The sequence below is a fragment of the Zosterops lateralis genome (assembly GCF_965231275.1).
Source record: "Zosterops lateralis genome assembly, chromosome: 4".
In the NCBI taxonomy this organism is placed as follows: Eukaryota; Metazoa; Chordata; class Aves; order Passeriformes; family Zosteropidae; genus Zosterops; species Zosterops lateralis.
The window spans coordinates 24287492-24418724 of NC_139765.1; the positions used below are offsets into that span (position 1 = coordinate 24287492).

The following is a 131233-nucleotide window of genomic DNA, read 5'->3' on the forward strand; positions in this document are numbered from 1 at the left end:
TCTGTGATTGCTAAGTACTCACTGCTCCCAGTGAGCACCTGGGCTGCACCAGGAGTGAATTCAGGGAGGGCTCAGGAGGATTAAGGGGAGTGCCCACCAGTCTATTTTATTCTGGTTTTTAGGATGTCACACTGTAGCTCGAGGAATAAAAAGCCTATGGAGAAGGGGGAGGGGTGTGGTGTCCTCCCCAGCCCAGACACTGAGAGAGGCAGATAAGAGATAACTTGCTTACAGCTCAGGGCCAGAGGAAGAGAGGAGGGGACAGAAAGGAAGCTGCCAGCAGGCTCCTTCTGCAAATGATTAAGAAAGTGGCTCCCCATGCAGTTAACAAGCAAAGGGCTCAGGAAAGCAGGAGTTTCTCCCAGCTGCAAACAGGCATGACACCACCCAACTGCCAGTTCAGTGGCTGAGGGAGAGCATTGTGTAGGGTTGGCATCCACCTGCCTCACCATGGACCAGAGGTACCAGCATTCCTGTGGCACAGCCTCTGCCTGGGAAGAGGACCAGGTACTGAAGTTGCAGGGAAGCAGCACGTGGCTCACAGCTACTCCTCCCCAGCAGGAAGCTCTGTGGCCCAGCACAGGGGAAAGGTGGGGACAGCATCCTCAAGAAGATACTGAGAAGGATGGCAGTTGATCCTTTCATTGTCTGAGGTCAGTACCTCAGTCTGCAGGACTTCAGAAGCCACAGCTTCCCCTGCCTCACTCAGCACAAGCAGCCTGGACCTGGCTCAGGGCCATAGCAGGGATAGCCTTGTGGTGAGGTGGCCACATCTGTGTAAGCCATGTCTCACCTGCTCAGTATGGCCGTGAGTTACTACTGACACAGGAATCCTGAAGTAACAGGAGTAACAGCACAAGAGTGAGCCACAGGTCTGGTGTTCCACCACAGAGCCTTGTCCAAGGAGTAGTATTGTCATGGCTCTGAGGTACTGAGGACTTGTCCACCCACTCCTCAGTCTGCAATTCTCCCAAGGCACCAGCCTGGGGCCCTACAGGGACACAGGACACCAGCTCAAAGTAAGCAGCCATTTACTTTTACCCTGTGGGACTGGAGGGAGGGAAGAGCAGAGGTTAGCTGTGCAATACTTGCTTTCAGGCTACTCCCCAGAAAGGGGCCCTCATAGTCACTGAGCCAGGACCTGTGCTGTGCCACACAACACCACTCCTGCAGTCCCACTTCCCCTTCCTCGCCTACAAGGTCCAACATCCATCCCCAGCCGCTGCTTTCCACTTGGACACATGCTACAGTGAGGCACCAACACAGTGAAGGCAGGAGACAGATTGCACATGGCCCCCAATGATATTGATTGCTAGCTGTGCCCCTCACCGGCTCCGCAGGACATACAGGTGCTTTTGTATCCCTGCCCAGGCTGACTGCCCTGCTCACTTGGGGATGTCATGAATGCTGTGGGAGCTGGGGGTAATGGGCTGTGCCTGACATTAGTTTTAACATGCAAGGACCTGATTTTGGCACCTTAGAAAACTGTTTTGCAGCCTAAAGTGAGTGAAGCAAGCAGGCAGGCTAGCAGGCCTCTCCCAAGCTCAGTAATATTTGGGAAATCGCATTGGTGGGGAGCCCTGGTTCCCTCTGGCTACATTCAGAGAAGGTGCCTGCTCTGCCCAGCTCCCCTCTGCCCTGCAGCAGATCAGACCCTCCCCTGACAGATGGCAGGTGGTGCAGAGGGCAGCTGCTCTGGGCCCCAGACAGCCCTCCTACCTTTGTGTCCTGCCTCCAGAGGTAGAATCTCTTTCCACAACTGTTGACTGACCATACTGGGGCAGCACAACCCCCTTTATCCACCAATCCCAGGAAGGTGCAGAGTCCTGCTTCTGGAAACAGCTCAGGCACAGTCATGCTCTGTCCCATGTGAGGGAACAATGTGCTGCCATTGCTCCTGCCTGGAGGAACAGGAGCTGCTGGCTCTGCTCTCACCCTGGCTGGGCCAGGCTGTGTGGAGTGGGCAAGCCGTCAGCATCACAGCTCCTCCTGCCTCTTGTCCCCCCGCAGCAGCCCTTCTCCCTGCCCTGGCCTGGCCCACTGCCGGCTTCATGCAGGAAGGACACTGTTACAAGAGGCGTACAAATACCAGGAGCTCTTTCTTTTTTCTTTTTTTTTTGGTTGACTGGCCTATTCCCTCTCCACGCCTGTGCCCTCCCACTCCCATTCCCTTCAGTCTCTGCTCACAAAATTACAAGCAAGAATCCCAGTGCAGCTGCAGATCATGTCCATCAAGGAAGTCTGTGGAAAAGAGGCTGGGAGCCACAGTGCTCAGGGGAGCCAGGCTCATGACAGAACCCCCTGGCAGCTCCAGCCAGTCCATGCTGTCCAAGTTAGCCTCAGCCAGATCCAGGGCTATGCCCCCAGACGGCTCGTGAGCCAAGTGCAATTCCGAGGTGTCCATAGGTGAAGGTGGGTGGTCCAGGATGGCCGAGCTGCTCAGCATCTCACTGTGGAGGTCATCAATGAGGGACAGGGGCTCCGGCCCATCGTGGCCCGCCGTCAGCAGCGGGAGGCCAGTGCTGCTCTCCAGGAAGTCCTCCAGCCGGCCCACGGGCACCGGCTGCCCCAAGGACACCAGCACGGCCAGCTCGGAGGAGTGATGGCTGCTGGGCGGTGGAGAACAGGCCGGGACCACAGGTGGTTCTTTCCCAGCTGGGGACGACTGATCCTTGAAGTCAGCAGAAATCTCTGTACAGGGAACAAATAATCCAACTAAGGAAAAGCCTGGCTGAACACCAGAAGGATCTCTCCCACCCACCAGGGCCAGAGACAACCCCCAGACTAAGCCATCACTGACCACCAGTTGGGATGAGGAAACATCCTATGCCTATACTTGCCTTGCTACGGGGAGTTTTCAGCCCACCTCCATGAAATTCCATCTCTGTCCAGTATCTCAGAAGTGATATGCCTGAATCTGATGCAGCAGAGCCATCAAGAATCACAGAATCATATTAAGGCCTGACTGACATCACCCCCAGTGCCTAAAAGACTACTGTCAGTGCTGAAGGCACTGGAAAGGACACCAGAGAAAAGAGCAGGGCCATGACAGACTCTCCCCTCAGTGCTCTACAATCCCCAAACTCAGACTCAGGGACTATAGGAAATGCTGGCTTTGTCTCCTTACCTCCACTTTCAATGAGGATATCAAACAGGTCATCCATCTGCTGGCTGGAACAGCCGTTCTCCTGGGAAGAGCAAGTGCAGGATTAAAAATTCCTGTTAACCAAGGGAACTTCCACCTCCAGCAACACCTTTGGCTGTTGGCTCTCCTCCCTTGCCCCAGGGACAGGGCTGTTTTGTAGCAAGAATGAGCACATCATGACATGGCACCAGAGTCCTCTGTAACCCAGGCTGTTATTGGCTAGGAAAGTATGGTCAGCAATGGCAATGAATGACTTGGGATTTTCTACCTGTGATTTAGGGACCAGCCCAAACCCTCCAGAGGAAATTCAACAAGGAAGATGCAGTTGTGTCTCCACCCCTATCACTAGCCCACATCAAGAAACTAAGTAGATTTACAATGGCAACTTTTTGTCTGCTCTCCAAGGAAACCAAGGAGAACAACTGCTCTCACCTGGGCCTTTGGCTGTTGCTTCATGGCCTCTTCGTAGCCTGGTGGTGGCTCTTTCATTGGGACTGAGGGAACCAGAAGAGGAGGTGGAGGAGTTCCAAAAAGTGGTGTGTGCTGTTGCTGCTCCAGGTCCATCTGGGAGGGGGAAGGGGCAGCAGGAGAGCAAGGCTGCGATGAGGACTGTTTAGAATGAAGGCAAAAGAGGGAATGAATGCAAATCAGGGAACAGTCTACATTGACTCCTGTCTTATAGAGGCTTTGAGAGACTGAGAGACCATCACCTCTCCTGCACAGTGTTCTACACTGCTCTGCTCAGAGCAGCCTGCCTCTTTCCCTGGACCCTGTGCATGTGAAGGTTCTGGTTTCTTTTTTTCCTGCCAAGGTTGGGATTAATACATGAGAAACATAGGTTTTGAGTTCAGACTTGGATGTCTATTATTTCTTACCTATTTACAGACTTACGAGCCATGAGCTCTATCTAGCAAGTTAGGGAAATGAGGTAAAATGGAGTGCCTCTAACTCTTTCCAAGGTTATTTAAGCGATAATTACCCAAAAACGAGGTGACACCTATATTATTTATACTTTTGACCCAATAATGACCACCCAAGGCCTGCAAGGTGTACCTTTTCCACCCAATTACAGAAAATCACCCAAATCCATGAAGAAGAAGGAACAAGAAGGTGAAGAAGAAGGACTTAGACAATGCCCAAAATCCTACATCTTAACTTGCATGTATTACTATATATTAAAACCCCAAATTCTCAATTTCCAGAATTCCAACATCTCCCCCTATTGTTTGAACCATGAAGACTGCTTTGACTGCTTCATTTTTCTTGACTTACCACTCCCTAGAGTGGTAGAAAGAAATGTCCTTGACCAAACGATCTTTTCTTGTATAGCTTAATTTGGCACAAAAAACCATGTTTACAGAAGTAGAGATGTCCAATTCTTCAGGTTCAAAAGATGCCTTGGGAAGGTGAGGAATTCACTAGTCTCATGCATCTACTGGCATGCTAATTAAACAAATGGAAAGTGTCTTTTCTAGGATTTTACAGGAAAAGCATATTATTTCTATATCTGATGCATTGGCTAAAGCCTTAGGTTGTCGAACTGGCAAATTTGCATTACTAAAAGCAAGCAAATTATTAAAAGCAAGCAAGCAAAAAGCATAAGCATAACATTCGATAGAACCCCATATTTCCCTTAAACTATCATCTAACAAAGGAATTCTACAATATTATCGATCCCCAAGTATTGGTCCTTGGTTGATTGACAGGTAAGATTGCATTGCTGAAAGCAAACAAAATAAGATAGGAACATGATACCTAATTTAACTTCATGGGGGTTTTTTTGGGGTTTTTTGTGTTTTGTTTTGTTTTGTTTTTGTGTTTGTTTGGGTTTTGTTGTTGTTGTTTTGTTGTTGTTGTTGTTTTGTTTGTTTGGCTGGTTTTTTTATGTAAGGCATTTTCTTTTTCATCTTAATTTCAAAGCAAATCTTTTAGCATGTGCACTATGCCCTGGCTGCAGGGGAAGAAGACAAATTTCCCTTCAACTCACAGCTGGAAATCTTTAGCTGATTTTTCCAATGCTAAGGCAGACACACCACAAAACACATCCTCACTTCTCCTGGATGCGGATCTGTCCAAGCAGGGGATTCCTGCAGCACTTTGGAGAGAAAGGGCACTTCCCTTGTGTGTTCAGCCTACTCTGTGCAATATATCCAGGGCCTGTCTTCTTCTACCCACCTCCCTTGCAGTGCCTGCTTTGGGGTCACAGGCTAGCTTCACTTAGAAGCAAGTTTAACAGCCTGATGGCAGGCGGAGAGCACCAGAGCGCTCAGCAGCACCAGAGCTCCAAAGGAAATCCCAAGTGTTGCAGGAAGTGGTGCTCATGACTCAACTTTACCAGATGAATCAGCACATAACTGCCCATACGAACAGCTGAAACGAGGATGAGGCCTTTTCCTCTTACAGCAGCTACACACAACCCACACAGAAACTTGCTCCCCTGGAGCAGTGAACCCTGGGCAGCAGCTGAATGCCACTTCCAAGACATGTACCTATTGATACCCTTGCCCATCCTGTTTTCCCTGGAAAGCTGCTCATCTGTTCTGTGACCCACAGGTAGAGAAGCAACCCTAGACCAGCTCTGCTGTGGTCCACTCTTCCTGAGAAGGGCTGGAAACCATGGTTGTGGCACAGGCCATTAGGACATGCTGAGAAGGTACCTTTTTTGACACACTGGGTGGGCTGGTTTTGCCAGAAGCACCAATTTTCAGGGGCTGCTTATGGAAACCATTGGGGAAGAAAGGCTGCCAGTTTGGGGGTGCTCAGAAAGACAACATGGAATAGGCCAGCTGCCCTGTGACCACCTGCAGACCTGGCTTCTGAACCCATAGGAAGACAGAAGGACTGGAAGAGTCAGTACAGATACCTCTGAAGCAAAAAGGCTAAGGAACTCCAAGTAAAAAGGTGCCCTCGTTTCCCTTCTGCACTTCCTCCAAGGTCTCAAAGCAAACCAAGGCACCGACCCTTTGCAAAGTAGATATCTTACTCTAAATATACTAGAATTTACTTCTGTCAAAAATTACTAGAAATTACCCTTTTCCAGGAACTGACTCAGAAATGATCCTCCAAGCTCTAAAACTTCTTCATAATCTTTCTGTATCATATCTTAATTACCTGTTAGAGAAACATCTAAGCAGGCTAGAAAGGGAGGAGGTGTACAGCAGAGCCAGCACCTGGAGAGGGTTAAAGGCAGAGGTGCTCTCTTTCCTGAAGCAGTATAGCACTTCACAAAGTCGTGATTAACGGGCATGCTCAGAGCAGGGGAATTGAAATTGACAGCATGCTCAGCAGTACCAGAGACTAAAAGGTCACAGCCCTTTTACCCCTCTGAGCTCACATGCCCCTTCAGCAGCAGCCACACCACCCACACCACCCTCTCTCTATGCAGCAGCCACTTTTTCTGTTCAGCAGCACCCCTTCAAGAATATGGGACACCTCTGTGAATCAAGGATGCCCACTCCAGCCCATTCTTGTTTTTAATCCACAGACAACACCCACTGATATGTGGTATGTTTGTACCCACTGCCTGTGGATACAAACCCTGGCAGCAGGCAAATAAAACCAAGAGAGAAAAGGGAGCAGGCAGTTAGTTACCTTAGATTGTTTTGGTCCTCTGGGCTGCTGCTGCATGGGCTGCTGAGGGGTGTTTGCAGGTACCTGACACTGCGGTTGGCTGCAAATTTTAGCAGGTGATGATTGTACGCTCTGGAAAAAAAAGGATATCCATAACAGGTTATTCCCCAGACATGACATGGACACAAGGCTTAGGTTACTTACAGTATTTTTAAGTTTGTTTTTTTTCCACTTTTTATTCTTTATGAAATTCAATCCTTCTCTTTTCCTGAGCAGAACAATCAAATTGGATGCGACTGAGAGTCCCAAGAAAGGAGGCAGTACCAGCCTAAATCCCTGGGCTACCCATGACACATCTGAAGGACTGGCAGATCTGAAACAGGAACTGTGCCCTTGTGGAGCACCAAGAGAGTTCAGGTGAGATACTCTGGGGTTGCGAGGTTGACACTCAATGCTGATGTTTAGACAGCTGTTGACCTGCTATGCAGCAGATGAAGCCTGCTCAGTGCCTGTCACTGATGGCAGACACTGCCACTTGCTCTACAGAAAATGCAAGAAATGTATCAGCAGAGAATGAAAATTATCTTTGATGTCATGAAATACGCTGAGGTTTGACTTATGCCATCAAACCTGGGCATATTTATTCCTTCCTGGAAGGAACACTCAGAACAATTTTGTTAAGTGCTGAGCTCATGCCAGCAGGGGAATAGTAAGTCATCTCTGACAAAAGACACTGTTAACACTGACATACTGACATACATTAAAACAAAGAGCAGCCAAAAACCAGTCTGCTCCCAGGGTCTGATTTCAGCTCGTGGTAGATAAGATGACCCACCTATCACTCCAACTATGATCTTTACAGTTAAGGACAAGAGGCAAAATACACTCTGCTCATTTTACTACCACGGGCATTTGTTCTTTTAAAAACTAATAAACTGTGGAGGCAACAAACCCTTGTTGCCCAAGCCCGAGGTCCTGCCTGACAAAAGGCAGAACCATGTGTTTGGAAGAATGCTGAACAGCCTGAGATGCACAGAGCCAATTGTGCATTGCTGTACACAGCTCATCACTGTCAAATTCCAGTCTTTTTGCCGAAGATCTGCTTACACTGCTCTGTTTTACAAAGCCACGATCTACCAATCACTGTAGTGAGCAACTCTGCCCTTCCAGTATTTACTGCACTGAATTTCCACCCCATTAAGTCATCCTACGGTAATCGGAGTGGGACAAGGAGAGAGGAAACCAACTGCCGACAGTAGTGATGAGATCTGACCCTTGCCTACCTGCAAGGGTGGGCAGCTACTCCCTGCCATCGCAGGGGGAGAGAGGCCCTGCCTCTCAGTGCTCTGCTTGGTCACAGTGAGGACGATGTGGGTCCCTGTGGAGTCAGTGATGAGAGTGGGGGGAGGGGTGCCCTTGATGAGGTCGCTCAGGACACTCCCCTGCTGGCCAAGGAAAAGCCGGGGGCTGTGGGACTGGCACGGCGGCTCTGCTTCTGTGGCTGGCACCTCCTGCTTCACCATCACGGCTTTCTTTGGCACTGGGCTTGGATTCGAAGTGTCCATTTGGCTAGTGGTTGGTGCAGGGCTGAATTGGTCTGTTTGGCCACTGGATTGCTTCGCAAACTGGCAACTCGGGAAACCATTTTCACTCTTGACCTGGGTTCCAAATGCTCCTGATTTGGAGGTGAGGGCTGTTCTTTCTCCTGCAACTGTTGGGGCTGGCTGTGACTGCTGAGAGCGCTTCTCCTTCTCCAGCTGTAGCCTAAGCATCTCCACCAGCTGCTGTTTCTGTTTCAGCATGCGGGTGAGTTCCTCAATCTGCTTGTCCTTCTCCTGCAGCATCCGGTCTTTGTCTTTAACTTCTGCATCTCTGCTGTTACCAGCACTACACTGCTCTGACCTGGGTGCCACATTTATGCTGCAGGAGGCAGACTTAGAGCTTTCTTCCTTCACCAGGAACTGCACTGGAGATGTCTGCAAGGTGAGCTGGGTCAGAGGTGAAGTCACCATCTCTCCAAAGGTATCTCCAGTGCCCGAGTTTTCATCCCCTGTACTCATTTGCGAGCGCTCAGAAGGAGTTGGAGAAACAGGAGGAGTTGAGCCTGTGCTCCCAAACTTCATCACACTGCCACCAGTAACTGTGGCCACAACTACTTCTGCTGGTGCAATGCCAGTGGTGACCAGGGCTGGCCCTGTGCTCAGCCTGGCAGTTGGGAAGGCCACCACCACTTCGGCAGCTTTAGGGAGGACGGCTGCTGTGCTGGGCTTGGGAGTGGAGGTTGTTTGGCTGGTTGCACCGTTCTGCTCTTGGTAAGCTCGGAGACGCTCAATCAGATCCATCTTTGTGCCTGAGACAGGCAAGGCCCTCAACTTCAGCTCTTGTTTCAGCTCTGCTACCTGATATGGGGGAGAAAAAAGAGAGCAAGACTAAGAGAACTTCTAACTGAGCAACTATTAACAGCCAACAGAGCTATGAGACAAAAGACTAAACCAATCTTCCTGCAGGCCAATGAACTTGCACCTCAGGTACAGACTGCAGGGTAGCAATCCCAGCTCCTATCACTAACTCCTGTCAGTCCATCTCAGCCCTGCTCTGGGGCAGCAACATTGTTCAATACTGCCCGCTGACATTGGCAGAAAGGGTCTGTGGAGCTTCACAGGACATTTACCTTCATCTCATCCAGGTTGGCAGGGAGAGGGCCAGGCTTGCCCACCGCAGCGTTACTGTTTTGTCTCATCAGCCCACTGGAACCAGAAGACACTGAGGATGTGCTGCTGACTGTGGCAGAGAGATTGCGTACGGCAGAGGTACTGGCGCTGGCACCACTCTGCTGCTCTCCTGGAGGCCTGCAGGAAAAGAAAGAACACAGACATCAAAACCACAGCAGAAAGACACCAGAGGCCCTCAATGTCCACAAGCATACACGTTCAGAAATGTCTGGGTCACCAGAACTGCTCTAAACTCCAAAGCACACCAATGCTCTCGACTATATCCATGCCCCTTGCTATATCAACCAACTCACTTCAGCTGCTTTTGTCTGATTCATTTTGCACCAGCTTTTTTTGAGGCCCTCTGGAACCTACAAGACTAAGTGTGTAACACTTAGTCACACTGTCACACCCAGTGGCCACCCCTCACACCCAGAACACCATGTCTCTGGTAAAAGTTCTGCTAAGTGCTTGCTAAGAGAGCTGCCACTGCAGACCCATACTTAGGTGGGGCTGGAAGGATGGTCTGATAGTTGTAGTGCTGCTGCTGCTGGTTGAGGATCTGAAGCTGGAGAAAGAGCTGCTGTTGTTGCAGTATTTTGGCATAGGATGAATCCATGGGAGGAGCTCCCTTGTCCTGCTTTTGGTCCGGGGGAATATACTGATGATATTTAAGCTTCTTGACTTTCGGCTTCAACTCCTTGGCCTTTTTACTGCGCTGAGACTTCTCACTAGCAGACTTGGGCTGGCTTTGCTATTTAGAAGAAAAGGAGGAAGCAAGTAAGAATGGAAACACTGATATAACATAACACCCCATGTAAATCAGAAGGCACACTGGGATTTTAATTTTGAAATTCTCTAGTTTGTTTACCTCAGGGTCCTTCCATGCTTCTCTAACTGAGACATTACAGACACTGTGCTGGCAGCAGCTTATGCTGCACCATAATGAAGGTCACCTTTCCCAGCACACCAGATCATTTGCTCATCCAGTGCAGACTCATTGACTCTAATTATAGATAACACTGATTGTTTCAAAACATTTTGCATTCTGCATCCATTTTATAGAAGCTGAATACACCATGGAACAGAAAACCCCATTAGATGTTACAATTAGTGTCAGAGGAAGACACTAGCGAGAAATGTTTCCTTCCTTTACATCTGTTAATCTAATACTTCCAACTCCAAACCTGCTTAAAAGTAACCTTCTTATCTTCCTTCAGACTACAACAATGAAGACATCAGCTAAAATAGTACCTTAATGAGTGTTGGCAGGGGCTTGGCAGCAGTAAGAGCCACTCCACTGGAAAGACTAGAGGGCAGAAGAGGTGGAGGTGGCAGTGGTGGAGGTGGCTGCTCAGGTACGAATAGAGTTTCACTAGAGTCTGCGCTAATCTGCAACTGGGATGAACCCTGCATGGACAGAAGAAGGCATCATGAATATCCACAAGAGGAAGGAAATAGTTTAACAGAGCGCAGGAAGTGACCACTTAGAAGGAAGGAGCACAGGCTTCAAAACCTTAATTGGACTCCTTTAACCCACTGCTTCAGTAGTCCCTGAGAAGCAGCACAACTTCTTAGGGCAGAAGAGGAATCAAAATCCAACACCTGTATTTCCCAGCATTTCCTGCTGGGATCAGTTGCACACAAGCTGTATCACCAAGCAATGGCTGCCCACTTCCCCACAAAGCACCACCATGAGGGTTTGTGAATAACCAGAGGAAGACATCACTGACACCACATGGAGCTAAGACCTCTTGTGAATTCTCACAGACTATACATCTTAGGGAAGCCTTAGTCTCACTTTTTAGGCTCTGCCACAAATCAACATGAAGCTCCAGGATACTGCAGGAGGCCTCCACATTCTCACCTGAGCTAGTGATGTACCAGTGGTGCTAGTGAGAGGCTCACAAATCCGGGAGTCCATCGGCGATGGGACAGATCCTTGGGACTCGTGGCTGGCTGGCTGTTCTGGGGAGAGAGCATCACTGCTGTCCTCATCAAAGGAGGAATTGTCTGCAACCTTTGGGTAGTTCACTTGTCCAACTAAAAACACAAACATTAACTGCAGTCTGTAAAGTGGAATAAGAAATTACTTCACTCGACGCTAGATGTTTCACAAAGACAATGATGGCATGGAGAGAGTTGTGCTTAAAGCACCAGCTAAAAATGAGAGAACAGAGTTCCAGCTGGATCAGTTTTAAGTGTTTACACTCACTATTTATCAGTATAATAAAATGGTGTGGGGTGAACAATTTCCCTTGCTTCCTAGCCAGGAAAGATCAGTGAGTGTAAGGAGAGGTAATCAGGTCTGCCCAAAACCAGCTCTGTGGCATGACTTATTTCATTATCATATAGCACAAAAGAAGAAGATGGAACAGTATAAGGTTGAGTCATGGCTTCTTTGGTGTTCATCCTGTATGGTGGAAGGCAGAATCTATCCTGGATTCTTCTGTCTTGGAAGACAGAATCCCAAATTGTCCTCTAATCTTACAAGCAACAAGGGCTGTGGATTAAGTGGTGGCCCTGGCTGCTATTAGTATTTCTGTCCATCTACATGTCTAGTAGATAAATTTACATGAGGGTACACTTGTAATGTATCAAAGCTTTTTTAGACTAGATTTTCTCAAATTAATCCTGCTAAGAAGGGAAATATTCTCATTTTGCAGCTCACCTAAAATCCAGAGGAATTCAGAGATGTAATTTGCTCAGTTGGAAGCCACATCTCTTATGCTTCAGTTCACAAGTTTTTCAACTTCCTCAACTACTTCTTGTTCAATAGTGAAGCCAGACTCTCTCACAACACTGTCCTTTTCCTTTTTTATGGAAAGTATTCCATCTTGCTCACAGTTGTGTCCCGTTTGTCTTTACCGTAGCTGTGCATGTTTGAGGGAATGAATAAGCACAGACACATGGCCTGCTCAGTCTGGGGAGACAGGCAAGAGCACTGCTGAGGCGGTGTCTGTTGGTTTAGCACGGACGGTAAAAACCAACCCGTGATTTCCTTTAAATTGACACCCAGAATAGCCAATAAAATACAGGTATACACCTCTGGGTCACACAGCCTTAAAAAAGTCAGAAGGAAAGTTGGGAACTTCCTTTTCCTTTCCACCTCAGGAGAGGCAAGAAGGTAGTCCCGCTTCTCTCCTCGTGAGGGCGAGGGCGGGACTGCCGGTGACTCCCGGGCCGGGGGAGGGGATCGGTGTTCAGCAGCGGTAAAACACCCCGCCGCTCCCCTATGGGGTGAAGCTGGCCCGAAGCCGGCCCGTGGGGCTGGGCCCTTTCCCCAGCAGGGGAGGGCAGCCTGCGGCCGCTCCGAGCTGGGCCAGCCCGGGTGAGACCCAGCGGTGGAGGCGGGAGGCATCCATCAGCCGGGCTGAGTTTTCTTCCCATCCCCGCGGCTTTTGAAAAGCCTAAAAGCTACTGCCCAGCAGAGAGCAAGTCAGCCATCTGTAAGAATGTTAACTCTTTCCTGACACAGACTGAGACTTTTAAAACTTAGCTCTTCCCAGACAGAGAGGAAGAAGACAGAGTGAACATAGAGAAGACTCAGCATAACAGTCAGATGGAGAGAGTAGTAAAAGACTAATTAGAGGAAGAAAAGAAGAGTTGCCTGCTGGCTGGACTTCTTATTTGAGCTGTGGAAATGAACTCTATAGGTAGATTATCCTTTAAATCATGGGAAAATATGCATTTGGGGAGATGATTTGTAGATTTTTGAGCAAAAGTGTTTATGATGGACTGAGTAATATTGCATTAGAATCTTGATTCTTGTGGTCCCATGAAATGCCTGAACAGAGAGAGAGAGATGAGAAGCCCCCTGTTGCCAGTGAAAGAAGTGAGAAGACATCTCTGTTCCTTAAGATGAAGAATCCTTTGCCTTTGAAGCTGTTCATTTTTAAAAGGTGACACCCCAGATGCCTGAGTTCCTATGACCCATAAGCAGCTTGGGAAACTGCTAATGGGAGGAAACCACATGAGAGCAGGTTTCCCCGAGAGGCTGTTTCTGGTGAGAGCTCCGACCCACAAGAGAACTGTTCTAGGTTGTCAGTGGAAGAAGATTCCATAGTAAACTAAGAGACTCCTCTCCTAAAGAATTGATGAAAGACTATATTGAAATGCTGAAAGTGACTGAAAATCACATGTTTTGTCTCTGTGTTGTTTGTAGAAAAGTGAACACTGGTGGAAAGAAGAGAATGGTTTTGAAAATTTCAAATTTTTTTCCCATCCTTTTCTTTTTTTAGTATGTGTTAATAAAATATGTTTACTTTTAAGTTAAGCCTGTCTTGTCTTTTTCTCCCAAATCCTATTCCCAGAGATAAAAAAGAGCAGTCACTCAAACCACTACAGTAAATTTGGCCAAACAGAATTCAGCAAACATGAAACCACTACAAGTGGGAAGGCTATTCCTCAGCATTCATTTCAGCCCTTGGAATGGCACTGGCATGATTTATATCTCTTCTGTTTTATTTTTAAAGAGATTAAATTCTCTGAAGTTTTTGAGTTCACAGACATCTTTTGTTTCATCACACCTGTTTGTATTCTGTCTCCCCTCCTGATCTATGTTAGTGGGTTCTCCCTGACCAACATTGACATGTTATACTGAGAGAGGGATTTCAAGGAGACAATCTATGGAATACAATCTTCCAACAGTCTTTCAAGTCTTCAGGGTATACAACTGCTTTTATATTTTTCTGGAATGACTACATTCCCTATAATTTAATGTCTCCCATCTGGGCCTGAGGGAGATCGGCTCTCAAAAATCCTTGGGCTGAAAGCCTGTGATTCTGGGCCAGGAAAACGAGACCAGCCATGGGATTGCACTCTCAGGTTTCTGCATGGGATTCACATTCAGGTGAAATGATAGGTAATCACAGCCACATGTGGGAAATGCCCTCCACAAAGATCCTCCTCTGACCTTACCAATAATAGCTTCCTTCAGGCTCGATTCCACAGGCAAGATGTTCTTCTCCACTAGTTCCATGGGCCCTGGCCTCTGTGCTATCTTCTCATTGAGGTCATCTGCCAGTCTGGCTCTCTTCAGCTTCAGCTGCTTAGCCTGCAAGGAGGGTTCAGCTGAGGTCTCTGTTTGGGGGAAAGTAAATAAAATGGCATCAGTCCAACAATGGTCAACCCATGTCCTTCAGCAGTATTTTAATTCTATTCAGAAAGGTAACTGTAGATAACAATAGGCAACTGTACAGAAAAATAGTTGATACATAACAATAGATAACTATGCACTACAAAGATATGACAGATGTTACGTGTATTTAGATTATAAAGATAACTACAGCAGCTCTTGTGACAAATTCACTGTTGTCAAACTGATGTCACCCAATTCTTATTCATCTTTTCTCCCTGGTTGTGACCCAAGCTTGGTGCTCAGCAGCAGCATAGCACTCCCTGTCTGAAGCTGAGGTTCATTACTAATCAGATCAAATTCCCTCACTCCCTCTTGGACATTTTACAGTGTCTTCCCTTAGCAGAAGAGCAATTCGTGGTCATTCTATTTTAGTGTTGTTCAGCTACACAAAACTGCAGAGTTTGAATTCACACAACAGATTTTTCTGAGAATAATCTCCAAGCAAGCAGAGTTGAATCCCTCCCAAGGAATCATGCAACAGGCATGATCTTCTGCCCGCTCCCAACTGGAAGGAAGCTTTGGAAGTCAGAGGCAAAACAGAAAGCTGTTAAAAAGGTAGTTACGACAAAGTTTATTGTTGATGTTTTTATCTCCAGCACTTGCCATACCTTCCAGAATGTGCATCCTAACCAGCTCTGATCTCTCTGGCCGGGACCGGATTTTGCGTTTCAGATAGTCCTCTGTCTGTAGCAAAAATAGACAAGCAAGAACCACTTTCAGCTGATCACACACAGAAGTGAGGTAATCTTGAACAGCACAATGAAAAGAAACAACCATCTCTAGCTGTTACTGAGATCTAAATAAGCACAAAACAGAGAAGGGATCTATCTCCTGTCCCAGAGCACCCAGAGAACGAGCTTACTCTAAAGATGACCTTCTATTGTAATTACCATAGTCAATTGTGCAATGCTGCCCCACAGAACAGAAACTGGGAAGGACTTCCTCAGGAGCTGAAGTCCTCTTTTCCCATTGTATGCACTACCACTTTCATGTATTGCTGCCATTCAGGGCTGACTTGTGGTTTGGGCATACTCTTTGATTAAAGATATGTTATTTGTTAAGCTACAGACCCCATGCAGTCCCTTGGGGGGCAGAATCTAAATGCTGTGACAAGGCTTATTTCACCTCCAGAGCTGCTTTTAGCTCTGTCTATGGAGCAATGTACAGAGATGACCCTGACAGGCTGAACGTATTAGTCTTTACACTGCTGAGGAATGGGAATCTGGGAAGAGTGGGTAATAAACTGGTAAGTATTGGACATCAGGATGGACCTTCAGAGAAAATAAGTATTAAAGTCAGTCAGGAATCTGCACCATAGTTGCTGAATTGCCCACATAAAAATATTAACTTAATAAGATTTTAGGAGAAAAAGAAATAAGCAAAAGCCCTTTGATCACTGGCCTTAATGCAAAGTCCCCTGTTGCAATCCTTCCACAGTTTAAAGGGCCTCCCTTACAGGTCTTAATCACAGCTGTTATTTTTTTACTTATGTTGTTTTCACTTTTAAAACAAAACTTAGTCATAACAAGTTTCATTCCACTGTAGGCTAATCAGAAAAAAATATCCCCAGAGGCCTTCTGAGGAACAGAAAGTATCAAGAAACTCCCTAGTTAGAAAAGGTGGCACATGAAGTATGATGCCTGGCTTCCTCTTTCTGTAGAGACAGAAGTTTGTGATTTCAGTGTCACAAGATTTTGGGGGATCCTCTCTATTCGATTTTTCTAGTTTTCTAGGTAAAAATTGCATGTGCAGGTAACAGAGAAACTTTCCTCAAATATGGAACTGAGCTCCACTGGATATGAGCATTTAATAGCATTTAAGGCCAAAACACACACCATAAAAATAAAAATGTCAAGTGCATGGACAAGTGGGGAAGAAGAGTCATCTTTCTGGAAGATGAAAATCCAGGCACCATATTCAATGGGCTTTAGGCACAATTAGTTCACTGAGGTTAACCAACACCACATGCAAGCTGCAGAACAACCCATTCAATACACCTCTGACTACAGAATTACATCCAGAATATGAACAATTCCCTTCTGCATCTCATTAACCAGATACAGGATGCCTCATTAACCAGATACAGGATGCCCCAAACACAAGACATACTATTCCTGACTTTCCCAAAACACTAAAGATTATATTGTGTCTTACCCTGGCCCGCTCCAAACTCTTCCTTTGTTCATGAAATGCAGCTGGACTTTTCAGAGCTGTGGAGAGGAAAAGCATTTAGAGAATGAATTAGAATGATGGAAGTTCTCTCACTGCACAACCCTTCAGGCCAACTAAGTTAACAAACACACTGCAGCAACCGCCTCCTGCATCTTCAAACACACTGAGGCAGATCTCTAGATGATACCAAGCAATGGGAATTGCCATACTCCATCTGACAGCACAGGAACACAGGAACTGATCTGAAATTTTTGTGGGCCACTGGAGAGTCTAATACAGGTACACTTCTAGTCAAATTAATCACTGTTTCCAAAGCTGGGTCCAAGAACATGATTCAGAAACAGCCCCCCAAAAAAGCCTTTTACAAGCTTCAACAGATTGTAAGATATCCAGGACCCTTACGGGAATGGTTCTGAAACACTGAAGTCAAACAGTTGGAAAGATGGGGGACAATGCTAATGAACTGTAAATCCCCTTTACCATCTTTTAATGTCAAAGGAAGCTGCAAGTCTTTCCTGAATCTGCACCTGTGTTTTGTACACATGCAAGGACTGGCTGCAAATCCTGCAGGTCCACAGGACATATATACCACTCTCTGTAAGAGAAATTATGAGAACAGGGACACTTGGAGAGAAAAGTACATCTGTCTATTGATGGAAAACAACAGCTTGAAGAATTCACTTCAGCTCTCCACAGAACAGACCTTGCCCCCTCAGACTCTGTTTAAAACCAGAGCCAAAATGGATCAGGTTTTAAGAAACTGATCCTCTGCTGTCCAGGACCACACTAACCCTGGAGGAATCTCTCACTCTGCCTGGCTCCTCTGGAGCACACAAAGCTCACGTCCCACAGTAAAACCAGAGCAAGGGGTGATGATGGTGTCAGTAGCTCCTCACAGTTTCCCTGAAGCTGCAAGTAGCTTGTCTTTTTTAAAAAACAACCACACTGTGGGTTTGTATTAAGAAGTAGCTGAAGGGAGCATAATAATTTCTTTTCATATTTCTGAAATACTCATATCTTAAACTGTCTGAATTACCATCCAACTAAACAGAAAAGTTAAAGAACTTCAGCTTTAAAAATAAGTTGCAAGTCTTTTGAAGAAGAAAACTAATCTCATAGAGTTAGTAACTCTGAAGTGTTGCATCCAGGTTCTGTGAAAAATAGTCTGCTTATATTGTTTTTCACTTAAGACCAATGATTAAGTATTTCTCAAATATAAGTTCATAATGAAGTCTCAAAAGACTTAAAAAATAAAAGCCCCTGCATAAATGCAATGTAAGAAACTACTTCTAATGCATGTGGAGCCTTCCACACCGTTTCCTACAGAATGAAATGGAGTACAGACTCCATTTCATTCTGTTAAGGGTTAAGACACATTCTGTGAAATTTAGAGAGTTCCTCTGATGTAAGGATGATTTTTTGCCTTTTCTTTTATATATGTTTTATATAACTTTTATGTATCCTCAGTATTCTTAGCATGCATACTTGTAACTCCTTAAGTCTGATAACTTAGCATAGTCCTAGTATTCTGTTAGGCCAGGAGATGAAACAGCCTAAAGGCCTCCTTGCAGGAGGCCAGAAAACCCTACACTATCCTGGGAAACCAAGGCCCCCTCTAGAACTTATCCTGTAAACTAGAGATTTGGCCCATCCAGCTGGGGACTTCCTCCGATGGGGGAATATCATGCTATATCATGCCTCCCACTGGGGCGTCCTTGCTAGATATGATAATTTGTCTATAGACAAATTTGTCTTATAAAGGTCTATAAATTGTATACACGATCTATTGTGTGTGTGCATAGCGGTGCATCCCACCTTGATGAAGTGGTGCACCATGAGGATGCTTATTAAAATGCTGAGGTAAACCCCCCTTATTCCTTAACCGTGTCTAGCTCTCAATTGTTTAAGACCAGGGAAAGGCATCACCTCTAGGTTCACATCAATGGGGTAAAAAGTAGAATTCAGTCCACATGGCAGGAATTCTGAACAGGCCAGGCATCATAGGTGGGATGTGGACTATACAGAAGTGAATGAAGAATAGTTTGTAGGATAAATTAACAATACTTGAAAACCACAGTAAGTGAGTAAATAGACCCCTACAACAATGAGGCAAACAGTTCCTTTTCAGATTAGTTGCAAAAATCTGATTACAGAGAGAAATCACCAGAGAAAGTTACACAAGCTGTGAAATGCACTTTGAGATAAACTAACAAGATATGGTAGGGATATTGTTTTGCAATAAGTACACAAATAATGCAAAAAACTTCCCCATCTAGCCGAAGCACCAACAAGGCCTCAGCTGATGCCTGCAATGAGGTGTCCTGGGCAGTCTGACCGTGTCACTTCAGTGAAGAGCAAAGAACAAACAACACTCTTTTCAAGTCGAGTGAGCTGCTTGTGAATATGCATGTGCTTGAACCTCAATGTGCTTTCCCTTCATTGTGTTCATCTCACAGAAAAGCGAAATAAAAGCTCAGGTCCACTTGGGCAAAGATACCAAGCAACATTTAAATCTGCATAAACATCTACCCTGGAGACAAGTGAGGCAGGATTCATCTTGAGTCTTCAAAAGCTGTCTACCAGAACACAGCTGTAATTCTTTACTCTCCCCTTCCTGCCTACCTCTGCTGTCAATATGAGGCAGCAGATGAACTTTAAGTGACATTTCTCTGACCACAGCTAATGGTCAGCAAAGTCAACTGCAGGAGTTCAGCTGGGGTCACAAGTAGTCCAGGAAAACTCTTGCATACAAAAGAACAAAGCATGAAAAGAATCCCTGAGTTAGAAAAAAGAAAAACACTTATGCATTTAATAGTAAGTAATGCAGAGCTGCTACAGGAATAATCTAGTAAAGAACACTTCCAGTCTCTCATGACTAGTCCTCTGGAAACGTGCACTGGGATGTAGCTCTCTAGGCTGGCAACATGACAGAGAACTTCATATTCGACCTCTGAATACGTCACGAGGACACAAATCCTTCACTGCTTACCTCAGCAATATAGGATGAGGTTGATATGTCAGAATAGTGTCTCTATTGTAAAATCATACTCCATTTTAAGTTAACTAATCCTTGCATATTTTTTAGGTTTGAAATGACAACTTAGCCCAGAGCTGTGGAGCAACTCTGTTAACTTTACTACAGCAAATAAAAAAATCTAAAAATATAATCCTATGAAGAACTCAGAAGCAATAAGGCTCTGGGTGAGCTCTAAAGGGGACCCACGGTGCAGATATGCCCCTTTTCGAGCTCCTACCACTGCCCTTCCCAGCCACTTAGCACTGACCCCTGCCAAACTGTTCCTGTGCCTCATAACCCATCTGGCTTGCTCACCAGAGTGTTTTATCCATTCCATTCAAAACTACCCATACTGATAAAGCCCTACTGTTCTCAGCCATATCAGCTGTGGTGGCTCATTCTGGCAGTGTATGTGAATGAGTAGCTGAGATAGTGTGTGAACCAGGGGGGTGTGGGGCAGCAATCTCACTCTGTCCACAGCCCTTAAGACCTGAAGCATCAGATGTAACAACAGAGGGTTAAAGATGAAGAAACTCCAAACACCTGATGCTTTCTGACTGCTCAGCCTGCATAAAATACACTCAACTATTCCTTATGTAGTTTGTCTAACCTGTTTTTGGAGACCTCTCATGAAAAAATGTAGTATTATTGCAGAGAAATTATCCCAGTACACAAATGTTTTTACTATTTAAAATATTTCTGAGTGTCTAACTTATATTTCCCTTCCTACAATTTATACTCTTTGTTCCCCCACTTTACCTGCAAACATTACAGACAATAATTTATTTTCTTCCTCTTTGCATCTATCTCTTATGAAAACTTTGGTTTTCCTACAATCTTCTGATATCTTAAATAACCAAAGGCAGTTGCTTCAACCTTCTCTTGTAGGTAACATTATCCAGACCTTAGCTTGTTTAGTCTCTTTTGGACTCCTTCCATTTAAGCTGCATTTTTGTTGAAGGCTGTTGTCCAGAACTGGGTACATATTCCAGCCTAGGCTTTATCAGCTGTTATAGAGTTAAATGATCATTCAATAACACTTCTCAGCCACAGGTCCCAGCCAGTTTGCCTTTTTTGTGTACATAAAACAAACAACCTTCACTTGTGCTTGTCTCACAATCCAGGCAAGGTTTCCAATCCTGTTCTGCAGAGCTGGTACCAAGCCAACCACTCTTCATCCTCAATCCAAACCACTGACTAGGTGTTACAAAATGTAGACATTCTGCCTTTTTCTTTCATTTTATTCTGTAGTTGTTGGCTTCTCCAAACATTGTGAGTCCCAGCCCTGTCCTCCCCCCAGCCTACTAACCTGGAGCTTAACAAATATGCAGACTGTTTCTTTGTTAACATCAAATCACTGAAAATACTGAATCATATCAAACACTGATTTTCTCCCTTCCCATCCCACCCAACCATCCTGCTCAACGCAACCTCTAAGTCTGACACAAAGTCTTTATTCCAATCCTGTTCCCTCACAAGTTGCATAGGCAGCTTCAAAGTAGTCCAAACTTGCTTCCAAAAACATCAGGCAAGGCTGTTTTGAGAGCCTTACTAAACCCAAGAAGTGCAAAAACACATTTAACACCCTGAATTCTCTGGGAAGCATTTCAACAAATATTAAGTCTGCTGATAGATCCAGCTTTAGTAATGATCTCTTTTTCCCCACTTTTCCATGTCCCACATGTTTCTGCCTTGCTGTTGATGCTTCAATTGTACTTACAGTGCACGGGGACCTCTACTATGGAACTGTTGCCATAAAGTATGTCCTGCACCTCTCCATGGCACTTGCCCCTCTCCAAATTTAAGTTGAATCCATGATCTAACTATGCAGCTACCTTTGAGTGAGCCCTAATGAGAACAGAGTGCTGCCAGAGGTAAAAACCCCCACCAAACCTGCCAAATTACAACAGCAGTATGAGCTGTTGGCATTTTTTTCCCATTGTATGCAGAAAAGAAATAGTTGACAATGAAGAAGTAACTTCTGCAACACCCAATTTCAGTTAGATTACCTCCTGCCTGCCTTTTGATTTTATTTCTACATGATATGTACATGCCATTTTCAGTATCAGTAACCTGCAGTTCCACTTTCTGCCCTCGTTCCTGTGCCTAGGTCTGGGACAAAGCGTGTCAGCCTTCGGTAAAGCTGACAAAACTGCCTGCGGACTCCGATCACAGTTGTTTTGAAAGAGTTATTTTAACCTGGATTGGTATGCTGGTTTACAGCATGGCTCCACAAATAATAGCATCAGCAAAGCTGAGCACAACTGCCCTGCCAGATAAAGTCAGAAATGAGAGGCTGAATTTAAGGCCAGCACTGCAGCAGGAGCCCCATCCTTCTGAACCATGGCCCCCACATCTTCAAAATTGCTCCATTCACCACAGGAAAACAGCCTGGTGTTACTAATGGCCCAACAAGCACTAAAAAAGTCTCAGTGACTGATGGGACAATAGCATGACCAATGGGGCTTGGGACAGCACAGTCCAGCAGGTGACCTTCATTGAGTCATTCACACTTTTGTCTCACTTGGACGACTGTGGCAGTTTGTAACATCTGCTGCTGGGAGGATGAGTTTTACCCCTCACCTTTAGATGACTGACAGCAGGACTTGGCTTTCCTGACAGAGATGGGCTGGCTAGCAAGTATCCAATGAAATACCTATCACACGCATCCTATTTCTTTAATCTCTCTGCTGCCTGTTGTGGAGCATTTTGATGCTTCATCTCCAAAATTCCTGAAGTATTAGCATCTTTGTGTTCACATCCTCAGCTACCATAAGAAACCTCCCTGTACATCAATTATGCAACTGTTCCATGCCTCCACCCTGCTTCAAAAATGTTGCAGCTATATGTTGCAACTGTGTTCTTCTATCTGACCCCTCAAAACCAAGCAGCAGCACACAAGACCATCTACATTGACCCACAGCTTTCCATAAAAAGCCCAGAGATAAAAGTTGCTAATCTTCACTTCAAATCAATGTATTAATTCCTATGAAACAGGAAAACTGCAGTGCCTGAGTTCAGTGTTCCCTCAGTCCAAGCCACATTTTGCAGATGGCAAAGTGTGAATGAATCACAGAACCACAGAATGGTTTGGGTTGGAAGAAACCTTAAAGATCATGTAGTTCCAACCCCACTGCTATGGTTGCAGCAACATCTTCCACTAAACCAGACTGCTCAAAGTACCATCCAGCCTGGCCTTGAGACACTGCTGCAAAGCACCAAACTAGTGCTGCTATAAACAAAAGACTGAATCAAGGCTCAGGAATCAAACCCAAATCTTCAATATAACAGCAGAGACAAAAAGCTGGGCAAAATGGCACAAACATTTCTGTTTGGAGTTTACCTCGCAGTGTACAAAAGCAGATTTTACCCATGCAAAGCTTTCAAAGATAATCATATGCAGACCTCCGAGTTCCTGTTACCTAGTGTGAGAAGTAAGTGGAATCAGAATCAGACTGAGACACTCTAAAAATGAAACACAGCAGGGGAAGAGGACTGACCCAACTGCTGTGAAAAGGAGGTCAAAATATCCATACACCCTGCATTTGCTTATGCAGTTGACAGAAGACACTGAGGTTTGCATGGAACTAAACACAGGGAAGAAAGAAAGGCAAAAGGATCTGCACAGATGTTCATAACTCAAGTGCCTTGTGGGAAGCAGAGGCTGCAAAGCCTTCTGTAATCAGTAAATCACTACTTGAGGCTATCAGACTTGTAGACTGACAGGAGAGGAAGCACATGAACTCTCTTTGGCCATAGTATCTAACTCATCATAGACAACAAGGTGATATCTGAACTGCAAATCAGTTGGCAAGACAACACACAATGTTTGTAGAAAGGCTACAGCTAAATTCAGAATGCTGAGTCAAATACTTTGCTTTTCAGTTAGACCCATTCCTAAGGGAAAGGAAAAGCCTTCCTTTGCTATGACAAGGAGAAGCTTATGTCATGTCCAAACCCAACTCAGACACACTGATTTAATTCAAAAGGCCTTCTGCTGCAGCTATTTACCCCTGTTCTCAACCGAATTCTGGTCTCTCTCTCTTGTTTACTATGCTTTCGTAAAAAGATGAGATAAAGTGCTGCAAATAGGCTCGATGACTTCCGCTGTTGGTTGAGGGTGGGGCTCCCACCCATAGGATTTGCTAAGAGACACAGAACTTGAACCACAGAGCAAGGCAGTTAGCACTTTCTTCCTCCCTTCATCTTCACCCCACTTTCAAAAAGCATTTCTCACAGCGTGGAAGAAAAAGGTGTCAGAAAACTGGGTCACATGCACAGAAGGGGCTGTCATCTTGCCAGTGGGGCAGTGTCAAAGAGCTGCTGTATGCTGCAGAAATATGAAAAGGGGCTGGAGAATACACATCTGAGAGATGAGATCTCCATCAGCATCCTTTTCTCCATTTGCAGCTCTGGTGAGTTTCTCATCCAGTACACAGACCGGATCATACTTGAGAATTCTTGATACCATACCCCACCACTGGTAAATTACCTCGGATTAAGGCTAAAATATGAGTATAAAGTTAAGGATAGGAAAAGAAGCCACAACTGGTAAATTGTGATTATTCAAATCCTAAAATACATAAACTCAGAAAATTAAAAATTAAGACTGACCTAAAAAAGTCAATGCAAATATGTTCATGAAGGTAAGAAACACATCTCTGGCACTCAAAGAAATGTAGTGACATTGCCCTTCAGTGACACCCTCCAATGAGAATGTTATTGTGATTGAAGGATTGAAGGATATGAATGTTCCTAGTCCCAAACAGAAGAAAGGCTGGAGAAAGGCTCCTTCCCACATTGCTGCTGTTGCCAGCACTGCCAAAGTACAGCATTACAGATATGGTGCTGTAGCTTCACTGAGACTTCCCCACTGCCCAGTTTTTCCAGTCAACAGAGACACACACACAAGAAAACGGCAGCCAAATTAAGTCCCTGCTAGAAGACTGTTTGGTGAGCCTCAGGCTGCTGTGGAAACCAGAGCTGAGGTCCTGCCTTCCTGACACCCTGTCTCCTGGCTCAACATTTTGAACCTGCACAGTGTACCAACACATGCAGCTGTTTTTACCAAAAAGAGCCACTTTCCAACTCCCTGTGCATGGCTTGCCCTGGCTGCTGAAGCACACAGGCAAGGAGAACTGTGGTACTCTGCCTCAGCTCAGCTCACCGTTGAGACACTCACCAGCTGTGCTGCTTCCAATGCCTGCACCAGGCACCTCTCCAGAAACTACTTTCAGCAAGACTGTCAGTAACTTCAGTGCAGCAGTATCCCAGATACAGCTGAAGTTTAAGATTTTCATTACCTGTATGAAAATCCTGAAGTATAGGTTTGTCACAGTAAACATGAAATTATTGGCAGAAAGGACTAAGATTTTGCCAAGGCCCAACACTGAGTTAATTTAAAATCTAACATATATGCAATTTCTCAGAAAGTTCATCCTCTTTAGTAGCAAAATGGAAACTGTCACCCATGGTAACAGTTATCAGATCTGTGGATGACTGTGGCTATGGCTTTGTGTCAGAAAACATTTACAGCAAATACAAATAATGTATAATCTGCTCCACCCATTGCCATTAACTCTTGACATTCAAAAGACATTACCAAAATCCTGAAATGAAAAATAAAAATGGCGAAGCTTTATTACAATCAAGATTATACCACCTCCAAATGAAGAGGAAAAGAGAGACAAGGAACTTCTACCAGGAACCCTTGATCCATGCATTCGTGGACCAGACTTCAGGCCTGTTTCTTGCATGGATAATTGGCCTTTGCAAACTCTTCTGGTAACTTTCCAGAGTGCCCAGGGTGGGAAAGGTATGGGGTCACAAAAAGCAGAGACCATTCCCAGACAGCAAGTAAGAATGAAGCTAAGACAACTGTGGGAACACGAAGGGAGAAACTGTATTGCCTAACAGACTTTACTTCCCTGAACTATTATGTTTCTCTTGCAACTGGCAGAGTCAAATCTTCTGTCATGGCAGTGATCAAGGACCAAATGCAGCCTATCAAATACCTGAGCATGGTCTTCCTTCTACAGCTTCAGAAAGGTAAAACAGCATATTTCCATCCTAATACAATGAATTTTATTATTCCAATCATGTCTTGTTAATCATAGATCATATAAACACATGGAAAACACACTCAGACAGATATCTAAAAATACAAACAAAGCAGGTGCAGTTATTAGTCCTCTGACAATGACACTCTTCCCTTAAATGTACATACAGCCTCCTACACACGAAGCCTGAAGGCTTTGAAATTGTGCTTCAAGAAAAATGATCGAAGTCAAATAACCAGCAAATGATTCTAGAGACAAGTTATAGGTATACAATCAAATTAAACTAAAACCAGTTACAGATTTCTGTGCAACACACCAGAAACAGAAAAAATGTAGAGGACAACTGCAAATGTCCTCTACTTTTTTTAAAAAAATTACAATACTTGCTCAGTGTTCCAGTGTTACTCTCAGAGCATGACAGTGAGTATTAGAAATCTAGCTGCAGCTTCTGTATGGAGTAACAATATTTACAGTCCACATCTTATGTTTTTAACTCCTTGTCCTAAACAAAATTACAGTTCCAGCTCGAAAGCATGAAAGAGAAGCAGTTGCCAATGTGCAGAACAGCACACATGAGGTGGCAGTGAAGTGAAGATTTTTATTTTTGCATTGTTATTATAAATAGATTCCTCAAACTGCTAGAATGTCGCTACAAACATCTGATATGTAAACTAGTGAGAGACACGTTGCATAGCAGGAAGACATATTTCAGGGTGTTAAAGCAATGCATTTAGCTGCAGCTCTAATAGAACACACCACAACCTGGAAATGTCGGCTGTGTAGCCACACTGCAACAGTTCCAAGTCAGTAGAACTCCACCTAGGCATAGCAGTTCATCTATCCTGGCCCTTATGTAGAAGACAAAATATATCTGAGGCAAGAAGAATGGTCCCTGAAGTCACCAGCATGATACATGAGAACAGCTCGTGTCATGAAAAATTCTGTGCCTGTAGGTTCCAACAGCTTGCTGCCTCTCTTTTCTCTCTGACAAACACAGAAAGATGCTCCTACTCCATAATTAACAGTTAAACAATTTATAAAACTTATTTTTCTTTTGTTTAGTTTCTGACATTTAATATGTTCTACTGTAGCTATTGTATGTAACAGGAACCAAAGGTTGATTATGTATTATATTATATATTATATATATCCTCAACTGACAGGTCTCCTTAAATTAGCACACATACACTAAATCAACAAGATTCACAACAAGAAATAAGAATAAATAAGAAAATAGGAACATAATTATTGAGCCATGCAGCAATAAAGTTAGAAGCGCATAATTTAAAAAACTTTTTTTTTCTAAACTGAGAAGTAGTTAGACTATCAGGTAAAGGCTAAAGCAGGAATAGCTTTTTTAGCTACCCTACACAAACACAAGTGTGGATGTATGGCCAAATCTTGGGGTTGAAATGTTGAAGTCTAGAGACATGATTTAACCTTAGAAACTCATGTGGCAAGCACTTTGCTTCCCAAATTCAGTATCTCAAAGATCCTTGGCTTTTTGTGGTGATAGCTGTGCTGGACACAGAAGACCAGCTACTACAAGCTTTGTCTGGATGATGGTCAGCACTAATATGCCTAAGCATAACCTGTGTTCTGTACTTGGGTAGATGTGATGGTCAAAACAGCCTTCCTGCAGGATTGGGCCATATGACAATCTTGCATTCTTGCCTGTGTTTAGTGTTTGCAGCCAGAAGCCAAAGATCACAATCTTGATGGTAAAACAAATGGTATGTGAAGCTTTAAATCTTGAAAAAGAGAAAAAGAGCCACATATTTTGCATAACATAGTATTGCTATATTTGCCAAATGTCTTTCCCCTAAAAATTTTTGCTGTTTTAGTTGAAGATACTTTCCACATAACTTTCTACTCAGATGTGCATTAGCTAATGTTTTAAACACTCTCCTCAAGAGTGAAAAATGGGGTGTTTAATATTCCTCCCCCCCAAAACCTTACAATAGCCATAACCTTTAAATTCAACACTAAAAAATTACAGCCTCTGACTGTTCTTCTACAGCACAACAGAGTTCAAAGAGTTGAGCACAGACAGCAGATTTTGTTTAACTTGTATTTTGTGAGGACAGGAAGATCATCTCTGCATAGCTACAAAAAAATGCAAATAGCAAAAAAGCTTGTCTATTTGCACTGTTACAAAATAGGCCAAAACCTGAATAAATATCAAAACTCACTCTCCTTTTTTGAAGATGCATTCATTCTAGCTCAGATCACAGGTATATCAGCTGCAGGTGAAGACTTGCTTCCCACCATTTTTCTGAAGGCAATTGAGAATTTTGATCTTGAACTAATGAATCCTGCTACTAGTAAAAGATTACATAAAGTAGTAACAGAAAGCAAGAAGAATTAATGAAGCATAAAACGCAATTATTTTGAATCCTCTTTCACTGCCTATAAATGTTTTATTTCTTACTACAATACACTAATCGTTCAGTGGAGCAAAGCCCCACTGTAGTTGGCTGATGGTTTGGGAAGGTTAAGTGAGATTAAGTGTACTTGGTAAAAAAATGTTGAAACATTTGCCTTTCCACTCTACCATATAAACAAAATTCCACATGGGACAAAGTAAGCAATTCCCAGTTCTGTTAGGAACAAGGACAGGAGGAGTAGCATGACTCTCATTCTCACTTTAAGGTGACACAAATGTGTCATCTCCCACTCCTCATATTTACAGTGTCCAAAATCCTTGTGTTGATGGAAGCCTGCAATGAAATTTCTCTTTTAGGGCACCAATTTGTAGAATAAATCTCATGTGGGGTTTAGATTCAGTCAGGAGAAACAAAGCTACCAATGGGAGTTTGCACGCTACATAGCTTGTAAAGTACAACAAAACCTTTCACTCCTCCCACACTTGGCTCAGGGATTTTTCCATGGCTATTTGCCTCAAGATGTACAGGAACTGATCTGCATCACAGGCTAATCTAAATGAACATGTAGGAAAGCACAGTAAAACCAAAACAGAAACAAAGTTGATGCTGAGGAAGTAACATTCACATTCTGGATGTGAAGGTGAATTGGAGGTGTGGTGCCAGACAAGCTGTAGTCTGGTCCCATGGACTGAATGCATATTAGCTCTAGACAGATTATTTTCCACTTTATTTTCATTCCAATTTAATCCAGCTCTCAAACTTCATTTTATGGTGCAAAGCAAGGCACAGTAGGCAGGTGCAGTCAGGAGCTTCACTTCAAAAACACATTCCTGACACAAGCTGTAATGCGGACAGAACTGCAACCATCACAGTTCTCCCAAGAGTGTTAAGATTCTTCAGACTGAAAACAAAGGAAATAAAAGAAGCCATCCAGCATCTGACATGAAAAGAGCACTCCAGCTCTTTTAGTTCAGCACCAAACCAACCTCTGGATTCCAACTTTTATACTTTTGTTGAATCATCACGAAGGACTGTGTGGGGCTTACTTGCTGGCTAACAAACTCAAGAGGGACATACAAGTCCAGCACAGTAATGTTCAGTAGCAGATGACAGCAGATTAAGTACCTCAATGTTTTCACAGACAAGAGGTACAGGCCAGAGAGAAGAAAGAATACAGGATAACTTCATATTCTCAGCAGTAAAAAAAAGTCTATTCTGGAATTCCTGAAAGTAGAAGTAAAACAGTCATGGCGCAGAGGTGGCTTCTGGAGGAACATGGTCCCTTGTCATCCTCTATATTTCTCAGGTTAAAAATGGGATTTTTGCTTTAAGTATCACAATTTATCTCACATCTGATCTTCTGTTCAAAAACAGCCCAGGCAAATTACATTTTAAACATTATCCTATGTGTGGTTATTTTCAGTTGGCAGGTATGGGTAAATGATACCATTGCTTGGGAGGAACTAATTTCAAATCATGTTTAGAACGGATGTGTTAAAGTAGGTGTTCTCCATTGCAGAAACAACCTTTTAGTGTGTTGCCAGTGTTTTCACAATGATATTTCACTAAGTGTTTTTCTTTGGTCCATCACAAAATTCACATGTAAGAGATACAAATGAAGCAATGAAGGCCACAAATCTGCAAAGACTAGTAATTTAGGCTATGTTTTAAATAAATTCAAGACTCACTAATTATTCTGGATGACTTACTTGAATTACTTGCAAAGCCTTCATTTTCAAAAGGCCTGTAAAACAGACCCCTCTCAGGAATCACAAGTTTGTCCAGGCACACTCTGAAGAAAGCCAGTACTGAACATAATTTAATACAGTATTTACATACATATCCACCTAAAGCAGGACACCACAAAGAAGTCAGGAACATTTTCTTCTGAGAAGCATTAGTAAAAAGGCACAGTCACTGGGACACTAGTCTTTCATCCAAAAGCAAGTAAGTGTATTCTGTAGCAGCTTATATACAAGCTCTTCACATTAAAAAAGAGACAACAGGTATGATATAGCCAGACAGGACAATCTTTTCTTTTTGCTTTGGTAACATAATTTTAAGCAGGGGTCCCAGAAACCTCTGAAAGAACATTACTGCCATACAGCAAGCCACTTCAGCTGACAGAGTGCTGCTGACAGGTTCTCTTCATTCAGACAGAGAGATGACAGTCTAACCTTCAGCTCTCAGCAAAGTGTAAGTCACAGCACTGTCATATTACAGTGTGCACCCCAGAAACAAAAGAAATGAGAAAATCCTCATTACTACACCACCTTCAAGTAAAGCTTCTGAACCAGGGCAGCAGGAAAGCTTTTGAAAGAAGAAAATACTGCATTTTACTACAGATGTTGCATGAAACTGAGAGGACTTCAAAAATAAACCATTTGCTGTGTGGTCTTGCTTCAAATTTTTACCTATAAGTCATCTAGTTCAGAGGTACCAAAGCATGACAAAACTATTTGCCAGATACCTTTTTTGCATTTTTGTGGGAAGGAGGGGAACAAAACAGAAAAATACTTTCTCCAAGGCTAATCTGACAGTGAAAGCTTGGCTTTAGAGTAGATCCTCTCTGTTTACCCAGAAACATTCTCTGCCTCCACAGATTTTGTCTTTCCCTGCAAGAAGGGCAATGGCTGATGCCCATGGGGCTCATTCTAGCTGTTTTCTAGCTACAAACATAAACCTTGTTGGTTAATATCTTGTACACACAATGCCTGTTTTTGGTCAGTTTATGTAATATGCACACGCAAAGTGCCCCAGAGGTCAGGGTAACTGACACACTGTAAGAAGAGAAACAGCAGGGGCAGGAAGCCTGTTAAAAGAGTGATTACCAGCATGGGTCAAGTATATAAGGCACTTCTAACATAGTATGTTCTGCAGAAGAATGTACATTGAGATGAAACGGAAGCCCAGTTTTGCAGTACAGTTACACTTGCAGCCATTGCTCTACTCCTCTGTATCCGAGGTGGCACCAACACTTCCGAAGAACCAGGCTGGGTGGGTCAGGGCGGGGCTCTTACACATGATGTTTTCCATGCAAAAACAGAGAATCTGATCTCTTGAATCATATGGGAAACCATTCTCTACCAAAAACATGCATAAAAACACCAGGGCAAAGAACTGAAGTGGTACTTACGCGGCATGATCCCTTGGCTCACCAGCTCCTCCCGTGTGCGTCGCTGCTGGAGCTTCAACTGCAGCACTGCATGACCACAGAGAGAAGGGAGAGAAGGAAACCCATCAGTGCAAGAAACAACTGAAGAGACATTTTCAAATGCATCTTGTTTTCTTCTTCGGATGCCAAGGCACTGGTGAACAGCAGAAGAAAAAGACCCTTCTCCCACCCTGCTGCCCTGCCCTGCTGCAATTGCAGAAGTGGCCCCCAGCAGTCAGGTTTCCGTAGGCTGCTGCAGCCAGGGGGAGAGGAAGTTGCGCAGGGTCTTGGCAGGGTGATAAAAAATCCACAAAGCCAGGCCTGTTTCTCAGTTCTTTCTAGAGCACCAACTGCTTTCCAAACCATTAATATTAAAAAACAAACAAAGAGAAACACCAGCTGACAGCCCTCCAATAAACACAGAGTGACACCCCACTGCTAATGACTCCTGAAAACTCTAATTACTATGTACTAAATGATATGTCAAAATTGTTGGACGTTACTTTAAATTACAAGGCTGATTTCCTTCCTCAGCTCAGAAATTCACCTACAGAAATATCTTGTGAAAGTGAAATACCACAGATACATCTAGAAGTGTCCTTCCACTACAAAAGGAATCCCCTTATCACTAGAATTTTTCCTATTTATTTTAGCATAACAGAATATATTCATGACCTATGTGAAATGCAATTAGCTGGGGTTTTCTCTAGTGCAAATCCCTGGAATAATCATAATTTCAATATTTAAATTATAACAGCAGTTTCCCTTTAAACTATACAATCAAAGCAACATTCTAGATTGTTCTTTCAGTCAGATACCTTCCATAGGAAAGCAATTTTCAAAACTGAAGAAAAAATTCACATGAATGTGTAGTCACACGCATGCCTCTAAATAGGACAACCTGAGTATCACTGAATCCCATTTGCAATCAAGCCCAAATTCCTAAGTATACTCAAGATAAAATATTATAAAATGAATGGCAATGCTTCTCATCTCCCTAATTTTAATTTTTCTTATGCCTTTTGTATAGTCCACATAATGAAAGTCCACACAAATGTAGTGGAACCACTACAGAACAAAACTGCTCTACAGTCTAACTACACAATCTCATTATAGCCCTTATGTCTCCTTTATTAAGTACTTTGTGCAGTACATTAATTTCATACATTATATCCAAATTTGTATTGTACACTCCCTAAAGTAGAGATCAAAAATGTAAGAAGATGCCACTTTGTCTACTTACAGACATCATCACATTTTACCTGTTTCTTTCAACCTCCTATCTGCAGTTTGCATTTGACTAAGATACATCTTCCATAGGTTCTGGTCTTCATATAGATAAAAAAGAGATCTATCTCTTCCTTTCTATGGTTTAAATGAGGTTCACCCTCATTTAAATCACATTTAATTTTCTTCTTGGATTTTTCTGGCTTCTACTTCCATTGACTCTTGATGTATCTTTCTCTGAAACAGTGGGAGGAGTACCTCCTACTGTGCACACAGTGTGCAAACAAGTTACCTCTCTTCTGTTTCTTAAGACAAACTATGATTTCTTAATATGTGCATCCTGGGCAGGAAACTTCTTTTAGTACATGGAAGTGAGAGAGGGGAGGAGGATGTGCAGAGCACCATGGTAATTCTGTGTGGGATCAGCCAAGAGCCAGAAAGAGGAGGAGGGAACACAGAGGGGAAGGAACAGGCCCTTCATTTGGCCGTGAAACTGTAAACAGAAGTGGTAGTTCCAGACTCTTCCTCCCACCTAGCGTGAGATTGCACTCCTACTTCTGTGCTAAGGTGAGGGCTAGTACAGCTCACAGCCGGGCTGCTCACAGAGCTTCCCATTTGCTGGATTCCTTTTGAGGTTATCAAAACCCAAACCTACACAAGCACTTGATCTAACACCTTGCTGAGAGAGACAGTGTCAAATCTCTCACTCCCCCCATCACCTCTCATGTCCTCCTGACTGGCAGACCACAGCCCAGTCAAAACAGGCACCAGTTTTTGCATTAGTGAGTTGAAGAGGATGAGCATATAGCCAGGAGCTGTAGTGGAACAACCAGGACCCCATATATTCGCCGGCACTGAAGATGGGAGTTGGACTTCATCCTCCCAAAGTACACTGCCATTAAGTGATTTCTGCCCCATTAGGAATGGTCCATTAAATCTCTCATTGCACGGCATTACTTCCCCTACTGAGTCATTTTGGGACTCATATCCATGCCCTAAATTGGCACATCTTACTAAATATATACAGGCAAGGCACAGACGTACAGCATCAGGTCCATCTCCCCAGCAGATAATCTTATTATTACTCGTGTCTTCTATTTACACATCTGGTAACATATGTTGGCCATTTCTGCCACTTACTTGCTACAACCATCTACCTCCCCCACATTTCTAACCATACCTACTATTTCCCTTTCACCTCTCAGCCAGAGATTTTCAGCAAAAAACATCCCCACACAGGTGTGGCTGGCATTTTTTGCTCCTGGGTGCACACCTGTATTGTCACCTGTATTAATGTACATTTTGCTCAACTGTCTCAGTTTGCCTAAATGATCTAAACTATTTTTTTAATGTCACAGTCTATTCCTCCACTAGTATTTGTTCTGTCCACACTGTTATAACCTCTTCCATGTGTTTCTAGAATGCATCGGGCATTCTAGAAACAATTTTCTCAACCAGAAATACTTTTCTGCTTTCTATGATTACAACTAGTTTTTAATCCAATTAAGCAGTACTTCATTAAATTCAAATATATTTTTAAAAACCAAAATACACCATACTACTAAGTTTAAGATGTTATAAAAGTCTGTTACACCTAGAGAAAACCCCTAGCAACCAAATTTCACTTATCCATATTACAGAATCATATTTGAGCAGACTTGTTTTCACAAACTGAAAAGTTGATCAGTGTGATTATATTGCTATTCTTATACCACCTAAATTCTTGATCGGATTTGCCATAGTTTTTTTTCCTGGAACTGACAGCAGATGAGCCACTCTTTACTCACTCACCCTTTGTCTGCAGTGATGCAAAATATTATTGGCCTTTCACTCTTCTGAAGTCTCCGTGATGTTCAGAGATTTATTAAAAATGACTCTCAGTCAGACTGCTAGAGACTTCATCAAATGACTTAAAATTCCCCTCCTGACTGCAGCCTCCCTTATGAATTTTCTAAATATATCTTATTACTTTATTAGTTACCATCTACTACCTATTTACTCTGCCCATTATATGCACCTTTTATTTTTAAACCCTTTGTGCCTTCATAGCAAGAAACTAGCAACTGCCAAGGGAACTAAACTGGAGAACAGAAAAAAAGTAATTTTTAGGATCCTTTTTATAACACTAAGTAATTCCTGGGATTTATGAATGTATATACATACCTATTAAGCACAAGTTATAATCAGCCATAAAGTGCTTTTTTTTTTCCAATACAGTTTATTTTTTGTGTCAGGGAGGAGGGCAAAAAGGATTACTTCAGTTCACTCCTAAATACATTTTGGCTTAATTAAGTACTTGGAGTTCCCAATGCCATTTCATATATTTAGGAGATCACCTGTTTACATGTGCAAGTGTGGGAATCCTATATATAGATTAACAGATGGTCCAAGCACCAATCCAAGGCTGTTGTACATGGAGCTCAGTCCAAGGTCTAGAATGACCAGAGAAATTCAAAGCTACTCTAAGACAGACTGAAATGTAAGTCTTTCAGTCACTAATGGACAATCTTCTGTTTCCTTTATCCCTGTACTTAACCTGTAAATTAATTTTCAAATTCAGAATAAATCAGGTCATATAAAAAGCAGTGTATAACTGCTGGCTAGAAAATAAGTTCCAAACTGGTGCCCTTCTACTACATGCAATATTTTTGGGGATTTGTAAGCTTGTCAGATTTTCCTTCTCAAAGCTGGGCATAATTTATTTATTTCACAAGTATGAAATGTTCCCAATTTAATTTTGAACAATGTTTTCATATCACTAATGGACTGTTTCAAGAATTAGTAAAACATTCCAGAGAAATCTGGGAGCTAGGATAGAGGACTACTGCCAGCAGTTTAAGAGGAGTAGAGGAGAACTATGGTAGTGGGAGATGTATTAAAGGAGAAATAATATTGTGATACAGCTGCTACCAACAGAGTAACACTATTAATAAAATACAGCATGTCATGATTATTTTGTGTTCGTCTTAACGTAAAACTTTCTCAACAGGGAACCCACAGGCATATTCCAGGACCACAGGCATATTCTGACAGCTGGTGGCAGGCTCAGATTTAACAGTATATAATTAATACACAGAGTCTGCATTCATAGGGGCACTTTCAGGACAGCTACAACTCTGGTGGTTGTTCAGGGGTGCATTAATAGTAAGCAGAAGCAAGAACAAATATCTATGATGAGTTAAGTTGTTTTTTGCAGCTCATCACACAAATCTGCAACAGCATGCCTGCCCTTCTATTTCTAAACCACACTGCATTTAGTAGTGTGACTAGAACTGCTGCAGAAACTAGACTGCAGATTCTGCATCTCAGCATTTCCACAAAGAAAAATAAAATTAAAATCTCTTCAAAGACTGTCTCATATACAAGGACAGGTTTGTGTCAATAAATTAATGAAATATTCTGCATTTCCTGTTTTTTAAAACTAGCAAGAAGAAGCATATGGCTGTCAACAGCAGCTTGTGGGGAGACTTTGTACATATTATATTGAATATAGACTTACTGACAAAGGGAGTCTGTACTCACGTTTCTATAAAACCTTTCCTGCTAAGGAATCCCAAGAAATACTTAAGGTCACCAAACCAAGATAATGATTAAGGACAGCCATATGGTGGATTACAACTGGGACAGCAGGAGCAGCAGTGCAGATCAGGAAGGAAGGAAGGCTGCTAGAGCCAAATGAAACCATATAGAGGGACTGAGGGAGGCAGGCTGGAATTCAGGCTGGGATATCCACGCAAAATGGGAGAGTGCAAGACATAAACTGCATATTAACAAGAAAGGCTGTATGCTCACAGACACAATTTATGGATTTTGAAAGCAGTCTGACTGATAGAAGAATTCATCCTTGCAACCCAATAAAAAACCCAGATGATTAGGAAGCAAAACTACTGAAAAACAAGTGAAATTAGCCAAACTTCATTATCTAAATTGAGGAAAGTGCAAGCATAAGTAAAGGCAGTTTAATGCTCATTGATTTGTACATTGTTCAGCACCTCTGGAGACCCCATTTTGAAAGCACTGAGTGGCTACAGCATCCTCTTAGCTCAGAAGGAAGCACTAATACAGCACAAGCTGAGATAGAACTTGCCAGTTAGTTCAACACCTCTACCCTTCTGTAGTGCCTAAGGAATTTCAGTTTCACTGGCCTAGCACTGAGCAGGTCTGACCAGGTTTACTTCGTGAAGGTCAGAGACTATAGTCTAAGGACATGTGGCTCTAGGCCACCATTTGCAGCTCACACATACTTTCCAATTTTTCAGTCCAATGTGTATAACATCATATGCAAGCAACTTAATTATAATATGCAACAATGAAAGACAACTTTGATGACATAGGGTATTTGCTGAACAAAATTGGCACAGCTGTTTGTGCAGAACTAGGGCCTCTACCTCAAATATCACAGTGCCATGTGCTTTGAAGGATGAAGCCACCTTACCACTCAGCCAGCAGCCCTTCTAATTACACCAGGAGATTTTTTTTTTTTTCCTACTTTCTGATTTAAGAGTCAGATTTGGCCAGAAGCAGATGCCTAACTCAGTTTTGGAATATGCAGTACACCAGCTGTTGTTTGCTGTGGAAGCTATATCCTACTGAATTCAGTCCCTTGGAGATGTGGTAGGAAAACCTTTCCCTCACACCAAAAAATGGTCTCTGAGCATTTTTCAGCTGCACCAGCTTACAAAACAAATGCTAACTTGCATTAGATTTTTCATGCTTCAACACGAAGCCAGATTAGATTCACCAGCAAGGGCAGCATCTGTAAAACTCCAGTTGCAACACCTTTCTGTACAGAAGCAGCCAAGGGCTGTTCGTGTACCAAATTACATGTAGGATCCACAAGAAGCTGTAAGAAAAAAACAGCTGTGATAGTTTGTGATCAGTGAGTGAGAATACAATAGTCAAAATTAATTTTCAATATTTTAAATTGGTGAGGTGGATTCATTTTTCTGGTTTAGTGCTTCATTTTTCTGATGCTATTGACAACATACCCCACACCACACAGAATGTGCTAGAGTGGGGGTTACCAACAAAGAAAAGCAAACTTTTGGGGCCTTTTTAAAGGTAATTTTCTGAGCCTAACAGCATTTTAATCCACTAAATCCATTTTATTCCCCACTGCTGATGGGGAACACATGCTGGCTTTGCATTTAAGCAGACTGTGCAGTTAACAGAGAAGCATTTAAGTGAATCAGACTATAAATGACACCCAAACTGTGGGGATTATATGACAGTTTGCTACCCTGAGAAGGGGATGCCAAAAATTCACATCCCTCTGTAGGGTGAAGGAGAAGCAGCAGATACACTGTTGATCCTCACAATTTGCAAGCATCCACTGTTGTTGAGAGCAGCAGCCATAGGGTTCTGTTCATCTCAATGCATTTTAAAGAATAGCTTGAAGCAAGCCTGTCCAAAGGAGGAGTTAAGTAGAAGTTTATTTCTTTACTGTTTGAGACTCTCTCACATTCCACTATCTCTTTTCTCTACTGCAGCAACAATGGCTGTTATTAAAATGCAGGCAGCTTCTTCCACTCTTCCTTGGCAACCATGCTATGGAGAAAATGGAGTTTGGGAGGGTAAAGAATAGAAAGAAAATTTGGTTTGGTCTCTTCAACTATTACAACAACCTTTCATATTAGAGGCAAAAGCTACTTATTTACATTCATGCTGTGGTCTTCCCTCTGTGAGAAGTACGATTGGGACCACTCTCCCTACACGTGAAGAGGAGGTCGGTGAAGCAGAACCTGAACAGGAAACAAAACTGGGATGACAAGCAGTTCCATATTGCAGATTCTGAGAGCGATGAAAGTGGATTTCTTCACAGAAATGCAGAAATCAGCACATCCTGCTGCAATGTTCTGAGATGGAAAGGTGTCTTGGACCAGTCTGGGGAGCACTGCATCACAGGCAGTTATTATATAGAGGACTTGAAACTTTTTTCATGGCCACCTCTTATTTCTTATCCACTTAGAAAGCTTATGAAAGCATTAAAATTTGTACAGATGAGAACAGGAGTATGATTCTTCCTGATGTAGACCTGTTGGGGGTTAGGTTTGTTCCTTTCTTTTTTTTGCTTATAGAATTTTTTCCCATTAGTTGCTAGGAGACTAAGCACTGGGTGCTTATGGGTGCTTGACCAAACCAAAGAGGTGGACAGAAGTTGAGAGGGGGAGATAAGGACAAGGCTGGGGGCAGCCTCTCTCTTACTCTCTGCATGGGAGACAGGATGGCCAGGCTGCTGCTTGCTGTGGGAGGAGTTCACTGTCACCAGAAAGTCCAGTTCTGGGAAATCTACCACCATCTGCTCGTGTGCCCCGGAATTCTGAGCTTCTCCACCTGCCCTGCTGGAGCTGGGCCAGCTCTGCCCCGTCTTTGCAGCTTCTTCAGCACTGCTCCTCTTGCTACAGTGTGACCCTGTACCCCCCTGCCTGCTGAGGACATCCTGTCATTCCAGCCACCAGCCTGGGACTTTCCACTGTTCCAGCTTGGTGCTCTGAGGGTCTTGCAAGGGCACTGAGACCAAACTGCCTTGGGTTTTGTGAAGCAAAGCCCTCAAGGTTCTTGGTACTGTTTTGCTATTAATGCTGTAGTTGTTGTTTGTTTTGCTTTGTTATACATACTAGTAAAGAACTGTTATTCCTACCCCCATTCCTCTGCCTGAAAGCCCCTTTAATTTTCTAAATCATAATAATTTGGAGTGAGGGGATTTGAATTCTCCATTCCTGGGGAGGTCCTGCCCTTCCCTAGCAGATACCTGTCTTTCAAATCAAGACAAGACCTAAAACTTCTATAAAGCGATTCTTAAAAAACAACAGTTTCTTCACCTCCAAAGCAACAACGTCCAAAATATTTCACAGTGGATGCATAGCAATAATCCAAGGATGAGATGGGAGTAATATCACACTGGAGTTGGTTTTTTCCATCCAATACTTCTAAAAGGCTTCAGCCTCTCAAATGCCCAGCAGCTTTAAAAAGCAGCTGAAAAGTACAAAAAAGAGTGACTGGTCAATTAAGAACACAAAAAGACAAGGAAAAGAGAAAATTAACTGACTGTCACTCTCAGAACAAGAAGGGCTTGTTTCTTGATAAAACCCCACTCTTTAAAGTTTCTACAGCTCAAAATATCCTTGGGTCATATAAAATCATTGACATGGCATACAGCTCACACATGCCTGTTGATCGTCTATATGAGCGAATTCCAGAAGACTGGTTTTTGCTACAAACAAAATAAACCAAGTTCAGAGCAATAGTCCATTATTGTGGGGAAGATACCACTGGAAGAGAAATATGAAAAATTTAAAAAGATCATTTCAAAGGGTGGTGGAATACTGTATTATCTTTTAATGAGTCAATGTTATGAGGCATTAAGTAGTTTTCCTAGTGGAGACAGACAAATAGCTTCTTTGATACAGCTAATTTAGCAGAATCAAAAATCCCAACCTACAGAGGAAAGTGGTCCCTAAAGAGTATGAAATCAGAAGCACACAGTCAAAAGTAAAAGTTTCTACTTCCATTCTCATATTACCACAAGGTAGCTGGCTCACAGAGAGCACAGAACAACAAGCTACCTCAGCAGGCATTTTCTGAGGATTAATATCAAATTTGATAAATGTAGAAATCACATTAATGTCAATTAAAAACTGTATTTAGAAGATAAAACCAGCATTTACAGCAATCTTACTTTTGTTAGGACACAGCACTATAAAACAAAACCAGCAGCACCAACTACCAAGACATAATATAGTCTAAGATCCCGACAGGACAGAACAGTTATTCCTGTTACAAGTTCTTCAAGGCTCAAGTCAGCATTGGTTTTGGTGGTAAAATGTGGAGATCCTAGAGGAAGAACCAGTTCAGCCTTAGAAGTTTACTTCATTACTTCTGAGATTTGGTCTGAATATTACACACAATTGAACATGCATATTTCACAGGAGCTACTCATATATATGACTCCAAATAAATGCAAACTTGATTATTACTATGAAAATAATGCTGAATTTTGCAGGGTTCTTTTCATGTTTATTTAAAATAAAAACTGGTAATTGCTGTGCATTTTACAGTATTTACCTACCTTTACCTTCACTCTTTATGACTTAACTCCTGCCGCTTCCATCAAACATTTAAGATTTAGGGAGAGTTAATGCCATTTTATTCACTGCTACTTTTGAATGCAATGACAGTTTTGTCTTCTTTGATACTAAAATTTTAAAATCAGATATGTTTGTTACTATGTGTTTCTATTGAACAGATCTTAAGACTCCTAATCATAATCTTGGTACACCTATAATCCATCTCATCACTTGCTGACACTGTTAAAATACAACTTTAAGAAATTCACCTGAAATACATGTAATATGGTATATTAAGTAAGATATGCAACATGTAAAAATGCATAACAAGGTTGTCTACAGGAAAAGTTGGTTTGCTTTCTCTGCAGGGTACAGATTTTTATAAAATCATTTTGTCTCAGTAGTACTGGCTAGGTGAAAACTAAGCATGTGAGTAATTAGGCACATATCCAGGTCCATGGAATCTGGCAACCATGCATGATCCAACAAGATGACCTGTAACAAAATACCTAGCTAGAAAGGTCTACCTAAAATTGACCCTGGTATAACGATACAGTAAGTATTAACTGTAATCACTACTTGTTGATGCCATCTATATATCTATTGTTACTATTTATAGCTGGAAGAGACATCTGGAGGAGGGAAAAACAGAGAGAATTTCCCACCTCCCTGTGTAAACTTGAGTCACAGTCTATAGTGATTTGTATTTTTCCACGAAACTATGAACAAGGAGGAACTAACATTGCCCTTAACCAGCTTGCAGAGAAGGCCCTAGAAAGAAATCCTCCCAGATAATTTAATATGACATGGCAGATGGGGACAAATGAAGAAAAACGAAGGAATGGGTAGATTTATCCTGACAATTAGATCTACAGCTGTCTACTAAGGTAACAGTACATAAGGCAAGCTACACAAGGGAAACACAAGTTCAAACCCTTTTCTTTTTTTTTTTTTTTTTTTGAAAGATAGGGGTATCTCTGTCTGTAAGAAGAAAGTGTTCCAACCATTTAGTTTTCCATAAAGATGATTCATGAGAGTGAATTCACGGGAGTTTATATATTTTTCAAAAAAACTATACAGAATAAAAAAACAAATGTTTTGAGATATGTCAGAATTGAAGCAATTTTTCAAACTATTTAAAACTCTGAGTTCAAGGGATGTGTTTTTGTGGGTTTCTTACAAACAGAAAGAAAATCAAGCACTGAGACAGTGCCCAGACACATCCATAAAACACATGATTGATTAGATCTGTTTATGACACTAAAATTGATGAGCAAATCTCTCCATGCCCCTTGCAGCAAAAGAGATATTGTCAGATACTTTTCCTTCATAATTTGCCTCCCATACTTCAATTTCTACTACAGCAGAGTGTTCCAGTGTACAAACGGCCTTACAGATCAAGGTCACAAACTTCCTCAAACATTTCTGAGAGAGTGGTTTTGGCCCAGTGATTCAGCCTTCCTTCCCCCACAGGACACCTTCTACAGATAGAGGTTAAAAATTCCCTTCACCAGAATCATCTAATGGTCAAGACACCACAGAATTTCTGTGGCAACAGCTGGGACACCTCAACATATGAGCTATGTTGTGGGGTTTTCCACTAAAACATGGAATAATTCTGTATTTCCAAGACTATTTTGGATTTTTAACCACCTAAAGATCTTTGTTTTACTAAAACCAAATGCAAATGAGAGCAAATGTGTTTTTCCACAAGTGGTAGGAAAAATTACTTAGAAGTATGCAAATTTAAATACAAAGGCAGCAGTTCTTTAGAAGAAATAATTAAGTAGTTATACAGGGAACTCAAAAAGCTGGGCCTTATAATTTTAAATTAGCTAGCTTGAGCATTTCTCAGCTTCAGCTGGTTCATTGTGCTGACAGTTATTTCGTGGGACATGAAACAAAAGTAGTTTTGTCCAAGGTGCATATTACATGCAAAACAAAGACTCAGAGCATTCCCTATCTAGTTAGCATTCCTTTAACCAGCTTCTATCCAAATCCCAGCATTCTCTCTTAGCAAGAATTTCAGGTGAACACTACAAGGAGTTCCTATTATTTCTTTAACTCATGGTAATTAAAAACATCTTTGCTTTTCTGCAAAGAACACATAACACAGTCATCTGAGGCACCTGAGATTCAAATAAAGATCCTGGCCTCTGTACTCCAACAGTCTGACACCTTCTTTATTGTTTAAGTACAAAATCTATTAGAATTCTGCTGCTACTTGTAAAAAAGTTGCAAGATTCAGCTGTGGCCATCATATCATTCTACATTAGAAATCAGTTCCTCCACAGGAGTCCAGTTTGGAAGCTGATCCCCAGAATTTGCATTACAAATAAAAAGCACATCAAAGTCCCTCAGAATCTTTTCACTGATGATACAACATGTATCTATGTTTCTTTACCTCCTTTCTTGATGGATATTTAATTTCTTTCATAAAAACTTTGGACTAGACATCTCCAGAACTGACTATTGTGGTTTTTGCCATGAGGGGAGATTGAAAGCATTGAACAATTCAAGCTATGAGGCTTCATGTGTTATCATAGGTATAAATATTTAGATAATATAATTCTGTGTAACAGATCAATCAGTAAACCAAAAAAATGCAGCAGTCCAGAATGGCCTGCATGACCACTGACTTCAGACTGGCAGACAAATTCTGCAGATGTTTAAAATGTTACTGCTGGCTCAGTCCCCTGCTGAAGGGCACAGAGAAGATTGCCAGCAGCAGCTAATTACACACACTTCAAGATTCTCTCCAACTGGTAATGGAGGTGGGCTTTCACTCACATCCTGAACGAAAGCAAGTGAAGGACAGACACGATTCCCTTTTGTCACTCCCTCCCACACTGAGGCAGGGAGCTGGCTGCAGGGGACAGGGTGTGCCGCTGTAGTTAAGATCCACTGTCACGTCAGTTCTGAAGATACAATGCTCACTTTACACTGCCTGCAGTCAATATGACAGATATTATTAGCAGCAGTGAAAGAGAGACACAAAGGTACAATTAATTTAGCATCTACTTCTAAAAGGCTGTCTTCCGCTTCTGAAAAGGGAAAATCTGAAATCAGTGTGGAAAAGGGCTGCAAGCAGCCTTAGAAGGACCTTCACACCTAAGTGTAACACAGAAAGAGGCATGAACACCTAGGAAGATGAAAGCAATTAAAAAGAACATCCATCAAAATAAGAAACAGAACACACAATAATTTTCAGTGATAGGTTACATGTTGCTTGCAATACTGATTGAATTATGCAACAGGAGCTTCTGGCTTCTATTCTTTCAGCACTGCTGTGAGATTTGCAAAGGTGAGTAACCAAAGATTGTACCTACTGCCACATTCCATTCCTCTAAAAAACAGCTATAGTCTCCATGCACTTACTACTAGAGAGACATGGAGCAGCAGGAAGCTACAGGAACTCCACACAGAGAAAGCTTCTGTCAGCCAGAGAGCATCACTCAGCTCTGCCCCCAGCAACCCAGCTGGGCAGCATAATGTTCATGCCTGACAAGTGTTTAAGTGAGGAAGGTTACCAAAAAGATGTGAAATGTGTCAATCAGCTGGTACAGCAGAGTTGTTACGGGAAATACCCTCAGAATGGTGATAGGTCTCTGAGCCACCCTTGGGGATAGAGACCACAGAATGTAGTCTTTGTAAGCATGACTGCAACAGATTATTCCTGTCCCTATGATGGAGAAAAGTCTATCATAGGCACTTTCACTGAAAACACTCAAAAAGCTTCATTTTTACAAAAAGTTTTCTCTATGGCTGTTTATTTCTGAAAGCTAATTTTAAAATAAGATTGTCAAGAAAGCCTGGATTTCACCAATTTCCACAGTCAGTTCTGCAAAGAATTTATGTCCCAAAGCAATATTCCTCTTCCTTATAACCAACTTCTTTCGCATTTCTTGTTAGCTGCATCAGGCCAATATAACTTTAGATGGCAAAACTGCAGGCTGGAAAGTTCAAACCTTTGTTCACTTTAAAGAACATTGATTATATTATTTGCACAATAAACTCTGACAGAAGATCACCTGCACAGTTCTTCTACCCATCTCATCTCTCCTGAATACACTGAGCAAAAAACATTTTGTAGTTCTTCTTAGCAACCACCATACTGCAACATATTTCAGCTACTGGAGGTCTGCTCTTAGTTTGGAGAGATACCAGGTTAGTAAATATTACATAGTGCCAGGGAAAAACATCGTACCTACTTTTACTAGTCCAAGTAAAAGAAAGAAACTAGAAATTCTGCTCCATGTTAATGCCCTTGGGCAGAGTATGTATCCTACAGAGCCTCCTACAAGAAAAAGTAGCACAATTTGCCCCACAAGCTCACTACACGTTTTAATTTGATAACCTAAGCCACATCAGGAGTCATATCCCATTTTCTACCATAGGTTGCAGAGGTTCTTGCCGAAAAATGTACTGCTTCTACATTTTGGATTGAAATTTATTGATGCAGAAGGTGACAAAATCAGTAGTTCAATGCTCAGAAAAGACTGGAGATATGGGAGTTGGGGCATGAAATGAAAGATCTAAATTGGCACTTATATTTGGTATAGATATTCACTAAGCTGTTGATCAATGACTTGCAGGTGTGACTGTATGATAAAAATCAAGAGTTGACTGCTGACAGATCTTGTGGATGATAAAACTAACCAAGGTAAGATATACGCAAGCAGCCTGAGATGGATCCAAAAGCAGAAGGAAAACCCACTCCTGTCACTGACCCTCATCTTCGGGCAAGGACTCCAGAAGTTTTTTCTGGATGCCAAGAAAGCAGTTTGAGTTTCATAGCTCCATTTAATATCATAGTTCCATTTTCTATAGAATCTATAGTTCCATAGAATATCATAGTTCCATTTTCAAAAAAAGCAGCTGCTTTTCAACAGCTCCTGGGAAGTCTAAGCACCAGTCATTTTCTGTTTAAAAGTATAAATAGAGATGTTTTCTTTAAAAAAGAAACAACAGATAATTATGAAAAAATCAGTAATCTGAAAGCCACCCAAGTGTTTTCAAGCTTTATTAATATGTGTCCCAGTTGCTGGGATTATCAATACCTCAGCACCACTGCCACTGAATATGAAGCTCAGTTCAGCTGTGAAGAAAATTCAGTTGACAGGAAAGTATTTACTGGAAATTTTACTTGGTATCATTACTAGTTCAAAGCATTGTCTGCATAAATGCTACTGACAGCTGTACTCATCGCACCACACCCAGTTTCTACTCTTTTTTGTTTTCCGCATGTGTTGAGTCCTTACTCCTTGCTCTTGCAAGTCCAAGTCTTTCATTTTAGTATTACTTGGCACTACAGAAAGCACTATAATAGCCATTTTTGACAAATTAAGTATATCACAGTGTGGTAAACAAGTTAGCCTCTGTCCCTCTCCTCCTCCTCCCCTTCCCATTCCCAGCATGAAAATAGCTAGGGCTAAAGGAACAGCTGGGGATCATTACACTGACAGGAATAGTTCAGTAAACTGCAAGAGGGGAAAGCATGTCATATCCAAAAAAACCAAAAACACATTAGAGCATCAAGACTGAAAAAAACATGTGATTTCAGCTCCAGAGATAATGCTATGACTCTTCTTCCACTGATAACAACTGACTTACAAAAATCCTGGTCATTCAGTGTTAACCCTATCCCCAAGCTTTCCACTCATATCACAGAGTCAACAAATACCCTGAAACACCATCAAGTCCTCACAGTCAAATGAGGCATACCAGCTATTAAGTAAAAATAAATTTAAATTGACAGTCAACTTCAAGCCACTTCACATATATATCATTAAGTTACCTTCACTGCACCTCTGACTTTTAAGCATAGTCACAGTCTGTGCAGCAAGAGTATGCAGGGAAGCCAGTGTGCCTCCAGATCTGCCATAAGAAATGCTAGAGCAGATTAGCTCCCTGTAGGTTCAACACATTTTCTGTGTTTTAATGTGTCAGAGCGCTATTTGCATAAGTAATTCCAAACAGTGGGATGCATTAGGCCATAATTCAGAAAGGCATCTGTGTGTTTTGTGACTGGTTTCTGACACTGTTTATCCATGAATTTGCATCATTGACACATGTCCCAGAACAACTTCAGGTCCACTCTGAAGCAGGAAGACCCAGATCACCCTTTACAGAAAAAAGTCACCCTGCATTCTGGTGAGATGCCTTGGGCGCAGGGGCTGCCCTCCTGCTGAGGATCTCTGTGATCTCCTTGGGACTGAGAGCTTCCAAGTCTACTCATGCAGGTTTTCTGACCCCTCCTGAATGAGGTGGGGCCAGGGCCAGCTGGACCTTCAGGTGCTGCAGGTGTAATGACAATAAGGTCTAGATTACTCCTGAAGAAAGTTAAATGCTAACAAGCACTTGCAGGACTCCTGATCTCTTCAAAGTACAGAACAGATATTAATAGTTTAATCAAAGGCTAAGCTAACTCAAATTACCTTCCATTTGCTGTGGACCAAGAATGTGCACACAGTTTGTGCAGATCAGATGGCATGCAGGAAGTTGTTTTTGTGTCTGGGCCCTGAGATACAAATCTTGGAAAAAGACAGGTGAGTTTCACTGTCAGGCCCTAAGTCACCCTGAATGTTTTTGAAGGGTGGACTTGCCAAAAAAAAAAAAAAAAAAAAAAAAAAAAAAAAGTGCTTAGTTTAAGAGCAACAAATTAAAGATATAGCACAGAAGTGGAAAAGTTAGAAATTAGTTTTGGAAGTACTTAATTCTAAGCTAAACTCATGTGAATGCTAACTAGGTTTTGAGTAGCTTTCTGCAATTCCCTCTTTATCTCCCTCATGAGGGGCTACCATACTGTGGTGTTAACTGATCTAGGAACAGCAAACTGGGCTCTAGTATTTGAAGACTAAATCATTCCAATGCATTCTTGAAGAGAAAACATGTTTATGGATTCCTGAATTCTAGGAATTTTGCAAACAACTGCCCTAACACATACTTTGAAAAATACAAGCTTAAGTTCTTTGACTTCTGCATGTTAAATCCATTTCTCTGTAGAAAGGATCACCAGTTCCCAAACTTCAATGTCAAGTCCTAATTTAAAAATAATAAATAAATAAATAAATAAATCAGATTTAGGAGACATCTGTTTTCCAGAAATCAGGAAGAAAGATGTAGTCTATTCCAGAGAGCTGCTTCTCATGAGAATCATTAAGAGAATAGATAAGCACTGTTGGTGTTAGTATAGACAGCCCTTATTTGCCCAGTTTTATTAAGAGTGAGGAAGAGAAATGCATGAATTTTCTGTCTTGGTGACAACAAAATTAAGCTGTCCCATTTTTAGGGGGACCAAAAACTAAGGCACAACAGCTCAATGCTAATTCTGGACTTCCACAAGGGTTTACACGAGTGCATCTGTTTCTCCACTGCCCATAAGACTTGGCTCCACAAAATACAATGCATGCTACAGCATAAATACAACAGGCATCCCAAGACTGCAGGAGACTTGAATGGAGCAGCAGCAAAACTAAAGGGTTATTATTTTCTTCATCTGACAGGAATGAAGCTGGCAGCATCTATTTCTCTTCTCTAACCTTCATTAGTAGCTGGTGCAAAGCAGCTTTCCTTATCACATGTGATATTAGAGCATCATAAATTAGCCACAGGGTAGGCTGATGGTATTCCTGGACTTTGCAGAGTCAACATAGCTTTTCCAATAACCAGAACTATACATTATTTCAATGGCCTTAATTCATTCAACTTGAGACACTTTTTTGATTAAAGTAAGACAGAATTGCGTTTTCCTAGTTGTACATATTATCCCACTGTACAGCTTGTGATATTTAGTGACTGGATGAAAGATGTATCTTGGCACATCCAAATGCAAAATGCTCACTTCTGTGAAGACCAATGCTTGCAAATACAGGACAGATGCAAGTTCTGGCTTTTTAAAATTTTGAGTTGTTTTTTTCCTCTGATGATTGATGGGCTTCAGTTCTGTGTCTCCAAAGCAGATAAAGAAATCTGGAAATACTGCCTATACTAATGGATTTATAACTCCTGAACTTGAATTTGAGGACTGTGACTTCAGTTTTTGTTTTCTTCTCCATATTTTTTCAACAAAGAGTATTCCAATGGAAACATGCAACAAAAATAGTAGTATTTTTCAAAGTTAACAAGTTAGTGCTTCACAGATGTTTAATAGGCTTGGTGGTAGGGGGAGTGAGAACTGGGGGCAGAAACCTAACAGTTTTGTTTGGCAGCTCCAACAGGCCTAGTCTATGTACCAGAGAAAAATCTTCTAAATGTAACTCCTAAAGTCCTCTTCCACACATAGGCCATCTTTATGCAATAAATATGGCCTTATTCTATCTGGATTCTTGTCCTCAATGCCCTTATCTTTATCCCCCCTTTATCTTACTTTGCTGTCCAAGATGTCAGAAAGTTATTTTCCTCTCCTTTCAGATGACACTACTTGCTCTTAAAATCAGTCATCACCTTATTCTGAGGCCGCTGTACTCCAGATCATTGTTCCTTTCTGCAAGTTCCTACTAAAATTTTACTTGTAGCTAGACAGATCCAGTATTTCTGATAAAACATAAACCTTGCTGCTTGCCATTGGCTTTTTGTGATGTTCTGACATTCTTCCCTGTAATCTTTTCCCAGTTCCTGTTAATATTTATTATGCTGCGCACTATGAATGGATCACTGTCTATTTTCATATTCTCAATCTTTTTCAATCCCTTCAGATCGTCTTCTTTCCTTCTAGATATCACTCCCTGAAATGTGACCTCTGTCTACATAATCTTTCAGAACTGTTAAATCCTCATTAAAAAATCACACATATTTGCAGAATACCATCAACTGAAACAAAATTACATTTAGATATATAAACAACACTCCTTGAACACTCTCAAAGCAGGAACATAGAGCAACTTAAAACATGGTACTCCTATCTTCTTCAAGGCAGAGCTGCCACTCCAGAACAAGCCTCTACATCTTTAATGAAACAGCCTTAAAACATTTCTCACAAGAGGCCTACAGACAAAGGGGAGAAAAAGAAATTTTAAGTTTGAAACCAAAACTTCTAAATGTAAGTTAAATTGTCTCAAGGTCCCAGCACTGCAAGTCACTACACACAGAGCTCCAGGATTGTCGAGTGACATACTTGAGCGCCCTCAGGGACAAGAGGTCACAGCAGTCAGTGGGAAACCCAAAATCTGGACTGTTGCCCAGAAAACAAAAAACAGGCAAATTCAATTAGCAAGAGGGGAAAAAAACCCACAACACCAAAAAAACCAAAGTAAAACCCCCACAAACAAATTATACAGTGCCTACAACAAAGAAAGCAGAGTCTGCTAACCTTCTCGTAAGCTGTGGTATGAATCCTGATATGTGTTTGAACAGCTCTTCCCTTGCTTTGACACAGTCTCTGCAAGTGGCACAATCCCGACATAGGCAGGCTGGAGTGTCTTGGCTTTATCCAACATATTAGAGGAAATCCCTGGACCTGAAGGTGGATTCTGTAACACGGGAGGCGTCCAGGCAAGTTGGAAGGGGTGCTTAATCCTCTCAAGAGACCCAACTGCAATCCCTCTCTACCAGGTTTCAGTCACTGCACCAAAACGGTAGAGCAGAAAAAAAATCAGTTTACTGCTAGATTCCAAGGCTGTGCTTGCATCAGAACAGAGAGGTTCTGTAGGCACAGACGAACCCTGACAGCCAACATCTAAAGATTAAAACCAGCAAGACTCTTGGCAAAAATTTTCTTCCTATGATCTCAAAGCTCAGACAGAAACTTCACTGTTTCAGCAAGCAGCTATAAGCAGTCAGGCACCCAGTATGCAGAGCACTGCATATCAACAGATGTGTGGACTTCTTTGTGGGGCCACTTGCAGTAACAGCCAACCTCATTCACCCAAAATAGTAAACAGTTGGTTGCTCTACTCACAATGCAGACACCTGCCAGACAGGCAGTATCATGTGATTGAGCAGTACCCTCTCTCTCTCTCTCTGTATCACCCGACTGTAAGCATACTGTGGACACAGCTAGGAGAATACCTCTACTCTGAGTGCAGAAGCCACATGCTTTTTCTCCCTTCTTGCTTAAACCCTTAGAAACAAGAGTGTTAGCTGTGGAGAGTAATAAACTGATAATCTGACAAACAGAGTCTTCGTATGCATTTGCCCTGAGACCACACACATGTAGTAGCAGGCTACTTCTGTGCAAGCATATATTCTCACCCCCTCTTCCCTTAAATCCTTTCTTCCAACCTAGCAGAAACACCTAACTGAAACTAATCTGCAGTCCCAAATCAATAACCCTCTACTGCAAGCACTAGAACTTCCAAATCTGTAGTTGTATGGGGGCAGCCACCTCATCGTGAGTTTATTTCACATGCATCATGAACAGATGCCACATGGCTGACAAATTTTGGTAATACATACTGCCCAGCAAGTAGCCAGGGGAAGACATATTCCATCTGAGCAACAACCAGGAGGTACTCTCACCAGTACAGCTGATAGTTTTGTTGGTTTTTAATTTTGCTAAGTATGAATCATAGGAGGTGCAATGAAGTCTAGGGGGGAAAAAATAAGAAGACACAAAAAAGGGAGTTGTCCAATGATTACACATACCTAAAAAAAGTATTCTTGTTACCTTTCCAGAAAAAAAACAAAAAAAAGAATAGTAATCAGTGTCATCCTACACACCTGAAATAAAGATAACCACATGGACATTACAAAAATAAAAAGATGAACACTCTAAATACTACAGGAACAGTTTCTATTTCATATTCTGTTCCCATCCCAATCAAGAAAAAATTTTCTCATTTCCAAACAGTTTGAGAGGCATTCAAGCCATTTTATAAAGCAAGGCTGGAATTACAATCAGGGAAAAAATGTCTCTAATAATGAAACTAATATCTAAGAGAAGCAACATTCAACCAAATGTTAGATGGCATCATTGACATTTCTGAGTACTTTCAATGGTACTCCTCTTACTTTTAAATGTTCAACCTTCACCCAGGAAAGAATCCAAACTCCAGTGTTCCCATGAGTAAAAAAATACCTATCATAGTGATATAAAGCTCTGTAATTACACTACTGCTGAATTATCACCATACACTCAACAGAAATTTTCATCTTAATTTTAGGATTTGTAAAAGTCAGGTGAAGGTTCAGTCTCACAGTGAACTTTAGCCAGCAAGGTCAAATTACTGCATAAATAGAAGACCCTGTTTTTGCGTAAGCATTAGCAGTCACAGCATTGTGGAGAGCTGCCTTGGGAAACAGAGCCAGCACACCACAAGAGTTCTAAAGACAGGATGAAGGACAAGATAAAGAAACATTTAGTCCAGACCTCCCCTTTCAGGAGCAACACAAAACTGCACATTGAGTCAGGCCTGATACTCTGAATAGAGAGGTCCCATAACTGTAGTAACTAAAGAACAATTACTCAGTGCATGACCCAGTTCAACTTTTCCTGGCAATCAATATGCCATCTGGATGGTAAAAATTACAAGATTCAGCTACAAAGATCAGAACCTACTATTATTTTGCCAGTTAGGGCCTCTGAGTTAGCAGGTCACTACAGTATACAAAACCTGAGAAACATGAGCAAGCTGTTCATTCAGCAAACCTGCCAATACTCAGGTATTGACAAAATAGCCCTAAGATCATGTCCAAGTTCTGATGAAGAAAACTTTAAGAACTGATGAAGATCTGATCCTTTCAATGTATTATTGCAGAGCTGCAGATATGTACACAGATACACTTTTTTTTTTTTTTTTTTTTCCTATGCAGAAAACAGCTTGGCTGGTTCAATGGTAATTAGGTAAATTTGCTGAGGAAGATATTCTAAAATTTTGTCTTACAGTATCAAATTTGTCCCACAGCATTATTTAGTGTTCTAAAAGAAGGAGTAATTATCCAAATAATCTAGATCATAGCACTCCAAAGAGGACACAGATAATGTCCCCCATGCTGTAAGAAGATAAACTCCAAAGGGCCTAGATTGGAGGATATCTTCAACACACGAGCAGACTCTTGTAGGGTTCCTCCTTGGACTCTAAGAGATAAGTAAAGGCCAAAAGCAACCTGTCTTGTATGAAACGGATACCATTTTCACTTGTTTATAAACATTTAAAAAGTATTTTAAAAGTTTTTAAAAGTTGTATTTGTTTCACTGGATCCTGATAACACTGGTAGGAGATCTGAAAGTCTGATTAGCAATCACATGAACAGAAATGTCAATGCACTGTAAGAAAAAGTAATTTTGACAGTTACTCTGGAAATCAACAGGGTAGATAGGAAAACCTGTTTCACAGCAGAGGTAGGATTCCAACAACAGTTTCACTTGCTTAACCACGCCAGAAAAATAGGATCAACCCCACTAAAGCACACCCAATATTCAGTGTCTTTATCCTGGAATTGGCAGAAGTCCTGTTGGCAAAATAAACACCTTTACCAAGGGGACCTAAGTATTTGCCACAGATTTCTCATCTGAAAAACATCAGGCCCAATTTTCATAGTCTATCCATGAGACATCAATTGAGCCATACATCCTTTGACTTTCAGGTGTGAAATGAGATGCAGAATGTGCAGATGTATTCTTCCTCAAGACGCTGCATCAGGTGCACACACGGATTGCACAGATACTGCTGCTACTTCTGAGGCCTGGTAGGCATGGAATGCAACACTTGCATTTGAGGTACCACTGCCTACTTACTACTTTGAGTAGTGAGTAGGTAGTGGTACCTCAAATGCATACAAATTTTAATGAATTAATTTCTTGTATCTTACTCTCTTCAAAAGCCAAGGGAAGGGAGAGAAGGGCCACACCAATCTTGACAGAGGGTAGATGTTGGATGAGCTCAGCTGTAACACAAACTGCACCATTAGTTTCTTCCTCTCCACAAGAGTACTGCATTTTTTTAATTCAAATTATTAAGCAGATAGAAAATGTGCTCATAATCTCCACCACCACCTTCAAATGTGCATTTTCTCCTCCTTTCACCTCCAGTCCTCTCTTCAGCTCAGTGAAGGTTCTCTTTCCCCCAGTAATAATGTTCTCACAGGACACAATGCCTGCAATGATCTGCATGCACATACATTAGTGATGAAATATAAAACAATGCACTGCTAAAAACTTGCAAACAGATGCAAAATATGCTCACTCAGGCAACATGTGAGAGATCTCAGCCAAGGTCTAAGCCAGATAACTCTGAAGAAAGAAGTATGAGCCCACTACATTTGAAGATCTATCTGAGATTTCTAGCAAGCAGACAAAACCTGGGAAAATAACTGAATGCTGGCACTACATCATTGTAAAGCTTTGATGTCTTACAATTCAAATTAATTTTCTGCTTCAAAATAAATACAGATGCACACTGCCATTTGTGTTGCTTATTTCTCTGCTAGGCATCACATCTATGTAATGTGAGTTCGCTGTGGATACTCCCAGGACCCACCAACAGTGCCTCCCACCAACAATGACTTTTAGGAAGAGGAAGAAAAGCGAGGCTGGGAGCACTGTACATTTTTGCTTCTACAGATTTCAGGAAGAGCCTGAAATTTACCTACTCTTATCTCTTCAACCAACTGGTCACAACTAGTGCTGCCATTCAGCATTCAGAAAATTCCTAGACATGACAAGTAGCCAAAGCTAAACCACCATACAGATGTAAAAATAGGTCACAGCAGCAGGAACCATGCCTGGGAACCTGGACTTTTGTTGTGGCTTTTGAGCAGCTCTTCAGTCCTCCAGCCCACTCTGGGATATACCACCACCCCTGTTTTTGGCAAGTTGGCTGTCATTGAGCTGTAATTACTGTGAGCTGAAAGAATAAAAATAGCTGCTGCACAGGGTGGAAAACCTATCAGATGATGTCAAGATGAGTTTTGAGCCCTCCATTCCCCCTCCCCCCCCCTCCACTTCCTTTCCTATGTCACTTTCTCATTACCTCACTGTCTCTAATTCTGAAAGTGCTTCTCTCTGCATCTTTCAGCTGTCAAAGTGAACTTTACACAGCAGCTAGAGCCAAATCAACCCCCAGCCCATATATAAACTCTGCCACCTACTCCATTCCTTGGGATTCAGCCAAGATGTCAGTTTGTCTTTCCCTGAAAACACGAAGGACATGAAATCCCGGATTCTATCTGCAAAACACTGGATCAAGAAGAATCAGTTCAGCCCAAGGAATGCAGCTCTGATCTGCATTTGATTAACTCCATAGATAAACAGTTTACAACCAACAAGGCAAGTCAACATCATAAGTGAGGTGTGGAAAGACAGCAACAGCAATCCCATCCCCTTCTGCTAACACTGAGTAACTCAGCCCTCCCTCTCTCCCAGCCTCTGTAGACCTGAGGAGCAAAGTGCAGCACATAAAGCCAAAAATTTTCTTTCCTCACCTCTCCCTTCCCCAGATCAGGAGCTAGATGTCAGTATTGCAAGGAGACTCCAGAAATATTGCTACAAGGGCTGAAAATAGAGAAAAGAGAAAGGGAAGCAAAGATGTTGGTTCACTTATGGACCATGCCTCTACTCCTTCCTCCCTCCAGGACCCACTGCACTGAGTAAGCTGGGAGTGATAAGGAGAAGGAAATGGTCCAGAGGTCTGTAATACTCTACATCATGTGCAAACAAAAGCATTATGCAGCACATGCTCCTGATACTACTACATGTGAGGGTAACATCTGCTTAGAATGTCTCACCTATGCAGCCAAAGAAAATAGTGCAACTTCTAAAGATAAGTTGATTAATTTAGTTGGATTTTCTTCAGAAAACCACTTACAGCAGTTCTGTCAATTCTGTGCTCTGAAAAGCTGCATATATGCTCCTTGACTACAAAAAAGTGTTGCCTAAGTAGAGATTTCTAGTCCAGAGAAGAAGAAATGGTGGATTTCTCTGACAAGCAGTGGAAGAACTCTGCTTATGACAGAAAACTTCACAGCAGAGGGTAGAACAAAAGCAAAGGGATTAAGAGAAAGTTTTATAACCAGTTCCCAAACAACTACAGCCCACTGTGCACATAAGCCCAACAAAAACAAGCAAGTAAATTAAAAGCACGTATCCAAGCACGTCTTGTTATTTTTACCATTTTGGTTGATAAATTCTGGCTAGATGCAAACACCATTGCATACCTCTTTATAGTTCAAAGTTACTAGCCCTTCTTCAAGTTACCACCCTGTTGTAACCCCAGAGCTGGCTGTATGAATGCTCTCACTCTGTTCCAGTGCAAAGTTAGAAAGATTAGCTCAAATTACCTTGGCTAAGCCAACAAGCTTTACAGTGAGAGTTCACACATCAAGAACCACATCTCAAATGGGGTACATATCTCCAGTGGAGGGCCTTAACTGGGAGCTGCTCCAGCTGTAATCACAACAGAATTCCATATACTCCTTTAGTTCAGCTACTACCCACCTTGCTCTTAAAATAATTACTTAGACCAAAGGAAATAACAGTTCCTTGCTCTTACCTAAGAGCAATAGTTTACTTGTTATAAAACTGTCAGAGGTTTCAAGCCAGAGACAGTCACCCAAGGTTCAAGTTAAAATTGTTCTTATCAGCCTTCCTGCCTACAGTTAATTTGCTAATCCATCCACATGCTCTCCAAATAACTTTAACTTCTCCAGGGGTAGACAGATGTGCTCACACAGGTGCAGATGTGCATTTCCTCACCCCTACCACTGCACACAGGCAGGAACACTCAGAGGTTGCAGGAATTACACACAGAATCACAGAGAATACTGAGTTGGAAGGGACCCATAAGGAGCATCAACTCCAACTCTTAAGTGAATGGCACTGACATGAGTATACACTGTGACCAGTGGAGAACACTGAGCACAAGACTTTTCAAAACATTTCAAAACATCTCCTCTTACAGATATTCCAGACTTTAATTTAAACCACTATGAACAAGTGAAAACAGCGAAGTCCAAAACATTTGGTTTTGCTCTCAAGAGCAGAAAAACAGAGTAAGTTCTGGCTGCCAGACCAAGGGGATTAGTGAACAAGATAGAGTGGAAAAGGAAGCAATGTGAATTTGTCTTAAAACAGTAAATTGTTTTTAGGAGGGAGTAACTGGAAAAGGACAGGAGGAAGATACCCTTCCCCTCATGTTAAGGAGAGAGTTTGAGAAGTTATGTCACTAATTCCTGTGGTTGTTGAGCGAAAGCTATCATGCATTTCTCTCTGCCACATCCTTTAAACATCTGGCAATAAAAGGTTTCTTCTCTATCAAGCCCTCCTACTTATTGCACAAGAGGGTTAACTGCAAACACTTGGAAAATGCAGTCAATTTTTAAAGTAGCTGAAGAAGACTGGAAACAGCCAGGCTGCTGTGTTCAGGCACAGCTTGGGGAAGGATTAGCAAATCCTTCATTTACTTCTCAGCATATACTAGCAAAATTGCTACTAGGTAAACCTTCATTGTGACTTTTTTGTCTTGTGTGACAAGACAAGATTGTGACTTTTGCCCAGAAATCTACTTCCTTCTCCAAACACACGGGCAGTAAAAACATTGTTGAGGCTTAATGTGACCATTATTCTTGATTAATCTGATACAGAATTGTAATCTCAGAATCTAGATTGTTACTAAAGTTATCTTCCCCTTATGGTTGCAGAGGACTACTTAAAGCTGTAGCTGCATGGATCTGCAACAGTATATAAGACTGAACTGAGAGGAAAATAAACTACTCCAATTCCTTTTTGCTTGGACTTCAATCCCTTTTCTTGCTTGGACTTCAATGACTTCAACAATCCAAACTCTGACCTATTTTTGCTCAAGCTTTGGCTTAAGGCTCCCTGCTTAGACTACTTTTGCGCCCCCTCTTTTGAAGTCCCGTCTCTCAGTCGCGCAGCAATTGGTGCCTTCCATGGGAGGAGGAGAAGACTGCCTAATCAGTGCAGGCAGCTGGCAACACACCCCAGACTGGAAGCACTGCTGGAAGAAGCAGGATTGGACCCATAACAATACCTCTGGACAACTGGGAGGACCAAGAGGTGAGCTGGGGAAAAGGAAACATTGGTCGGGGGAATTCTGCCCAGGAGAGACTTTTTTTGCTTATGTTTGAGCTGCTTAAGAAACATAGCAAGTCTTTACCTTCTTGTGATTTAAAACTTGCTGAAGTGGGCGGAACCTGAGGGAAAAAATGTTACTATGTCTACCACCTTTACAAAAGGGGTGATACAGGGGGAAAATTATGGGACCATGCCACAAAGGGGAATAGGGTGGCGGCTGAGATGCTCCCATCTTGGAGAGTGATTTATGAGACTATGGAAAAGCAAGAACAGCTTCAAGCTGTGGCTAATGATCCTGAACAAGCGGCAGACCCACCGAAAGCCATATATTCTTTAGTACAGCCATTCACTCCTCCTCCACCACCAGAGGCAAAAGAAAGATACCGGAAACTGCAATCTGTTACAGCTTTTGCTGCCAGCCACTGCCCCAGGAATGGGAAGGAGGGCAGGGGGAGGATGAAGATCCCTTTGATCCTGGTCCCATAGATTCTTGATGATGAGCCAGACCTGTTTCCCCCACACCCTCACAAGAACTGGGTCCATTTTAAAAAAGTTTTACTTGTGGGAAACTTGGAAATGGCTGATAAGATCATAGCCCCTGTCCTATATCATAGCAGCAAACAGTGTAATCCTCACTGGGAGGCATTGTCTTTTCAGGAGGTAAAAGAATTAAGACAGACAGCAACCGAAAACAGCATTGGGTCCCCGTATTTTGGGAGTTTGTTAAACTCCATGCTTTCTGCACATTTATTGACACCCCACAACATTAGATCCCTTGTGGGGCTGATATTGACCTCTACACAGTGTAGTCTGTTGGGAGGGAGAATGGAAAAAGGATCTGCAGGCACTTCTTTTGAATTATGCGGGACACAGAAAACAAGATTTAGTTGCTTTAACACTGGATGGCCTTGCGGGGGAGGGACTGTACACACATCCTTCCAATCAAGTTCTTGAATGTCCAAAGGAGGCTCTTGAGGAGTGTCTTAGTTTGGAAAGACAGGTCCTTGCCAGGGAAAAGCCGGAGCTTCCCTTGGAATGGAGAATGTAAACCCCCTCCCTCTGAATTATTACTTTGAAATTAAGGGGCTTTCAAGCAAAGATATGTGAATAGGAATGACAGTTCTTTACTATGACTAGTAAAAATGTAGTACTACAAAAAAGCAAAACACTGACAGAGTCAGGACACGACCTGACACCCTGTTGGTCAGGGTGTTGGTAGCAATCCAATTAAGTCCTCCTGGAGTGACAGATGTGGTTCTGTTGGAGTAGAGATGATCCTGTAGAAGGGCCCAGTGGTGGTGAGATGGCTCCAGTCTTCCTCTGGGAATCCACTGGAAAACAGGCTGTCCTAGTGTTCTGAATCTCAGGTTTTATCCAGGCAGGAATGCTTGGCTCCTCCCACTGGGTGGAGCTTCTCACAATGGGATGATGTAATTTTATCAGTCACTGGGTGAGCCTTAGTGGCTCATTAACAGCAGATAACCCCCTGGAAGGCGGATGCATTATGGAAGAGATAAAGAAACACTGCCCCACCTGGTTTTAACAGCTGTCCCATTAACGGAAAGACACCTGTCCCCTTCCACCCTGGAATAATGAGATAAAGAAAAACACCTCGTCAATCGGTTTCAACAGATGGGAATAGAATACATCTTGCATTGCAATACAAGAGGGTAAGAGAGGCTGCAAGAAAGGCATTTTTAAAAGGCATTCTGAGACATCCTGATGCAAGGATGTCTCAGAAAATTCTTAAAAACATAATTCAAGAGGTACGAGAGCCATATATGCAGTTTATTGACAGACTGAAGCAAGCCCTAGAACAGCAGACAGACAATGAGCCAGCCCGAGAGATTTTGCTTTTAAAGCTCACAGTTGAGAATGCAAATGGGGACTGTAAAAAGTTGCTTAAATCACCAACTAATCCAAATCCAACCCTAGTAGAAATGATAGAAGCTTATAATCGCATTGTTACACTAGAGCGTGCATCTGAAACCATGGCTGCAGGAATGGTTGCAGCTTTTGCAGCCCTTAAAAGGCCCATAGGGGAAGCAAGAATATGCTTTGGTTGTAGAAAACCTGGCCATCTGAAAAAGGACTTTTTAGCTCAGAACGGGGCCAAAGCAAAGGCTCCTGGCATACAGCCCTGGTGTTGTAAAGGAAGACATCTCACTAACCAATACCATTCTAAGTATGATTTTGAAGGTCATCAGATCCAGGGAAACTGGAGCTGGAGCACAGCACGGCAATACACTCAGACACAAATCCCCCGGCTGACACAACAGCCACTACAGCAGATGCCGCAGCAGGGAACACCTCGAGTCTTCACCCAGCAACTCGAGGCAGCACCAGACTGGACCTGGCAACCTCCAACACAGTAACATTATTTGACTCGTCTGCTCATTTACTCTCTACAGGAATTTCTGGACTACCAAATCTCCAGAGAAGTGCTCTGGGAAATCTCCCACCACCCTATAAGTGCTTTTTGTTCTCCCTAGAGTCATAGATTCAGACTCTGTTGGTGAAATTAAGATTATGGCCTGGACTCCTTTTCCACACTGTACTGTCCCTAAGAGGATTCGTGTTGCACAACTGATTCTTCTCCCACAGACACCAGCACTTGCTAAGGAAGACTATCGAGAAAGAGTGGGGGGTTTTGGATCTACAGGAACTCCAGAAATACTATGGATACAAGTCATTTCTGATGAACACCCTACCTGTAAATGCACCCTAAGATTATAGGGACATCATATAACAATTATGAGTATCCTAGATACTGGAGCTGATGTGACTGTCATTTCTCAGGTGAAACAGCCTCCTTCCTGGGTCCTCAAAGAAGTATCCCAACCCCTTACAGGGATTGCAGGAAGCAGTCATAGTTACCGCAGCCACCACCTAGTTCAGGTGGAGGGGCCAGAGTGCCACACAGCTTTTGTAAAGCCATTTGTTATGCCTGCACCCATGGTGTTATGGGGGCGAGATGTACCTTCTCAATGCAGCTTCAAAATTCAGCCTGTCTTTTAATAGAGGACATTGAGGACACTGAGGTGCACATCACCCTAATGTTAACCTGGAAAACCGATTGCCCTGTCTGGGTGGATCAATGGCCCCTGCCATTAGTTAAACTGTGCACACTCACTGAACTTGTGCAAGAACAATCTCAAAAGGGGCACACAGAATCCCCTCTACAAGCCCCTGGAATTCACCCATTTGTTATCAAGACACAAACTGGCAAACGGCATCTCCTACAGGACCTCTGAATAATTAATGCTGTTATGTGTAGTGGTGTGGAATTGGGTTTTTTAATCTTTGTATAACTTTGTGTCCTGGTTTCTGTAAATGTTCATCCACCCCCATCTCCCTTCACAGATACCTGTAGTTAAGTCACATAAAGGGTTCCCCCTTTTCCACAGTATATCCCTTGATGGCCCAGGCCCAGTTTATTGTATATCTCTCAATAGCCCAGGCTAGCCCACTGTATGTTTCTGATAGCCCTGGCTCCAGTCGTTAAGAATCTATTATATCTTATCTGTAAACACGCCCAAAGTTCTTCATAGCCCGGGCAGGCCAGATGGCCAGCCAAGGCCTCAGGTATCATCCCACCCCTTTCAACCCTAAATGGTAATGTCACATCCCCTCTTTTTGGTCACTCTCCTTAATTTCCATTGAGTTCCACCCCTGTTCATAAGAGCAGGACAAACCCAAAAATCGGTCTCTGGTCCTCACTCTCGGATACACGCTCAAGACTGGAACACCTGGGCATATGCCCTGAATAAACACCTTTTTTACCACCGATTGTGAGTCGCTCCTTCTCTGAAATAAGCATGCTTCTGCCCGGGGTCCAGACCTGCCTAAAACTTCACTATATCATGACAGAGCCCAGCAAGCCAGAGGGCTCTCTGGGAACGGTGATAGTTATGGATGACATGGGAGCACTGCAACCTGGTCTCCCATCCCCTACCATGATTCCTCAAAACTGGCATTTGATAGTCATTGATTTAAAAGATTACTTTTTTAATATTCCTTTACATCCTGATGATGAACCTAAATTTGCCTTTTCTGTTCCAAGCACCAACATGCAAGCAGCCTTGCAAAGCTACCACTGGGTTGTTTTGCCACAAGCAGTGAAAAACAGCCCTACTATCTGCCAGCAGTTTGTTGCAAAGGCTCTCAGTCCCATTCACCAAAAAATGGCTGATGTTCTTTTGTACCACTACATGGATGATATCCTTGTAGTGGCAGAAAAGCAGGAGGAAGACTTAGCCTTCGTCATTACTGCTGTAACTTAAGCAGGACTTTGTGTTGCTCCTGAAAAATTCAGTGTCAATCCCTTTGGAAATATCTTGGCTGGCACATTAGGATTTGGACTACTACCCCTAAGCCTTTGCAAATGCAAACAAACATTCATACACTGCACGATGCTCAAAAGCTTTTGGGAACAATTAATTAGGTTCATCCTTTATTGGGAATTTCAAATGCAGATCTGAATCCCCCTGTCTGCACTGCTCAAAGGGGAACCAGATCTCCTGTCGCCTAGGCGGCTCACATCAGAAGCTTGCCAGACATTCCAACAAGTAGCTGATGCTATTACAAATTGACAAGCAGCCCAATGGGCTCCTGAGCTACCTTTCTTTCTAATAATTCTGAACCCAGGTAAACAGCCTCATGCTTTGATTTACCAACGGGATCCTAAAGCACCAGACCCTTTGTTAAGTATTGAATGGATTTTTGCCACACCATGGGACCAAAACCACAAGCACCCAACAAAGAAATGACTGCATTACTTATTATCAAAGCAAGACAGAGGTTGACTTGATACCATGACCTAGTTGAGGTGTTGGGGCTGGGTTGGACTCGATGATCTTGAAGGTCTCTTCCAACCTACACATTCTGTGATTCTGTGATTCTGTGACTTCACTTGCCAGTGTGGAGTTTAAAGTCAAAATGCTTGCCCGTTACTACTGTTTTCTTGCGATGGCTGTTACAACAATCAGAGACATTTCAGATGGTGTTGACTAACTTCACAGGGCAACTTTCTTTGCATCACCCGAAGCACAAGTTGCTAGCTGCTAAATTTAAACTTTTGATGAAACCTAAGCAAAGTGAAATTACTTTGCAAGCTTTAACTGTTTTTACAGATGGTTCCAGCCACGCTCACAAATCAGTAATGCTCTGGTGGGATGCAAATTTTAATCTATGGGATTCAGACATTACTACTGTTTCAGTTTCCTCTCAGATCCCTGAATTGGCAGCTGTTGTACGGGTCTTTCGGCAATTTTCTACCCCTTCCAATTTAATCACAGATTCTGCTTATGTTTGCAGGGATTATCGAGAAAGCTGAAGCTGCTGTTCTAAGAGATGTGCCTAACGAAAACCTTTTCTACTGGCTACAACAACTTGTTTCTCTTTTAGATAGTAGATAACACACATATTCTGTGATGCATATTAGATCCCACGCTATTTTACCTGGCTTTCTAGTGGAAGGTAATTGCCAGGCAGACATGCTCACTTTAGCAGGTCTTACCAGACTGCTTTGCACAGGCTAAATTAAGCCATTCATTTTTTTCATCAGAATACCGCTGCATTGGCAGGCTTCTTTGACTTGACTAGCTGCCAAGCTTCCAGTATTGTGGCAGTGTGCCCAGACTGTCAGAGACATTCCTTTCCCTCTGCTGCTGGAGGAGTTAACCATAGAGGACTTCAGAGCCTTCAATTATGGCAAACAGATGTCACACATTTTACTGAGTCTGGCTGTTTCAATTGATACTTTTTCAGGTGCTTTATTTGCATCCTGTCATATCAGAGAGTCAGCAAAGAATGTCTGCTGTCATTTTACTAGTGCTTCTGCAGTCATAGGTATTCCCTTAGAAATTAAAATTGCAAAATTTTTTGCCCTCTGGGAGGTAACATTAAAACTGGGATTCCTCATTCCTCCATGGGTCAATCCATAATTGAACGAGCTCATAGCTCACTCAAGCGTCTTTTATTGCAACAAAGAGGGGAAATGCTGCCCCTGTGAATGCTTACAGAAGGTATTGATGTTTTTAATTTTTTGAACTGCTCCTTGATGGATTCTAATCCTCCAATTATCTGACATTTCAGAAGTAGTCTGCAATTACAGCCCAGACAGAAACCCCTGGTGCTGGTAAAGGATCCACCTAGTAAAATCCACATGAAAATTTGTGGCACCTTACCCTCTTGTTAAGTGGGGTCGAGGTTATGCTTTTGTTTCTACAGAAGCTGGACCGAAGTGGATTCCAGCAAGGAATGTGAAGCCTTTCAGAGAATCCTCAGCGACACCACCTGAGGATCCAGCCCTGACATCAGCCTCTGAGGATTCGTGATTTCCCTGAGAATACTTGTGAGAAGAGCCTCATCAGCAACTGTGTGACAACTAACAGACTTATGTCCTTGGGAAGATGGTTTGGGTTACCTAGAGGTGTTAGGGTCACCAAGATTAGGTCCACCTTAGAAGAACTGGTGAACCACACATCTAGGGGTGGTTGATACAATGCCCAATTTCCTTTTGAAGAATCAGTCCTTGCTTTAGATTGGGAACGTATTGATCCTAGCCAAAATACTCACTGCTTATGAGCAAGAACTTATTTAAAGTAGCCATTTATGCTTTGGGTGTTATTTTGTGCATACTTGTTGTAGTGCCTTTAGTATTTTGCAATGCTTACAGAGACTGATCAATAAATCAATAAAGAAAATTTTAATGGTGCAAAAGGAAGGGGGAAATATGGGAGAACAGATGAGAGCTAGAACAGAAAACATGATGGAGCTTATGGATCGAGATATTCTGGCCTTGGTGGGATACAGGCAGGAGAAGAACTGGGAAGGTACAGCATACGCAGATACCAAGGTTTTTGAAACTATGTACTTTTGTAAGGCTGCCAAGTATTGCAAACAATAGGCTAATTCTGTAACTGGTGTGAAATTCTTGCTTAGGGATGTGACTGCTTAAAGCTGTAGCTGGGTGGAGCTGCAACAGTATATAAGACTGAACTGAGAGGAAAATAAACTACTCCAACTCCTTTTTGCGTGGACTTCAATCTCTTTTCTTGCTTGGACTTCAATGACTTCAACAATCCAAACTCTGACCTATTTTTGCTCAAGCTTTGGCTTAAGGCTCCCAGCTTCGACTACTTTTTCACCCCTCTTCTGAAGTCCCGTCTCTCAGTCACACTGCAGTGGAGGCTTGGTTGAGATAAAGTAGGAGACCAAGTTTTATGATAGCTCTAAACCAATTCAGTGGTCAGCTGCCACTAAAAGCAGTGCCCTCCTTTTCCCTCATCATGGATGCTCATCTCACCTCACAGCAGAAAACTGCTATTGTCAGGATTATTTGAGAAAGGAAATAAAATTCTCTTTAGAATTTGAAATTCAGTTCTTGCATTGCCAAAAGCTGATAAATCCCTTTCAACATCAAATGCTCAAACTCCTCCTTTAGTGCTGAAATTCAGCCATTCTCTGGATATATCAATGCCAATCTCAAACTCTTATAGTGGGTTCAACAACTGTATTTGTTTCCAATATAAAAATGTATACTGTGTTTGAGTTTTAATCTATAGCTATGACAAAATGAGCCTGAGACAATGTCAAGACACACAACCATGATATGATTAAACTCATGATATGGACACACTGATCCCAGAAAGAACTTTGAGGGTCTTGAATGAATTCATCCTCCCCCTCCACACATGCAGACCTTTCAGACCTTAAATGAAACATAAAGCATGCATGTCAAAAAGAGGAGAATTTTAGACTAGATTTGGGATAGTTTTTACCTAGATGCTGCTAAATTACTCAGCTTTTGATTAGCAGGAAAAATTTTCACTTTAGGCAAATGCATTTTTGACAGTACTACCATTCCTTCTCCATAAACTACATTTTTAAGTGAATCCTACTTCGCATCAACCAAACCACAGGTTTACCTTCCTTTATCTAAAGGGCGGGGGGAAAAGATACAGGCCTCCTTTGCAAGCTGCGTGATTACTTTTAAAATAAATTTTATCTCATGTTCAAGATTTCTGGTAATGTCAGCCATGAAAGCAAAGAAAATGGTAAGTAACTGTGAGGGTGTATCCTCTTTCCAGCGAAACCTGCCGAATCTTAGGAGTTTTAATCACCAAATGGCCTAAAAGCACTGGAAGGCACGTAGCCTAAGTGCTTCTAATTGTAAAGATAAGTGTGCTTGGAACATGAAGTTCTGATTCAGACATCAGCTTTCTGTTCTGCCTGCCTCCTCCTAAATCTGTAAGTCCACCTGAAACAATATGCAGAGAAGCCTCTTCAGTCACAATTTTCCATTAGCTGCCTCACACCCCTTTTAAGATCTTCCTTTCTTGCCTTGGTATAAGCTACCAGAACTTATCAATCAGAACCTCACATTTATGGATTCTAATCAATTCAAATATATTTTAAAACCTTTTGGTTAGATAAACTAGGTTAAAACAAGTAGAGATATTTACATATAACAGAGTTTGTGTGTCAGACCTGGAATTAGAAATCCGTGTATCCTCCCTTCCTTGGCTACCAAATCTATTTTATGAATCCAGACACAAGAGAGCGACCATTAAGGTGGGACTGCATAAAAATAAACAGGTGGAGGATCTAACTGAATAGACAAACCTGCAAAGGAAAAATATATGGTTGTTATACGGTTGCCAGTTGTTATGATCTGGCAAGACTTGGCTGCTCGCTGCCAGCACATCTAACAGCCAACTTAACAGAAGTCACTTATGAACAAGCTCTTAAGACAAAACCAATTTTAACAGTACAGACATTGCCATATGCTTACTTTTAGCAACTATGCTATAGTAAGGCCAGAACTGACTATGAACTCCCAATTCTCTCCTATCAGAAAATATTTTTTCCAGGACATGACAGCAAATCTGTCTTTAGGTTTCAGCTACAGTGTGGAGAGACAGACCTGGTGTAAGAGAGAAGAGCAGTGGATATTGTCTGCCCCGACTCAGTGGGGCTTAGACACTGCCTCCTGCGAGACCCTCACAGAGAAGCAGATGAAGTCTGAGTCAGATGAGGAGACTGTGAGGTACACGGAGGGTACGTCAGCACATTCTGGGGGCTAAGTGGTAGCAAAGCAGTTTGCCAGAAAAGGGCCTGGGGATCCCACTGGACACCAAGTTGAACATGAGACAGTGATGTGCCCTTGGACAAAGAAGGCTGAAGAAGACATCCTTGGCTGCACTAGGAGGAATGTTCCCAGCATATCAAGGGGAGGTGATCCTATTCTGCTCAGCCTTGATGAGAACACACCTGGAGTGCTGGCTTAAGCTCTGAGATCCCCAGTACAGGAGAGCCATAGCCGCACTAGAGATCTTATCCATCTAAAAACCTGAAGGAACGGTAGTACAAAGAACACAGAGCCAGGCTCCTCTAAAATGGTGCCCAGTGACAGGACCAGAGTCAATGGGCACAAACCGAAAGACAGGAGGTTCCCAATGAATATCAGGAAAGTATTTTATTACTGTGCAACTGAGCACTGGCACAGGTCGCCCAGAGAGGTTGTGACGTCTCCATCTATGGAGATATTCAAAAGCCATCTGAACACAGTCTTAGGCAACTGGCTCTAGGGGAACCTGTTTGAGCAGAGAGGTTGGGGAAGATGATGTTCCAACTTCAACTATTCTGTGAGAGATGTTTAACCACTCTTCTTGTCCACTCACAGATATGTAACAACCTCAGAATAAAATCAAAGCAAATTCTAATTTGACAAACCTCATACAGGGGAAATGCACGTGTTTTTAATGTTCTCCCAAGAATCACTCACTTGTAATTTAAGTCTTAATATTTTGAGTCTATCATGCACTGTATATTATTCTTTGCTAGCCAATCTTTTCTGCCTCTTGGACTTAATAACCAGCCACTGCCATGTTTATAGGCTTCATGACCTAGAGTTCAGTAGTTTTCTCACCCTACTTACGATTTCACAGTTGAAACTGTTTATCTGCTTCCTCAGTTTCACTGTTCAGTACAGAGTTTAAGTGATATTACCCAAGCCAGATGAAATAATTTAGCATTATGCTCTCATCATTCCTTCTTTTTGAGGGCTCTAGGTTTCATAAGAAAGTTCAGTGAGTTAATTAGGGTCACTGACCCATCAGAAAAGTGAGGGCATTTTAATGGCTTTGTTTTCAAAAGCGAATTAGACTCCTTACAATAAAGTCCAGTTGTCCCAGCTAGCTGAGGCTAAGCAGGTGCACTGAGCTGCTGCTGCTACAGTAAAACAGGAGAGAAGGAAAGTACCCCTTCCCCTCCCTTCCACTGGTCATGACGAATCACTGGAACAAATCATGTAAACTGTTTCATGTTATTTCACCCTTGAGAGAAGCTTCTTCACTTTAGTTTCAATTTAGTTTCTTTATTTTAGTTTACCATAAGGATATTAGGTCCCAAGAGACAGAGCTGCCACATTTCTGTTTGGAATATCTTGCACATACAGGCATGTGCTGTGCACAGATAGACGGAGAATGTGAAATAAAATCAACACTCTGTGGGCACATCAGGATTACTCTTTGTACTACAAGCACACTAGATACTTAATTAGCACAAGCACAACAATTCCATTATATGTCAGATTTATAATGGTTATGCTGCAAAAATGTTTGGGATTTCAGAGTGTCTTCTTCCCTCTCAGTTAAAGGAGTATAGTTGCAGCAGGGCACCCAGACATCTGGAAATTACGCAGAAGTGTTAGAAGAACCCTCATGGTCCAGGATGGCGGAGGAGGAAGAAGGAAAAAAGTGGACAGTCTGGGAAAATAAGACATATACAAGAAGCAGTATCTGCTATTAAATCAATGCCTTGGAAATAAGGTTCCCACCACAATTTAGGCCCCTGGCTCTCTGCAACCAACTTCTGTTATAGGAATAAAATTATGCACATCCAGCCTCCTGATACAAGTTAGAAAGAAGTACTCAAGTACTTGACAACACCAGAATTATGATCTTAGGACATTTTTCTTCACTAAGTCCTCCCACATGTTTCCATTTTCTGCTCCCAGCTCTTCTTTCCTCTTCCTCTAAATCAGTTACTCACCATTTTTCACTAAAGAAATTATTTTCCCCCCTGTTAACTCTCCAAATTAGTTGCTACTCAAAATTCTAAATCAAGCTCTGCAATCTCCTGTCCCAATTAAATCAAAGGAAAGAGTAGTTCACATAAATAACATTTTCAGTTTTAGCTTCTAGATTTTGCAGCAAAGTTTCCAGTCCTGCTTCAGGGCCAGAAGGTTAAACATTTCTCAATGACGCAGGCTCCCTTGGCGAGAGAGAGATCAGGAAGGAGTCCAAAGAAACCTCATTCTTCCCAGGCACTAAATCAACAAACAGTGACTGCCTCTCTCCAAGGAAAACTGGGAGGAGCAGAGCAGCCTCTTATTATAAGCAGCCACTTTGTCTGTCACCATAATGCAAAAACCCAGTACAAAGAGAAGAAGAAAAATAAGCATAAGAAAAGAACAACAAATTTTTTAAAAATCCTAGAATGGAGATTGTATATTGTGCACTATATAGAAATTATAATAAATTAAAAAACAAACAAACAAATTTAAAATTCTGTAGAGCATTGTAAGTCTGTTTAAAATTGCTGCTTTTTTCGGGTCTATTTAAAGTTGTCAGCAACTTTCTAGCTTAAACTTAAAGGATGCTTTGACTTTTAAATGGGCTGAAATTTTCATGCCTGAGAAACCACTTTACACACGCTACATGTTCCAGAATCTCATTAATCTCTCAGTTTACAAGACAAGATTAGCAATAGCTGCTTTTCCAAAAGGAGTCTACTAATCTGGATCTTGTTCTTACTTACTTAGAGGTAACATGAAATCAGCAAACTTATACTGAAAAGTGTTTTCTGTTTCTTTCGGTTTTTAGTGAAAACATTGAAGGCTTTAAGCTTGGGAATGTTTTGCAGTAAGTCAAGCTCAAGGTACTTTCTGAACCAAATGTTTTGGGAGTTGCAATTTTTCATCAGTGGTACCTAAAGTGTCACATAGTAACTTTAATGAATCAAAACAACTCAATATATTTTTAAAAGGCATATATTTGAGTTGACATCAGTGAACACAAAGTCCAAATCTCAGATATTGAAAAACATAGACAAGGAACAACAGCTTCAACTAGACTATCCCCAGCAGAATTTTTAAAAAAGGAAAAAAAACTCCTCAAGGTCACTTATGATTACAGACTGACCAAGCCTGCTTGTGCTTCAATTGAAGCTGCAACTTCTTTATTTGGATTATGCTCATTTTTGAGGAAAAACAATCAGGGCAAAGAAAATGGAAGACTACAAAGAACTACAAATACATTTCTCAACCTGTTGAAGCATCCGATACTTACAGGGACAAGGTACTGTGCAAACCTGAGATATTCTAGAATATGTGGTTTTATTGCAAGGGTTGTGGGTAGAAAGGGCCTTCCCTTCAGCCACCAGCCTCGGCTGAAGGGAAGTCCCAGAGAGAGAGAACGAGAGAGAGCAAGAGGGTAAGCTGGCAAGAAGAGGGGAGAGAGCTAGAGCAACGTGGCAGAGGTCAGAGTGCAGGGGGAAGAGAGCAGAGGTAAGAGCAGGGAAAGGAGAGTGAGGTCCAGAGAGAAAGAGCGAAGAGGAGAGCCAAGAGAGCAGGGACCAAAGACAGCAGAGGGCGAAGAGAGAAGAGAAGAGCTAGGGAAAACCAAGAGTGCAAAGAGAGTGAAGAGAGCAGGGACCAGAGAGGGAAAGCCAAGAGCGTAGGGGCCAAGAGAGAAGAGAAGAGAGCGAACAGGGTGAAGAGGAAAACCAAGAGAGCGAGGTCCTGGTTACAATACATTATATCTCCTTTTGTGATGAATATTTTAATTTACAGTGACCAACCAATACAAGACACAAAATCCTATAGAATCTATATACAGCCTATAAGAACTACTACATTACCATGTGTTATATTTTAAACTCTAAAAACTACTCTTTAGACTTTTCTGTTTTGCTACATTGACCTTTGGATCCCTTAGCCAGCAGAAAGGTATTATTCAATCAAAAGGGATTCTCCTTCAGCTGGCTAGGCTATTGTCTTTAGGTTATATAGTAACTAAGACTCGGTATCCTACAACTCAGAATAAGCTTCCATTTCTATTTCAATTACAGGTTTCATATTTTCAGAATATTTTGCTAAGCAATCATATTTATAAAATTTCCCTGATTAATCTTTCCCAACATCAACCTACTTTTCAAAAGGGGTAATTAAATAGGTTCATATCCCGTTGGGGATCCAATGCTGTGCATAGTGCCTGGGAAGTATCATTAACATTACTTAGAGGATCTGGTTTAAAATAAGCATCACTACAGAAAGACACAAAAAAACCATTAAGCAGGTCACATTAGCAGATACTATTTTAGCACTTCCTTACTTTAAGAATATTGTAAGTAGATGAGGCTTCTTCTAGGGAGAATATTTTGCCTGAAGTTTTGCATCAGTTTAACTATGAGGAGTTATTTGCACTGAAAGCCATTGACATATTTAATATTGAAAACTAGAAGACTTTTAACCAAAGAGAGAAATTCTAGGACAGCTTTCCAACATGAGTGTGAAATCTAACACTTCTTAAAGTGGTGCTCGATAAATTTATGTAGGGGACTATATGACCAGATTACTTGCAGCAGCAGGGGAGGGGGCTCTGCAACCCTGAAGAGTAATTCCAGTTTGCTTGCTTTATGACTTCTTACCTACCTAAACTATTGCTAAATTACACAGCATTCTTAAGTCAAACTAAGGTTAATCAGGAAAGGGAGCTGTGCCAATGTAATGAAACCAGTTTTCTATATTGATTTTGCTAGTAAAATACTCTTGACAAAGCAACTGAGGAGAAAGGAGAACAATATTTCTTTTGTTAAGATACACATTCAAGTTTCACCTCCATAAAGCAGGGCTCATGTTTCCTTCGCCACAAATGAAAAACCAGACCACCTCAAGACAATCAGCAGAGGTTTCTCCAATTAAAAAGACAATTTGGAACAAGTGCCAGTCTCTACTTGGAAGAACCCTAAGGTCAGAACAGCAGAGGGTGCTGCAAGTCTGAACTGAGGTGCAGGAGCCCAGCAGCAAGAAGAATCCAGATGTGACATGAAGCTGTAGGTTACTTCAGATTTTGGGGTGGGTTTTTTGTCAGGTTTTATTGTTTGGTTTTGGAGGGGGTTTTGTGCTGCAGGAGTCATTTGAGACTGGTAAAAGCAGACAGCAAACAGGTTAATATGAAAATTCATTTATAGTAACTTCTGCTACATCAAACAATAACATCAGAGACATTTCCAAAACCTCAAGTTACCTATAATCCCTAGCACTGATCTATACAGCTCTGGGCACGCATTAGAACATTAGCAATTGATTCACATTGATGCTCAGACATAAAAATATTGTACTTTAATGCCTACAATCAAAATGTAGCCTGGACTTAGATCCCATTATTAAAAGAAAAAAAATCCTGATTATGATCGCTAATGCAAATTTCTGCCATCACAAAGGCATGGAAACTTGAGCACTTCATTAAACATTAGTCATTTCTTAAATCTGGCAAACAGTGGATAGCAAGGAGTCACCAGGTAACTAGGAGACAGAATGGATGTGTCTGCAGTTTATCCCTTAAGGCAAAGAATGTGGTGTAACCATCATACCAGTTTAGAGAGACTCAGCATAGCACATGTTCAGATATTAATCCAGAAGCTAAATTAGTGGCAGGCCATAAAGATGACTATGATCTGCCTGAGCCACAAAGATAAAAATTATCAGTCTGAGCCTATATACATAATCAATAATAATTCTGATACAACTGTGCCTGAAGACACCAAGTAAGAACCCGATTAAAGCAATCCTTTTTCACTTCATTTTCCCAATGCACTTGAACTATGTGCCTAAAGAAAAGTTGATTTACATATTTACATTCATCATGTAAATAAGTGGGTAACTCACAGAGTATGATGACAACTAAACAGGGTCCGTTATACATAATGCATTTATTTCACATAAAGGAAGTCACTTTTTTGATTACAGTTACAACATATAAAACCTGACATGACTTTACATACATTTTAAACTTTCATTTTGTTTTTAATAACAATTGATGAATGATACAAAAATTACAGTATGAGGATGACAACCTTACTGCATACACTGGGAACTGGTTTAAATGCACACACACACCCCTAAAGTTAATTCTCAGACGCTATATTTCAAAGTAAGCTAGGGCCATAAGAAGGGTTATGAGACAAAGCAATCAGTGAATACTCATTCTGTGTCTCTCACATCTTTACTGTTTTAGAAAAAGTGCAGCCTGCCTGTGCTGCCCTGCAAGTTAATCTTAGTTCACAGAATGGATAAGGGCAAAAAGCTGCCTGAGTGGTTTTGTCCTTACTCTCTCTTTCTCAATCTATACGGTAACATTTACTGTATTAAAGAATAAACAGAATATTCTCAAAGCAGATGGAGGAAAAAAGATTTTATTTTCAAAAGATGATTTAATGCTTCAACAAATACTTACTACAGGGTTAAAGAGATTTCCAGGAGTTTCTTGTTTAAATCTAAGGTTGTCAGCAGAAATAAGTACTGCTCAACTAAATTATTCTAATAAGTACTCTTTATTGTAGCCTGCCATTCTTGACACCAAAAAAAAAAAAAAAAAAAAGAAAAGCATCCTTTACATATTCAGTTTCAGTACAATCTTTTAACTCTAGTTTGGCTAACATAATCACACTGTGATTTGCTTACTCAGTAGTCAATCACAGGAATAAAAGGTAGCAGAAGGTTATATTCAGATCTTTCATGAATGGAATAACTCACTAATGTGCAGCTAACAGCTGTGCACTCCTCTCTCCATGTCCTATAACAGCCAACCCAGAACTTTGTGCAGTTTGTAGCTCCAGCACAAGAATTTCCATATTTAAAGCTGACTTCGGAACATCCCATTTGCTGCTTCGGAAAGAATTCCCACTGCATGATGATGATGAAGCTCACATAACTTCGTTCAGTCTTTGAATCACATGCAGGATTCTGGTTAAAAGCCAGTGAAGTCATTTTATCACTACTCAGAATACACACACTCGGGGAGCTGTACCAGTAACCAGGGAACTCTTCACATTCCCCAGGAACTTGCTATCTAGATAGAAAAGGTTACATTTCCAAATGCCATAGATTCCTAACAGAAATCAGAAGTTCTATTTTTAAAGTAGTGATGATGCAAACTATAGAGCCAGGAATGTTCTCCCCTCAGCTCCACCATCCATCCAAAACCAAAATTCCAATTGTGTTGATTCAAGAACTCATTGCAATCTTGAAATTCCAAGTTGGAGGGAAAGGGGACGAAAAGAGAAGAAAAATATAAGTTCTACTGTTCAAACAAAATGAAATGCAAAATACCTCACAACTAGAAAAATCTCTCATTAGAAAATGAAAACAACAGCAAGAAAACAAAAATCCTTGTAACTGGGGCTTGAAAAAGACAAGATCAAAGTAGAAAGCATTTTACTGCATCAATGACAGGTCATTCCTTATATACTAAAAGCCAATACTGATCTTTAAATTTATTTAAAACAGGAATGAGAACACCAACCACAAACTTCAGCTCCGACATTTGTCACTCCTGAAAGAGCTGTGGAGTGGGACATGTCCCCTCTAAGAATACACAGATATGCTGTCTGTCCCCTATCTTCCCATTAAAAGCAGCCAACATCCCTAAAGCACTTCAACTTAAATCCTGTAAAGAAGGAAGCAAAAGAGTTGTGGGGAGTTGTGTTTTGAAAGACAGATTGAAGGGATCAGCGCTGCTTTCTCCTAAATTGAATTTAATGTATCCCTAATCTGCTAAAGTAGCTCAAAAATCCAACCTTTTCCCTGGAAAATGAGGGAAGTTTTACATTTGATTCAAAATTACACTAATTTTTAGGTGAAAGAATTGTTCCTTTTTCAGAACCAGTTGGGTGCAATTACAGAGAACTACATTATTTCTGTGCTCATTTACAGTGCTGACTTCAAAACAGCTCTTCTTTTGTTCTCCAGATATGCCTGGAAAAAACCCTCTTGTTCATCTAAACCAAACTTCGGACAGTTTAGAACCACCTCCTTCTGGGTTTGCATACCTGCCTTGATATCTAATAGACTTTAAGACTGTTTTTCAGCAAGTCAACAGAACAAACATACCAAAACCCAAAGATGCTATTCAATAGACTACCCTACTCTGAACAATCTTGATTTTTTTCAGTGTACTTATGGAAAGATTAAAATGGGACAATTATTGATGCTCAATATAAACCAAGACAGGGCAAACAAGTGTTGTGCACTGAAAGCTACCCAGAACAGTAAACAAAGGTTTTAAGTAGAGCAAAACCATAAGGAAATACAATTCATTAACAGAAGTGGCCATTTGGCCAAGTGCTAACATCCACTAGTTCTGGCAATGCACTGTTAGACTCTGCATGACCCTAAGTGGCCATAACACTTATCCATCCATGCAAAACATTGGGAAAAAACTATCTGAAATGTAGGGTTTCTCTCTGCCTGATTTCACCTCTGTATGTATACTGCATACACACTTCTACCCAGCTATGGTGATGTGGTTTTTTTCCTGATTCTAGTCCCTCAAATGGTTTATTCTGTACACCTCCCCCTCCTTCCTTGTATAGTTAGTTTAGTCTTAACTGCATTCTTTTATGCAACTATCATTCACCCTTGGATCTGCCCGTTGTTCCTCCTACCCCCCTGTCAATCCTACCCTGTGCTAGCCCCTCCCACTTTAGAAATCCCCTGCTCTTTGGCACTGCAGTGGCAGGTTAAAGTTACCCCCCACCCTCTGTGTTCCCCATTGGTCATTGTATTTGTACCCTCCCCTGAGACCTCCCCTGTTTATAAGTCACTGTAAGCCCAGTGTCTCTGCCTCTGCCAGCCTTCAAGTTAAGCTCGCTTTTTGTTTCTGTTAATAAATTTGTGACTCGGAGCGGCACGCGAAGCCTGTCTCACAATTTCCTACCCTGATTGTCTGGTGGGTGCCAAGGACACTCAGGAACCCTGGAGGAAATATCGCAGCCCCCTTGCTCACGGCCCTGGACTAGGACTGCGATTGCAACACCCAGCCACCTGCTAGAAGCCATAAAAAGGAATTTGTGACAAAACCAAATACAATTAAGAATAAAGTGAAATTATATTTGAAAGCTTGTTTTTGTTATCTAAACACAGAACTTGCATATAGAGGCCAGCAGCACACCCAAGACTCCTGAGATTTCCCTCAGTTGCAGGAGTCCTGTATATGGCTGTTCAAGGACATTTAAGTGTTACTAAATTGCAGATTGTCCAAAAAAAGTATGCTTCTAGCACTCCTCTCCATTAAAAAAAGAAAAGAAAAAATAATATTCATGACTCGTTCCTTCAGTGGCCAATCTGTTCCAAAGCCAGATAACAATAAAAACTATTTAGTCCTGTAATGGGTTTTAAGTTCTAAACAGGGCAGAAATGCCAATTTATGTAGAGGTTTCATGTTTGCCGAATTCTATTTGATAAATTTAGCATACTGGTCTTAGTATTTACTCTTTTTTTGTCCTGTGAAGTAGAATTAGGAGAGGCAAAGCAGACTCAAGCTTAAAGATAAAACAAATAGATTTATTAACACACAGCAAAAGAAGGAAAAATGATAATCAAAATGAAAACTTTCAAAGCACTCCTCTTCCCCACTAACAATTCATGTTCTCACATACAACATAAAAGAGACAAACCCTGTAATTTTTAGTTAGTTACACCATTTAAAATAGTCTTTCATCAGTTCTTTGGGGAGAGGAGTCTCTCTTAGAGTCTTATGGAGACATCACCAGAAGAGGAACAGTTCTCTGGTGGCTTCTATGCTACAAATCTGCAGTGGCCTGAAAGGAACTCTTGCAGACTGTGAAATCCTACCCATTAGCAGCTTTCCCAACACTGCATATGGACCATATCTGCTTATTAGGGGTACTGTTTGAGGATGCCTCCTCTAGTAGAGAACAAAGACTCTCTTCTGTCTGCCAAAAGTACCTTCATCTCAAAAATTAAAAATCTCCTTTTCCTTAGGAGCAAAGTGCTTCATATCACCATTAACTAGAACCTTACATCCCCCCTCAACATCATCCATGTTACAGGAAAAAAAAAATAATAGTCCATTCTCCATAGTTTACTAGAGAAGTCCAACCAAATTAGGCCACTCCTCCTCCTTTGTTCCAAATAGTCTTTTCACTCTCTCTTCACTGACTTCAATTTCATGCTATGTCTTTTTATAGTTCAATCACTTTGTCCTCACTCCAGGAAGGGCTAGTGCTCTGAAAGTTCCATTTGCTGGCAGGAAAGAGTTAAAACTTGCCCAGGTCTGTGGCGGTTATGCCACCTCTGCCAGGCAGCAGCCTCAAAGATTTCAGAGCCATGCAGGGGGAGGAGGCTAGTGGATGCTTTCTTTTCTACTCCCTTGATCTCACGGCCTGGGGCCCAAAGAAGGAAGGCGGGTGGGGGGAGAACATCCCCCCCGCCCCCCCCCCCCCAGCAGGGGCAGCTGCCGGGGCAAGGTTAAAACTCGTTAGACGTTTGCAGCCGCCGGGGCTTTCCTCCCTGCCCTGCTGCTGTCACCGGGCTCAGCCACGGCCAGGCCCCCTCTGCAGCGGCCCCTGGCACACAGCCAGCCCTGAGCCGCAGCCTCCCCTCTCCCCCACCGGCAAAGGGAGAAAAAGGGCTCAGTCCGCCGGGCTGCCCCACCCCATGGCAGCGGCTCCTGGAGGCCCGGCAGGCTTGGGGCAGCGGGGCCTAAGCTGGCCCCTTTCTGCTGCCCACGGTGTTACCTGCTGGCTCACCGGGAGAAGAGAAGGCGCCTTGAACCCAGGCTCAGCTTTATACAGCTATTGCCAAAAGTCACATTCTGTTTTCTCAGTGTTCAAACTACACGCCAATAGCCAAGAACTGGCCCCTGATAGGTCCCTATCCTTTCCAACAATTCTAAGGGTCCTGACAGAGCAATATTTTATATTCCCCTTCAACTAAAAACCAAACTGTGTTAACCCATAACAAGTCCATATCCTGACTGAACAGTGACCAACAGCAAAAAGAATTTGCAAGATTTCTAAATAGGTAACAACATGAATAACAAAAAGGCTTCAGGGGAACAAAAAAAGAGGCTTCATAGGTAGATTAGTTTGAAGTAGATAATGGAAAGGAAACAGTAAGCTTTGGGAATCAGCAGACAAATATAAAGAAAACAAATGATTCAGCTGCTGAGAGAGTCAAGGCAGCAAAAAAGATCAAGTGATTCTTGGAGAAAAAACACTAAAGAGGAGGCTCCCACTGCTAAGAGCTTGGTACAGATTTGCACATCAGCTTCACTGTCAGCAGAATGAAAACACACAAACTGGCAAAGGGCTGCTTCCAAAACTACACACTTGAAACTGAATGCAGAATTTCACCCACTGTGTATGTCTGTTTTTTTCAATTATTGGATCAGTAGTACCAGTTCTTTAAATAAGTTCAGTAGTCCAATGAGATATCAAATAGAGCAGCTATGTTTTTGGTCTTACTTTTGCATTTTTTTTCTGGGTCTACCACTTTTTTGGAATGCCTTTTCAGCTTGATTTTCACTTTTACTTCTTCCTTCCTCCACTGTCACCGCTTGCATCGGTTTTTTTACTTCTCCTTTTATTCAGTTTGACAGGTGTGTTTACTTTTTTTCTGGTTAATAATACAATGTGCACCTCACTGTTCATATTGTTCTTGATTTAGTTAGTTGTTGTTCTGAAGAAACAGTCCCTCCCTGCTTAAACTTGGCTCCCAGAAAAGCAAGTTGTAATGTCCCCTCAGTTCTTTCTCCAAAACATTAAGAATGCTTTCTCATCGTTAGTATCAAAGGAGTTGCTTTTCATGTGGTCAGCAACATGGAATACAGACACTATATCCTGGGTCAGCAATGGTTTCAGATACTCCTACTTCTTGAGTGAACTCCCATTAATACCCACACAGTAAATAAGCACAGCCTCATGACCTGCAGTCTTGAAGAATTTTTGGTCTATGGAGAGCAGGCTGTATAGGCTCTATCAGGATAATATATTTACCCAGCTTAGGCCACGATTCTCCTATTTCTTCAATGGTTGTTTGGAAACTTTGAGGATTTGACTGGAAGAACTGTTTTCATCTTCCATCTTTCCAGCAGGGCTTCTGGAGATGAACACCAAGACCAAGAAGATTTGAGAAGTTACGTCTTTCCTCAGCTAAGTAATTTCCTCATTCTAGCTCTCAAGAGACAGGAGATCCAATTTCAGCCTCTGAAGTCTCAAATAGTTTGCCCAACACAACCAGCTCACTAAACCCAACAACAGCAGCCACCACCACCATCTGAAGTCTCTAAATATTACAACTGAACAAATTGGCCTCTTCATCAAGTAGCTGTTTTCCTTATATAGAAGCTTGTAATACACTTCCATTACTCAACACAGATCTTTAAAACTTACTGTGCACATGTTCCTGTTGTCACACTCCATTTCCCCACCAATCTTGTGAATCCATTTACATAAACATTTGCCTGCTTCTTAAGATTTTTCCACCAGTAGTTGATCCAGGAGAGAAGACAGTGGCCACTGATGGAAGAGGTGTAATAAATCTGTATCCCTCATTAGGTACGCTAAGCTTGCCAGGAAATTGCCTCAATGTTACAGAACGCCACTGCATAATCTAGGACTAGGGTTAGCTGATTTAAGGAAAAGCTCCATGCAAGTACTCCTTAGTGGGAGAAACTCTAACCCTCAGAAGTAAATGAAAGCCTCAGGAGTCACCATAATTTGGAAGAAACAAGAAACACAGCCACACAAAGTTTTGAGAAAAAGCAATGCTAAAAGACTGTTTTCCTAATTTTAACAAGTGTTACTTTATTATGTGAGTTTTCTGAGAAAATAATACACAAATTCAGTTACAAGAACCCTGAAATGTAAATTTCATGGGTGTTCTTTGGGGGTAGGGGTGGAAATTATTGTTTTACTTATCTCTTTCCCATGCACTACTTAAGGAAATGAAAAAGCATTTGACTTTCAGGAACAAGTTTGTCTTCACAGTTTTGGCATCACCGGTGTGCTGCTTTTCAGACAATGCTGCCCAAGAGATTAAGAGTACACAAACCCAAACTCCTAGGCTACTACAAGCTTGTGGTCAAATCTTACCAAGGTTACAGTCTCTGTTCCCATCCATAGAGAAAAGGCCATTCATATCTATATATGTATTTATTTTCATGACTATGTAATGTCCTAGACCCTCAGATAAAAACGCCCTACAGAAGTATCTCATGCTCCCATTAATAGATAATTCTCATTCTAGCATGGCTCACATGTGAGAAATGCAACCGTGTACATATCTAATGGGGAAGCACAGTACCACCAAAAGGCCACAGTACTTACAAATTAATTATGTAAACAAAATAACATTGTCATTCTCAAGGAAACAGACTTTCAAGATATAAAACAAATATTGGAAAGTTTCAAAAACGAGTTTTTCCCAAACTACATGATTTAAAATCTCTCCAAAGTATCAAGAATATGTTTAATCAGAAAATAATTAACAGTAAAACCACATAAATCAGTCAAAAGCCAAATGGAGGAACGAGTCTTTAGAGCAAGTCTTAGCTTTGACTGGAATTTTCTAATCTTCATAAGCCATGTAAATTTAACACTGGAAAGCATGAAGGGAAGAAAAGAGAGAGAATTTTATCTCTGATGAAACTCTAAATTAAACAGTATTTAGCATTCAAAAAGTACCCATCTGCAACCTGCACATGAAATCACCATAGTTTTCTAGTTTGTCTTTATCTGAAGTCACACAGCCTCCTGGCACTTCCTATATAGCTCAGCAACCATGATTCACTAGCAAAAATTAAACACAGGATATGTTTGAAGTGGTACCTGATTGGAGTGTTGTCATCTGCATTTCTGGTTCCAGCAGTGTCATGTCAATCCTTTTCTCAATAGTTACAAGCCCTTAAAGACTTCTCTTTATATAGACATAGATATGTTAAAGAAAAAAGTAATCCAAGAGGACTTCTCAACTTTAATCTCATTCAAAACTTGCAAGAAATTCTCATCCTTTAATCATGAAAACTGTGCCTAGTGAGAAAACTCAAGTCTTTCAATACACAGTTCTCTGCTTATTCACTACAGGCAAGTTGGAACAGCCAAAGATAAAACTACTGCTAAGAGAAAAATGAATACTCCAAGGGAGAGCAAGATGTGAAGTTCTCGGAAATAAGGCCCGCCCCTTGATGCTCTGTAAATTGAAGGGAGGGGGGAGGAAGGGGTCAGAGACACTAGAACTGGCAGATTTTTCCCTTTTATAAGAGGAGGTTGACGTCTTGGGTAGACTTTCAATCCCCTAAGGGACTCTGCTGATGAGACAATTTTGTTCCAAGGACAAGGAGACCCAGTGTTAACATAAACATGCAGGCATCCTCAGCTTTGAAACAACATGGCCAAAGTCATATACATCCTGCTGACAGATCAGTCCCTTTTCTTCAGTCCTTGCCAGCCCTTTTTCTCAAGAATTAAACTACTCTCCATATCAACTCTCCTTGTTGATCACTAAACCTGAGCAACTCTAATAGATGGTAGTGTCTATTTCTTAAAAACAAAAAAACCCCTGCCCTTTGTCATTCAGACTTTTCCCAACCATGGATCACACCCTCCATCTAACCAGACTAGGGGTCAAAAAAATTCAGTCTTGTTTCCCACATCCACATGATCAATTTCAGATTATTTGGAATAGTGGACAAAACTTTTACAGTCAAGTATTTATTGAGTAAAAAATAAAAATAGAATTAAGTCTTTCCTCACTAAATGATTCTAGCTCCCAACAGAAAGGAAATTCAGTCTTGGTCTCTAAAGAGCCTCAAGTAATTTGCCCAACAGATAATTTAATTATCCTAATAAACTAATTCCAACACATCTGTCTCCAGAGCACCTTTCCCTTATTCCCCATCTTTCCACAAGGCTCATCATAGTTTCTCTTTAGGTCATCTAAGTACATAGATGCATATATTTGTACCAAGTCCTAAAATATATGGAGCTGTGCACATCTAAGATACAGACAAATATTTAGATAATACCTTTTTACCAAGTCAGAATCCCTTTCCTGCCACAACAGTATGCATAAAAATGCATAAAGACACAAGCTAGCTGTGCAAAACTGCTCAAGCCCTATTTTCTGACCCCTCCAATGTAAAATAACTTGAGAACTTCTCTATCACTCAGATAAAGAACTCCCCGACAACTACTCAACTGCTGAGGGAAGAGCATGACAGGTTTTAGCAGCATATCTTCCCTCACACAAAAACATGTGGAGCTTTAAAAGAGGCAGGAAAAACTCATTTAGCAGCTTTAAACAATGCAGGAAAACCCCTTAAAGTGATGATATTGTAGTATTTATTTAGTTCTCATCATACATCAGTAGTGTGTTGTAAAAGGACAAGAATCTGCCCATTTGGGTTTCTCTAGTACTCAAATGCCACCTTTGCAGTCCTACATCTGCAGCCAGAGTAGGCAAAAATTGCAGGTCTAAAATGTTTCTTTTTGCTATGCAATCTTTATGAAAAGGAACTGAAACGGTGCACTGTATCCTGATAATTCAGACACACTCGTGACAGAAATAACTCACCTTACCACCTACTCTAAATATTCATATGCATCATAAATAAAGGAAACATCCATTTTTAGCAGAATGTATGCTTGTTTTTGTTGTGATACATGGAAATATAAGAGGAAGCAGTATGACCCAAGTGGAAAGGAAATCTTTCCTACAGTTTCCAGGAACTGGAAACTTACCTCTCTGAAGTATGCGCGTGTGCACTGTCAGTGACCACAGAGGCAGATGAAATATAAAGCATTAAGCAGGATGCTGCTCATTTGACCAGCAATGAGGATGAAGACTACACCACCAGATGTCTCCCAACAGAGATTCCTTCATTATACTTTGTGACAGTGTATTGATTATGGCAGGGGCAGAGCTACAGTGACAGAAGTGGCTGATAGTATTTAAATAAAAATGAGTTCTAGAAAGCCACATGTTACAGAAGCAGCAAAGGTCCCAAAGCTAGGATTCGGCTGGCTAAGGACTAACAGCAGTTTACTGTTGTGAAATAGTGCAATCTTTCTTTCCTGAAGTAGCCACTGTTTTAGGCAGAACAGATTGAGAGCCCTGCTGAATAGCATTCTCCTTTTAAAGAGCCAGGCTTCCTTTACCCATTACTGCCCTTTACACTCAAAACAGCAAAACCAGCAACAGAAGTCCTTACACAGACAAAACAGCTGCCCATATCTGGGCCTGACTTGTTTAGCAAGTCGTTTAAGTTCATGAAAAGGGAATGTTTTTTAAACAGCTCTCAAATTGTATGTCTAATGTTCATTCATCCAGCAACCCTAAACCTTGAAACCTCAAAGGCAAACTGAAGTAAGAGAAAATAGAAAAGAAAAACAGAAGGGAGAGTAATATTATGAGCCAGTGATTGTAGAAGGCTGTTTGTTAGTCTTGTTAACTTGAGAAGGAACAAAAACTTTGTTGAGAGCTAACTTGTTAAAGCCACCATGTTAAAGCTGCCTTTGGCATTATTCTTTCCAGGTCAACTATTCCCCCATCACTATTTAAAAGTTCGTTTAAAATATTTCAAAGACATTACCACTTCTTAGTTGTTTGGTAGTTCCTATCAGTAACAGGCCAGTCATTTCTACGCTCTGGATCTCATAGCTCTATCAGAAACTTTCAGACATGCTAAATTTATGGTCTCCTGGGACATAAAGTCTCGTAACACAAATCTATGCAAGACAGACTGGTTGTTTTTGTTCTAACAACCATTCCCCTTACTCTCACACAAAAGAAAGCAGCAAGCCTCACTGGAATGTCTGTGAAGGACAGATCAGAGAAAGCTATGTATTTCCTGTCTTGGTCTTTTTGCTACAATACAAACTTAATCTTCTTCACATCTAAGTTCTGGATGAGGCAGTAACCACCACTTGGTAATTAAATGTAACTTTGAGTCACACTATTCCAGAAGGCAGATATATACTAGAACAGACAGGCAAACAAACACACACACACAGAGAAAAAAAAAAATCCACAAAAAAACCACCACCACCAACCACCATAACAGACCTCAAAAACTGAGAAAACAATTACAGTATACTTTTATCTCTTTAAAGCCCTTTCTCAGGAAAAAATACCACCCTTGTTTATAAGTAAACATGCCTAACTTCTCAAATGGGTTCATGAGTCACATAATTTACTTTTTTAAATGACAGTTTATGACATGATCTTAAGAAAACATTATTATTGTTGTTTTTGAAGTCAGAATAACAAGAAGATCATAATAACATTTGCAAACCTCTTATAATAAGTTATATTTGAAATATTTGAATCTAACTATATTTAGTGTAATGGAAATTCAAAATGGGAATGCGATGGCAGAGGAGGGAGACAGGAATGTATAGCCTAATAAAAGAATTATAGGAGCAAATCACCTACACAATTATTTAAAATAAAATAAGGTGCTCTAATACTCACATATTTTAATAGTAAATGAGCATAAGAACACAGGCACTAAATGAGCTCTTTAGAACCATTTTAAAAGTTCAGCTCATAGAATCACAGAATATGTAGGTTGGAAGAGACCTTCAAGATCATCGAGTCCAATCCATTCCCTAACACCTCAACTAGATCACAGAAATTATCTGCAATTTCTGAGTATAATCACCAACAGCTTACATAGCAACTATTTATCCCATGCTTTGTACAGCACTAACAGGAGTACCTTCTGATACTCCTGTTAGTGCTGTACAAAGCACATCCCTTTTATATGACTTGAGTCACACTGAAATTCCACACATTCCAATTAGACTCTCTTCCCCCAATACATATGGTACTTTGTAGAAGGCAAGCATCTCGGATCAAGTAAACCCCAAACACCTGCAAGCTGGTTCAAGTTCTGCCCACACCAGTAATCATAAAATGCAACAGTTCACTGGAAAGAGTGTTACCTCACCTTAAGCCCACAGTGAGAAGAAATCAGAGTGTCAGAGGATTCTAACACAACGTTTTTCATAACCCCTGGACAAAGATAACTGTGAATTCATCTGGGGAAAACAGGCCAAGAGAGAGGGTCAATAAGTTAGTGGAGCAATTACCATAATTTCAAATGAAAGTTAAGGAGAATCACAGAATCACAGAATATGTAGGTTGGAAGAGATCTTCAAGATTGTCGAGTCCAACCCAGCCCTAACACCTCAACTAGATCATGACATCAAGTGCCACATCCAGTTTCCTTTTAAACACATCCAGGGATGGTGACTCCACCACCTCCCCAGGGAGACTATTCCAGTATTTAATCACTCTGTGAAAACTTCCTAATATCCAATGTGTATTTCCCTTGATGCAGCTCAAGACTGTGTCCTCTCTTTCTGTCAGTTTCTACGTGGAGAAAGAGACCAACCCCCAGCTGTCTACAACCGCCCCTCAGGAAGTTGTAGAGAATGATAAGGTCACCTCTGAGTCTCCTTTTCTCCAGGCTAAACAACCCCAGCTCCCTCAGTCGTTCTTCATAGGACTTGTTTTCCAATCCCTTCACCACCTTTGTTGCCCTTCTCTGGACGCATTCAAGCATCTCAACGTCCTTCTTAAACTGAGGGCCCAGAACTGGACACAGCACTCAAGGTGTGGCCTCACCAGTGCCGAGTACTGAAGAATGACCTCCCTACTCCTGCTGGCCACACCATTTCTGATACAGGCCAGGATGCCCTTGGCCCTCTTGGCCACCAGGGCACACTGCTGGGTCATGTCCAGCTGGTGTCACCAGAACCTCCAGGTCCCTTTCCTCCTGGGCACTGTCCAGCCACACCATCCCCAGCCTATAACGCTGCAGGGGGTTATTGTGGCCAAAGTGCAGGACCTGACAGTTGGACTTAATAAACTTCATTTTGTCCATCCATCCAACTGTTCCAAATCTCTCTGCAGAGCCATCCTACCTCCAAACAGGTCGACACATGATCCCAGCTTAGTGTCGTCTGCAAATTTACTAATGAAAGATTCAAGAGCCTCATCCATGTCATCAATGAAAATATTGAACAGAGGTGGCCCCAGCACAGACCCCTGAGGAACACCACTGGTGACTGGCTGCCAGCTGGTTGCAGCACTGTTCATCACCACTCTCTGGGCCCGGCCATCTGGCCAGTTCCTAACCCAGTAAAGAGTGCTCCTGTCCAAGCCCTGGGCTGCCAGCTTTTCCAGGAGTGTGCTGTGGGAGACAGTGTCAAAGGCCTTGCTGAAGTCCAAACAGACAACATCCACATCTCTTCCTGCATCCACCAGTTGGGTCACCTGGTCATAAAAGGAGATCAGGTTGGTGAAGCATGACCTACCTCTCCTAAACCCCTGCTGGCTGGGCCTGAGACCCTGGCCATCCTGTAGGGGCTGCGTGATGACACTCAGTATAAACTGTTCCATTATTTTGCCAGGTACTGACTGGTCTGTAATTACTGGGATCCTCGTTCCCACCCTTTTTGTGAATGGGTGTCACACTGGCCAGTTTCCAATCTTCCGGAACCTCACCAGTGAGCCATGACTGATTGTAAATGATGGAGAGTGGCTTTGCAAGCTCATCTGCCAGCTCCCTCATCATCCTGGGATGGATCCCATCTGAGCCCATAGATTTATGAGTATCCAAGCATCTCAGCTGTTCTCTGACTGCCTCCTCTTGGATAATGGGGGAACCATCCTGTTCCCTGACACCATCAACGAACCCAGGAGGACAGTTGTCCTGTAGGCAAGTTGTCTTCCCACTGAACACTGAGGCAAAGAAGGCATTAAGCACTTCTGCCTTCTCATCTGCAGTTACTAAGTTCCCTCCCTAATCCAACAGAGAACAAGAAGAAAAAGAAAAGAAGATGACTTTTCTTTTTTTAGAAATTATTAAACTAGCTAAGATATGTATATTTATCACCTGGGGGGTTTTGTCTTTTTTTTTTTCCTTGTAAATGCATTAATTCATCAGGGACCTGCTCTAACCCTGCCCTTAGGGCTGGGATAAGTTATCTTAGCATCTTAGTACAAGAGACTGAGAAAAATCAAGATACACTGAAGAGCTTCAGATAACTCCATAATGGCCTTTTTCTAGCTTGTGTGGCAACAAATGAGTCAGTCATAGGCAATCTCTCATAGTTAAAGAAAGTTGAGACTTTCATGAACATGGGCAGAAAAGGAGAAGAAATGTAAATTTGGGGCAGAAAACTCACTCTGAAGCACAAATTAAATAACTACACCTTAAACGTCCCATTAAGCTTGACGTCTGAACAGAACCTAATAATTGTGACAAAATAGTTCACTAACACGTTCCCATGTAAGTTTTCTTCCACTGAAGTAACAAAAAATTGTTTCCTAGCTATCTGTGTTCAAATGCTTCATGTTGGAATTCTATGTTGTTAATATTTTTTTATTGCACTTCAATTGTGTAACTTAGCAGCTGTTCAGTCAAGTTATTAATGGTATTTACACCCATGTGTCCAGGTGTACCCACCCTTCCAGGAAAACGTGTAGCTGCAATAAGAGAGAATATGAAGAGAAGGCTGGATCTGAAACAAACCAAAACCAACAAGGAAACCCCTAGAAACTGTGTCTGGCTGCTCTTCAGCTCTAAGAGAAGGAAAAATAAATTAAAAGGAATCTGCTGTTCTAGGGCATATGGCAGCATGCATATACAGGACTGCACTCCCAGTTTTTCCATGGTATACATAATTCCATGATGCTTCACAAGCCAAAGAAATTTCTATTTTAACTCCGCTAATCGTTTATGTTCCAGAACACAGTCTGTCACAACAAACATGGTATAAACTCACGTAATAATTTTCTACAGATATCTACAGTTAAGTCAAGTCTGTTCAGCAAAAGCTACAGGAAAAGTTAATCTGTTAGAAACTCTCAGCATTAATAGCACCTTCAGCTGTGAGTCAGCAGTGCCTGTCTAGAACTGCAAACAGGAGACCCTTTGACACAGATAGGCAGCTTTCAGCAAGTCTCTTATTTACCATCTCCTCCCCTCCCACAGCTTAAATCTTCCTCACATCTTGAATCTGGCAAGTTGTCACAGAAGCAGTTGCACTGCACAAGGTATGTTCTACAATCACCCTGGATTGCTCAAATGTTTAAGCAGATTGCCATCTCACTCGGCATATCATCTCGGAATTTTTTAAAATGTTTGAAACTGAGGACACAACAACAGAGATATACCATATTTAAGAAAGGAGTTTTAACAAGCTCAGCAGCTTTCAACAGCTGTGCAACCTCCACCCCAAGATAACTGAGAAGTTCCCATTTGAAGGAAGACATTTATTAATTCAAAATACATCAGCTAAATTTCTTAAGACCTCACTAAATTTCTTAGCGGCCCACTAAACCAAGTGTTCTTTTATGTTGTGACAGTTTGCAAATAATCATATTTCAACAGCACTTTTCACTCCCATTATACTTTTATGAATATACACACAAACAACACCTAACAAAATACTGCAGCACAGGAGAAAAGAGCATTGTGTACCTCTTGTGTACCTCCAAAGATAAGGAATATTCAGATAATCTAGCTCAGGAACTTCGGACTTTATGCCTCACCTGAAAAGCTGTCCCTCCAGCAGTAAAATTCCCACTATTGTGCTGAGCGCTGATAAAGAATCAGCTCTGAAGAGATCCACCTAATGAGTCATTTCCAGGAATATCCTAATTTTCTTTGGCAAAAGATATGGGCAGAGGTGCTCCTTTTCAAGTACTTTTAAAGCACAACTCTATTTTACCTGTTCAAGTCAAGCAGATTTGCAGCCCACAATGATGCTGCTTCAAAGCAGAGTCCATAAAAATAACATTACTCGGATAGAGGAAAACAATCTATTTCTGTTAAATATACCCAAAATACCAATTTTTAAACTCATCCAAACAACTGAATCCTGTAAAGACTTTCGTTCCTGTGCCAGAATAACCTTTCCTCTGATTATAACAATACTTTTCAAAGTGCTGCTACAAGTTTCATTTTACTGAAAGGTACTCTCATCTGTTCCCAGCACTAGTATCCTTTTCCCAGTAGCATCAGAAATAAACTGCTTCTTCCTAGGATCCTTGATCATGCCTTATTGGCTAAGGGAAGGACCCTCTTTCCAGAAAAATTACACCTTCAGGTGGCCAGCTGTCAGGTGCTGGAAACAAAGGCTCATATGCTTTTCCCATGTTCCAGCTCTATGAGTTTCACTGCTATGTCAATTAAATAACATTTGAAATCTCTCCTTGTTTTCATAACCATAAAATGCCCAAGCCTATCACTAGTTGAGATGTGCTGAGATCACAGTCTACCGTGCTGACTAACATTCCAATTTTCTTCTATTTACCATCACCACCTTTATCTCCATCTTTTGTATTTTATCTTAGAAGACTGCAAACATTAAGGATTAGAAGTTTTTTGTTCTGTTATTACCATTTCTATCTTCTCCATTTTTTGTAAATATTACTGTGATTACATAAAGATGGTATAATGTATATGAATGAGGAAACTCTTTTTAACCTCCTAAAAACCCAACACTTGTGTTTTAAGTTAATCAATTCTTCCAAATTGCAAAATACTAATACACCATACAGAGAAAGGCATGGTCATTTGCTAGATATAAAGATCCAGCCATGTTAAGTGAGGTACCCTTTCAATCCAAATTACTGTCCTTCCGTGCACATATTCTCAATCACTTTAACATAAGAATTATGTTTTGGCTATAAAGCCACTCTGAAGCTCCCCAGCATTTGTCATATGCTGTGTTCATGCAACTCCATAATGTCTAACACTAAGGCACACAGGACTCGACCATGCTCTAATCCACAGTACCCTGCAAGTGATAGCATGAATTCAGACTGCAGCAAGACCATCATATTGTCAAGAGTTATCAAAATAAACCCCAAAAGATGGAGTGAAGGGAGATCACCAAAAAGAATTCACAAACAGAAGCCACTGCTTATCAAATGGTTACATCAGTCTCTCACACAATAAAGCTGAACATGCAAAGGCTTTCATGGCAGCCTGGTGATCCTGAGCTTCAGACAGTCAACAGCCTTTCAAAGCCAGGAATTCTGGTCAGTGAGTGACCTTGTATTTTGCTACTATATTGTAACCCACTATATAGTTGCCCATAAGATACCTGCAAGTTGAGAAACATACACAGGCCATTCTCAATCCAGGATCAGAAGGCCTACGGGGACACTTAATTTTTAACTCTAGGTTAAAAATTAAAGTCTTGCTTCTCCTTCCAGGAAGTCTGAAAGAACCCTTCGGACATTTGCAGTGAGAAAGCAACTCACCCTTGACAAGTGCAGACCAAGATGACAAAGAAAAATATATAGGTGGCTACAGTCTGAAGGTGAGCTAACACTTCCTCCGATTGATTGTCTCAGTTTTGCACAACTCAGTCACCACAAAGTACAGGGAAGCTATTTCTGGTATTCACCTAAGATAATAATACAAAGCATTTATCACTGGAATTTGGTGGAACTTCCACAGCCACTAATATCAATTGTTCCAATCAAACAGTGTAAATACGTTTTGTGAGCTCTAGATCATTCATTTTCCCTACAAAAAAAAACATAGTAAGAGGCAATAAAAAGCAGAGCTGTTATCAGAACATTTACCACGACACCACCACTTGGTGAGGACACACTACATGAGACATGAGCACACTGTACCACTTACCATTCTTCCTTTCACTGAGTGGGGGGAGGTTGGGGTTCCGGCCATGATGGAGGCCGAGGGTCAGCTCGGGCTGCAAGGTGAGCTCCTGCAGCTCATTGGCAACAGCTTCACTCTGTGGGCTGGGGGCCGCTGAAAGGGACACCAGCACCGGCTCGTCGTCATTTTCGCCAGCCCCTCCTCCGTCCAGCCCATTTCCAGCAATGACGGAAGGGGGCAGGCACACCAAGCCGGAGAAATCCACTTTGGCTTTCGTGATGGCGACCTGCAAGACAAAACAGCGAAAAATAGACCATAAATCTCACATGAGGGTCTTAGCCGTACGTCCAGTTCATCATGGTGTCTTCCATGCTATAGAGAAACATGCTGAGTTTATGTGATCATCATCAGCTTAAATCCAATGAAACTTGCTGAATTCAGCAGTTTAAAAACTTGCATAAACCTCCAACAGCATCACCACAGAAACTACTGATGAAATTAGAGATTATAATAATTTTCTTAGAAAGTATGAGAACATTCTCAATTTTTGGTATTTTAGGACCTCAGTCTTGAAAAGACACAGATTGATTCACTCCAGTGAATCAATTTGGAACCTTGCTCAACTCTTGACTACTGTCTTTTGTATCAAAAATAGTGTTTTAACAACAGTTTATTTGAAATCCAGTCAGGTAAAGTAATCCTTCATTATAAACCTGGAAGGACAGCTGAGTACAACAAATGAGGATTTTCAGATAAAAATCAACTGTATGTCAAAAAATAATTCTCTTGTTCCATTCTGTCCTTCCCACTCACAATCAGTGAAAATGAATAAAAGAAAAATATTCCACATAAACAAAAAACTATCCTGTCTTAAACTTCAGCTACAGTAACCGAAATGTGCAATATATAAAGGGTTTTAACTAAATAAGTAATTTTTGATTGTTTTATTATATTTCCATAATTCTTTAAATAAGTATCCAAAAGCCACTTCAATGTTCAAATTAAAATTCTTTTCTGTTCAGTAATTTAAACAGAAATAAACCAGCTGTAAGTCTCCAGTGAAATGGTTACTGTGTCAACATTTAAACAATAACAGACATTATACAAGGGTAATCATGTTTGGTTTCGATTAATGAGGACGAAAGTCTCCTTCTTAGCATACTGCAGTTCCAACTTGGAAGACTCAGCTGCACTGTTATTATTTAGCAGGCAAAAGGTACTCACAGATGCTAACCTTCAACTTCAAAAAGATGCAGGTAAAGCAAAGTCAAAACCATCAGGATAATCCTCCAGAAACCAATGAAAAAGCATAAACTTGAAACAAGGACTTTAACAATACAGATTTTATTCAGTATTCCCCACTTAACACTCATCATTAACCTGGATGAGTGTGACAACATCAACACATCAACAGCTGGCAAAGAAACTCAAATAATCACTTTCCCCACTTGCATGCTTCAGTTGAGCAGCACCATTTGTTCTGTAATATCCAGAATAAAGTTAAATAAGTGGTACAAATATTTGTTTCAAAATTTTTTCAGTGCATATTTAAGACAACAATAAGAATTCACTGGTAATGAAAACATGTTATTGCATACATGTTGTCATATGTTCATTCCCAGGACCCTATGTCATGATTTGAAGAGAAGCAAAGAGAAGAAGGGTGGAGAAAAAAAAAATAGGAAACAACAAAAACCACCAACTGAAGCTGGTGCTTGTTAAAATAAAACAAATGAGACTGAGTCAAACCTTACTGCCATATGAAGTATTCGCTTTTACTTCAGTTAAAATTTGTCTAGAAACTGCCTACCCCTTCCTTGATATTCTTCCTGTCTAAAGCAAACATGAAATCATACCTATTTGAAAACAAATTGTTACGGTAATCTGGAAAGAAAAAAAATTGCTGCCCTTCTCTTAATGATGGATAGAGAAAACTTGAAAACACACACCATTAAACCACAGACTTAAAAGAACAGAGTTTGGTACACCACAACAACCTTTGCAAAGGCCGGAAAGAGTTAAAACACAACCAATATAGCTGGCCCCAGGCCCTGTCCCTGCAGGATGGGAGACCTGTGGAAAGGGGCTAAAAGAGTAATTGCCCAGGTAAGAGGCTGGCTGGTAAGGGCTGCTGTTGCCACCTTAGAGGAGCCACAGCAAATCTGCTCTATGGAAGGCGATGTACTGGAGACATTACACTTCACCTAGTTCCCCATGGTGGTCAGATCATGCAGAAGCACAAGTGCAGCCAGGCATGAAATCACAAACAGTTGACAGACATATCTTACACTCACCCCACATGGACATGGAGTGGCAGAATTCTAAATCTACCCTAGAAAAGAAGATTTCCCTCCTCTTCTCAAAACAGAAAAAAAACCAAACCAAATCAAACCAAACCAAAAAAAAAAAAAAAAAAAAAAAAAAAAAAAAAAAAAAAAATCGACATGTCTCAAATATGAAAGATCTGCTTCAACTAGGTAAATAGCAAATATCTTTAAGAACTTCTAACATATTGGATTTTCTTTTCAAGAGCAATTTGTAACCCGCATGATGAACTAGGAGAATCACATTTCAAACACCACTTTAACAACAGTGTTATTTCCCTAATCAGTATCTTGACAGTAGTCAGACTAGTGAAACTGTTTCATTTATGGAAAAGCACAGTATCAAGCTGTAGCATCGCGTGGCTACAGTGTTCATCGTGGTACAGGGAGATACAGGCGCGGGCAGGGAAACAGAGGAAACAAGTCTCTGTTTTGTTAAGCACGAGGGTCCGTTTTATTTCCTCCTCCCGCCACCCCGAGTCGGGGTGGGAGAAGAAGGCGAAGAGAGAGAGAGCGAGAGAGCCCGCAGGGGCAAGGTGGTAGGGTTTTATCAGGTATTCCAGGGGAGGAGTCTAGGGTTTGGGTCAAGGGAGGAGATAAGGAGAGTAAGATCAGATTTCAGCTACTTTGAAATGGGAGGATTCCACATCAAGCCATAGTAAAAGCAGTCCAGCAGAGCCAGCTACAGCCCAACAAGGAGCAAGAGATCCGAGCTCACACACCATTTTATTATGTGACCTTGAGCACACCACGGTTTATAATTTCAATATGATTGGTATTGAATTATAAACCAGAGTTTCTCCATTAAATTGTCCAATGAAACTTCATCACAGCAGCCAGACTATCTAGAATTGCACCTGGACCTGCACATTTCCTAACTCATACAGAAAAAGACACAGATGCAAGGTATCTTAATCCTAGTTGGCATGTCAGTCAGTGTTTGTCCCACATCAAAGGAACACAGCTTAAGCAAACCTTGGCTTGACATCCATTCTTGCTCTGCCACTATGCCCTGAATTGCTGGAAGTGCTGCTTGTAGAGCTGTACCATGAACTGATTAGAAAGCTGATTCAGCTGAAATGCAATTTTTCATCTGGATCAATTCCTCCATACAAGGCACAGTTGAACCAGCATGGTACAGTGGAACACCACCATAAAATACAAAAAAATAAATCAGTCACTCTGGACAACAATTCTGTTAGCACAAGTAGGGCTGCAATTCAAATGAAACAAAACTAGGATGAACCATTATGAACAATTAAAATGCATTTGGTAAGCCTGTCTTCTCCTTGTGTCATATAACTTCAAACCAGCATAAGACTGCAATACACACAATAAACCAAGTGTAAAAGCCAGTCTTGTGATTCACACTCCAGCTAAGTTGGGTCACTGGTGCAGTTTGCTGCGCAGCATCACTAGGGCTTGGGCCAGCACTTCACAAGGACAGAACCACCTGATACCATTAGTATATCTAAACATCCACCCTCTTCCTAAGGGAAAGAGAACTCTTTTTCAGATCAGTGCCAAGTTTTGGTATGGAACACATTGCCACAATTAAAAAAAGAAAAAAGACATCCAGTCCTCAAGACTATAATAAAAGCTATAATTGGATGAGTTTGATTTAAATGTTTTCAATTAAAAATCTGATGAGGGCAGAAAGGGATTTGAAAGATGCTTTGAGGATTTATAAACATTCATGCTACAGTATTTGGAAGTCCTGTGAAAGACGAGGAAACCTTTTCTGCAAACCAGTGTAAGTCTGTTTTGAGACTTCCCAGACAGTTATACCACTTTATAACTGTCATTGTAGAATGATCAATCAGATAGTTACAGACATTAATATCTAGAACCTAATTAAAATTTTACAACGTTTCTTTTCCTGTCATTTCCAACCAGACTAGACCAACTTTCCCATAAAGAAATGTCGCCATGCCAGGATCTTTAAGTGAGTCACCCAAAAGCTAATGACAATATTAAGAGCTAGTATTCCTTATCCTCTATAAGGGTTTCAGAGTAAGTACCCTCAAGGATTTGTATCTCTTGCCTTACTAGGCAAAAGGTTTTTATCATGGCATTTTTCTACTTTTCGGCCAACTGCTTCTGGGACAAGAGTGGCTGTGATACCACAGATGTTTTACAGCAGCAATATAAGCTTAAGCAACCTTTAGGTCCTCCACTGTCCAGCTGCTCACTTCTGTCGCTACACTCCTTCTTTGACTGGGGAATCTATTTAGCTGAAAAACAAACATTCCTTCCTGGGTATTCAATAAAATCAGTTCCCCAGTCCATTGCCATTTACACACACAGCTGTGTCACTACAGTGCATGTGTCCCATATCCAACACAAATGTTGGATAGATTAAATCATTTAATAACATCTTTAGATAACTACTACTAAAAGTAGCCATCCTGATTTCTTTTTTACTTCCTTGTGCCTTATTCTCCCTCATGATAAGCAAGTTTTTGTGTGGCTGGCTGGCAAGCCAGATCAACAACAGATGCAGATTAAAACTAGTAGTGTCTGTGTGTATGTGTATGAACAGGTCAATTTGAACAGATCAGTTCCTTGATCCGGTTCAGCCTGTGCTGCCTGACAGGAGGTGAGGAATGAGCAGGCTGGACTGCTCCTTTTGTTGGCAGTGTCAGTTTAGTGTCTAACCAGAGGATGTGGTTGTATGATATAGCTCAATTGGTCTAAACTGCCTCTTGCCAAAAGGGGCAGTTTTGGATGAATGCCTTTGTTGCTTCCCTCTGCCAACATTGGTGCTTGTCTGCCCTTATGATGGGATGATTAATGGAGCTAAACTGACAGGAAAATAATCCTAATCCCTTCTTCCCCTCACAGTTTATTCTTCACTAGTTTACTGTTGGTCAGAGAGGCTTCCATACTGAATGTGTCTATTTTGTTTCTCTCTCACCTCCTGGGCTTTGAGCTACCCTTCAGTGATCCTGGATGAACAGCTTTAAGAGAAATTTCTCAAAGTAATTTTGTCATATGGTAAATATACAGCAGAATACTGTTTCTACCAATGACTAAGCTGATCAGGTTTCCTGTGTGTTTACTGCAATACAGTGTTGCAATGGCAAGAGGATGCACTTAAACAGCTGCAATGTAAAACAAGCTTCAGAGCAGTTTAGTCTTTGTAATTTGCAGATTTGATAAACGGAATATTTTTCAGAAAATTCTTTTTGGCTGTGGTTCTTACTCTTATACCTTGTGCAAAACTGACTGTCTTGTCTATTGAAATTGAAGTGTTTAAATGCCTTCAGAAGTTAGAAATGGATGCAGATTAGTTATTATTTACAAGTAATGTCTACTGTTTCTCTTGAGGAGATCTGTTTCCACCTAGGCGTCATGGTTCATGCTTGTATTGTTTGGACAGTGGGTTTGTGTTTTATAGCAACATAACTTAAAAACTCCTGGCTCCTGAGAGCATGCTATTGCCCCTGCATGACTTCAGAAATATTCACATACTCATGGTATAATTAAGATCCTAACAGTCAGTATTTAAATGAACCAAGGACTATCACCTTCCCTCACATGAAAACTCAATAACCAGAGTAAAACATACAGGAATTTTAACTTAAAATTAAAACATGAAAGAGATTTTAAAATAAGTGAATAAAAATCAGAAATGCACAGGGGAAAAAATACCAAAACACATGCAATTCCCAAATCAAGAAAGGACACCTCTAAACAGCTTTCCCTTGTTTGCATTATAGGACTAAGTTGCCAGGGCAATAGCAATTTCCTACTGATTTAAGAATTGCTAAGCAACCTCCAGCACCTAACAGAAACAGCATCTATGTGCAGCTGGGCTATTTTGAGTAGACAGGACATTTTTTTTTATTTTAAACTTAAGAGCAGCCTTCTGTTAAATTATCACATCAGCTAAGATCAGCCATCCAAAAGGCAATCTTGGGGTAAAAGTGGCTTAAGTGGACAAATCTTTGAAACGACTGAGAAGACTGGAAGAGAATGCCATGACATACCCAAAAGAAACTATATCCCCCAGGTCATCACAGATTAAAAGAATAACCCAAGAGAAGTGAAGTTTACTGCAGGTGGAAGCAGAGGCACCACATTAACTTGAGAAGTATAACAATCAGAATGAGAGATATCTTTGGATATCAAAGTCACCAACAGGAAGACCTACAAAACTGTATTTAAAAGATTATTTCATTTCCTGTTAACTTAGGCACACAACTGTTGGCAGAATTATTTCTCCAGTCAGTTGAGAGCTAACATGATTATATTGTCCACAAAGAATATATAATGGAGTCAGCAGCGAGGCAAAACATCACAAAGACTGTATCCTGAAAGAAATACAGTCTCAAGGACTTCTTCAGGAACCACTTTTAAGTAAAGAAACCAAACTATGCAGGCCACTAAAAAGAGGCCACCTTAGATTATGGAGTTTTATTTTTAATACACACATTCTACATGCACTTTGACTTCTGCAAAATGAATCTGTCATCAGCCTCCTTCACTTCCACAGTAACTGGGAGCAGGGACAGGCAGAGGGGCTAAAGCAATCAAAAAGTAACCAAATTAGTTCTGGATTAGAACCTGTGATTTGGAGGTGTAAATTGTCCCTTTGCCATGATCGCAAGCCACTACACTGCAAAGCCTGTATTATTAAGGCAAAGATTGCAACACATGGGAATGAAGATGCTGGTAAAACACAGATGAGCACAACTTTATCTGAGCTAAAGAATCTGAATCCATATGCATACTGTGCCGGTAACACTGCAGTAACAGAGGATATCTTTGAATTTTCACTGTCTCCCTCTGCTACCACCTCCAGCAAATCTAGTAGTACAAGTCCAAATATGCTTAGGCCAGCAAGAAATGTTATTAGACAAAAGGCATGAACAGCTGTAGAGAAATGTGAGGACTTGAAGGAGAAAAGACACATATCTAGTGAAAGCAATCAACTGCATCATTTGTGCTGTAGATAAATGCAGCCTCGCACATGATTTTAACAACCAATCATCAATGATGGTATTTCTCAAGCCCTAAATATTTCCTTCATAAAACATTAACATCTGCTTCACTCTGTCCAGCAGCAATAGAAAGTTTTTAAAGAGGTCTTGAAAAATCATCGTTAAACATTAATTTCTTAAAGCCACAAATAGCAAGCAAAGAAATGTAGATTGATATTCCAGCCATTTTTTAAGAAATATTTTTCATTCCTCAATATGTATTTGGAGGAACTTTGTGGCTTTTAAGCTCATGGAACTTTGGGTACACAGAGACATGATAATACCAAAGCTAGTTTTGAGATTAACAATGATATTTATAACAAACAATCCTTGTTGGGAAAAAAAAAATGAACTCTCCACCAATTTCTGAAGTTCTTACTTTAGTCCAAAGCATGAATGAGGACATCATCCTTCTAATTTCAGAGGACATTAAGCCTCAAACTGGTGAAGTCCTTTATAGTCACCTAATTCTCTCATACCTCTCAGTGTATTGAACGAATGATCTAGTTTGCAAGACTAAAGATAATAGCTACTGAAGAAATAACAGCTTTTGCTGAAGTTCAAAGAACAAAAGAAAGGAAAAAAATGAGCCAGTGGGTACACTAATGTATTTTAGGCCTTGGTTACAATAGAGTTCAACATCATAATTAAAAGAAGAATTCAGTTTACTGCTATCAAGCTGTTGGCTCTTGCTGCTTTCCTCTTGTCTGATCTAATGATCGTGCACCCACAGGGTGACTCAGGTCAGCCGAACCAGCAGATGATTCACCCTGTGAAAGATCAGAAACCACTTTTGCCCGGCTCAGTCAGCAGGCCAGCCGTGCCCTGTGGCTGCACAATCACCAGCTCTGATGCAAAGGAAGAAGCAGGAGTGCAATGCTGTGCAGAGGTTTGACCTGCCTTCGCAAGAGCGGCATACTGAAAGATCAACTTAACTGTAATGTCAAAGATCACACTTAAATATCTAGCAGCGGTGCCAACTTAGGCAGCCTGCTACACATTCCCACTCTCATACCCTCCTCATTGTGAAACCAGCATAAATCTTACAGAGACAACATGTACTGGATCAGATTAAAAAGAATCTAGAGAAAAACACTTATTTCCAGGAGGATGTGTTCCCCAGAGTGGCTCACCATGGCCACAAAAACAGCTATGCCAGCAAAACAGAGGGAGCTGAGAAAGGGAGCAAGCTGTTTGAGCCTGCACTGCTGCCAAAGAAATGCGTGATGAACTGCAGTATGTTTAGAACAGGATTGTCTGCTTTCCACCACCTTCTGACTGGCTGGCTTCCTTGCAATCACTGTCTGATGCATCTTTTAAAATTTCCTTCATGTAAAAGGCAAAGCATCCCTCCTCACCCCATAGGAGCAAGTAGTGGAAGCAATGGATTCAGCCAGCAGCAAAGGCATGTGGCAGCGGATGCCAACAACCAATGGAAGCAGGGAGGCTAGAGCAACTAGAAAAGGGAATGCTGATGATCTGCAGCCAGATGTGAGCTTTGACTTGGAAATACACAGCTAAAAAAGTATGAAGGAACTCTTGCTGAATATGGATTTAGAGCAGACTAGGATGAGAAAGTCATCGGACAGAGAGGCATGGAAATAAGGCCTCAGAGGAAAAATCCGCTTTCAGACAGAAGAATTGAAATTTAGGTCTAGAATGGGTTGATATGGGGCATAATAAAATGGTGACTTAGGCAAGGCAGGAAAGACAGCTCAGAGAACAAATCTGGATTTAAAAAAAAAAGAAAATAAATTTTTAAATTTAGACATTTTTAACAGAAAAGGAAGAATTAAAATAAAGTAGTTAAATTTCAGTCAGTTCAGTTCCTGGCACAAGCACTCATTGCAGCTCAAAGCAACAGGCAAAACTGCAAAACTTTAGAATCTTAAGGATTTTTGGCAAGGTTTTTTGGCAATTTACTTTTGTCTGTCTGAGGAAGTAGCTTTATATTTTATCTAATTCAGTCTGATCATGGGCTGTGACTGAAAATGTATGTCCATATTGTATCGCCACATCCTGAAATTCCCACTCTCTCTCTTTCAAGGAGTGACTCTGCAGCCACAGAGCAAGTCAATTCAGTGTGCTGTTCTGATGGAAAGCTAGACTCTGAAACAGGCTTGTTTTCCCATTCTGATAGCAATCTGAACTCTGCAACTATATATTCCTCAGTTCTCATTAAAAACAAGAAAAAAAAAAAAAAAAAAAAAAAAAACACCAACAAAGAAAAAAGAAACAGAGGAGCAAGACCAATTGAAAAATGACAGCTTTCAGTTATGTCATGTGAAGTACAGTGTGAAACAAAAGCCTGAAACAGAGTCTACAAGAAATTTTCTGACCCCAGTCACATTCTTTAGTCATGACAGTATGAAACTGTCTACAGAAATTAAACCAATCTGAACTGGTTTTGTCTCTCCTCCCCATCAACGGACACTGGGTGTGGAATTCAAATTTCTTTGCATTTATTGGCATCTTCTAATGCAGCTACCCAGCATGACATTCATTAAGTAGAAGGCCCAGCAATTTATTTACTAGATATTCTGTTCCCTTTTCCCCTTACAACAGCTGATTTGCTACCCTTGGATTTCCCCACTACTGAAAATAGGTAAGAATTTTTTTCAGAGCTTCATAGAGAAGCTAAGATCAATATCAATGTCTTGTTTAAGCTAACCAGTTTATTGAAAAGAAATAGCAAATACTCCCTAACATGGAAATCTAAACAATGTGAGTAAAGAACACGGTGTAGGAATGGGGGAATCAGAATTGCTGCTGTTCTTTGCCAATTCAAAAGATACCAAATTCAACTGCTTCTTTTGTTGAAACAACAAGTCTTACTAATTACTCAGCAGCATAGAAAAGTGGTGCTGTTTGAACTCTTGACCCTATGAAGTCCTTACTGCACAGCTGTCACACTTGACACTAATATAAATTCAAAATATTTTATCTCTAAACAATACTATCCCTCACTTTTAGTGACTACAAGCAATATTCAAGTCAAAACCTAAGAAAAAGAAGTTGCAGACTAAAGACAGAAAAAAGAACACAACATATACCTTACTCACAGTTCCCACAGACAAACCCAGCTCACTTCCATGCCAGCAGCTCTCTCCCCAGACACTGAAAGAGAAAACAGGATACAAATACTCAGAGATTTAAAAACAAACAACCAAACAAAACCAAACACAGACCATTTTCTTCTTTAAGATAAAGGAGCAAAGTCCTTTATCTGAGATTCTTTTTAAATAGAATCTTTAATTCACTTGGTACACACTACAGAAGTTGGATTGAAATACCATAAAGATGCCACGTTGGTATACATACACCATGCTACTTGCAGAGCAGAACTTTTATTCTAGGACTGCTACTTTGTCAGTTCTGAAGAATGCATTGTTTGTGATGTACTAAGGTAGAATATTCAGCAAATCATATACTCAATTTTCTAGTCCCTGTACTGAAATCATTCTTAAACATTGGATAGTAGAACTTGGAGACTGTTATAACTACTTTATCACACCAGATTATCCATCCACACAAAAACAGGGAAAAGATAAAAGTACATTACAGAGATCTGTCGAGACAGCAACAGGAATCCCATTTTGGGGGAGGGGGAGAAGAACCATCCCATGCACCTTAAAAACTCATAAATGTACTGAAGTAACACACCATTTTCTTTGGCAATACAGTTCTAAAAGGCATATGCAGCAGTACCTAACTGCAAAATAATTACTTTGGGGGGTCTAGAAGATTGTTGTTTCAAATGGCAATGAAAAGGGCCAGAAGTTGCCGTTCATTTACTCCTACTTCCTTAGTCACCTTTAAAAAAAATACACGTCATCAAAGTTTCCATTCCATTTCTTCCTCCAAGCTTCTCGGACTTTAGGGCTTCCTAGACAACAGAAGCACAGAACTGCAGTCAAGATGCCACGATACTTTGTCAATAAGATAAAATAAAAAAGAAACAGGCATCTCCCCAAATACAAACTTCATATCAGATGGACTTTGGACATGAGTATTAACATAGTTCCACTGAAAAGGAAAAAAAATTAAAAAAGAAACATATAGTATAAGCTATCTGCTACTTTAACATCAGAGAATAAGATCAGTTAGACTGATTAGTCTTGATGCTTGGATAGTCAGCATAACACAAAATGTGAGTTTTCTGATCAACAAATAAAAGAACTTTATTCTGTTTACACGGTTTAGAAGGAGCTAGAGGTAATGAATTGCACATCTACTTGGTCCACTCTCCTCCACTTAACTCCTCTAATTCGAAGGAGAGAGGATTTACAATAGTGGTACGAAATGGGGAAAAAAAATGTAAGGACACAACTACTTCTGAAGCTTCTCTTACAGAGAATGTTCCTATTTTTCTCTGAATAAAATGTGCCAGCACACATTAATCATGGTTCTATCACAGAATCAAGGAGTCATTCTGCCACCTCTCACAGTATTTGTCATCAAATCAATACTTAAAATTACTTACAACTACTTAATTAATTTAATGCAACAACCCAGCAGTCAAACCGATACAACTGTAATTAAAAACATAATAATGATGCAAGACTACACAATTAAGTATACACTTACAATGTACTTTTTACAGAATATTATCTTCTAATTTAGGATTGCAACAGCACTGAAAAAGCTGAACAATCAACATGCTGCTGCATTTAGCTTCCAGCACTTAAGATCCATGTTCTCCAAAGTCTCAGTTGAGTCAAGACAAGTCCAACAGTGAGTTTTTTCATTATCTGCCTGTCTTGGTATACGGAATCTGCTAATTTTCTATGGAAGTGAAACCCCATAACCAGTCAAAATAATCTCTGTATTTTCTTCAGTGCATTTTTTCCCTGGCCTTAGCTTGTTTACCTTCCCTGACTTTCCAAAACTTCCATTAGCCTTCTCAGGTGCCTAGAGATCCCCCTCTCAAAACTCATCCTCCCAGACATCGGACGTTTTTCTTACTTTCTCTACTCAGAATTAAAGTTCTATTCCAGATACTCTGGCCAATAAAAGGTCAACTTTAAAAGCTTTCAGTCCCATTTGCCAACAAAGTTCCTGCTCAATCTGAGACAGTTAAAGCATTGCATCTGACAATTAACTGCTTGGTCATCTGAACCCCAAATAGGAGATAACTGGCTTGCAATAGGCATGAACAGTAACCAATTTTTTTTTTCCTAATATGTGTGCGCTATTAAGATAAAAGATGCTGCAGGTATAATATATTCCTATCGTTATTCTTATTCATTCACTCCATGGAATTTCAATCCAGCTTCAAGATGAAACAACAGAAAACCTAGACACACCCTGCCTTCAAAATTAACAAGTCAAACTTCACAAATATTTAGCAGAACATTACAACTGTAATGAAAGAGAAGCTCTTTACTGCTCCTTCTACACTGCAGTGAGTGAGCAAAGATTAATCTGATAACTGAAACATTTTCTGGCAAAACTCCACAGTTAAACTGCTTTTGCTATTCTTTGCCCACAGCACAAACAAAACATTCCTCCAACACTCCTTTTTCCTCTCACTACAGTCAGTGCAGGCAGAACTCTACTGTCCTAGATTTTCTGAAGAAAAAATAGTGTCATCTCTAAGAAATGCACAATTATCATCTTGCTGATACACTTCTCATCCAATGGAAAAGTTTATATGTCAGTGTTTACATGTTCAAGCCAAATGGCTGCTATTCCAGTGATTACAATGGCATACTGCCTTCACTGGTGACTTGGAGTTTCAGCATGCCTGAACAACACAGAAACTGACTGACATGACTCATAAGTCTGATCGGAACATAACAATGCAGAATTCATATCCCACCCTTCCAACACCCAGACTGTCTCTTAGATGAAGGCTTTAAAAAGATTCAGACTCAAGTGATCTGCTCCTGTAAATCATGTCTAACAGGACATATGAGAGAAAATTTAGGGACAGTTATATTAGACCTAATATTAATATGGCCCTACCAGTCACTCAGAGAAAACTCTCATCTGGATGCAGGTCCATCTTACACAGTAATATAGAAATTAAGTTACCATCTGGACTGTAATCACATTCTGCTGGGAAACTTCTTATTTGCTATAAAGATCACAAAGGAGGGCAAAAATAGGTTGTTTTTTTTTAAATCATTCAAGTAGAATCTTTCAATGTTTTTTCCAAGTTTCTGCCTGAAGGAGGAAAAGCTTCCCTGTAATTGGCAGAAAGTGAATCCTGTCTCATCTTTGCTCAGAGCTGTACCATCACACATATAAACAATTACAGAGCAAATGAGTTCATCATAACATGGCTATGGTTGTGTGCAAAGGATGATCTCATCTGAGTAAGCCTAAACAGGGTATCAACCACATGGATCTGTCATGCAATGAAGATATATCATATCCTCAGTACTCTACTAAACCACGGGGAAGGGTAAGACTAAAGGAACCATACACCTCCTCCCTGGTGTGTCAATAACTAGTCGTAATTACCATATATTACATGAAACATTAATTTGAGGATGAAATTGTGATGTGGACTGTCCCAGACCAAAATTAATTTCACAGAACTTGATTTAACATTTCAGTCTCCTGTTCCCCTAACATGAAGATACTCTGAAGATGATGTGTTGTCAGCATATTTATTTGCCTCACTAGAAGATGACAAAATAGAAAAGTTTTTGCACTGCTTTATGTCAGGGTCCCTGCACTGTGGTACATACACATTTCAATATGTGTCCATGGCAGGCAGAGACAACAGCAGCAGCAATACCTGACCATGTCCAGGAGAAAGTTTTTCTTTCAGTGTCAAAAAGGCAGCCCTCAGTGACCAGCTGTTAACAAATAATGTACTGGTACATGCAGCAGAAGCTACCACGTTTCCTCTACTGTACTCCACAAAAACTCTGCTTTTCTGGATCAGCAGGCCCCAAACGAGCTGAAATAGGGAGCACAAGTTAATTAAGAGAGATAAGCAGAAGTAGTTGACACTCTAGTTTGTAGTAAGAGAGCAAAAGCAGATGGATGGCATGAGGTCAAGGTGCAGAAATCTCCAATTAAAAGCTCAGCCTTTAGCTTTCAAGATTTAAAAAGACTTGTGAATCTATGTTAAATTTCGCCTTCTTGCAGAGATGTTATCAATATGGCTGTGTGCCTAAATCCAAGATATTTCTTTGCACAAGAATAATGATGCTGCACACACGCACAAGAAAATGGGGGAGGGAAAGGAATGTGACACAAACTACATTCATTACATCAATTTCTGAAAGATAAACCAAACTGATTTAAACAGTTACATTACTTCACTAAGTGACAAATTCTAAGATTTATCTGTGTGGAAAATAAAGTGCCTTGAATAAGAAATAGGAAAGGATCAAAGGAAGTGAAAAACTGTTAGCAGCCTTGTTTCTTCACACCTGAAAACAGAGTATCATACTAAGGGCAGACTCCTGTACAAGCTGTGTGCACTGTTTGCCACCCGCAAGGACAACACACATTTAAAAATCAGAAGGCTCTAACTGACCAGTGTGGCACATCTAACTCTGGTAATGAAAACTGTCCTCACCCCAATACTATTAATTTCCCCCAAAGAAGCCACTTAACAGTGTTTGCACTGCAGAAAGCATTCAAAGGTTGGAAGATAAAACATACATATTAACCACACACACAGTGTCCCTGAAGAACTGAACAGAGTATTTGACAAAGAAATGAGTCTTGAAATTCACACAAACTCATCCATTTCATCTGACACCCACACATAAAAGAAGAATCATAGGAACAGTTTTAAACTATAGCTCCTTTTAGCTGTAGCTCTTACTAATCCACTCCTCCACTCCAGCTATGCACTCCTGCAGCTCTCCCCCATTTTTTATTTGGGGGGTCTGGGGGGGGAGAGGAATAGAACATACCCAGATTAAAAATCAAGTCTCTAACCTGGCCTAGCATGCAGCTCCACAGGCTCCACATCTCTACTGAGGTGACGGCAGACAGTGGGGAGGGGGAAAAAAAGGAAAACTGGAATATGAGCTGCTTGAGACAGCCCTACCACTAAAGAAATGCCTGTGTAACCACATCCTCTGTTTGCAGTCGCAGTCCAACAATATGTCCAACAGGAAATAATTAGATTCGGCTTTCCCAGAGTAGGTGTCTGACAGTTTGAGACCTCTGAACAATTGCTTTTTCTGCTTCCTATCCAACAGTTTCTCAGGAAAAGACATTGACCCTCAGGACACAACTGATCAAAAAAAAGACAAAAAAAAAAATCCCACCAAACAAACAAAAACAAACAAAAAAAACCCCACACAACTCTTAAAAGGAAGAGCTTTGTATAACTGCAATATGATTTGCTAATTATTACCACTTTTTACATGGAGGAAATCAACAGTGCTCCTCAAAAGGAATCTTAATCAAATACTGAGTTATCAGTAGGTAAACAGACATTGAGACAGTCCAATTGCATTATCTACAACACTGGAAGGACAGCTGAGTCTAGAAAGTAAAGGCATAAAAGTGTTGGAGTTGCTATAAATTGTGCTTTAGAGGTAAAAAGCATATAAGGAGTACATTCCAAATGAGGGCAACAATTAATCTTTTAATTTTTTGTGATAATGTTTTGACACATCATAAAAATTCATCTGCTTTCTGCTTCAATATCCGAACCTTTTCTGTTCTGATATTTCTCTCTCTCTAGTACAGCTACTGTTTTCTCCACCAAATACCATACAGGAATTCAATCATGGCTCAGTAGTGAAGGAAATCCAGTAGGGACTGCTATTATTATTATTATTATCATCATCATCAAATTAAAGAGTACTTTTATTGCCTGAATGTACATTTCACCTGGAGGTTCAAGGATGAAAGTCTGTGAAAAATGCTGCTGCTTTGCCATGCCAGTAGGAGTCAGCATTAAAAATAAAACACAAGAAAGCAAGTACTCCTCCTCAAACCTAAGAGTTTCCCATTATTCATATTCAAGAGGAGGAAAAATTAAAGATTGCTTTAGGAAAAATGCCACATTCTCTTAGTTCTACATCAAAATGTCTTCTGTACTCCCTTTCTTTGCATTATATTTCCTTATCTGCTTGTTGCCTGAAGATTTGGGAGCCTTCTTTCATATGATGATAGGACTGGATGGCCTTAAACAGAAATTGAAGCTGCTTCCACAACTGTTGGAACCAGCGAACACAGCACTGCTCACATTTTGTACAGAATAGTGTGATGCTCAAGAAGCTGTAACTGGCAGTATTTCACTCTTTTCCTGAAATCACATTTGGTTTCTAAATTATACATGAGGAAGGACTGGAAAGGGCTCAATAAGCCAATATCTCATCATTAAGAGGGACAAATTCGCCTACTTGTGGAAAGCTCAAGGCGTTTGCTTTTAGCCCTGACTCTTTTTTCCCTTTCACCAGAAAGTACAAATCCAAAGAAGAGAAAAGGAGTTCATAGTTAACTTCAGATTACACACTTATTTTAAATTCCATTATTAGATTCTATTTAATCATAACTATTAGATCACTCATTAAACCACTGCAGCAAATGAGAACAAATCGGTGTCTCTTTCATTTCATATTCAGTAACAACTGAAATATTTTTGGAAATACTTATGAAGATCTAAAGGCGTTACACTTCTACCAGTTACACAGTATAGATTTTACAGAAATGTGTCTTTACAGAAACCTAGTGAGGGGTTTTGTGCAAGCAGCGGATATGTTTTAAAATCGGCGGTGGAAGTTCATTTGTATTTTTACATAAACACCAACACACAAGTAGAAAAAACACTTCCAATAAGTCAGCTATGCCCCAACTAGCCCTGATGTCAAACGCAAATTTAAAATAAAGACAGAATGTTGGGATATACACATTCAGCCCAGAATAGCTCATTTTATATTTTCCAAATATTCAGAGCTGTGTCTTCAGATCCTACCAAGAAACAAAATGCACACTTTGGGTTCCAAGATATAGAACAGAAGCTACAAACTCAGAAACATATTTAATGTCTTCAAAACGTATTTTCTATTGATGGTAGATTAAAATGCAGTTTCACGGTACAGGCCCTGATGCTGTCTGGAAATTATACCAGAAAGAGACTGCTATAAGCAGCAGCAAGCCTGCAACCCTTTATTCAGCTCGCTCAAGGCTCATTTTGTAAAACGGAACCTCACGGAACTCTATGAAGGCAAAGTTTGCATGATGTAGCGTAAGGCTACACACCCAGATCATTAAGGTCTCAGGAGAGTTACTTCCACTGACACACACAGAGAATTGTCAGTTCTCATCCGCGATCAGGGAAGATGTGAAATTACTGCCCTCTTCGATACAAGATTTTACAGTTACAGAGAGGAAGACAATCGGCTGGGACACGCGGATGTTACCTCAAATAAGCACCCAGCCACAGCACGGACAAGCATCTTCCCAGCAGAGAAAATCACCCCCGCTGAGGGGAGCGCGTGGGGTGGCAGGACACAGCGGCGGCCGCTGACCGAATCCTTGCGAGCCCCTGTCAGCCCTGCCCGGCCCCGAGCGCCGGAAAGAGCCCGCAGAGCCACCCCCACCGCCCCGCCCGGGACCCTTCCCAGGGGGAGGGCGGGGAAGGGAGCAGAGCGCGCCGGGGCGGCGGGGACACGGCGCCAGGGCTCCGGACGGGGCGCAGCCGCCCCGCGCCCGCGGGGAGCGGCCGTGCCTCAGCGCGGGGAGGCCCCTCGGGGCGGGCCCGCGCCCACCCTCCCTCCCTCTGTCTGTCTGCAGCCGGCGCTCCACGAGGCCGCCCCGCAGGTCCCGGCCGAGCCGGAGCCCCGCGCTCACCTGGTCACGGCTCCATCCCGCCCGAACGCGCCCGTCTCCGGCGGAGAAGGCGCCACCCCCACTCCTGCGCCCGGCCGCGCCACCGCCGGCGGGCGCCTCGCAACCGCGGAAGAGCCCGCCCCCCTCCAGTCCCTCCAATCAAAGCGCAGATACGCCGGTGAGCGGCACGAGAAACGACCAATGGACCACGAGCACCTGGGGAAGCTAACGGGATGGGGCGGGCACCGCTTGACTGACGGGGCACAAAGCCAATCGAAAGGCAGAGATGAGGTCATCGCGGGCGGGGCGGAGGGGGAGGGTGCCTGCTGGGCGGAGAGGGGCGGTACCTCACCCTTAAAGGCACAGCGCCGCCCTTGTGGGCGCCGCGGGCTGTGGGGTTGGGTTAGTAAAGGAGAGGGAGGGTGAAAAGCATGGAACACCCCGTGCGTGCCGGCAGTTCTGGGCGTTTCGGGTTTAATGACAAGTCAGGAATATTTACCTTCCTTTCCCCCATGTTTTTGCCTAGCACCACCTCCTTGGGATGGGAATAGGGGGTTCCTGGCAGAGGCTGGATCTCAGGTGCTGGAAAGTAAATGCAGCAGCACGATGATTGTTCAGCTTTATCACCAGACTGTCGCAGTCTTAAATCAGAAGATAATATTCAGTGAACCAAGATTACTGGAAATTAGGGATTGGCCAGAAGAAATCTTCAAATGAAATGCATGTCTAACTTTTCCACACTTCCCTGTTGTGAAAAGCGGTTTCAGGGGTACCTGAGTCTCAAAATCCCAGAGCAGCCAATAATGTGGATTGTGCTGCTCTCACTGCCTGACCTGTGGCTGAACTGGAGGATGCCTGGCAGGGCGGTCTGGTCCTTCTCTTGGAGAAGCACGAAGCTTCTCGATGTGGTACAAAGCCAGGAAGATAAATGGTGCAAGTGAGTGAAATGCCGTAACGAAAACTTTGGTTTATTGTGGGTGGAGTTGTGCAGAAAATAGAGGAATGATGGCATCCCTGAAGAGCAGGGCAGGGGACCACAGTTGGAGTGTTATAATATCATTATAAATAGTTAGTGCATTTTACCTGCAGTGATGTTCTCAGCCCTGTTTACTATATCTCAAAAGGATGGAGTCATGACAGACTGCAGCAATGCTCTGTGAAGGATTGTCACACTGTGAAGCTGAAAATATTAGGATCACTTTTCAAAGCAAAGAAAAGAGCAAGGTATACTATAACAAGTGATATAAACAAGGCATCATGGGCCTTTCTTTATTCTCTCATACAGTCAGAGAAGTGGAGGATGTGATATAACTGCAAAGCAATATATGTAAAGTAGTTAGGAAAAAATGTTTATGCCATGTACAATTAATCTGTGAGCTTCATTATAAGAAGTTTGATGGTACAAGTATCTAAGAAGAACCAAATTCTTGGACAGTTACTGCCACTATCTTGCCCTGGTTTCCAATCCTGACATTTACAGCTTTTTGCTTTTCATTCACAGAGATCTAGTTCAGCTTTGGCTACACACTTAAATCTTTGAAGTAACATAATTCTTCTCCCTGCTGTTTGACAGGGTTAGCTCTGCAGAGATAGTTTTGTGGAAGAATAGAGTCAAAAACACAAAACATTCCCATGCATGGTGGTAATTCTGGGAGTTTCAGGTGACAAGTTAGGAATATTCACCTTCCTTTCTCCCATGTTTTCTAACAGCTCTTTAGGGGTCTGAGACAAATACTCCAAGTGAATGAGAAAGCATGGATGTCTTCCTGTTCTACATTGCCAATTTTAGCAACAATGATGCTTGAATCATTCTTGAAACCATTTGCTTAGGAGGCTTATTAATAGATCTGTTTACAGAACAGGAGAGGAGAGATGATGTGTGCAAGGACATAACACAAACTGATGGCAAAACTCACAGCTCTGCCTGTATTTCCAGTTCACAAGCTGAAGGCTTACTCACTGTATCTTCCGTCAAACAGATGGACATTTAAGAGATGGAACTAATTTACAAGCTCTGCCTGTTACAGATTATTTTCAATACTTTTTCAATGCTTTTCTAAGTTTTCAAAGGTATTTACAGACCTTGATAAAGATACAGTAGGGAAAACCATAAAGAAATAATTCTGCTTGTCCATAAAATCTTTTTGTCTTCACCAGGAACAGGGACAAGTGAAGAACATGTATTACATGTGAGCTATATTTTTTGTTTTAGTTTTGAAGGCCTCATTATTTTCAGTAGCTTTCAATTTCTTTAAGACTCATAATGAATCAATTAAATTCATATTTTATTAACAAATGCATAAGAACATCTGCAGGATTAGTAAAGGCAGCAAAATAAGTCTATTAAATTATTTCCATTGTATTTAATGTTAAAGTTTACACTGAACAAAGAAGGCACCAGTAAAGTATAACAGAATACAATAGAATTCAATACAGTTAAGTGAGACTGTATATGTGCTGTTCTGAACTGAATGCATAATTACAAAATCAAATTACTTCTGGGTGCCTACCATGAACAACTAAGCTTGGAACCTCACACAGAAATATTTGATTTTCCTGACCTGATGTCTTAGTCATCATTGACTTAACATTACATCCACTTGTGTGTTTGAATTTCCTTTTCTTTAAAGAAAAGCAGGTAAGAATGGAGGGGAAAAATCAAAAAAGAACAAAGTAAAGATGTCCATAAGAGTGTTTCTAAAGATAAAGTTCTTAAAATGGCTCAATGTGGCACTTAGCATTAAAGGCTGGATGGCCTTCAGCCATTTAAAGATGACTCTACTTAGGACCAAAAGCTATTACAGAAACTTTAATGACCCAACAACTCAGAACATGCCTAACAGTGTCTCGGCAGTAGGCTGATGGACAAATCATCTAGAACCTTGTTGGCACGGATAACTGGCTCAGCTTCATTTTTAGGGAGTAATGAATTCTGCTGTCTTGGCTTCTGACTGGTAACATGCATCTTAGTAGCTCACCAAAATTCCAGGTTTTCCAGTGGTGAGCACAGCACCACAGCAGCAGGTGTTCATGTGTATTGTGTGTGCCCACAAGCAAGAGTATGCAGGGACTTCCCAGGCCTCTGGGGAAGATCCTTCCAGACACAGCTGGCCAAACAGGGATGATTGCCAGCCCTGGGCTCAGCAGAGCCTGCACACCAGCTTCTGTGGCCAGGCTCCTTCAAGACCTGTGCTCAAGGGAAGCCACCCCAGTGGCACCTCTGCCTCAGCACCTCCTGTGAGCACTTGCATGCAGCAAGTCTGTTGAGCCATAATTGCCTGCATCAAGCTGCAGGAGCCTTTACAGCAGACCAAGCATTGTCCATCACTTGATCAGCTCAGCTTCCCTGTCTGGCCTCGAGCCAGAGCTTACAATTCCCTTGCAGGCTGCAGGGCAGAGGTTGAGGAGGAGGGTGTGCTAGAGGAGGTTGGGCAAGGACAGGAATAGGAAGATGCAGAAGTTCTGGAGTTCAGGCACACGTTTGGGTATGCAAGAGGGGGAGTAGGCTGTGGACACTGAGGATTGGGCCCCTAGTGGAAAGCAGAGGGCTGTGAATAGTCCAGGTCTGAGCACACAGCTGCTGCAACCCTCCACAGTGCTGCCACAGTCCTGCTGTGCTGGGAGTTCTTGTAAGAGCTTTAAAGGGGGCAGTTAACTTCAGGGTTGCATTGTAAAACTAGGAGGACATGATGTGTTCTCAGCCTTATTTAATCAAGTCCTGACAAACAAGAGACAACTGGAAACAGTGCCTAACAAGATTCCTTGCCTTCAGTGAGGCCAGTTGCTTTCACTTTTAAATTGAACCCTGCTCTTTACATGGTTTCATTCTTTATTTCCATGACCTGCACCTCAATGTTTGATTTCTGTCCTATAATCCCGACAGTATAAGTGTCTCCTGAGAAAAGAGTTGGGCAAGGACATAAACATCTTGGAGAAGTAGTTCAATGGCTGTTCAAAATGTTAGAGACACTCATTTTCCTGTCTTACTAAGGATTTTCTGTTTTGAAATGGGTCAGCAGTTTCAGTTTGGTAAACACCAACATATATCTATCAATCTAAGTTTTTCTGGGCAAGGAATCTACCTTCCTATGTGCCCTTTACACAAAAAGAAGATTTTGTCTGCTCAGCTGCTCGAAGAAAGAGTAACATATGGGAAAAATAGAGCAAAGGAAGCTGAAATCCTTTTTAAAAATATGTCCTTTAGGCAAATATCAAGCACAAATATCGAGAATTTGCAATAAAGAAATTGCTTGGGGAAGTGTAAATGCTTGTAAAAAAGTGTGTGGATTAGTATCAGAGTCCAGGGTTAATAATTAGTGTCTCCTATCAAAGAATACGTTAATCATTACCTTGAGGCTGTGACATCCAAGTTGTGACTCAAATAAATAGAAAAGCATTTACCGTAGTAAATAACACAGTTTATAAATTCATTGGTTCAAAAGCGCAGGAATAAAGCTACGTTGTGGTTTATGAGAAGAGGTGAAGGTTGACCATTTGGCTCGAAAGGACTGGAACAGATACCAACTCGTTTCTGGGGCTTTGTAGTATTTCCCTGCTTCCCGTAGATGGAGCCAAACTCACATCGTAATACTGGTTCATCGCCTTCCAGGTCCATTCCCACAGCGCCACGGCAACAGGCCGTGACACACAAATGCACTAATCTGACACTGACCTTCCGTTTCAGCTTGAGGGGAAATGTTTTTTCAAGTGTTACAAATATTACTTTTCTAACCACACATTATATCACAGTTTTTGCTACTGGTCTATTCATCTGCACATCGAATGGACAAGGCATTAGAAAGCATCTTTTGGAGGCTTTTTCCTTCCATGTCACACTGTGATCTTGGGCAAAATTCTGATCTACCAGGTCTTTTGACTCTGACCTCCCACTGCAAAAAGTTTGGGACCTACATGATTGCAGTGCAATGACTTGTAATAGAAAGTAGAAAATTCATGTAACAGAGAGGAGGAGCCTACAGTCTCTGCCACCTGCGAAGTGATAGCTAAATTACATCAGTTTGATCAAAAAGCTGCATAAGAAAGACAGACACAGCTCTCAGCAAAACAAGGATAAGAGAATTACAGGATGAGGAGAGAGCATTTCCAGTCTTTGGGAGTAAGAAACCATAGTTACTCTCCTGACAGCAACTTAACTTTCTTTCCTCAATTCAAGAGCCAAGAAAGATGTCTTCCCATCTGTGTTTAGAAGAGTGCAAAGCCACTCATGTCCCAGTAAAGGGCAAGAATAAATATTTCCATACTGATTTTACTTACCTAGTGACAGATGTCACTACACTGGATTTGAAAGTGCTGTGGAAACATCTGAGGCAACTTAGACAGAGTGCCCTTTTTCTAGCCTTTTATTTTTCAGCAAAACCACAGAACACAATTTTTTCAAAAGACCATTACATTTAATGGGTCTGTCTTTTTATCCTGCCATTCAGTGTTCAAACTAAATCACGATGAATCAAAACACAGAGACTGTGTGTTGGTAATATCCCAGTTACATAATTGTGCGACTAACTGGAGAAAATATCTGTGTCCAGTTTTATATCCCTGTCATTCTACACCTATCATGACATTTGCAGAAGTATTTTTATCCCTTCCACAGAGGCATATGGAGTGTAGCAAGAGGCTGCACTCAACCAAACAGTTGAGAAAGCTGGGAAAGGTTTCCCAGTGCCAGAACAGTCTTTTGGATGAAGCCTTCTTTTCCAGAGGCTTGCTGGAAGAAGGAGATGCTGGAGCCCATTCTGGTTGGGCATATCCTTGTCAGGGCTGTATTACTTCCTAGCTGCTGTTCTGACTCCAAGGTTTGCACTCGAAGGAGTTATGTTCTCCACCTTTCATTGCCAGAGAAGATTTGATCCCCACACAACCCTGGGAGTTCCCCAGCGTTGTGAGTAATCAGCATGGGGAGAGGAAGTGTGTGACACTCTCATCTCTACTTCCTTTAGATGTTTCCCATAAAGCAACAAGAGGATCTTTGGATTTCTCTTTGCAAAGCCCGTGTCTGATTTCAGCTGCAATGTCATCCTGCAAGAGCTGACTCATCCAGCAGGGCTGTGGTTCCAAGGAACACATGCAGAGGCTGGGAAAGTTCAGAGCTATTTTCAGAGCTTGGGGGAGTTGCACTGTGGGGTTCCATTCTCTGGAAGAGGTGCTGGCAGAGAGACTGCTGTCCAAGAGGCTCAGTAAAACTGGACACTGCCATGACCTCACAGGCTTCAAAGCAAACAGGCTGCAAAGGCAGAAAATAGTAGAGGAAAATAATCACCATCCACTGGCAAAGAGTTCCTTTGGCATTTTGATCTGACTGATCACCTTTGCAGGCTTAGCTACATTAAATGGTGACTGGAGCAGGATTTTGGAAGTGCACAAAGATGGACCAAAGGCAAATTGTTCATTACAATAGGAGAGTATGTTCTATTCACCACAATGAGAACATCCTCATCTTCTGCCTCAGTTTACCTTCATCTGTTTACCTCAACCCAAATAACATGCCTGATATTTCCGAAATTCTCCCTAGTCTGGGTAAGGCTTGTTAACATACCATTCAGCCTTCCAGCCTTAATAACAAGATTTACAATTGTGATAAGAAACATTTTAAAATGTGATTAAAACATTAAAATTAAAACCAGTGGAGGGAAAAGCTCTGGAGAGAAATTACTCTGATTTATGCTTGAAAAAAGAGGGATCAAATGGAAGGGAAAAAAAAGAAGGAATGAGTGCTTAATGCTGTCTGGGGAACACAGTAGCAGCCTCTCTCAGACAGGCCTGATGTTCCTACAAAGTAGCCTGTTGCAGCAGCATAGTAGCCAATCCAGGAATGAGCGTTCCAGATAAACAAAGAGGCACAAACATAGGAAGTAGGAATGTAATTCTAGTGGAGCTGCTTTCCACTTTCCCCTGCCCCTGCTGCAGTACAATGCTGAAACTGAACAGATGAATTTGCTCCCAAAGAAAGATATCCTTGTGTAGCAAGTTGCCTGTCAGACACCAAAAGCTCTTCCAGCTGCTGGCAATGTAACAAGAGTGACAGGCTCCTGACCAGGGCTCTCCTGCTAGAGCCCGCGAAAATCAGGGAAGCGCCCAGGGGCAGTTTGTTAGCGCTGGGACTGCTCAGCATCTTGGATACCAACACTCCTCTACTCCTTCTGCTCCTGGGGAGCCGTTTGTCTGAGTTAAATGGCTGGTTAAAGGGGCCGGTGATAAAGCATTCTCACAGAGTTGATTTCTCCAGAAACGTGCATGATGCCAGTATGTAATGTCAGGAGGCAGCTTTGCCTGAAATATCAGTGACATCTCATTTCAAAAAAAAAGGATACTGGAGAAAGAGTGTAGGTTGGAATTGAATGATAGATATGATTAAAAGGAGGGAGATATTCTCTGCTGAAGCCTCCTGTGATTATTTAGTTTACAAGGAGATATTCAGAAAAGGGAATATAATGGAAAAGCAGAAAATACTGAAGTCTGTAAAGGTGTTTTACAGTGCCCTGGTTGCTCCTGTACTGAATGACAACTCAGTGAACCTGAAAAGGATGCATTTTGAAGTGGGTAACAAGAGTCATGTTTATTACAGAATAAAGTTGGATGTGGATGGGAAATGTATTATTTATTACAGAAAAATGTTATTTGTGAGACTTTTGCAGACAATCATTGAGAACAAGACTCAACTTAAGTCTTAAGTAGGATTAGAAAGAGGTAAAAAGAGGATAATCAGAGGTTGTTACTTCTATTCTCTCTTTGAGAGGAATAAAATCCTACTAGCTTCAGGGCATAGAGCAACCTCAGAAAGCCCATGACTAGAAATAACTTCTTCTATAGGCAAATTATCCTATTTTTCTCTTGAACTTTTCTGGGAATAATCTTCAGCTGGTTTCTGTCACAGATAGGATAATAGCCTGCAGGGGTAAGTTTTTCAGTATGTTTTTACTGCTGGGGTCTGTTACTAAAGGTATGAGCTAGAATTTCAAAGACTGTTTTCAGGCCACTTTCATTTGCAGAAAAACACCATGTGACAGATGAAGATACAGGTCGAGTGACTGACATGTTTTTTCAACCACTTGATTCTCTCCCAAACATAAAAAAATATTTATTAAATCTATATTTTGTGACTATACTTCTTTTTTTCATAGCAACTCAGTCTTCAGTGAGTCTCCTAGGTTAATATTGTCTAGCTTTGTATCTTGAGCATCATCTATTCTTAGACATTGTCTGCATCTCTGTTACTGTTTCTGCCTAGAGAAGAAATCCAATCTTCTCTGCTGCCACCATGTTCCAGACATCTAAATCTTTGAAATCTGTCAACGTGTGGGTAATGGGCTCTGGCACGTTGAGTGATCCTATGTTTGCTCCCCCTGCTGTGGATGTCAGCAGTTCTCCAGCTCCCCTATTCTGGCTGCTGCATACATAGACTGATGTTTACCCACTGCTTACCAATTTTCTCCCTAAGATGTTGCAAGTCACTTCTTGCTGACTTGATAATTTGTCTTCAGTGGGCACATTACCCTGGTTTGGCTCCACAGCAGGCCTATCCTGATGATGACAGAGGTTGTGACATTCACTGTCCCTATTCTGGCCGTGTCCTGTAGTGACCTGCACTTATCACATGCAAATATTCTGAAAGATCAAATATCTTCTGCCCCAGTAAAGTGCCCAGCTGAGGGTGAAATGAGCTACATGACTTCTCTTAAGTCTGGTCTCTATGCGCTGGACATGGTGTCACTTGCTGCTGTGGGTACACACACCCTCTGATCCTCATTTGCTTTTGCACCTGAAATGTCCACTTCATCTTGGGCTGTGCACTGAGCTGGCTCATCCCTCTCTATACTTGGTGGGTCATGAGAGATGTCACTGGGTCTCTCTGCAGGTCAGCAGCCCAAGACAGGCAGGAACTGACCACACATTTGCCAAGAGGCAGATAGCAAGCCAAAAAGTAAAAGTATTTGATCTAAAGGGGATAGAAAGGGACCTAAACAGGTGCCTAGACTCCAGAAAGACTTCAAAACATCAAAGATGTTTTATTTTCCCATGCTTTACAATGTTTAAACAAATCCAATGTATAATTTGCTCAAATGACCAGAATACATATAGAAGAGAATGGTGATAATAACTCACAAAACTTTGGAAGATATAAATGTCAAGGAAGGAGGAGTAGTTATGGTAGGTAGTACTAGTGTGATAGCCAGGAGGACCTAAGTAAATTTGAGAAAGGGAAAGTTTTGGCTCAGTACAAGGAACAAAAATATCGACCAAATAAAGTGACCTAAAATAAGTAACTGTTCAAAGCCTAAGAAACCAAACAAACCCTTTCCTCCAAGCAGTTATTTTGGAAGAGGAGAAGTACCAGATACTACATTGAGTACTTTGCAAGTTTCACTCTTTGTCGTGGGTTTTTGTGTGGAAGCCACTCAAAAAGTTATGGTGGTGGTGTCTGCCTAAAATGGAAAGAGACAACAATAATCATTGTTTGATTTGAGCAATCCCCAAAAGGGAGATGATGAAATCCCTCAGAAGCAGTAAACTAAAACTGAGCACATGGAGTAAGTGATGCATACAGTGAATGGCACAACCTTCTGTTGGCTACTGCACACAGAGGACAGACACATCATGATTTTTGTGTCTAAAATAGCTGAAATCAGTGCTCGCAGTGGCGCTCGAGTGTTGTTTGCGGCAGAGACAGCCCAGCCCAGCCCCGGGCGGCGAGAGAGACCTGCCGGGACTGCTCTGCTCTGTCTCTGCTGGGCACAGCAGCCCCGGGCTGACAGCACGGCTGCACTCCTGGAGAGGCTCTGGACTGCTTCACTGCTGTAGGCTGGGGGAATGAACTGCACTGACCCCTCCGATGGTAAAGCACACAAAGGCAGGTCAAATCTCTCATGTTTTGCCACCTAATCATGCCATGCTGTCCCTCCCAAGTTCCATCCTTCTCTCTTTTCAGATCCTGTTTATTAACTCTTCTCCCAGGTATCTACCACTGATTTTTCCCTGTAGGTTCTGGTTTTTGCTTACCTGCTCTACTAATGTACACCCAAATCCCACACTTGAACACAAATACTGGAGCGCCTGAACACACCAGGGAGAATGTCTTCCTACATTATTATCATTACTAATACAACAGCACGTAATAATTACAATGATACATAAAACAAGTAAAATAAGGCCAGTTACATACTAGCATCCTACAACTGGGAAGAACAATTCCCAAGAATGCTCTATTCCATTCAAGGATGGCACATACTTCATTGACATAGCCTGCCTGAACCGAAGGAAATGTAGGAACTGAAACAGCATCGCTCTTTGTTTTTACTTAATGGCTTCTAATCTTATCAGATGTGGAGGTAAGGGTAATAGAAAGACTAACTTTATGTCGGAAGTCAGGGCATAGCTGTGTTAGAAAATCTTAATCAAAGAGGGTGTGGTTTTCTTGTTATGTTAATAAAGCTTGTTTCTCTTATGTATGGAGAAATTATTTGTCTTGCCAAAATTTTCCTGAGACAGTACAGGTCACACACAGACACATTCTGCCTACACCACTTGTCAACACTATCAATAACTTGAAATCAGACTCTGTAAGAGAAAGAGTCAGGTAACCTCAGCCATTAACATTTTCCTCCCTGTGTCTCTCATAATCAGATGTGGCCTTGTTCATCTCACTGGGTCAGCAGCTTTACAGTTAGGTGAGATACTAGAGGAGCCACATACATGTACCTTCAGGAAGCCACAATATTCAGCTATTGTTTTTGTTTTATGGCAGATGAAGCAATGTGAAAGAACAAAGGATGTCCAGTAAGATGATGTGTGGTGTGGCAGAAGAACATCTGCATCCTCTCTAAGCACCCACCTCTGTTATTGCTGCTAGTGATGTGTCCATAACACCAATGAATCAATGGTGGTATTTGTGTTTGCCACTGAAAATATGATCATGGAAGTAGTTGGACAAAGCCTAGGTCAGAATCAGCAGCAACAAATGTGCCTGTGTCTTTTCTTGCTGTTCAGAGATCCATACCCTGAAAAAACCCTGCACTGTCAAAAATAATGGAAGCGTCCTTATATTTGCCATCTCAAGAGCTGTTTTATTATTGATATCAAGAGGGAAAACACAGGTGTTAATTAAGTCAGACCATCTCAGTCCCTGCTTTATTTGTGTTTTGGGTTGCTGTGAGCAGAGCTCCATAACCCAATGATGCAAACAGGGTGGTGTCCCTGGTAGCAGAGGCCCCCTGTTGAAGTCATGGCACTGGGGGTCATCAGGGGGAAAAGACCCAGTGCTGTAGCTTTATTCCTACAGCCTGTGTAGTTTAACTCTGGACAGAGTCTGAGGCTACCATCTCCTGATTTGTGTTCCTCTCTAGCAATGCTTGTACTCATGGACCCATTACTTCATCCCTACATCTCCAGTCATTCCTTCCTTCAGCTGCACTTCACAACCACCTCCTCCATAGCACCAGCACAATGGATTATAGAGCCAAGTGTTAAACCCCTACAGAGAACAGATCCAGGTTAAAACCTCAGTGCAGTAGGATACAAAGACAGCCAGATCTCCTTAAAATAGGATTTGCCACAAAAAGCCTGTCAGCAAAACGCAGCCCCTAGGTTCAGATGGCAGCCATAAGCAGGACCTGCGCTCCCTGGGCATGGATGTGTGAGTCATGGAGAAACTAGTCCATGTTTTCACCCTACTTGGATCCACTGATTAAATCTGGTCCTATGTTCAGAGATAATCTTCATATGAAAAAATGAAGGCAGGAGCCTTTCTGACCCTACTTTTCTCATTATTCAAAGATATATTAAAAAAAAAAAAAAAACTGCTTCCTACCTTCAGATTTTTTCTTCTCTGTCAGAAATTCAGGTCTCAGCAAACTGGTTTCCCTGAAAGCTTCTAGTCATAAAGCAGAAGCAGTTGTGGGAGCTACCAGCTGCAGCAACTTTCAGGGAAAATCTGTGGGAGGGGAAATGAGTTTATCAAGACCACCTGGAGCTCTGTGTGCCACCAAGGAGGACCAATGGGGCAGAAAGCAGCAGTGAAAGGTCAAGTTTTTAAGATAAATATGGAAACAGTTGTTGCACAGGGTTTCTCCAGTAAATTCACTTTACCAATACAAAAACTCCCAGAAGTGAGTGTTATCCACAGTGCTATGTCCTAATTAAACCTCTCCAGCAAACCACAGCCACAGACCCCAGTTCTACTTGCAGATCAGCTTCCTCTTACATGGCTCCTGGGCTTCCCGGCTACACCACCCTTCAGAGCCTGCTGTGGCCCAAGCTCTACTTACTCACTTGGTGAAATGAGGTTGTCCTTTTGAAGTTCACCACTCAGTTCAACCACAGCCCTAAAAGAACTGCTCCTATGAGGACCTGGCTGAATGCCAGGCAGATATTGTTGCTAAGTACCTGGTGATAGTCAGAGCTCAGTTAAAAAGCAAGAGGCATAGTAAAAAGCATAAGTGCATGATTTCATGGTGAAAAGGAACAGTTAATTGAGCCTTAGGCCAAACGTGTCTCTCTTACACTTAATTTAACACTCTTTCTGACACCACCTGGCGATGAAACCTTTTATCTGCTGACTGCAGCCCCTTCCAAAGCAGTGACTCAGCCAACCCTTTCCTACAAGCCTTGTTTGAGTGGGGATCTGTCCAAGTGGTCCTGGTAAAGTTCAGTCTCCTTAGATGCAGAAATTTCTTACCTCTCTAGGAATGATTGCATCAATCAAAGCCCAGGACGAGCTGTCCCAGTCACTCCTTATTTGGGCAGAGGAGAAGGGCTAATTCAGGCCTAAGCTTACTTCCTCATGGACAGGAAAACACCTCCATACTATTCGTTCCTCTCCTCCCAGTCCTGTGTCCCCTGTCCTTTCTGTTTTATTATATTAGCAATATTGGAGGAAATGTATCTGCTACTCTGTTTCTGTTGGATGGGGGTAGGGGAAAACAGAGCTGTGAAGGTTTATGATGTTGCTATTCATCAGTCTGTTCACCCAAGTAGGAAGTTTGGTTGTTGATTTTGAAAATATTAATGTTTGCTTTATAAATGCGCAATGAATGTGCAATTTATAAATTCCACACAGTATTATGCCCCCCCACCTCTCTCTCCTGGCAGGAGGGCTCTGAGAGAAGCCACTCCCATGGTGCCACGCATGGCAACATTGCTGTCTGCTCCCACTGAGAACCAATCTGAGTAGGTAACATTTAGAAATATATGAAATTAAGCAGACCTTAAAAAAAAAAAAAACAACAAAAAAACCAGGAAAGCTTTTTCATCAGATGTGCCCTTTGCACTGGCTAATTAAATGCTACAGTGAAGATAAAGTCAGGGTGAGGGTCCAATTTATTCCCATCCTTGCAGTGCCCCTACCCTAACCCTGCCTGGCTGCTGCAGGTGACACAAAGCACTCAGGCAGGGGGCTGATGAGATACAAGGAGACCTCCCTGGAAAGACTGAGATGCACAAGGGCTCAGAGGGAGAAAGGGACTCTGGAGGGCTGGCTGGAAGTGGTGTTCACAGGAATGACCAGCTGCCAGCAGTGGCTGAAGCCACAGAGAGCATTTCAGACTTAAGAGATCAGAGGAAAACTGTCAGGGAGCCCAAGAACAGGAATGGCCAGTGACTATTCAAAACCCAGTCTGAAGCTCATAGGAAGGTGAGTTTAGGAGCAGAGGGAATTGAGGTGACTCTCTGCAGCTACCCCAAATCACACAGTCCACAATTTCACTCTGAGCAAGCACCTAGGGCTGGTTTTGGTCCCGACTCAGACACTTTGCTCCAAACAGAAAACTAAGAAATGTGTTTATGTCTTCCTCAAGAGGAAAATAAAACAAAAACAGAGCAAAAGCCTCCACTTGGGATTACAGGAATGAAAGATGGGCAACAGGAAACACTGTTTCCAGTGCTGGGAAATGCAGTTGTTAGGTCAACCAGCTGCTGTTGGCAGTTCCACAGGGCATGATAAATGGAACTGGGCTTGGTGTGGAAGCCAGCTGCCCCTCACCAGCCCAATCCATATGGGAAGAGATGAAAGCTTGAGGAAGAGTTTTTCTGCACCCAAATGTGGGTGGCTTTGGAGAACCTCAGCTATCTGTTACCCAAGTTTGCTGTGGGTTGGATGTTGTGAGCACTCTGAACCCATCCACATGGTTTGCCCTTGAGGACAGCCAGAGATTTCAAGGGAAACCTTTTCCTCTCAAGGGTGACCTCTTCCTTTTACACAATACAAAACCAATGTCTGTTCAGCTCAGTCTGAGGTACAATTAGGGAGCAAAAATAAAGGAAGTAAATGAGCAAAAAATAATAAAAAAAGGAAGAGTTGAATGTCCCAGAAGCCCTGGGCATGCTCTTGCACTCACTGGGAGTTTCCCCTCACCTGATGCAAATGAAGAAAAGGCGCTGAGAAACCACGTGGACCCCTTGAATCACATCTGAGCCAGCTCTGTGCCTGGTTGGAACCACCTCCTTGTTGACCTCTGCCAGTGACAGAAGGCTGAAAATCCCAGTGGGCAGCTTTGCTCAAAAATAGGTATCATAAACACATTGGCTGTGACATTTTGTACCAGAAACAGTATGGCCAGCAGGACCAGAGTAGTGATCATCCCCCCATACTCAGCACTGGCAAGGTAACACCTTGAATCCTATGTTCAGTTTTGGGCCCCTCACTACAATAAAGGTATTGAGGTGCTGCAGCATGTCCAGAGAAGGGCAGTGCTGAAGGGTCTGGAACACAAATTTATGGGGACCAGCTGAATGAGCTGGGTTTGTTTAGCCTGGAGAAAAGAAGCTCAGGGGAGACCTTATCACTCTCTAAACTACCTGACAGGAGATTGCAGCAAGGTGAGAGTCAGCCTCTTCTCCCAGGTGACACAAGACAGGACAAGTGGAAACAGCTTCAAGTTGTGCCAGAGGAGGTTTTGATTGGATACTCATAAAAATTTCTTCACCAAAATGGTTGTTTAATCATTGGACAGGTAGTCCAGGGAAGTGGTGAAGTCACCATCCCTGAATATAATTAAAAGATGCGTAGATATGGCACTTAAGGACATGATTTAGTGGCGGACTTGGCAGTGGTGTGTTAAAAATTGGACACAATAAATCTAAAGGTCTTTTCCAACATCAATTATTCTATGATTCCATTATACTATTCTATCTTTGTAGCTCAGAGAATATGTAGATGGTGACTCCCCTGTTACAGTGCCAGGAGCTCTGCAGGACAAAATGCAGTTTTCTGTATCCCAAAAAACATTGAAGAAGCCTAAACTGCAAATTCTGTTCAAAAGTAACCTTAAATAGTAACACTCTTGCAGGGACTTCACACGCTGTCTGAGGGGATGCTAACATCCTTATTTTAGAAAAGCAGTCATTTCAGGCAGGTGAACAAACACCTTTCCCTTCAGTTTTAAACAGATTTTCTTAATAAAATTATGAGTTTATCCCTATTTTGGGGGCTAGTCAGACTATTTGACTGCTCAGAATTAAATGAGAAGGACTCTCTGATACACTGAAAGAAAATATGCCAAGCAGAGTGGCTTGAGAGTCAAAATAGCAACTTAACCCCTTTCTAAACGTTGGTGATGGTATCTGATGCAGTGGTGACAATATACCTTTAAAATGCAGAGGACAATTATTGTGTTCTTCTGTCCACACCTCTGTTTGCCAGCCTTCCAACCCAGCCCTTCCCAGGAGACAGGGGAAAAGCAAAGCCCATAGCAATTGATTTAATTGGCTTCACTGCCTGTAATTTTTATCCTCTGGTGTATAGCTGGTACATATGCTCCTGTATTCAATACAAATTAATGATGTTTAAAAGGAACAGGAATATTGCTCTCAGATGTACTAGATCTTGGTCTCCCTCATAAACTAATTCCCGTGGATTAAGTTATTTAGAAAACCATGGATGTAATTAATAACAGCCAAAGGGCAGGAGTATTTAAGCAAAGAACAAAAGGGAAATTCAGTGTGAAATAAGCTTAAATTTTATCGTTAAAAATAAATGTATTCAACTTCATCAGTGAAGTAATGACTAAAATAACCAATAAATAAAATAAAGAACCCTGAAAAACTCTCTTTGCTATTGTCTAGCTACTCTGAGGAGGTTTTGTCATCCCATGGCAGTCACCACAGTATAGCAGAAAAAATAAACTGGTTTTGGCAGCAGATCCCCTCCAGCACACTGGCTCACAGCTGCTCCCAGAGGACCTGAGGGAGCAGAGGGAAGGCAAAGGAGCAGCAGTTTGGCTCCTGGAGCACTTCGACCGCCCCAGTCCTGGAGAAAAGAGGGCTCATGGGAAACCTTATTGCAGCCTTTCAGTACGTGACATGAGCCTTGAAGTAAGATGAGGACAAACATTTTATCAGGGTCTGTTGCAATAGAACAAGGGATAAACTGAAGGAGGATCAACTTCAATAAGGTAGAAGTTTTTTACAACAAGAGTGTTGAAACGGTGCAACAGGTTGCCCAGAGAGGCGGTAGATGCCCCATCCCTGGAAGGATTCAAGGTCAAACTGTGGCAAAGCCACTGGGTAAACTGGTGCAATTGAAGGTATCTCTGCTCATTGCAGGGAGGTTGAACTAGATAATTTTTAAAGGTCCCTTCTAACCCCAAACATTCTATGATTCTATGATTTGAACATCCCAGATATTTTGAGAACTCAGAGAGAAATCAAAGTGCAGTACTCACTTCCTGTAGGGACCCCTAAAGCAGGAAAGGGTCCTAACACAGAGGCAGTCACAAGCTGGCACTGCAGCCTGAGCTCCTGACAAGGATAGCTGAATCAGCACAAAATTAGCTGAGTAAGAGAAAGTGATGGGTTGGAAAAACAGAGAGAGGGGAGATGAATGAGAAAAGCAGGAGAGAAGAAATCACTGCCACAGGTCCTCACAACACCTCCTCTGAAGGGTTCTGTTGACTCTCGCCCAGCAGCCCTCAGGTGGGTACTCACAATGAAAAGTGATACGTTGTACAAAAAATGACTTAGTTTCCTTCTTTCCTGTCTAACTTTTGGGCGGGTGCCCTCTTCATCAACAGCTTTTGTACACAAACGATGTCTGACACCTGCTGAAACAGCTGGACTTTTCTTTAAGCATATCCTTCTCGCTGGCTGTGGGGCTGCAGGCACACTGAGAGGGTGAAGCTACCAATTGCCCAAGAGATCAGAATTTCAGCACAAAGCAGAATTAGTAGGAAGGTGGGTTGGCAGGAGGAAGCAAAGGAAGCAAAACCATATAGGCATGAAATGCTGGAGGCAGTGAATGATGGTGAGGATGGGCAAAGAAGGCTTTTGTTACTAAGCACAACTAAAAGAGAGAGGGGAACCTGTGCCTGAACTTCAAAGCCCAGAACAAAGAGCCCATCCATTTGCACTTTTAACCTCTCTACGCTTCTTTGGGCCACGGGTGGATGTGCATGTCCGTGGGGTCAGACTCCAAACTTGACAATAACTGGTGTCCCTTGGGTCAGCTGGGGGAGCAGCCAACCAGAGAGAAACACCATAGGGAAGGGGCATGAGGCTGTTGAGCACATAGGAGCTGGGAATTGATAACAACTACACAGATACGAGGTGGACAGAAAGTCCACCAGGAGCAAGGTCAGGAAGGGAAAGGAAGGGAAGGATACTTACCTAAGATTCCAGCACAGTGTTTTTTGGAGGCTGATCACAAAGCCAGTCTAGGAGGCTGGGATGCTACTGGATCCGTGCATAGGAAGAAAATTATGATGATGATGGTAACAATAATGGCAGCCTCCAAGCCTCTGTAGGGCCTCTGGGGTGAGAGGGAGGAGCTGGCAGGTGATCACAGCAGCAGACAGGCTGCAGTACAAACAGGAGACAGAAATGGCAGCAGGTTTGGCCACAGGTTAGCTGCCTGCTCACTTTCAAGGCAACACACTGTGCCTATTCTACCCTGCCCTTCTCTTCTGGGAGGTTCCCAGCTCAGGCTAGCACTGATCCTCACCTGTGCAGGAGGGGGTGTAACTGCTGATTTTTTAATGGTGGCATTAGAAATCAGTCTCCAGAAAGGCTGCTTTGGCTGCCTTCTACTTCTTTTATTTTTCTGCATGTTTGAATGTTTCCAGGAAGATTTAGGTTAGTTTAGTTTGGGTTTTTTGTTTGTTTGTCTTGGTTTTTGTTTTTGTTTTGTTTTATTTTGGGGGCTGTTTAGTTTTTTTTGTCTTTTTTTTTTTGCTTGGGTAAAGAAAGTATAAGCTGTGAAAAGAAAGGCCCAGAAAAAAGGCAGATGTATCAGCAGCAGAAGAGCCTCTGGCTCTCCCTGCCATGGGGTTTTCAGCCCCTCATGGACACATCTGCCTGTGAGAGAGCTGACAAGAATTACAGAATTACATGACTTAACCTGAAAAGCACACGTGGGCTTGCCTGTTCCTGCAATTACACACTCAGGAAATTAATTTTGATAACTGCTCCTGAATACCTTCCTGTGCAAACAAAACCTGGCTGGATTTCTTTCCTCTTCTATCACTGGGGAATACCAGAGGGGATACTGAGAGGCCCTGAAAGCATGTTATGAAACTGCCATGGGGCAGGAACCTTCACATAAGGAAGAACTGGATCCTTGCCCATCCCAGCCAGGAACAGCAGAAACTGCTCTGTCTGGATGAGCTTTGGCTCACAGGGATGTAGTGACAGCTTCTCCCACTCTGCCTTGATGAAGTGGTCTAGATTGTGAAGGGAGGTGGAACGTACGTATGTGACTCGCCACAGAAATCCTGTATTTCAAAACTGCTTAAGCTACCCACCACAGATTTTGTATCAGTGATCTTTACACACTCCTTAATATGAGGATTTTTTCTATCAGTGACCTAAATATGCTATTTGATACGAGATGTGTAGCTGCTGTCAGACTTCAACTCAGAGACCTGAGAATTAAATCAGAACAAGAGAACAAGAGGTATTTGCTTTGAAAAAAATCAAGCCTGATCCCACAACTTTTCACAATCAGGATCACAAATCAGAGCTATCCAGTACTTTTCACCAAACAGCCCAAATTTCACAAGACTAGCTCTCACTTCAGACAAGAACTCCAAGCTCTTTTGAGTATTACAGAAGAAGCCACAGATTTATTTTTCTTTTGTTTTCTGGTGCATATGTGAAATTTTAGAATTCAACCACTGACCCATGCTAAGAGTTTTCAGATGTTTCTGACTGTGGGCCACCTTAGGGGCAAGCTTGCCTGACAGCACTGGAAGGGGGCAGGAGAGGTAATGGTTTCGTTCCCTTCCCTTCAGGACAGGGAGCCACTCAACTCCCACCTGCAGGCAACCTGCTCCCACTGTACCACAGACTGCCCAGATCACCCACCCCAGCTTAGCCTGGGAGGAAAAGAAATGCATTCAATGTCAGACATGAAATATTGGTAGTGAGCACAGGGAGGTGGCAAATGAAAACTGTCCATCAGCTGCTCGTGTGATTGCTCAGAAACCTGAACTTGTTCCCTGGCTGCACACAGTGGAGTCTTCCCTTTGGTGTCCTGGACCACATGCTCTCACCTTGGGAAAAGCAGTAGGGAACACTCTGCTAAGCACTCTTGGGCCAAAGTTGCTCTTTGATTCATCCCACTTGACTTATAAAAGATCTAAATGAGGCAGCTCCCTTGAGTGCTGTGACAGTCCAGATAAGGACAACCACAGGAAAAATGCCCAAATATTTTAGCTTCTATATTTTTTGAGGTTTTTTATGAATCTACTATGGAAAAGAACAAAAGAAAAGATTACTTGTTTTCTGTAAAACTCCTAATTCTCTCCTGAAGAGAATTAGTTCATCCAGTTGACTCTCTTTTATCCCAGCCTCGCATCCTATGACTGAACAGCAGAGAGAAAAATTGCACTTCTATTTTGCATACATAACTCCAGCCATTCAGAATGAGTTGGAAAGAGGAAAGGAAGCCCTCCCTTCCTTTTCTGTTTGCGTGTTTTTAAATTATCAACACTAGAGAGGAGTATAAAATAACAGCTTGATAGAGACTGTCCTCATTCCTGCCAGACCTCTTCTCAGTAAAAGAGCTAGGAAGATGATCTCTAATGTCTTCTGTGTGACTAGTGTGCCAAACTCGCCTTTCCAGGATTCCTGTACTGAAACAATTCTGAGTTTAAACCATACTTTCATTTCTTACATTTTTACCTATATTCCATAGTAGTGATCACTGCAATGACAGAGAGAAAATACAAACTCACTATAAGAAGGATAATCAGGAGGAGACCAGGAGGAAGGCAGTTTTCATATTCCCATGCTTTTTGGCTTCTCTTAGCAGACTCCTTGCAAGACAGGGCAGGAATAAATCATTATCAGTGATTAACAGTGCTGGTGCAGTGCAGCTTCCAGTCCAGAAATAGTTGAACTCATCCTGGCTAATCAAGGCAGAAGTCAGAGGGTGAATTCCTGTGCTTACTAAATCTCTGGGCAGAGTTGTTGAGGTTCAGGAGATCTCCAAAAACCACCCCTCAAAACCAATCCCTCACCACCTGAGAGGTCTCAGCACACTTCTCCAGCCGTAAGTCTCACCATGGCCAAGAGAAGAAAGATGTTAAACTTCTGTCCTGGGTTATTTGAAGTCTCTCCTGGTGACAACCCAAGACTTTTCTAAGCACTTCCACCTGTGTTAGAAGAAACAGGAGATATGCTGTGTTCACATCTCTCACTGTGTGGTTAGTGAACAAGGGGACTTTCGGCAGCTGTGTCTACATTGGAGAATGAAATCATAGAATTGTTTAGGTTGGAAAGACCACCAATAAACATTGTTCCTAAGCACCACATCTACACATTCTACATTCTTTTGACAACTTCCAAGGTTAGTGAATTCAACACTTCCCTGGGAAGTCTGTTCCAATATTTGATCCCTCTTTCAGTGAAGAAATTTTTCCAATATCAAATCTAAACATGCCCTGGTGCAACTTGACACCATTTCCTCTTGTCAGTCTCTTCTCTGGGAGAAGAGACCAATGCCCACCTGTACACAACCTCCTTTCAGGTAATTGTATTATCAGTAGGGACCACCAGGGCAGACAGGATGCTGAAAGCAAACCTGATTTGCAAGCTCTCTGAGACAGACCTTGTTTGCCTTATAACCTGCCCTGACCTTGATTTGGCCACCTCTCTGCAAGATGATAGTGCTGTGTCAGCAGTGATCACTCCAAAAGTCAACATTGAGACAGCTTACTTTTCCAGCTTAAAAACAGGCCATATTCACATGGTATTTGTATTAAACCCAAAGCACTGAACAAGAAAATTACTTGCATAAAGGCCTCTCCTCATGAGAAGGGGGTCAGATGTTATCCTCATTTTACAGATGAGACAAACAGAAAGACCACAATTTGCTGTAAAATCAAGCACATGTTCCCTTTTCTGCTCAGCATGAGACACCTGAGAAAGGTATACATGATCTGAACCACACTAAGACAGCTGGAAGATCACAGAGCCCACACTGTTGAGTTTGCTGGCCCCTAGACCTTCTTGAGGAACTACTTACTCATGGTCTCTTCACATGGAGCAAACTGCACTGTATGCCGTATACTACATTTTGTAGAGACAGGTGGATGTTGGACAATGCCTGCACCCACTAAACCACATGGCCCAGATTGCACACAGCCACTAGTCACTTACTGGGACCCATCATCCTCATGCCACAGGCCATAGCTTCTGCCATCATCTGCCAAGGGCAGTTGGATGTCATTTTGTGTGGCATTGGAAAGACCAGCTTCATGCTCAGGTGTCATATCATACATCACATTAGCTGCTCCAGCAGCTAGGAAGGGACAATCAAAATTCATTAATGCTGTTTTAACATTAATTATGTTTGTAGAGCAGTGCTGCAAAGGAGCTTTTTGACAAGCATGTCCTTTCTCGCCTACATTATTTTTCCCTTCCTTTGCCTTCCAGAACCACACAGTTCTTTCCATTAAGAGAAAATGACAGAGCAATATAGTCTGTCAGGATAGAATAAAGCAGTTCAAGGTAATTTTGTTGTTCACTTAACAGATGACTTTTGACTTTTCATTTCTTCCAATGTATAGAATATTAGATCACTGCCCTGTGGAAACTAACCTGAATTCCTCTCCGAAAGCAACGGGAGAAGTGGCTGCCTGGAACAGTTCTTGTTGCAAAGAGTCAGTTTTCTTAACACAATGCTTTGAAGCCTTTGTCAGCTCAAACAGAGGAAGTCAGCAACTACGGCCACTCTACAAAAACCATACAGGCTTTCATAACTGATAAAAGTGTACTTTCCACAGAGATTGGGCCTCATTCACCTTTGACCTTCTAATGCAACTAGCAAGTAACTCCTCAGGAGAAAAGGAGGAGTATATACGGGCAGGAGGAGAGCTAGGGAGAAGTTGTAGCTGGGCAGAGGAAGATGGCTCTAGGCTCAGGTCACTGGCAGGGACTAAATTGCACAAACAAGAAAGCAGAGACTAAAATCATAGATGTTGGCGGCAGTGTGAAATTATTTGGTGATATCCTTAAGCCAAGTGCTAGTAAGAAACATGGGCAATACCAACAATCACACATAGCAACATCTACTTTTGTCAGCCTAAGTAATTCACTTTGTCTCATAGAACCATGCCAAATCTATGAAAAAAACATGACAATGGCAGGTTTTGGTGTTGGTGGCAGCAATATAGAAATATGATCCTACCACATTCCTGGGGTGGCCTGAGTTCAGACAACCTTTTGCAACACACACATTACAAATTCTTCCTTCTTGCAAGTTAATTTTTCCATTTCCTGTAAATCCATGGGTTTCACTCTCACCCTCTGAAATGTCTTGCACTGAAACCCACCACTTGTCCATTTCTTTTTCTTCCCACCAAA

The 131233-nt window shown here is 41.8% G+C and overlaps 1 protein-coding gene across 8 annotated transcripts; it reads right to left on the reverse strand.

Annotated features, from left to right (window-relative positions):
• Window positions 1–2080: 2080 nt before the first annotated feature.
• Window positions 2081–108539, reverse strand: MRTFA (myocardin related transcription factor A). Of its 8 annotated transcripts, none has more exons than XM_083859404.1 (17): window positions 108446–108539; window positions 100729–100783; window positions 90382–90643; window positions 59153–59203; window positions 31337–31402; window positions 16721–16776; window positions 15175–15250; window positions 14347–14508; window positions 11294–11469; window positions 10681–10836; window positions 9930–10180; window positions 9387–9564; window positions 7999–9114; window positions 6737–6847; window positions 3578–3754; window positions 3128–3188; window positions 2081–2691 (listed from the first exon to the last, which is right to left on the reverse strand). In XM_083859404.1, the coding sequence occupies exons 4-17, from the start codon at window positions 59172–59174 to the stop codon at window positions 2192–2194; spliced, it is 3108 nt and encodes a 1035-aa protein (XP_083715530.1). In that variant the 5' UTR covers window positions 59175–59203; window positions 90382–90643; window positions 100729–100783; window positions 108446–108539; the 3' UTR covers window positions 2081–2191. The 8 variants fall into 8 exon arrangements, with proteins under 8 accessions (XP_083715530.1, XP_083715529.1, XP_083715531.1 ...); XM_083859403.1 differs by having other exon boundaries at window positions 100720–100783; XM_083859405.1 differs by lacking the exon at window positions 108446–108539 and adding an exon at window positions 108016–108064 and having other exon boundaries at window positions 100720–100783.
• Between the last annotated feature and the right edge of the window lie 22694 nt (window positions 108540–131233).

Excerpts from the sequence above, each read along its gene's own strand:
- MRTFA (XM_083859398.1), bottom strand. The coding sequence starts at position 90,426 with ATGGCCGGAACCCCAACCTCCCCCCACTCAGTGAAAGGAAGAATG. Across the intron at positions 15,251-16,720 it reads AGAGTTTGGAGCGGGCCAGG|ACAGAGGACTATCTGAAACG; the intron begins GTAAGACACAAT and ends TTTTTGCTACAG. Across the intron at positions 14,509-15,174 it reads TAGGATGCACATTCTGGAAG|AGACCTCAGCTGAACCCTCC; the intron begins GTATGGCAAGTG and ends TCCCCCAAACAG.